This window comes from Siphateles boraxobius, unplaced genomic scaffold, assembly GCF_051911475.1.
Source record: "Siphateles boraxobius isolate OS27281-9 unplaced genomic scaffold, OSU_SipBor_1 5, whole genome shotgun sequence".
NCBI classification, from domain to species: domain Eukaryota; kingdom Metazoa; phylum Chordata; class Actinopteri; order Cypriniformes; family Leuciscidae; genus Siphateles; species Siphateles boraxobius.
The window spans coordinates 30,817,706-30,933,836 of record NW_027509141.1 but is presented as its reverse complement, the minus strand read 5'-3'; the positions used below and the strand labels follow the sequence as shown (position 1 = coordinate 30,933,836).

At 38.3% G+C, this 116,131-nt stretch overlaps 2 protein-coding genes across 3 annotated transcripts; both read right to left on the bottom strand.

The window, feature by feature from the left end:
• Positions 1–7,296: 7,296 nt before the first annotated feature.
• inka1a (inka box actin regulator 1a) lies at positions 7,297–9,893 on the bottom strand. The gene is made up of 3 exons (XM_077203820.1): positions 9,795–9,893; positions 9,560–9,608; positions 7,297–8,356 (listed from the first exon to the last, which is right to left on the bottom strand). The coding sequence occupies exons 2-3, from the start codon at positions 9,560–9,562 to the stop codon at positions 7,433–7,435; spliced, it is 927 nt and encodes a 308-aa protein (XP_077059935.1). The 5' UTR covers positions 9,563–9,608; positions 9,795–9,893; the 3' UTR covers positions 7,297–7,432.
• A 5,451-nt stretch (positions 9,894–15,344) lies between these two features.
• Positions 15,345–113,270, bottom strand: gnai2a (guanine nucleotide binding protein (G protein), alpha inhibiting activity polypeptide 2a). 2 transcript variants are annotated; one of them, XM_077203817.1, is made up of 9 exons: positions 112,446–113,270; positions 47,577–47,619; positions 37,592–37,733; positions 27,465–27,625; positions 19,680–19,808; positions 18,251–18,380; positions 17,665–17,818; positions 16,433–16,650; positions 15,345–16,347 (listed from the first exon to the last, which is right to left on the bottom strand). In XM_077203817.1, the coding sequence occupies exons 1-8, from the start codon at positions 112,561–112,563 to the stop codon at positions 16,460–16,462; spliced, it is 1,068 nt and encodes a 355-aa protein (XP_077059932.1). In that variant the 5' UTR covers positions 112,564–113,270; the 3' UTR covers positions 15,345–16,347; positions 16,433–16,459. The 2 variants fall into 2 exon arrangements, with proteins under 2 accessions (XP_077059932.1, XP_077059934.1); XM_077203819.1 differs by having other exon boundaries at positions 16,443–16,650.
• Positions 113,271–116,131: the final 2,861 nt, after the last annotated feature.

Below are 116,131 nucleotides of genomic sequence, written 5' to 3'. Positions count from 1 at the left end.
ACGTTCCCAAGATTTTCAATAATGTTCTTTAAAAGTTATGTAAATGTTGGGACAAAACGTTCTTATAATGTTATTAATTAAAATATCCTCGTAAAGTTGAGAGAAAACGTTCTAAAAATATATATTCTCGGAACATCCTTATAATGTTATTTTTATTTGCTGCATGTTTTCATAAGATTAATGGTACATCCTTATGATTTAATTTATACTTGAATGCTGTAGTAATGTTGAGAGAAAATGTTATTTGGATAACAAATCTCAGAACGTCCTTTTAATGTTATTATTATTGCTGAATTTTATAATAATGCAATAAAACGTTCTCAGATAAAAAACTCGCCATTCTGAATTTTTTTCTCGCAATTCTGACTTTTTCTCTCGAAATTTTGAGTTTATATCTCACAATATACATATCTTCCATGCAATATAGTAGAGATGAGTAGCGCCATTTAATTGCTGATATTTGCTCTCAAAATGCATATAAATAGGCTAAGTTGATGATTCACCAAATATGAAAGAAATATCCAAAATACATTATAAAACCGAGACGGATAGCTTCAACTTTCAGCAAATTTCAGTTTACACACTAAAGAACAAAACCTATAAAGATAACTACAACGATAACGTTCTGTTGATTACAAAGTGAGCTGCACTTTTGTCTTGTGGTGAGTTCTGATTGGCTGTAAATGTTTTTATCTTTCATCAGCTGGAAAAAAAAAACATTCTGAAAACGGTTGCAATGATATCAATTCTGTGTTGTTATCATTATAGGTTTGGTGTAAACCTCCCTATTCTCATAGAATTAGAATTATTATTAAAACTATATAGACGTAGTTATCATTGAGGCCCGTTCACACCAAGAACAATAACTATAAAGATAACTATAATGACTATAATGATAACTATTAGCATTCACACCAACACATGATAAAATTCTGTATAAGTGTGCGCTGCAGTCGTCTGACTTTTTAAGTGTTTTTATTGTTCACCAGATGATGATAAAATAATTCCAAAAATATTGTTGCTCTGCGTCGTTATCGTTACAGCTGTGGTGTGAACTTCCTAATTCTCATAATTAGAGATTACACTATTAAAACTGTATTTATCCTTCTTGGTGTGAACGACCCTTAAGTCTTTAACAATGATCTTGCTTATAGTGTGGGAGAGAGACCTGATCTGAAACAGCACACATTCGAGTTCAAGATTGTGAATCCGTTTCTCCCGGGAAGTAACAAGATCGATCTTGGATATCTACAACCTTTTGTTTCTCCTTCTGTGAGGAATTTGGGTGTCAGTTAACTCAAGTTTAATAAACATAATAGCTTGGTTTCTGTCATCTCTGTTTGCTTTCTAAAATTAAGCCGTTTCTATCCAAAAAGTCTCTAGAAGTTGCAATCTATTATGGCATATCAAAGTCTCAAACAGCTTGATTTCTGAAAGATCTACATTGGTTGCCAGTTAATTAAAGAATTGAGTTTAAAATCATATTACTTGTCTATAAATCTTTACATAATAAAATGCAGGGCAATCTGTCTAATTTACTCCACCCCTATAACCCCTCATAGCCTAAGGTCTGAAGATCAAAACTTACTACAAATTCCAAAAACTCGCTTAAAGTGTCGGGGGTAAAAGAGTGTTTCTGTGGCTGCTCCCACTTTATGCAACAGCGTTCCAATCCACATTAGGGCTGCTTCTACTTTATCTGCATTCAAATCTAGTCTTAAACCATTTATCTTTTTATTGGCTTTTAATAAATTAATACATGTGAACTGAAACTAAACCAGTTTCTGAGTATTACAACTTCATAGTAGGGTCTGTGTTTGTGTTTAACAATTTATTATTGGCCTGTGAAAGATCATGTTTGGCAAGCAGAGGGAAATGGCCTGTGACCCTGAAGGCCATGTTTGGCCTTCCTCATGACCATGAGAACTCATGAGCAACACTGCAAAGCCTCGTGGGATATGCCTTCGGTTCGGCCTTCAGGCCTGTTTTTTCCCCATGAACTTCAACGTTAGGTTACAGATGAGACTTCAAATCAATCTACATAGATATATGGAACAGCATAAGGATTCTGCTAAAATCAAACAGAGCATTTTTTTTTTATTGTAACTGTTATTGTGTTTAAATATGATCAATGTGAGTGTTGTACACAACTTAATGTCCACAAAAAGACCATTTTGCCCTCAATATTCAAATGGTGCAATTACAGCTTTGTTCAAATCTTGTCAGCAGCAAATAAAAGTTATTTTCTCTGCTGAAGGTATTCTCTCAAAAGGAGGGGAGGGATTGACCTCTGTGACAGCTTTGGTCTTCACCCTGACTGATTCTTGTTTACCCAGAATCCACTATGTTTACCCAGAGGACCTGCAGAGAGATGGGCATTCATCATATTCACCTGGGTTCGAAAACCCGCCGATGCCTTGCCATGCGTTTATCCTCAATTTACAGGGCCGGACCTGAACAAAGACTAAGTAAAAAAATAAGTACAGATCCTGTTTTTCAATGTCTTCATTCCCTTTGGTGGTTGCCGCATTACATCGTTGATCATTTATGTACTATTTACCACAGTGCAATGAAACATTTCAGCTAAAGGTTTCGGGCCACGCGACACCAATTTAGCCCTCCACAAATTATATCATTAAAGGTTGCAATCATTTTGCCCAATTTTATGATATCTCAAAGTAAAATGTGAATATAAAAGGCAGCATGCACACATTTTGTCTAAGACAGTCTGTCTGCACACATTTCAATTCACCACCGAGCTGCATTACTGCTCTCAAATTGCAGTGTATTAATATAGTGCATTCTCCTTTAAAAATGTAGCTCACATCGTGTGTATGTGTGTGTGTGTGTTTTAAAGGCTTTTATATATAAATGTATAATTTGAGTGAGCCCAAATGCACTGATGTCTAATTAGCCAGTGAAGAACATGTAGAAGCAGAAATGTACACATCTGCGCACACACACACAAAAGCACTAATGTGTGCATTAACATTTTCCTGACATTGTCAGGCCATTAGCGGCTGGTTGACTGACTATTATGGACCAGGATCCTAATTTAGGAGGTGAACTCCGCTTTTAATGAGGGGGGCGAGTGGGGGTGTATGAACAGAAAAATCCTGCACAAAAAAAATAGGATAGTTTTCTTTTCATGAATAGCAGCCGACGCATATACAGACAACAAGCATTAGTTGGCGAGTTCGAACACGTTTGCTTCCTTGCTTTTAATTCACTCTACTTCACTAGTCAAGTTCTTTGAAACGTTCCAACAGTTCGATGTAATTTCCTGGGTGCATCACTACAGTCTTGAAGCTTATTTTTCCAGTTTCAAAGGAATTGTGGAAAAACACCCACCACATACTGTATATAGAACAGGGATTTCCCCTTACTTCCTTTTACTTCTCTAGTTCTTAAAACTATTAAACAGACAAGCAGGGTGTTTACCATTGGAGGTCAACTGGCCCATTGACACAGGCGTTAACGCTTGGACATCGGTCTAAAAGTGACATCTATGTGTCATCAGATGTTGCCGAAATGCTTGGCTGATTGGCCGCTGTTGAATGAGGCACATCTTGTCCACTATCTCAAATCAGACTCTATTGTAAGGTATATGACCCCCAACAGCCCCCATTTCCATTGTAGATGTTAACAATGTGTTTAACAACCTCTCTCAACCAGCATTGAGAATTCAACGGTTGTTTATACACTGGAAAATGAGCAGATTTTTAGAACAGACTGCAGAAGCATCCCAAATGTTTTATTATAAAATGGATCATATGGTGATTTTGTCCAAAGACTGTGGAATGCAAAGCAATATCAGAAGGGTTAGGGTGACGGGGACACAGTCAGTCATCGTGGTAAACACACAGTGATGGTGGCAGTCATGTGCTGCTGTTAATTTCAGATGTATTTGAAAAAGAACTGGGAGCTTCTCAACAGTGTTTGTCAACACAGACAGCGGTGATGATTCTGCCTCTGTGCATCTGGTCTGAGTTGACTTTTTCAATGTTTGAAGTCACTGACATCCGGCCCCTTCACACACTTACACGTTTACTTCAATTAACACACTCCACACACACTTACACTATGCAAAAGCTGGCACACATTCAACGCTTGCTTTTGCACAAGAGCTTTTAAACACAGTAGGCAAACACCACCAATAGAGCTTCCATGCATGTGAGGAATCTTAACAGTACCAACATTTCACATTTCAGTCTTTACAACTAAATAGATTTTGTGAAAACATAAGAATCTGTCAGACTTAGGCAGAGGCTATAAACAAGCAGACAAGTACGGAAATGCCTGATATGGCATATGGCACACAAAATTGAAAACACTTCAGGAGTTTCAAAGTCATCATCTTATTAGTTGAATTCTACATTTTACATTTAAATTTTTACCCCCAAACATGAAGCTGAACAAAACGAACTGTGGTTGTTTGCTTTACATGCCGGTCAGATCTTGGCCAGCTGCGATGGAGTCCAGACTTTCTGCAGTCTGAATGTCTCGCTACGTGAAACTTTACTAAACTTTACTCTGGCAGCAACAAACCTCAATCCTCAAGGGGAAAATACTGATACATTCAAATGTTGTGCCATTGAACCAGTGCTATAATTCAGGTAGTTAGCTATAAACATTTAAACTAGTTTAACTAAATAGCTATGCAAGATTTATTTGCACTTGTTGCAAACCATGACAGTAGTTGACTTAAAAAATTATTGACAATAGAAGAAATTTTCCGCTAATCTACAGTATAGTTTTCCTCATTAAGAAAGCCGCTTGTTTCCGACACAGAATAAAAATAAATCAAAGATAAGCAACTTATTTCACAATTCTTTTTTTATTTGTGTTTGAATTGCGTGATTTAAAGTTGCAATTGCAAGTTATAAAGTCAGACTTGCGAGTTTATATCTCGCAATTCTGACTATAACTCACAATTTTTTAATTGTTATATTTCACAATTCTGACTTTATAATACACAATTGCGTGATATAAAGTCAGAACTGTGGGTTTATATCTTAAAAACTTTGACTTTACATCACACAATTCTGACTTTATAACACGCAATTGCGACTTTATATCACGCAATTCTAAGAAAAAAGTAAGAATTGTGAGATGTAAACTCGCAATTGCGAGAAAAAAGTCAGAATTGTGAGATAAAAAGTCGCAATTACATTTTTTATTCCATGGTGGAAATAAGCTTCCGCGCCTAATGGCAATGTTGAAAATGCAATACTTGCATGCAGTGATTTATGAATTGCTCGTTTTGGAAAACAACAAGTGAAAATGAGCTCGACTGAACAAGTGATTGCATATTTACGTAGATCATTTTTGGGGCCTTTAACACTACCAATACACACATCTACACACTATGACAGAGAGAAACAAGGGAAAGGAAAGGACGCTGCACAAAATTAAAAAAAATTATTTACTATAAATATTAGACTACAAATAAAATAATAATATAAATTATAAATACATAGGCTGTAGGAGGAAAGGTTAGCACTTAATTATCACAATCTATAAATAACATTATTTACACATATATATACACCCAGAAAAATGAAATATTCAAGTTGGCCTGGCTCTATGAATCTTTTGTTCTTCTCCATAAGTTGTTTAAATCATTTTGGATGTATTTTGAAGTCACATTGCAAAAATTCTCTCCAAGGAGTGAGGCACGAGGCTCCTGGATATTCTTAAAACCTCTGGCAATTAATTTGTTGGCCGTTATGTATTCCACTAAGCTCTAAGTGCAATTCCCTGTTTCCACTTGTACACGAAAAACTCTGTCCATCTGTTCCATGTAACCTCAATGGAAAAAGAAAACCCCTTAAATATCGTGTTTTTAAATAAGCATGGTAACTTAAGACTGTTAAAGGATAAGGCCTGATTTGACTGTCGCAATAATTCACTTTTTCCACACAAAGGCCGAGATAAACAACATACTGATACTGTACTGAGTATTTCTCTCTCTCTCACCTTACATGTTCAGTTGTGATCTTAACTGTAACACTTGAAACACAAATATAGCAGGCTGCTACGCATTTGTCATTAATTCCTGGTATTATCTCGAAAATAATAACTCTGACATCATACGGTGAGAACAGCCTTCAGTATAGGAGTTTTATTTTCTTTTATGACTCTGCGGTCACCATCTGTGACTGCAAGTCTTTCAAACAAACCAAAAATGATTAATAAGTCTTTAAGCAGACGTATCCATATGAGCTAGCACAAGTTGCGGTGTTGCAAGATGCATTAGTCTGATAACTGAGGCACTCTAAAGCTTAATGAAGCTAAAGTCAACGTCTTCACCCTCTAACCAGCTGCTGCAGATTTTTCCCTATTGGGTCGTGAAGGGACACAAGCAGAGTTACCTCATTTAACACAAGCTACTGGGGCCACCTGAGATATTTGTGTTGATACAGCCTCTCTGCCATTACTAAAGATCTTTCTGCTTTTTTCCACTCCAGAGACGCCAAAAAGCAAAAAGTTGTAGTCCAAGGAACACTGCGTTCCTGTCCACTGCTGTAAGCTGCTAAAAATAATTTCAGCTGTTCATAATAACAAAAACTGGTTAAAGGTTATAACTGAACAAGTACAGACACTGCACATTCAAAAACATGTTGGTAATATAATAAAATAACCGTTTTTTTCCCGGTTGCATCAATATATACTTTAAAATATAATTGATTCCTGAATTTTCAGCATCATTAGTCCAGTCTTCAGTGTCACATGATCCTTCAAATATCATTTCCAATATGCTGATTTGCTGCTCAAGAATCATTTCTTATTAAATACTATAAATGTTGAAAACAGATGGGCTGTTTAATATTTTTGTGGAAACCTTGATACATTTTTGTATATTATTAAATAAATAAGATTATTTGATAAGTAGAAAGTTTAAAAGAACAGCATTTAACTGAAATAGAAATCTTTTCTAAATTTATAAATGTCTTTACTGTCACTTTTGATCAATGTTATGTGTCCTTGCTGAATATAAGTAATTATTTCTTTAAAAAAAACCTTTGTACTGTTTGTAACTGTGTAAATACAGGTATAATCTTAATAATGTACATTATCACCGGTTATCACATCCGGTCATTATCACAAAATAAACCCCTTCAGGGTAAAATAAGACCCCTTGTCTTCATGTCTGGACCCTGTCTGTTTTGTTCTTTTTCTTTTTTTCTCGATAATGACAGGCTGAGCGAACAAAAAATCCTTTTAGCTGCATGAATTTCCTTTCATTCATCGAGCTCATTGAGGCCGCCACCAAGAGCAATGCAATGACCAGTATGACTTTGTGATTTTTTTTATTTTTGTGCATTTTACATAGCATTACGGACAAAGCTTTTTATAAAAAAAATAATTAGTCTCTCCTGGAGATATTGTCCATTTAGATATTGTCCAGTTTTTCACAACTTAACTGTAGTCATATGTACCCAATAATGTCATTACAGACAATGGGCATTCTGCTTCCAGATTTCATGAGTGCCGTAAACTTGAAGAAATCTGTGTCCAGTTCGTTCAGACCTGTGTGGGATTTATAGAAGAATGGCATTTTGTGTTGTACATCAACTTGGCAAGAAAGTCGTTTGGGAGCCATAATTGATTTGCTCAGTTTTGTACCATCTGATGACTTTCTTCGCCCATCAGCACTCTGTGAAATCCCGGCTATCCTTCGTTTGACATTTACCATGAAGTCTTTAGCGAAACTGCGTCCGGAACTGTGCTTTTGTTCAGTCTGTTCCGGACATTCTGGTAAGTCCATCCAGTTCTGAATCAGATCAGCGAAGCTGTTGTCTCCCAGCACTAGCGGCTGCCGGTTACGCCCGCGGGTGAGTAGTGACGTAGTCCAGTCATCCGGGTCACTTGCTGTCTCAAACGCTGTCCAACTTTCCAAGCAAGCATCGGAAGTTGACTTCGGACGCACTCGGGAGTTGGCCGCCTGGTTGGTGCGAAGACACGCAGTTGAAGATACGCGGATGTTTTTGGTGCGACGTAACACCACTCCTTCATCCTGCCAGGAGGCCTCAGAGTAACCCGAATCAAACTCCAGACTTCGCTCGCTGCTCGGTGAGCTAACAGCCGATGGGTCGCCGGCGGTGTCCTCCTCCTCCAGAGAGCTAGATAGACAGCAGGCAGAGTCGTAACTGCTCGCCTCACTGGCGTCGCTGATCCTCAAGCGTGCACGCCGTTCTCGTTGGGCTATCAGCTGCTTGCAAGCACGCAACCTCACTGGAGGTCCGACAGGGGGCGCTGCGCAGCTCCGCCGCAAATGCTTTAGATCCTGCAGGGATCGCATCATATAACGCATCTGTTCCCGCAGACAGTCGCCAGATTCCTGTAGACACAACTGCAAAGAGACAGAAAGAAACAGTAAGAAACTGTGAAAATGCATAAATATACTTATATTTTAATTAAGCTCAAGCAACAATTAGAAGATAACCACCATTAAATTAAATTTGGGTCCTCTGATTGACTAATCATACTCCTTTAAACAGGCTTGGACCTGCACTGTTAGAGAGGGCATGTCTCTATTTATCTGGAGGAGCTGAAAAACCACTCTATTCTAGGTAGAGGGAAACTTAACAACCGATGAATGCACATGGTGTGGACACACTCACGCCCAGCTTTCAAAAAGGACGGATGACTACTACCAATCAGTTAGAATAAACCTGTTACTAGCCACACCTGAAATATATCTTTTCAATAGAGTAATTACCACACCTTCCATCCATGCTGTCAGAAACATGTACAAAAACATACACACAAATCATAATCAAGAAATGGAAGAGCAATAGCTTCCTCATTTGAAATGGATGAAATTTCAATACAAACTACTTGCTTTCAAGACTGAAGCTACATAATTTATTCATAGACAGTAAAATAAAATATGGGAAATGGAAATATGACCACATAAGTCCTAGATTAACAGTCTCAAAACGTTCTCTATTGACAACAAGTCCCAGTTCCTAACTTAACCAATAAATGCTACTACTGCCATGTTTGATGTAGTTGCATTCACCCCAATGCATATTCATTTCTAATAACTCATCACAAACAAAACCAGCACAATAATGCAAGTACCTAATTCTGTTTCATTCGTCAGAAATACTCTAATGCATGAGTGTTTTTCCAAACTGTGAGTGCCAACACCAACATCTTCCCTCATTTGGAAACTTTTCTGGCTTTTGGGCAGATACAGATCTTGTTTTTTTTTTTTTTTTTTTTACATATTTGCTGAAATCTGTATCTAAATTGACAAAACAGCTCAGAAACACAGAGTGTGGATACCACATGAACCCAGCAATAATAGCATGCAGACGGGGTCGAGTGACTGGCATTATTTATATGCACAGATTTGCATGAGGTCCAGATGTCATTCCATATGCTAAAATTTCAGCAACGGACATTACTTCACAATAACTAATCCTTTGCTGCACATAATGTAAAGTGATGACCAATCAGTGTAGTTCTACAGAGTAAACAATCTATTGTAATTAACAAGACAAAGTCCAAGGAGTGTGGAGAGGTGATGATTTAGAGGCATGCTTACCATGATTCTGGAATGATGACAATTCAAAATCCAGTAACTTTAAATACTCCTGAAATAGAAAAATGTTTTGTGAAACATCATGCTTTGCAAAAGTAAAATAAAGCAAAAAAGCTAAATAAAGCAATAAATATGATATTGCATTTTAATAATTAGGAAAACAAAAGTAACTTTTATCAGGTAAAGAAAAGCATGCATGAAGCTGTAGATCAAATGTAGAACTAAGTCTTGCACTTACATTTGTTGTGAAGCACAAAATCAGTACAATCCAGGCAGTGCAGATGTGGCTGTTGTGACTCAAACTCCAGATCATGAGCCCCTCACTGCAGACAAGCTCATATAATGCGCGTCTGTGTCTTTCTAGCATGCGCGTCTCAGCCAATCACAGCGCAGCATTGCGGCGAAATCCAATCAAATGATCGCAGCTGGAGCCAATCAGAGCTCGTCTGAAATCTGAGCGCTCGTTTCCACCCTCGCTCAAATTATGAGAATATTCAATGATGCCAAAAAAGAACCACAGAAAATATCCAACACAAGACGATAACCCCCCTATTCCTACTTTCTTTCTATCTGCATACTTTATTTATTTATAAATAAGGACTTAAGATATTTATTTTACGTACTTTTAATGTTACTGCTATTCTTGGTATGAAAGGCAAGGAAACAAGCATTGAAGTGGAAAGTATTAAAATGTCGAGCTGTTCATGGGTGCACAATACAATTTGTTAATACCTTGTTCATTTGATCATAAAAGACAAATTTTAAGCTTAAAAACTGAATCTATACCGTTAAGCAGCAATGGTTAGAAAACCGTCGTCAGCTTTAATTTACGAACACATTTAGGCTGCCAGGAGACATTTATGTCTTCGCCCAAAGTTGCTCATTTGAGAATCCTATTTTCGCATCTTTAAATATGTTAAAGATGTACTGCTGTTTCAGAGACTCAGATCTCAAATTCACTTACCCTGCTCTATTATCAGCATAACTGAAATGTTCCCTGATAATGTGCATGTGTATGTAATGTGTGAATGTCCATATGACAGTCAGAAGAGTAAGAGTTAGTGAGGTTCACGGCGTGTTGAGCAGCGCTCTCTGGCGGTCGGAGAAAACGCAGCATCGTCCGATTCTCTGTCCTTTTTTTTCCAGAAAATAAACTTAGCCTAGTTCTGCGAAACTATTATTTTCTCAACTAATTCAACGCAATTCCCACAAAGCCGCATGGGGTTGATGCCACTGTCAAGGTGTTTATTGTAATTAGAGTAAAATCTTCCCATTCATGTTTCCATTCTTTATTTTTCTCCCATCCTAATCTGTGACACATTAGGTTAGATGAGAAGTGTTTGGGTGATTAGGCTTGCACAAAAAAACATGACTTACAATAATGTTGATCCTTTGTGATGCAAAGCTGAAATGTGGCAATCCAGTTTACACATAGGAAAAAGTGTGAACAATCGCCTAAACCTGTGATTCCACCCATTGTGTTAAAGATGGCCACTTCATCCTGGTTGTTAAAGTGATCTTCCTGAAGCGTTAAACTTTAATGCACACGTTTACTATATGTCAGATCAGCAAACCCGGGCATGTCTTCAAGATTTGTTTCTTCATTTGCCTTCACCGAACAGAAGCAACCCAACACATGTTGCTTAAAGTTAGTGTTCATAACAACAGTAACATACAGGTCTACAATCAGTTTGCTTTTCATCTATATAAAAAATAAGGACAAAGTTCAGCTAGACCGGACTGACCCTTAAACTAATGTATACTGGCACATTTTGAGTGCTAGTAATTCAGACTTCCAAGCAAGCAAGAGAGTGTAAAAAGCACATTACCAATCTCCAAGTGCACAAAGAGAGAAGTTCATGTTCATCTAAACTTTACCTGCACTTTCTAAAAAGAAAAATAGGACAGCAAATGTGTGTTGTGTCCTGTCACAGAATTCCCTGTATACAAGGAAGTTCTATCAGTGTACCATTAATTAAATATTACCAGCAGTATTTGTGTTTAATATTTACATGTATAGTGCAACATTTAACAATTTGATGTGCTGGTGTGATTTAAGATTTTCTAATGAATAATTACATTTTAAAAGCTGCCCAAACAACTACTGGAAATAGAACAATTAAGTTTATTTATATAATTACTTTCTTTAGGTTTTTACTATATTATGGACTTATATTAATATATTGTGGATTTAATATAATTATAGGCCTATATTACAGAATCCCATTAAAGTTCTAGAAATGATTCTATATTTTGTTACTTTACGTATGCTAAGTGTACTTCAACAGGCTATAGAATCCCCCCCCCCCCCCAAATAAGCAACAACTTTTTTAACATGCTTCCAGATTGTAAAATTTTCTTTTTATAAATTTGTTCTACTCTCAGTGAGAGCTACAGCTACTCCCAGTACAACCGTCACCACAGCTGTAAATCCAGGTACAAAAAGTGCATTCATTTAAAACCTCAAACCATGAAGCATATACTGCAGGGACAGTACATCCGTATGTAAAACTACACTTTTACAATCACTTCGATGACCTCATAGAGTCATTTTGCAACAAGAAGTGGCTATGATAGGTTTAATGACTGATCTGTGATCATTTCTAGGCTTTCGTTCACCTGCCTGCATGAGTGGATGTGTTCTCAGAGCCGTCCTGCTGGAGTTTCAGATCCTCTCTGTCACACACACCATCCGCTGCTGTGTTTGAAGATCCCGTCATCAATCCAGGTCACCTGAATATAAGCAAATTAATATTTTCAGCATCTTTACTGTATTGAATATATAATCTGACAGTAAGGTATCAAAATCTAATAATTCAGCAGTGCAATTTTTATGTATAAGCATTGTAGCTACAAAGACTTTGGTAAAACAGTATCCTGACTTATTCTGGTACAGATCTGATATATATACTTTAGCGACCAGAATATTCTATGCATAAAATCTTCTAATGTTAAACGGATAGTTCATCCAAAAATGAAAATGTCGTCATCATTTACTAAAAAAACTCATACAGGTTTGGAACAACATGAGGGTATTTCTTCTGTTGAATACAAAAGAAGATATTTTGAAAAATGTTGGTAATCAAACAGTTGATGGTAGACATTTTTTATTTTATTCCTCATCATTAGAAGCTCATATTGGTCTCTCAGGAGTCAATAAGCAATGTGTACCAAAACATATATTTAATATAGTCAGTCAATAACATCAGATTTGATAACAAGAATTCAAATATATATATATATATATGAAAAAATTCCCTAACACACAGAATAATTGACATTTTGAATTCACCCAGAAAGTTAGACGGTCATATGAACTAAAATGCATATCTAATCTGTATGAACTGCAGTCAAGTGATCCCAGTCCCATTTTCTCTCCAGCCAAAATCCACATCCTGATCACAGTCACTCCAGTAAATGAGTTTGACCCAGATTTTGGGTCCGTTGGTGCTGCCCGTCCCTGAAGACACCCGTCGTAGGAGTGGTGAATACAGTCGATCGAGACCCTTTAACTCCCTCCGACTGGCCATCTCAGGAGGAGACTCAGGTTTCACCATTGATCCAGTCGTCGGAGAGATCATGTGGATCATCCCAACTTAAACGCGCATAAATGGTCCATTATACTCAAAACGTAATTTTAAATGATTATTTCAATTACCCTCCACACTAATCACATTATCCAGCTGCATCAGTCCAGCTTTTTCAATCTGTTGGACAGCTGCATTTGGCTACAGAACTGGACAATCACAGCAAGTGTGATTTACCAGCTGAATACTGATTACAAACTCACACACACTTGCCTATGTATTAGCCATATTGTTAAGTGACAGAGGAACTTGTGGCATATGCGTTTGAAAGAAGAAAATATTTTGTTTTAAATGTTAATGCCTTTTTTTTTTGCTGCAGAATATTGCATTGCATTTACTGTAGTAGCATTGTCACAACCAACCAGTTGAGAGCCACTGTCCTTTCAGAAAAGTTAAAAGTGACGCAGACGTTCACATTATTCTCTTTTATGGCAGAATGTAAACTATAACTCTCCAGTCTGTGACCCACTCTCGTATAATAAATCCATGATCTTCTCCACCCTGGCGGCTGGAGTTCCCATTGTCACCCTCTGCTGCACAATCACCAATGTTAAAATCACAATCATTACTATGAATTCAACAACAGTCAAAGCTGAACTATCCACCATTATACATAGGCCTAAATGATCACGCACTCAAAACAGCACAATGTTTATGTTGTCAAAGGTGCCATCTTGGACCGTTTCCACATCATTACCGTCACTTTCATTACCGTTGTGCCATTGACCAACCACAGTACAACCACAACCACCATAGTGAGCATTTCCTAACAGCCAACTGATTATTTTTTTTCTAATAATAGATATTCACTATTCCTACAGATGTATGTACCTGTTTGTGAGTCTGTATTCTCAAGTTAAGAGCGTGTTCTGGGATTCACAGCCTTACTGGTTTGTGGTTGTCCATGACAGGAGCTCTGCTTCAGTTAGTGCTCACACTGTCGGGTCACATAGCTGTAGTCATACAGCGCGACAACACATGGCTGTGTTGCGATACAAAATTATTATTTGTGTTTTGCGCGAGACGCTGCAAAATATATGAGACATGTCGAGCGCAACTGTCAGACATGTTTGTAATATAGCGCATATGGTTTACATAGAAAGGGGATGGGAAAGCAGTGTGTTTGGGGATCACACAGCTCAACAGTAGGCTATAGGGCTACTATAGACTGTAGCTAAACATTATAAAAACATTATGTTCCTTACAAAAATGTATTGTAAGTTTCTGTCAAAATACTATAGGCTACTTACCATTCCTATTTCTACATCAGCCACCAATTCACATATAGGCCTACAATAAAAAGTCATATTTCGCGCATTTTTAGGCTACGCTAGTAAAAAAGTGGCGTTCATAGTTGGTGTACTCAACACTTACACCAGTTTGTCGAACATAAGATTCCACTGAACTTCTATTGAATGGCAGGTGAACTGGAAATTAATTTGAGAAATGGGTTTCTCAGGTTTGTCGTTTCTCACTTGTTCTTGTTTAGGCGATCTTTTCAGTAGGTTACGCTAACGCTATGAACTGAGAATCGACAAACATTGGATCAGAACGACAAAGTGGTTCAAATCTGTTTATGAGAAGTGAGATTATATAGATTTAATTGTTAAAAAAAGATTGATAATAGGCTAAATAGTATATGGTGCCATTTCAAAAAACATCCACTAGATGACAGTGTCAGTCTTTCAGAAGACAGCATACACGGGGGCGTAATGGTGAGTGAAGCCTTTCACCGACTTTTAATTCACTAATTTAGTTCAGATCTTAAAAACATATTTTCCATTCATTTGTAGAGGTTTAATGGAAAAGCTCAAGACCCAGGTTATATTACAGTGTGTGAGACATTTCCAAATGAATGTAATTATAATTTTGAGAAGCATATGCTGTGATTTTCTCTTTCGACAGTAACAGGTCGCAGTTACTTGTTTGGTCTGATCTTAGAAAAGAAAAAAAACTTAATGTTCTTAAATAATTAATTTAGTTAATGTTCTTACAGACCTCTCCAGGTAATGGTTAGCCAATTTCAGCTAAAGCATAATATACTAAAATTAGAAAATGTTCCAGTTGATGCCCTACAGCAAGTCCTTAAATGTGTATTTAATTACTGCGATTGGATATTCAATTAATTATTCAGCCACTGAAGTGAACTTATTAACCTCCACAAAATGTACACTTGAAAAAAAAAACACAGCGGGCAGAACTTCATCTAGTGAATTAACTTTTATTTAAATTAAATCATTATATAGGACTTTCAAAAGAACTTTATTCTTTACCAAAAAAAAGAGGAACAAAAAAAAAACTACCCTTTTTCTCAATTAGATTTCCATTATTAATCACTATTTATTCTTACATGGTGTGAAATTTCTGGAGCAGAAATGTTTACGTACAGTAGGACAACTGGGGAGAAAATAAAGTCCATTGTAAACGGAAGTCAAGGCACAAACAGAATGCTAGAAAGAGGAATGAGAAGATAGAAAAGAACAAAGATTGTTAGATACCGTTACTTACATACTTTAAATATCAGTTACATTTTAGCAGTTCTTTCTCCATTTGTGAAGCTTTTTTTGTGCTTTTTTTTTTTTTTAAAGTTTTTTGTTGTTTTTGTAGTTTTTTTAAATTTAATTTTAAAAAGGAATGTTACGCTGATGTGAACTGATTACTTGTATTGATATATTTGCTATCTTCTATCATGCAGGAAAACTTTCCATTTTGCTATCAACAAGAACATCATGTAAACATCATAAAAAAGCGCTTTCCTTTTTCAATCATACTCTATATCCAATGCCTGCTGGTTGTTTAAAAAATAAGCATTATGCAATTAAAATTTGAATAAAATTTGCACATCATATTCCCTCGAGTAAAATGAAAGTATCATATAAAACATTTTGTTGCCTCTGCTATTACTCGGGGGAAGAAGAAAAAAATGAACAAAAGGAGAGAAAATAAACAACACAAATGGACAATGGATAATACAACAGTTGGCAATTTGTGTCATAGCCCAAGGAGTTATTAATACAGATATTAATGTCAAACACAATGATGGGACGGTGTCCGGAGGGAGGGAGGACAGAGGCTAATGTTGTTGGCAATCATTGAAATTGTTTCGGGCTCCTCTGAGCTATCAGTCGTCGTGGTTGGCCAGAGCAGATGCCCTGGACGTATTCCACCCCTGCTTCCTCTGGTCATCAAAACGGTTCAAGTAATCTAAAAGAGGAAGAGAAATAAGTTAGAAAGCCAAGCGAAGTTGTACAACTAGACAGGACACTGGTTTTTGTGCATTTCTTCTTACCTCGACTCACCTTCCTGTTTTTGTGCTCTAGAAGAGTCCACAATCCTTCAGGTTGTTTTTGATGATGACGTCGGTGACTGCGTCGAAAACGAACTGCACGTTCTTGGTGTCTGTGGCACAGGTGAAGTGAGGGTAAATCTCCTTGGTTTCTTTCTTCTTGTTCAGGTCCTCAAACTTGGTGCGGATGTACTCGGCGGCCTCGTCGTAGTTGTTGGCACCTTGTCGAGAGGGGAAATACAAAGCACAATGAGAAAACGGCAGGGAAGGATGGAGACGGAAAACAGAAAATAAGTGAAAGACAGGAAGCCAGAAAAATTGGAAAACAACATGAAATCGAAAAAGTTCCCACTTCGATCATTAAAATGACACAAGATCTCTTCCAATTGACGGATGTCAATAAAGCCGCTAGGTCTGTGTTAGATCGATGTACCATGCATTACTCTGCATGGGATATAATGAATTGTTGGCCTTTTGGATATCAACATTGATGGACACCCAAAGTGGACCTCATTTGAATAAACCTCTTGATGAGAACTTGAAGTGAACAGCCTCACAAATGCCTGAATTAAACTGGTTTGGATTGGTCTGTTTTTCACATGGAATATGTGCATGCTTCAAAGACAACATGAATATGGCATAAGAAACACTTTTTAACTTCTGTAAAGCGATTCATTTCAGGGTGGAAACAAATATTCAGCCTGAAATAATGTAGGACAGATTTATGAGCATTTGATTGGGACGTGAAAAGTAGGCAATGATAGTATTGATTGAAGGGACAGTTCCCCAAAAAATGAAAATTATTTCATTAATTATTCACTTTCATGTCGTTCCAAACCCGTAAGACTTTTGTTTATCTTCTGAGCACAAATGAAGATCTTTATGATGAAATCAGAGAGCTTCTGTCCCTCCATAAACAGCTACGCAACTACTTTTATGCAACTAATATGCATTATTAATATTAATGCTACAATAATCTAATATAAATGATAATACATTAATATTAACAATTTAATATGATTAATGTATTTTATTTCTATTGCACAAAAAGACCAGGTACAATTATATTTTATATTTTAATATATTATATTATATGTAGTCTGTATTGATTGAATGTTTTCTTTAATGCATGGGTAAAGCAATGAGCTTGCATTTTATTGAACTGAAGCACTCAAAAGCACTTCTGGAGCACTTGATTTAGAAGATTTATTGGGAAGTTGGCTGTTTTATAGTACCTGCATACTCAGGGAAGCAGATGGTCAAGGGGCTGTGTATGATCTTCTGCTCAAACAGATCTTTCTTGTTGAGGAAGAGAATGATGGAGGTCTCGGTGAACCACTTGTTGTTGCAGATGCTGTCGAAGAGCTTCATGCTCTCGTGCATTCGATTCTGTGGTGGAATTAAGAACCGGTTCATTATTCAGGCCTGTATTGATGAATGAAAGCCTGAAACTACAATACCATTCCAAAGCTTGGGTCAAGAGAGATTAAAATAAATAAATAAATAAACTGGAGTAATGATTTGCAATCAGGAATAGTATTACTGTTTTGATTACATTTGATATAAAAATCTTACCAAACCCAAACTTTTGAATGGCAGTCTATGCCGTATCATAAATGAAGAAGTCTTAAAGGTGTGGTAGAAAAGTAGCGTATTTAATTCTAACAATACAGAGGGAGAAACATGGTCAAGTAGAACTAAATTAAACCTCGACTAACAAAACAAATTGTGCAGAAGTGTACGAGTGCAGCCTCTTTGATTGATTCTTAATAGTTTCATGAATTATAAACTGATCTGGGGTAAAAGCTACAAGGATCTCACCATTTCTTCATCCTCAGCAAGCACCAGGTCGTACGCACTCATGGCCACACAGAAGATAATGGCCGTCACACCTTCGAAACAGTGGATCCACTTCTTTCTCTCTGAACGCTGGCCACCGACATCAAACATCCTATGGAGAGAGAGAGAGGAGACGCATGTAAAGGGCCAGCCGTATATACAGACAAATTTACAAGTAATCAATGACAAAAATGCCCTGAACAACCAACAAAGCAAGACAGAACATACAATCATCCAAATAAGCAGACAGATTATTTAATTTGACGAAAATTTGATAAAGATGTAATGGGAAGATGAACAGCCCGTTTAATATGTTATACTGTCCTAATTTTCATAAACAATCAAAACATACCATAAAGCTCCTCCAACCATGCCTTAACCAATAGCATTAGTTATTGTATTGGCTTAATAGACTTGAAATAAGGTACACATGGTATGGGCTGTTTTTATTATGTTTTATGAAGTTGTTTTCTCCTATTTGTCAAAATAGAAATGACCTGAGGGCAAGTAAATGATGACAATATTCTTCATTCTAGGTCACATCTAGTTTCCAAAAATATGTTCCCAGAGTTTGTTTTTGTTTACAGGAAATTTGTGGGAAATTTTCAATGTTTTGTCAGCAGAATATTGAGGTTTCTGACTCAGTACTCTGACGCCCTTAGAGAGGTTTATTATGTCCTTTCCTCTTCTTTAGGTCCGGACGTTCACATGTGTCACTGACATTTGTTGACATTTGAGTGTGGGCTTTGTTTCTATGGTAATGGAGGGATTGGAAACCGAATTGATGAGACTGGGAGGGAGGATGGAAGAGCTGGGACTTCCTGTCTGTTGCAGGAGTCATTTATTTCTGTCTGTCACACATTCGTCTCTTTAACCGTGTGGACCTGGAAAAGACGTCATTGTCATTTCTAGGAAATTACATAATCATCCTTCCTCTTGTGTGGCATTTTCTTTTTTTTTTACACACGATACGTAATATGACTTACAAGTCATTAAATAAAGTAATAGACCATCTTGGACAGCTGGCTTGTGTTTGATCTTTCTAAAGGTTGGGCTGACATTTCTTCTGTAGATTAAAGCCGACTCATTCAAAGAGAATCATTCCAGCCTTGCTTAATCCCATAAACTACTAAAACCAAATGCCCTCGACAGTTTTAAGAGAAATGAATCCCAAAACCTCAGGCCAGAACACATGGATGGCATGGAATTAATTCCTTGATTCCATTGAGGGTTAAAGAGTGTGTTGCTAGCTAACGGAAATAGTGGAGGCTGTTCCGATATGGCAGATGAGTTGTTTGAAGTGCGAATATGTGTGAACATATGAAGTTAGTGCGGCTAGTAGAGAGCGTGAATAAAAAAATCTGTTAAAATCAGAGCGAAATAGACATCCATGTGCGTAGAGGTTTCTCACTTGAAGTGTAGGTCTTTGAAGGTGAAATGTGTCTCTACGATGCCAGTGGTCTTCACTCTGGTCCTCAGCACGTCCTGCTGGGTTGGGATGTAGTCTGCTTTGGCTATCCTCTCCATGTCATTCAGATAACTGCAAAAAACACACAGGATGGTACATGAAACAATTAGCTTTTTTAAATAATAGCATTTCCTTCTAACTAGACCCTAGAGTGGTGGCCAAAATTATTAGAACGGTAAGATTTCTTTAAATGTTTTAAAAAGTTCTGCTCACCAAGGCTTCATTGATTTGATCCAAAATACAGCAAAAATAGTAATATTGTGAAATACTTTTACAAATTAAAATAATATTTTTATTTGAATATATTTTAAAATGTAATTTATTCATTGCAACATAATAAATGTATATACTGTCACTTTTGATCAATTTAATGCATCCTTGCTGAATAATTGTCTTATTTACCATAATAAATATTTACTGTGTGTGTGTATGTGTATATATATTTTTTATTTATTTATTTATTTATTTTATTTATATGAATATGTATGTATATTTATTTATGTGTATACCCAAGGTGTAACGGCCACATATATATAGTGTTATACTACAGGGCTCTTGAATGCTTGAATCTGATTGGTTGACTAATGTTCTGAGGTATGCACTGATCTATAGGGCATTTCAGAATGTTTGTAAACAATAGGCACCAAGATACTTCCGGGTGGCAGAACGCGAGCGGCTTCTACTGACCAACTGAAGAGATCCAGCTGGCTACTGTAAACAGTTACATAGTTAAAATCATTGTTGTTGATCAAAGTTGAAACGATGGCAAAAACGTGTTGCGTTTGGGGTTGCGCCGCCAGATATACAGCAAAAGGTGTAGGGTTTTATCGATTTCCTTCAGAAAAAAGTAAATCTATCCAGCGGAACCTGTGGGTGAGCAGGTTGAAGCGAGTGGACGTCGTCAAAAGTAGTGCATGTCATCTTCTTTGCGCTTTCTGGCCCAACACATTAACTGTAATTATGAGCCCGAGCCCGATTTAAACCCAAACATTTTTAATACGTGGGTCGTTATAACTGACGTTCTCAACTACTTTATCCCGCCCGCAACATTTATGTTTTGTCCCGCTCCGGCCCGCAAATAGACTTTTTTTCTGTACCTCCAAATACTTTCAAGTTAGCCTACGTGTCGCCATCATACACATAAGCATAAATGCTCCTGATAAATTATGTTATTAAAGCATTAACACACAAACCACTGTTATAACATAAAATCAAGCAGGCTACTGCGTGCATGGTTTGGCCTGACTGAATGCGCGCAAAGTGCGCTCCCTTAATAATTCCTAAAAAGCTGACATCAGTTCATCGCGATCACACATCTCTGTTATTATCAATGAAGCTGACTGCACAATGAATCTTTCATAATATATACACTTTGTTTTGTTATAATTTGAGGATTTGCCAGCAGCTCTGAACAAAAAGTCCGTTTTGAGCAGTGAGGGGAGACTATCTTAAATACTTCTGATTGGCCATTGCGTTCAAGAAATCAACACATATGTCTGTGATTGGCTACATCGCTCAACGCTGCAAACATGTTATAAAAAGAAACTCTGGCCTGTAAATCATTTCTATTTTGTTTTAGTTGTTCTTGTTGCTTTTCTGCAACAGATGAATAAAAATGTATTAGTTTTTATATGTTTTAGTCATAAATATTTCTAGTTTGCTGGAGTCCCGCAAATCGTTTTATTCTTCCGCAATCCGCACACACAGAGTGAGTGCATTACCGCCTGCGCTTGCACTCGGCCATCAAATCTAGTCTCGCGCAGCACTCTTTTGCGTTGGGAGTGCACATTTCTAGATCAAAGAATCTAAGCTCTGATGATCATGTTAACTATGTCTGAATTTCCACCACGTCTGTTTTTGAATCAACTGTTAAAATGTAGATCCCTTCCAAGCAATTTACTAGTGTTGCCATAGGAACGTTTAGGCTTTTGCCACCCGGAAGAACGTCTTTTATTGTTGTGACGTCATGGTGAATTGTCGTATATAGAATGACTGGATAGCTCATGACGTCATAAACAGTGAAGCCACCACGCCGCCATATTGGTATTCCCTAGTGAGCTCACGCGTTCGATTGACACAATAGGAAATTGTATTTGACTGAGAAAACATTGCCTAAATGTGATGATACACAGGGCAACTTTTTGAGCAATGTTGCTGGGCAATCTTGCCGAGCGATTGTTGCTTGGGCACTTTCCCATTGAAAATGGGCAATAAATTTCTATTGGATAATTTTGATTGGTCATAGGCCCTGTGCCTCATCTGGTTGCCCGTTGACGACAACATTGCCCTGCAACATTGCTCAAAAAGTTGCCCTGTGTATCATCACCTTAAGTCTCCCTGTACATTCTTCCCACTCAAACACCCTAAGCATTTAAATGGATATTTGTTTCAAGTCGAAATTTTTCCTGCTTATTAAAAATTGCATTACATTAAGATGTAGCTAACTCTACTGTGCAACAGTAGGCAAATATAATTATTTCAGTCAATTCCTTCAATTTAAACCGAACTTTTATTTTGACGGGTTGCCGGGAAGACCTTTGAGTTTCTGTGTGTGTTATGATATGACGATAGTTTTTCTCAAATGAAGCGGTAAAATGCTCATGAAGTGACTCTCAGATCGGCTCTGGAGAGGAAGTTCATTATGTCCTCATATCATGAGGCAGCAGAGACTGAAACCTGCGCGAGCGTCACGCGTGCTTCTGTGTGTGTGTGTGTGTGTGTGTGTGTGTGTGTGTGTCTGTGTGTGTGTGTGTCTGTGTGTGTGTGTGTCTGTGTGTGTGTGTGTGTGTGTGTGTGTGTGTGTGTGTGTGTGTGTGTGTGTGTGTGTGTGTGTGTGTGTGTGTGTGTGTGTGTGTGTGTGTGTGAGTGTGAGTGTGAGTGTTTGTGTGTGTGTGTGTGTGTGTGGTAAATTAAACCGCGCATCTGCACCATTCATTCCCAGAGACAAGCAGAACATGCAGGGTTAATTGCCAAGTTTTTTGCGGTTTAATATTCACAGACACTAGTATAATACATCGTGGTATAGGCTACATTGGCTAAAGTGCTCCTAGTAAAAAAGTTAGTCTGGAGCCTCGATCGCGCTTAGATAAACACTGAAGCGATTGAAAGCAGCTATTAGTGGGTACCGAGAATATAAGTTACCCGGTACTGCGGAAATGCTGGTATCGTCCCATTTTCAAAATTTCAGTACCGACTTGGTAACTTACCGAAGTAACATTACCGTTTCTTTTGACAACACTAGAAGAATTAAGTTACTCTTGCCTCGGAGAAAACAACACAGGAATAGCGACAATTGTACATATAAATTACTACTTATAGGGCTTGAATTACAAACTGTGGGCATTATTTCTACATCCTTTTGTGAACGTCATTTTACACTTGTATGCAGCACAGCGGGTCATCTTAAAAGTACGGTCGAAACTACCAAAATCTGTATAACGACTGTAGGAGCCCTCTGCTGGTAGGGGATCGTAAGATGGCCGCTCGAACACTTCCGGTGGCTTCACTGCCTGATGGCAGTTTAGAACGTCATGAGCTATCCAGTCATTCTATATAGATCAGTGGAGGTATGCAATTATTTATTTCAGGGAAACGCACGGCTAAAGTAGTTCCTGGGAGGTCTTGACCGCATTAAAGTTCCACATCACTTTGCCAAATGATTTCAGTTATTTCAAAGTTCCCTATAGCCTACAACAGCACAAGAACCAAGACCCACAACGATACTGACCAAGCAAATATAGTAAAAATAGGATAAAAATGACAAATTATTTCCATGTTTTTCCCACAAAACGTTTTATTATGTACAGAGTGCACATACTCTCTTTCTCCCGCTCTCCACTCAAACGCACAAACATACAGTAAGGACACACACTCGCACAGAAAAGTGTTATCAGCTCGACGATTTTATCAGTAATATATTTAGCAACTTAAAAGCTACATGACATTTTTCACTGGTGAGGTAATAACGGTGCTGTTCTTGAAGCAGATAAACGTACAGTTTCGGTATTAGTAGAGACACTGCTGATCAGCACTGTTGAGAGACGAACAGACTCATTCAGGTAATTCACACCTCTCTCTCTCTCTCTCTCTCTCTCTCTAACTGCATTAGTCTGCTATCACTGGCTGAAGCCTCAGTTACTAGCTCTAAAATTCCGTTTTTGAATTAGCAACAGGGGCTTTTGGACTCCGCTTCACATTGTGGACACCTGAAGTTAACTAGTCAACTTTAAAAAATTTGAGAGAAATTTATTTTTTGTGCAGACACCCAAGCACCCAAATTTACTCTGAAAACCTCTGCCATAAAATACTAAATATTCTCTCTAAATTCTCTCTACACAAGTCAAATATTTTTTAGGCATATATAATGCAATGTATTGTACACTTCTGTCTCTCGGGTGCATCAGAATAGGTTTGAACAGGCCTTGTAGATGTTCTTATGCAAAACACTGTTTGGAAATCTGATTAGACGATTGCACACGGAGAGCAGACGAACCGCCTAAGTCTTGGAGGCTGTGAGAGTGACAATGCAGATCTTCATTCAGCTGCCAATCAAAGGCTGATAAAGACTCACAGTAACACAGCTTGGATAAGCTGCGTAGGCAAGAACTCCAGCCAGAAACACTGAATGTTATTGCTCCACCTAATGCCGTACAATCCCTCTACAGCTCAAATGTACGGTTCCATGACGAACCAAGAATTCAAGGTTTTCAATATCACACAAGACCAACACAGCATAAGTTCCTCCAAGTTTACACCAGGTGTTAAGATGCGTTTTGGTCGATCGGATCACAAGTAGATGAGGGAGACAAATACCCATTTACACCTGCTGTTTTAATCCACCTTTAACCACTTCTGTCCTGATTTCTTCGAGGGTTTATGGGCAGGTAAATGTATGCGTTTTTTCAGATCTTTCGATCTAATGGACAAAATATGCTTGCGCTATTTACATATGAAAGCGCATGGAGATTATTGAGTAACATACGGAAAGCAGCAGCTTTTGTTTCTGCTCTGATACCCTCAAGACCAGCAGAATGCTGTGAGTGTGTGTTAAAAATCAGGAATGGTGAGAGAACATTGTGCTTGGTATGTTATTCGTCATTTGCGGCTGTTCAATCCGATCTATTGTGTCATTTGCGGCTGTTCAATCTGATCTATTGTGTCATTTGTGGCTGTTCAATCTGCGGCTGTTCTAACAATCTTGAAGCCTCTATCAATTCGATCAAATGTGTTTTCGTCAACCTCTGGAATGGGTCGAAAATGGACAAGCTCAAAATGTTTTAGAACCTTTTTACACCTGTATTTAGTGTCGTGCACTTGTGATACGATCGACCAAAACGCATTTTAATACCAGGTGTAAACCGGATTGGTGGAGGCTGTTCGATATAGCAGATGTTATACGTTCATCAGTCCTGAGAGCGGTCTCTCAATACTGTGTGGATCCCCGGCAGACACACGCACTCCACTGGAATCCTCAGGCATTAAAACAATCAAGCACAGCCTAAATCAAATTTGAAAGTGCTGATAATCCCTCTTCACAAAGCATGGTTTAGAGCTGCCTTTGTAGTTATTACCTAAATCAACCCCCCGCCCCCAACCCCTACCCCCACCCTCTCCCAAAAAACAAAAACAAAAAAACATTTAGTTTCTCATTTCGCCTTGAGTGAGATTTGTTTTGGAGGAGGGCTCTCTTGAAGACTTATTTATTCTATTATTCACACTTAAGTACATGGTGTGCTGTGATTTATGCAATGAAAGATCTAGCCTGTAGGGTGCAGGACTAAGGGGTGTGCTGACTGTGTGTAGAGAGAGATTAATGACCACATGCTATCATTTAAGGTTCGGGGAATTAAAGTCATGTCTCTGATAAACGCAGCTAGAGTTTATCAAAACCAAGAGTACAGTCTGACACTGTAGCTGTGGATCTCTAATGAGAACAATACACAAACGCTAGGCACTTAATACAGTGGCTGTTCAAAATAATACACCAGTATAAAACATCTGATGGGATTCAGTGCATGCTATTTACTGATGTAGGCACTATTAGTACTGTTATTCTGAATCTGAACACAGTAAGTATGTATGGCAAAATCTGTGCAAAATCTGTGATGGACAGGATGTTTATCTTGTTTTTTTACTGGAACAGGAGCTGTGCTGGACGTCTGGCTCTGATTCAGAGGTTGGGAAGATTTCAGTGAAGAAAAATGTTCCAATTCCAGTTCCAGTGAAAACTAATCTTAAAGCTACAGCATACATTGGTTTCCTAGAGAACTGTGTGCTTCTAACTTAGTTCTGGGAGGGCAGGTTTCTAAAAAAGATTGTTCGTACATGAACTCCACTAGTCTTCACAAAGCGCCAACTTATACTCAATTAGACACTTTTGGGATAAATTTGAATTCCGATTCTAAGCCATCGCCCAGTGTCATCCAATTGTCTCATGTCACTCTGCAATCTCTTTCTTCTCACATTATAAAATGATTTAAACTCAAAATCTATATTTCATTACCATTTATTTATTTGGCAAGTAGATGTAAATCTACTTGTTAGTATGCAAGTTAGTATGCATTGGGGTCCTAAATATCCTGTCAGGATTCATTTAGCAAAAATTACAGATTTTCTAAACATTATGCCAATTTAAACCCAAACTCTAAATGTTTGTGTATATTTAATACCTCATTATCAATGTTGAAAACAGTTTGTGGCAACTGATAAAAAAATTTCAGTATTCTTTCATGAATATACCATTACATTTTTCAGAATGAGTTTGTAACAATGTAAGTCTTTACTGTCACTTTTAATCAATGTAATGCATCCTTGCTAAAAAAAAAAAATATGTTCCAAACCTTTGAATACTAGGGTGTATGTGGAGGGTTTCTATTTTTATTTATTGCTTTTTATATAAGATAATTATAATTTCTATAGACTGCATCTCACTAAAAGAAGGTTTTCTTTTTGACAGACATTTTAGCCTCTGTTCTGAGGGTGGGGAAGGAGTGGCTGCCTCTGTAAAACCACACTTCTCTCCACCCACACACACACAGGGCCGTAAAACCTCTCACATAAACATCTGCTGAACCTAGCTAACACAACTAAATATTATGAAAACTAAGATTAGAACTCCTATCCTTCCGCAATCTCTTTTCCCACCAACAAATTACATCATGATTAATTTCCCAATTCAAGGCCAAATCGACTGTGATCCCCCAGTGAGGGAACGCTCCGCCTACCCCTGATTGATTCTGAGTGCATCAAGCATGGGAAAATTCTTGGAAATCCTGTCCCAGGCCAACCCTCCATTTAATAGCAATTGGTTTCTCAACGGACCGTTAACTGTTAATGCCAGAGCTTCTGCTCGCTTTGATGTATCGATCTGATCCTACCCGCTCTCATCACACAATTTCATCTTTCTATCCATTTTGAATTTAAAGGGACTCTTGGGTAGGTGTCAGTTTTAGTTTAGCTGTTCATTAAAAAAAACAAAAAACACTTATATTGATTTTGACCAATAGCAGAGTGATTTTGGTGTCTATATAAAAATGTGAATATTTGAATGTTTATATTCCAAGAAAAATACCCACAATGTTATAGTGCACCACCCTGTTCATCTGTCAATGCATATTTATCATCTGACAGGCTGAGCTATATTGTGTGATATGATATTTGTTTGCCATGAATATTGACGAATGGTCAAAGGTAATATCTTTTCTGACCAATAATGGAGAGAGAACTCACTATGCAGCGGAGTCGTTGAGCTGGTACTCTCTGGCGCGGGTGAAGCAGCTCTGTACCCCTCCATCAGCCCACAGTCTGGTGATGACATTTGCCAGGTCGTCAGGCAGAATGCCCTGTTCCTCTGCCGCCCCGGACAGGGCAAACAACTGACGGGCATCATCCTAGAAAAACAAACAAATAAAAATTTGCCTCAAAAATAATGCCCATTAGCACACCAATATACATAAACTAGCACACATATAAATATATATACTAAGGCTTGCACAGACTAGTCGAGTAGTCGAGAGATCGACTACTTCAACCACTAGTCGGTGCTGTCGGAAACAATCGACTACTTGAGCGCCCTTTAACCTCTATGTCATTAACCATAAATGAATTCAGAATGGCGAACGTGACTAACAGACACCACACATCAGATGTGTGAAAGAATTTCATCAAGGATGACAAAAATATCGTAATTTGCCAACTCTGTAAGGGGCCGTTCACGTATTGCGCCTAAAAACGCTCTCCTTCTTTCCACAAGCGCTTGCGCTCCCATGGCGTCTGTCGTTGCTATGCAACCATGAACTGCGATCTCCATGATGACGAGGAAGTATCAGCAAACGATTAATGAATTCTAGCCCTTTACTTCAAGATATATTTATGGAGATGAGAAATAAAAACCCGCCCTGTACTGCTATGATCAGCTGTTCGGCCGAGCATTCGATGTTGTTACGGAAATGCAAGCTTATCGGTTGGTTTTTGTCTCATGACCAGCAGCGCGGTTGCGGCATTCTGAAAGTTGAGATGTTTTTATCTCGCCGAGGCATAGGCGCGCCTGGAAAAACCACCGCGCCACACCACATGCGCGTCGTAACCATGTCGCTTCCATTATGAGCCTCATTTGAAATAACAGACTTGAGCGCGCAGAAAGCGATATGTGAGCAGCCTCTAAAAGAGAACACGCAGCACAGAGAGTGCTGACACTTCAGACGCGCATTTAAAACACAGACAGCGAAATGGTATGAATACATAACACTAAAGTATATTGCCATATCATTATAAAGTAATTAATTTGTTGACTAGATGCTGCATCAGCAGAGAAATAACAGAAGTATGTTTGCCGTCGAGGCTGAGAGGACTCTAACATTAGTTCCTCAGTCAAGTGGTCTAAACAATGTGACAAAAACACACGCAGACCTGACCCAAATGTTTTATGTTGCAATTGTTACTATCTATTTGCATTATTTTATATCCAGCTGGTCACTTTTATGCATTCATTAGGCGACGAAGTTGCATATTTAAAACTAGTGACGTGATTGCTTTCTCAACATTGATATGTTCATGTAAGTTAGCCGAAAGAGACATAAACAAATCAGAAACGCGTTCGATTTAAGTTCTTTTTTTATCACTACAATACATCTTGTTATTTTGATTAGATAATCATCAAGTGTTCTAAAATAGAAGCAAATAAAGTGAGAGACCACATAGGCTATATTACTTATACGTAATATAGGTCTTTATTAAATTTTAATGGCCATCTTTAAGAATGACTCTTTTGAATTATATGAAATGGTAACACTTTACAATAAGATTAAATTTTTAGCATTAACTAAGGTTAATAAAAGTTGTAGAAGTATTATTCATTTTTAGTTTGTTAATTTCAACATTTACTAATGCATTTGAAATGGAGTTTTAATTCTTAAATTTACGTATGTTTCTAGGTTATAGCTAACGAAACTTGTAATATTTTAATGTTTAAATTATTTTCTATATAGAGTTCGTTCTGTAGAACTTCTTATTTTAATATATTCATATTTATATATTTATTTAATTTAGCACATTTCAGTTCGGCACTGTTTTACTTGTGAGTGTTATTTTTGTTTTTAATCCAGTATCCATTTTAAAAATATCGGTTGAATTATCGGTTATCGGCATTTATGGTCAAACCTAAATATCGGTATAATCCACTATCGGTCGACCTCTACACACACACACACACACACACACACACACACACACACACACACACATATATATATATATTAGGGCTGTCAAAATAACGCATTAATTTCGATTAATTAATCTGAGGAGATATAACGCGTTAAAAAAAATAACGCAGATTAATCCATTCCGTTTTGACCTTTGCGGAGCCGTTCTAGCGTTCGTGTAAAAAGAAGGAGGGAGACAAGAACGCGCTGCTTGGATCATTGTTTGGAACATTTACTTATAACAAACGGAGTTCGTCAAACTCTAAAGTACCACATCAATGCAAAGCATCCAGGAGTGTGTGCGTGAGTCGGCGAGTGTGTCTGAGAGAAAGCGCGCTTGTGTGTGTGTAACTTTTCACGCGCTCTCACGTCACACAACCATTTTCTCACGCACAGAAAAATCGCGCACCAAAGAGAGGACACGGAAACAGACAAGACAGAGCACGTTACTTATGATATTAAAAAAATCTCAGCTCTCAGATTCTGTTAATTTTATTACGAAATCAAGCAATACCGTTTTGGCGCTTGTAAATGTGAAATGACGGATCCCTATAGCGGCACGTGAACCGATCATCTCTAGCTAATAGTAAATAAACACGAATGACCAATGTTGAAAGATACAGTAGGGCAGCCTAAAACTTACCGAAATGTATATTCCTCGATCAATCAGTGTTTTTCAACCGCGAAAAGAGGTCAATAAAACAGCTGGAGAACAATTATGTCACATAACATTTAGCCCTACGTTACCTCAGGAAAGCCATTTCATGACCATATAGCATGTTATAGTTGGCTATAAAAAAAGAGCTATAGAGAGTAGCCTATTTTTCAAAATGTATGTAGCCTACTACTATATTACGTATGGATTATATTTTTACTTATATCAAAGTTGTTATTTGTAATAAACACGCATTATATTTAATTTGAGCTATTTTTAACCTTAAATACTACCAGCTGATATGGCTCTCTGTATTTTTACAGCATTGGGTGAGATTTTTTTTTCTTGAGAAAAATGAATGCCTATCTTGTGTACCTAATATTTATCCAAATGAGTCAATATTGCATCAAATCACAATAATTAAATTAAATTGAAATCGTGAAATTTGTGTCAAGCAATAATAATTAAAACGTCGCTTACCAGAAATTGTACCATGCAAACATTGTAAGATTGTGTATGCGATTAATTTAGATTAATTAATTACAGAGTATGTAATTAATTAGATTAAAAATTTTAATCGATTGACAGCCCTAATATATATATATATATATATACACACACATGCATACATATACATATATATACATATATATATATATATATATATATATATATACACACATATATATATATATATATATATATATATATATATATATATATTTTTTTTTTTTTAATGGCATCTTTTAACAAAGCAGTACAAATGCAGTCCAGTATCACTGATACTAGTAGTGATAATGATGTCTCGATTACATGGATTTTTTTTCTCAATTTTAGCAATTAATTATAGCCATTCAACATTACAGTATAATTGAAAGCTATCAATTTTAACATTTAGTAGGCTTTATAAAATATATAACAAACTATTTTTAATTTAAGTGAACTGAAGTTAACAATCTTAACATTAACTCATTGAAACAAATGCTGTGCCTTTAATATATAAGGGCTCATCGCTAGTGTTTTTTTCTACTGGTCCAGTCAGGCCAGTTCAGATTTTTACCTGCACTGCAAAAATGCACAAAAAAGTTTATGTTTTCTTTTTTTTATCCATGTAACCTTGTAAACACTGCTTTACGATTATCAGGTAGGTTTAAAAGGTAAAGATTACATTTTTTTCATTGATTTAAATTAATGACAGCAGCAGGTTTATTAGGCTGTTGTCACTTTAAGACCTGATGCACATGACGTGGATCCGACAGTTTCTATATTCTCACAACTCTTTGTTCATATAACACTTTTTAACACATTTAAGACTGTTTTTTTTTTTAAATATCGGATATTTGCATTTCCTAGACAACCACTATCATGAGGACAGACCAGTTGCCTTGTGGCATTCTGGAAGGAGAGGTGTTTTTTCTGTGTGTGCAATTGTGTATACAGTGCCTAGCATAAGTGAACACACACCCATGCTAAAGTTGACTAAAAAGAGGAATAGAGGGAAAAAAATCATCTTTTGGAAATTGATCTTAATGCCTTAATTTAAAAAATGAGGAAAAATCCAACCTTTAAGGACACCAATTTTCTTTGTGAATGATTAATGTATCATACATAAATAAATGTTCTTCCTTAAAATACAGGTTGCATAAGTCAGGACACCCCTATGGTAAATTCCTATAGAGGCAGGCATATTTTTATTTTTAAAGGGCAGTTATTTCATGGATCTAGAAAACTATGCATCCTGATAAAGTTCCCTTGGCCTTTGGAATTAAAAAAGCCCCACATCATCACATTCCCTTCACCATACCTAGAGATTGGCATGGGGCACTTTCCATAAGATCATCTCTCAATGCAAATCATACCAGCTATTAGCCTAACTGAAATAACAACATTCCAATCTCTCAAAGTTTACCATAGGGGTGTCCTGACTTAAGCAACCTGTATTTTAAGGAAGAACATTTATTCATTTACGATACATTATTCATTCACAAAGAAAATTGGTGTCCTTAAAGGATGGATTTTTCCTAATTTTTTAAATTAAGGCATTAAGGCGTAATTTCCAAAAGATTATTTTTTTATTCCTCGTTTTAGTCAACTTTAGCATGGGTGTGTTCACCTATGCTATCCACTGTATGTGCTTTGGGGTGGTTACTTGATGATTTAAAGATTTATTTGCCAGCCAGGTCAAAAGTGCAGTATACAAATGTGAGCTATGCATCCCCTGAGAGAAGGAGCCTATGAACAAAGTTTCCTGACTAGCTCTTACCTCTTGATTCTACTATAATGTCTGAGTCTCGATCCATTTGAAGAGTGTCTTTGCAGCATGCCTGCCTGCCTGTCAGTCAGTCTGTCTGTCTGTCTGTCTGTCTGTCTGTCTCCCACTCGTTTTCCTCTGCGGTTCTCTCAGAACAACAAAAATAACCGTCTACCTACATATCTGTCTCTCTCCTCCCAGAGTGCATGTTGAAGGAATGGAGTCTCATGCCAAAACCCCTCCCATCATCAAGATGAACTAGGTCACAAGAAGTCAGCCCTGGGGCGGAACATGGGAGCCATGAGCAGAAGTGATGGGCTGAGAGACGTGACACACGACCGACCCTGCACTTCTAGGGAACGTGATGAATTCTTAAACTGTGTGCTACTGTAGATTACAGACATTGTAAAGGTGAAAAAGCACAGTGTTTCACAATTCAGAAGTTAAATAGCTTGTAAATTCAAGGACTGTTTGAATATCTATTTCACAACAGGAATACTATAAGTTATTTTACTAGGTGGTGGGGGAAAAAGCCAATAGATATGAATAGAGAGAGGACAGAATGGTTACAGGCCTTTTAAAAGATTTACAGCCTCAAGAGAAGAGAAGAGCAAAAGAGAGAGAGAGAAAATGAGGAGTTACAGTGATCAGCCCCATGGGATGCTGTTTTCCACGTGTCTAAAGCACACTGCTCAAACTGTGACATATGGTTAACACATGCACTCACTCATATGGTTTAAAAGGTACTCTGGCCGACATTTCACTTCCTGTTTTCCGCACAGCTCTGCATTCTCAGTGTTTCTAAAGTTAAGTAGTAACAGGGTCAAATCAAACATAGGGATGGATCAAGATGGTAATTTGTAAGGTCCACTAGTGTATTTAGATTATTACATTTTTTGTTTTTTTTTTTAAATACATTGGATCTCTACTACCTGTCAGAAATCACTCAAATCTATAAACAGCAGGGCTGAACGATTCAGGGAAAAAAATATAATTGCATTTTTTTCTGATAAAAACAGATTTAAATTGCAACAAATAATATTTTTATATTACTGTAGAACTGTGAAATTATAATACTTATATTAATATATTCATATATATATATATATATATATATATATTCATAACCGTAAATCATCAAGCTTTTATGTTGGCAGAGAACCGCAGGAAGCAAACAGTCAGTTTATAAGTGCTTCTTATTAAAAGTTCGGGGAAGATGGTTGGCATATGTTGCTTTCCCAAATGCTCATTATGAGCGACCCAAACTCCGAGCGGATCCAAGATGAGTTCATGTGGAGCAGCATTTACTGTTAACTGAACTGCTTTGAGACACGGAAAACACTGGGACAAAAAAAATATGTCAAAAGAGATCTGTGCATTAAATCTTGCAGTTATTCATGGAGACTAATAGGCTACAATGCTATTGTTTTAATGTATCATTTACTTATGATTAATCGTGCAGCACTACTGGTAATGATTATATCACAATCGCGATGTCAAGCCTATGTGATTATATGACGCCAAATGCTGCGATTTTATGAAATAAATAAATGCATGTGTGGATATGACAACCCGTTCTATCTGAGAGCTGTTTGGCCATTTTCTACACCGCTAATACAAAGACCAGTCAGTTTTAGTTTAGGCAGTGGCACATGTGGCGCGTATGGTCACGTCGTGACTTTCTCTGGTGTGCAGTGCGGAGAACGATCAGACGGACACTGAACTGGTGGCCAGAAACAAAACCTACCTCTGTTATATGGCGATATTTTGGCTATACACTGAGGAGAAATAAACATTTCAGCGTTATCACCAATCTGTGTGTGCATTTTCCTTGGGAACCAAGCAAGTTGACTCATGAAACCATTTGTTTATTATATTGCAATCGCATTACTGACCTCAATAATCGCAATATGACATTTTCCCCAAATCGTGCAGCCCTAATTACTAGCATTAATTATTAACTCCTTTAAAAAACATTTTTTTTTGTTGACATGGTTAAAAAGAGATTTTGCTATGGTACAAAAATTGTTAGAGAACTGTTAGTTTGTCCATTAGATCGAAACATCTGAATCTATAAAGAATGCAAATATAATAGGCCTACTTAAAAGCGAACCAAAGAAAGAAACGTTTATAATCCGTTTATAATTAAATGGGTGAGACGTGAGTGAAGATTTGGGAAGAGATTCCATGTCCAGTGGAATAACTAATGGAATATTGTTAAATTCGCTGATAATCTGTTGACCAGATCGAAAAAAAGAATACAAAGCCGACAAAGCTTAAATTTATGGGCTCATGCACAACTCTCATTCGTCATGGACATTTACTTGCTAACCTATTATTTCTTATCTAAACAAAGCTTTCTGCTTCACTCTGGTCATAATATTCATGTAAAACAGTATCACATAAAACAAATGTGTTTTGGCGGACGACCACCGGTGCTACCCAGCCACCGCACTGGTGCGGTTGTCAAGTTTACCAGCACAGACCTATCTCGAAGTAAATTTTTCTAGCCGACTAATGAGTTGGCAATATACGATAAATATCTCTGTACTTTCTATGTTTTTCTATTTGGATTAAGAAAATTTATATTTATCAAAAAATATATATATATATTTCACATCCTGCCCAATGATATCCTACAAACAATGGTGATATTGAAGGATATGGAAACAAATATAGTAAATGTAATGTAGGCTATGCAATATATTATGTGCAAAAAGATGGTTTGTACCATAACATTGTAACATTACAATCTAAAAACAAAAATAATGCTTTTGTTTTTAAATTGACTAAAGGCTAAACTAAAAATTAAAATAAATAAAAAAAGCACAAACTAATTATATTAGCCTGCATTTGATTACCCCATTATTTACATTTATTCATTTAGCTGACGCTTTTATCAAAAGCGACTTACAATTGCATGTATGTCAGAGGTCGCACGCCTCTGGAGCAATTAGGGGTTAAGTGTCTTGCTCAGGGACACATTGGTGTCTCACAATGGATTCGAAACCGGGTCTCTCACACCAAATGCATGTGTCTTATCCACTGCGCCATCACCACCCTATTTACATTTATTCATTTTTAGCTTACGCTTTTATACAATTGCTATATTTTAGAGGTCGCACGCCTCTGGCGCGATTAGGGGTTAAGTGTCTTGCTCAGGGACACATTGGTGTCTCACAGTGGATTCAAACCCAGGTCTCTCACACCAAAGGCATGTGTCTTATCCACTGCGCCATCACCACCCCATATATAATGGTCACTTTCATAAAAATTCATTCATGGAACCTTGAATTTTACCGGAGATTCACTTTCAGAAGGCTAATCCTCTCCTGTCAGTGAAATGGGCATATTTGTTTGACTTTCTAACATTTACAGATTGAGAATATGCCTGTTAAATGTAATTTAAGCACTGAGGAAAGCACCACATCTCAAGTATTTATCTGTCAGTCAGCAACAGTATCTGTCAGAGCATCTGACAGGGCAAGCTGCTTTACACTTGTTAACTCTATTTTGAAGCGCTTAAAATAAGCTTGTTCCATGTTTAGGACAAATAGTACTATGTACTTTCACTACAGGAGCTCAGACTGCGTCCTCCGCTATTTTTCAGATTTGCTCGTATTAAACTTATGTATCAATATAAACGGTATTGACTCGTTCCATATCGTTTCTAAAAAATATATCGATATATCGTACAAACTTGATATACCGCCCCGCCCTAGTAAGTTGTATTGTATCGTTTTTTACCATACCTTCTGATGTTCATTCATCTTTAGTTCATGCTTAACTAGTAGTAAAGCAGAACAGATGATTGGTTCAACTGCGCTCCATGCAATGTTTCACGCCACATTAAAGAGCACCAAAAACAGAAGGCGATATCTCGAGAGACGTCTAGGGTCTCACTCCAGTCTATGGGAAATTCGACCCTCGACCACCCCTGATAAATCGCACAGAAATGCATCTGATCACTGTCTGGTGGACAAGACTCTTGAACTAGCTAACTAGTCCTTAACAGACTAATCAACTAGTCGTTCAGACAACCCACTGACTTATCGACTTTAAAATAAATAGTTTAGCACATCTTATCAAACACACCATAAACAAGAAAGAAAGAGTCACACTTGAGGAATGTCTCCAACAGATCTCCCTCTCTTACTAATTAAATGTGATGGAGAGATGATGTTAGCTTCTCTCACAGCACTTTACAGCTCTAATCCCAGAGCGAAGACACAATCCATCTCTCTCTTCACCCGTCTAATTAAACTACACACTGCTGCTACAAAAAAAAAGAATCTGTATTGTTTTAAAGAAGCCATATTCTTCACTTCATTTTCTACATCATGAGTGCTGTTTTTTTAAGATGCTGTGACGAGTTAAAAAAAGTTAGACTTTTAAAAACACGTCTCGAGACTCCTGCATCCTACTTCCTTACATTCAGACAGTGTTAACCCCTGTAGATTCAGTGAATGACCATACATCTAGACTATCATTGATTCTAAAATATAGTGAGGATAAATCTGAGCTAATAAAGATCAGTGTTTCTCCAAAGCCTCAGGTGAATAAGATGCTGAACATACTGCTGCCTTCAGGCTGTTCTCTAGACATCCTAGATAGCAAGCTAACACTCTTATTTGCTCCTTCTCTTTTTTCCCTTACATTTAGCAAATTCTGATGGATATCGCACAACAAGGTGGACAAGAGAAAGCTGGAATCACTATTTGTAATCTGACTGCCTAGCTTTATGCAATTTTTGCTGGGGTCAAAGTGCGCAAGTTTCATCATTCTAAAAGAAAAAAGTTGCATTTGAAAATTCTCAGGCTTGTACAATATACAATAAATATACCCTCAACTGTTGTCAAGGCAACACTCCACGTCTGTTTTGTCAAAACGCCCCACAGAACAGAGGGGCGGGGTGAGCAAAACTCATTATCATTTAAAGACACATGCACTTAAATGGCATGCTGAAAACAGCTGTTTTTGACCAGGTAAAATTAGTGTTTTCTTACAATACTAATGAGAATTTTTAATTAAAGTATATTACAAACTTTTCATTTAGACCCTAAAGAATCATATTAACTTGTATAAAAATGGCATTATATGACCCCTTTAAAAGTGGCAGTTTAGACATTTAGAATGTAACAAAACGATCATCTGAGGATGGTGGGCCTCTTTACAGTGTAACAAACAGGATCAGATCTATCTCAGGGTACATGTGTGATTTATTTGCTGAGGTAATGCTGTGTGTACTCACCGCTCTGCCACTGTCGTCATATTCAATCTTGAGGTTGCTCATGGCTTTAATGATGGCCATGATGGACTGGATGGTGTTACTGTAGACCACCGCTCGATACTGCTTGCACTCGTCCTCCGAGTAGCCATCCTCATGGATAATCCTGCAAAACGGACACTTAAGACGATCAGTGTTGTACAGGATATTTAGCCATCATTGTTTTGATGTAACATTATACATACACACACACCTACATATATTAGTGATGCACCGATGTGAAAATTGTGGCCGATACCGATAACCGATATTAATATTACTGTTTATGGCCGATACCGATATTTACCGATTTCGATATCTCTGTATAGAAAACACATTTTTATGACAATCAAATAAAGAGCTATTTTCCAAAACACTTTTTTTTTGTAATTTGTATGTGATTTATTTTCAGAAATGACTGATATTGGGCACCTTTACCTGTGTGCAAAATATGTCATCAGATTTTCAGCAGAAAAAATAAATATAAATACATTTTTATAAAGGATACAAGTGTGTCCTGAATTCACACTATGAATAAGCCAATCCTGAGTATTCTCAATAAACATCTAACTCACTTGAGACCAAGTCACTGTATTCTGTGAACCTTGTACAACAGTTCAAAACTTTAAAGTACAGTGCTGTCCTACAAAGGCAAAAGACCTTAACTTCTATTTTATAGCACAATGTAATGATAACACTTAAAATGTAATCATTATTAAACCTATTAGACTCACTATGATAAAATGGAATGGAATGTCCTGTATGAACAAATTGACGGAGTATGTTTTTGTTTCCACTGTACGATCGCGCCCGCGCCTCTCTCTCTCTCGCGCGCGCCACCCACGCACGCACGCACGCGCACACACACACAAATCCCAGCATTGCAATCTTGACGTCGCAGACAGTTCAGAATAGTCACAGAGCTTCAGAGCTAAGGCAGGGCTACAGATTAGGTGTCCCTAAAGAACTGTATTTAACAGTTAGTAGTTCCGCATTGTAATGGATTTGCTTTTCTCGTTGGTTGTTTGACATGGATTTTAACCAGGGTTCAACAAAAGGTAGGTTTTAAATGACTACATTCCTGCTGTATAATGGGTGTGTCGTTGCGGCTCCAACTGACCAACTCGCGTAGTTTTCATACTTTCATTGACAGGCGAGAGCTACCATTTTATTTCAGTTGTCGCCTACATGTAGCCTTACGGGCTGTGAATTAAGATATCCTACAAGCCTGCTCTAATGCAGCGCTTGTTACTAGATAAGTTGTTGATTATCGCTCCAAACGTGTTTGTGTCTAGTTAGTGAAGTAGCATTGCTAGCTAAAGGCTACCGCTAGTTGTTACTGGATTTTAAAGATTATCTTTTTTATGCACCCGTGTCGTGTGTGATTCTTACCTTGATCATTTTCACCATCATTTTCCCCCGAGAGTATGCCATTATTCAGTAATCTAACAAAAGCAATCACTGTGAAACATGTAACTTACATGTGTGTCTGAGGTGATTTAATTGCTACATCATAACCCCGTAACTCCGGCGCGACAATACTTTGATGGTCGGTCAGAACAAGGCAGAGTGTCATAACTTACGCCTCCAGCACCTGCTTCAGCACATTATGTGTGTAATGTATGCGCTCGTGCAAAAACAAACATCCCTGACGGGCCCACATAAGCCAGCCTACACACACGTCAAATACACAGGAACGATTATCGTCCTGTTCACATCGGCCCTATTTTGAAATCGGAACGATACCGATGTGTAAAATATTGACCATATCGGCCGATATTATATCGGCGGCCGATATATCGTGCATCACTAACATATATATATATATATATATATATATAGAAAAACACATTCAATTGATAAAAAGTGACAGTAAAAATTTGTTACAAAAAACTATTCAAAATAAATGCTGTTCTTTGGAACTTTCCATTTATACAATAATTCTGGAAAAAATGCATCATGGTTAACACAAAGATATTAAGCTTTTTCAATGTTTTCACCATTAATAATAATAATAATAATAAACCAAATCAGCATATTAGAATGATTTCTGAAGGATCGTGTGACACTGAAGACAAATGTAGTGTAATGATGCTGAAAATTCAGCTTTGCATCACAGACATAAATGATATATATATATATATATATATATATATATATATATATATATATATATATATATATATATATATATATATATATATATATATACATATATATATACACACACACATATATATATATATATATATATATTAAGGGTGTCACGGTTTCGATTTTAAATCGAAATCGATCGAAATTAATTCACAATCTCAAAAATCGAAATAAAAAATGGAATCGTCGATACTGCCACGCCCCCATGTCGCGCACGTGATGGAAAGTTCGGATCGTTTTACTGACTCTATTGTTCAGTCTCGTTCATCAAAATTAACTAATCTTTTTTCTAGTCATTTCAGGGGCTTTAAATGTTATACTTTTAACAGGCAAATTCCCCGAACACATCCACCTACGCAATTTTGATCATATTCTGAATTAAGAAATCATTATAATGCAGTCAAAAATAATTTACAGGGAACATCAATAATTACTTGACCGTCCGAGTCTTTTGTTCATTTGTCGCGTAACGGCAATGAACGGATAGTTCATGAACGACTCATCACGGCGCGGGGAAAAATACACACGTGTTGAAAGGCTGTGATTCCTCTGACTTAGATTCTATGCCCGAGCCCGAACTTGGCCCGACCCGGGCCGATATTTCCCGTCACTATCCTCGGGCCGGGCTCTTGATCTATAGACGTGCACTCCCAACGCAATAGAATGCAGCGCGGGACTAGATTTGATGGCCGAGTGCGAGCGCGGGCTGTAATGCACTCACTCTGTGTGTGCGGGAGAATAAAAAGATTCGCGGGACTCCCGCAAACTAGAAATATCTATGAATAAAACATATAAAAACTAACAAATTTGTATTTATCTGTTGCAGAAAAGCAACAAGAACAACTAAAACAAAATAGAAACGATTTACAGGCCAGAGTTTCTATTTATAACATGTTTGCAGCGTTGAGCGATTTAGCCAATCACAGACATATGTGTTGATTTCTTGAACGCAATGACCAATCAGAAGCATTTAAAATAGACTCTCCTCACCGCTCAAAACAGACTTTTTGTTCAGTGCTGAATTCTGTAAGCTGGCAAATCCTCTAATTATAACAAACAAAGTGTAGGCTATATATTATGAAAGATTCATTGTGCAGTCAGCTTCATTGATAATAACAGAGATGTGTGAGATTGCGATTAAATGATGTCAGCTTTTTAGGAGCAACAGAAACCTGTGCTTAAAAAAAAAAGAAAAGTAAAAATCGAGAATCGAATCGAACCGTGACCTTAGAATCGAAAATGTAATCGAATCGAGGATTTGGAGAATCGTGACACCCCTAAATATTATTACAATTCGAAAAAACGAAATTTTAATATATATATATATATATATATATATATATATATATATATATAAAATTTCGTTTTTTCGAATTGTAATAATATTTCAGTTACACAAATATTCACAATATTAAAAAAAATCTTACCAATCCAAACTTTTAACAGAAGTGCATGTGTGTAAATGTTATTATTAGGTATGTAACGATTCACTCGCAACCGGTTGACAATCGATAAAAATGTGTGACAATTCAAGTCGGTTGAAATGTTAAACGAATCGCGATACACGTTTTAAACAGCAGGGGCGTTTACTGTAGCCTACTGTGAAGTTGTGACGCTTTAGAGGCACAATAGCAGCAAGCACACACGAAGCTAGCGAGTGTTTTCACCTCATTAATGGAACTTGAGCTTGTGTGAGCCAAGCTCAACTTCCATAGGAATGAACTGAAAACGCTCGGTTTGCTCCGCTCGCGCCGTGTGTGCACGCGCCGTCAAACACATTGCGACGGCAAGCGTAGATGTTGACTCATTCAAATCGGAGGTGTGGCAGTATTTTGACTTTCCGTAGACTAATAATAATCACCACCGTGAGAAACACCAGTCACCTCCGTTTTCATGTAAAAGGCATTAATACGACAAGTGCGAGAGCCACGGAGATCACAAGGTGCATCAGTGTTTCCGTGGCAACCAGGTGTTGTATTTATTTTACTATCTCTTTCTCTAAATGTGTATATGGATATATATTTTTATACATATATAATTTATTGATTGTTATGGCATATTTTTCTAAATGTGTGGGTTTTTTTTTTACTCTTGCTAGTGTAAGGTTAATGATACAAATTATAACAAAATTAAAACCCTTCTAAATGTGGTAGGCTACTAATTTTACTAGGGCTGCAACAACTAATCGATAAAATCGATTATAATCCATTATGAAAATCGTTGTCAACGAATGTCATTATCGATTAGTTGGTCTACTTACGTCACGGGGAGCGTTTACTGGTACGCACACACACGCAAGGTCTCTCTCCCTCAGGCGCTCTGCCGAGCGCGCGCGCTACACGGTTTGGAGCAGTCTCTTCTGTCTCGCATGCGCGCTCTTGCTTGCGCGCTCTAGATTTCGGGAGTTTGAACTAATTCGCGGGCATCAGGGAGCCGCAATCAATATGCGGGAGACTCCCGGCACTTCCGGGATCTTGGGATGTCTGTATTTTGTCTCGAGCATCAGGTTGCGCAATCAGTTCGCTCGCAACGTAAGTGATGGATTAAAATAGCGCTACCGCAGAAATAGGTTAAATTAAAACGGTCTTAACAAAGCGAAGCACTAAATATAAAGGCAGTTAATAACAGCAGCAGTAAAATATTGTTTTTTAGTCACTGTACTCAGTGGTTTTCAGCGAATGCTTGTGCACTAATGCATAATTTCTCCTGTCCTTTACTCAAGCCTGTTAGCTTGCTGGGTAACGTTACCTCCATTCCGTTCCCTTTTTATAGCATTTGTCTACTAAGTTTTAATTGTTTTTCAAACGCGATCTACTGCGGCTCTACGTTCACACAATTGTTTTCAGTCTTTCTATATTTATTTAATCAATTTATCCTTATATTATTCTTTTATATATTATATATAATATATATTATATTCTTTATCCTTATATTCCTTATATATAATTAATTTTAAATAAAAATTAAATGAATTATATATTTTAGATGTTTTTAGTTTGTTTTTAGTTCAGATATTCACATCTGAACAACATGTCTGTGTAAATTTGTTTTAACAAAAATTGTGTTAAAACATAATATGTTGGATATCATTTTTTTAACAATAATCATGTTTGTCAACTTGCCATCAGCAATTATCATTAAAAACAATGCAAATATTGATATTAGTAAAACTCAATGTGTGGCTTTTGCACTTTTTAAAGTACACTTTTACACATAAATACCCTGATTTACGGTTTTATTTAGTTATAATAAAAAAAAAAATCTAATTTAATTTCTATCCGATTAATCGATTAATCGAAAAAATAATCGTCCGATTAATCGATTATCAAAATAATCGTTAGTTGCAGCCCTAAATTTTACTAATGGTATAGTCTTTTTCTTAGTGTGCAAAGGTACCAGTGTCCACCCTCTTGACCAGACAGACAGAAAGACTGAGTTGAAACAACCTTGAAGGGATTTTTTTGTTTTTATTTCAATGTAGTTTTTTTATTTGACAAATATATTTTAAAATGAAAAAGAAATGTGCAGAATTTTGTCTGAGAAATAATAAAAGGGACACTTTTTCATTTATAATTTCTTAAATTAATCACTTGTTAAAAAAATCGTGAGAAAATCGTATCGTGAAACCAGTATCGTGAATCGTATCGCATCGTGAGTTGAGGGAATCGTTACATCCCTAGTTATTATAAATGTAAATATAAATTAAAATAATGTTAAATATTATTTTAAATTTCAGAAAAAGCAAACGATAAAAAAAATAAACAAAAAGAAATGTCAGGATGGCACAAAATAGGAAGAATTGAAAACTTTAGATTTTAGCATTTGGATGTAATATGAAATGTATTCATATCGACAAGCCTTTGCATTGGACGGAAATGAATAGTCGCTGAATTGATTTGAAATTGCTGATGGGAATAGTCTTATGGATCTTGTCAGACTGCAAATCTACAGATATTTCTTTAATATTGTCAGCTCTGGATCATGGAGTCGTAAGGGAGCCAGTTCACTCTGTCACTCTTGGCATCACCTGAGGGGATTCTCTCGGGTATAACTAAGCACAACTAGTTTCTAGAGTAATTTTTTAAATAATGTATTTCTATTCTAACAGAATAAATGTTGCTAATGTGCCCCAGATCAGAGTGCGTGCGTGTCGGGATGCATTCAGTAATGAGATGGAGTGGTAAACACTTTCCATCAGAGTGATTAGAGTGTAAAACTACTTTGGGAAACAGAGGCGCAAGAAGAGCAGGTCAGGCCAAGGTCAAGGTCAGATAAACAGTATCATCTGCTTCCAGGGGCCTGACTACACACACACTCCCACATCCACAGCTGTTTATGGGAGCGTGAGCTAAGATGACATGCAAGTTAACAGCATTTTTAGCCTTTAGTGTTATGGTTATTGTTGCAACAATACTAATGTTAAAAAATTGTGTCTAGGTAGGCAACTTGAGACATACCATCTATCTGTAAGACCTGAAAACACTCTTCTCAAGTATGCCAACAAGGCAAACACGATTTCATATATTATTATTGTCACAAGGGGTACTATACCAAGAATTAATGTAAACTGTCTTCCATGATTGCTTTTCTGTTATGGTGAAAAACTTGCTGAACAACTTGCACTAATTACAGTCGGCATGAAAAAGAAATTCACCCCATATATTCTCAAAAGGCATGTTATTAATCTTATTGTTAGTGATTCATCCATGCCTTTATTTAATTTTTTTTAAAAAGATCAAAATGTCACAACTCGATCCTTCAGTTAAACAACAGGTCTCTTTCATAGGTTCACTCAACGCTGTGGAAAGCGCAGTGGGATATCCTCTGGATGTGCCGATTGCCTGAAGCCGTATAGAATCAGGCCAATTCATTGGCTGATGGCGCTCGCGCAAAGCTGGCTCCGCCCAGACGCTCTTACGTCGTAGCATGACGAACGCGCGCGCCATCCTCTCCTCAGATTCCTCTGCCTTCACGAAGCGGTCACATCTTGCCCTTCGTTTGATTTTTCTGAGCCCGAATTTTCGAATTCAACTACAGCTTTCGTCTCAACACTTCAGCGACTGGCATAAGTGGAACTCTGTTCTCCTTACAGTCCCCCCTCGGCCCACGGGGCCAGACCTTCGCCTATTGAAAGTGTCGCGCAGTTGCCTTCGCGCCCTGTCAATCTGGCGGGACCCCGTCTTCCTTCAGAAAGGAGTCGGTATGGGTGCGGTATTCCGTCGCCAAATGGTTACGACGGATGCCTCTCTGACCAGCTGGGGAGCGGTTTTCACGGGCAGGCCAGCGTGTGGGGTTTGGACTGGCGAGACCCTCTTGTGGCACATAAACAGCTTGGAGCTGAGGGCTGTCTTCCTGGCTCTTTGCCACTTTCTCTCTTTCCTCGAAGGGCACCATGTCATTGTCAGAACGGACAATATGGCAGTAGTGTCCCATGTAAACAGACAAGGGGGTTCACGTTCGCGCACCCTAGACAGGCATGCGCGTCACCTTCTCCTGTGGTCCTAGGACAAGTTCCTCTCTCTGAGAGCAGTTCATGTCCCAGGGATTCTGAACCTCGCAGCAGATTTCCTGTCGAGGCAGAAGCTCAGGTCTGGGGAATGGATGTTGAACCGCCAGACGGTGGCCCTGATCTGTGAGAGGTTCGGAAAAGCGGAAGTGGACCTCTTTGCATCTCAGGAGTCGTCCCAATGCCCGCTTTGGTTTCCCTGAGCCCTCCAGCTCCGTTGGGGATAGATGCATTCGCCCACCCTTGGCCGATGCAGAAACTCTATGCCTTCCCGCCCATCAAGCTGATCCAGGCGGTTCTGTCCAGAGTGAGGGAGAGCGGAGTCCGCCTCCTTCTGGTAGGCCCATTCTGGGCGTCCCAGCCATGGTTTTCGGAGCTGATCCCTCTGTTGGTATCCTCCCCCTGGGAGATTCCGGTCAGGGAGGACCTGCTTTCCCAGCTTCAGGGCAGGATATGGCATCCTCGCCCCGACATTTGGAAGCTGTACGTTTGGCCTGTCAGAGGCCGTTAGCTTTAAGCTTTGATCTCCCAACCGACGTTCAGGAGACCATTGCGAGTGCTAGAGCCCCTTCTATGAGGAGGCTATATTCCTCCAAGTGGAGGGTATTCGAGGCATAGTGCTTAGCACATGATAGGGACCCAGTTGGCTTCCCAGTAGGCTCAGTGCTGGAATTCCTGCAGGAAAAGTTTGCTTCCGGAGCGGCTGCTACCACTCTCAGAGTATATGTCGCAGCTATTGCCGCTCATAGAGAATCAGATGAGATTCCCTTGGGGAAACTGAGGTTAGTTTCGGCCTGCATGCATGGGGCTAGGCGCCTGAAACCGGCTCGCCCCCCTGGTGTTCCCTCGTGGGACCTGTCGGTCATCCTGGAGGGTTTGACAGAGGCTCCCTTCGAGCCCTTGGAGTCAGCCCCTGAGCGGATTCTGACTCTTAAGGTTGCTCTTTTTTGGCTTTATCTTCACTAAAGCGGATGGGGGATTTGCAGGCTCTCTCTATTAGTGAGTCATGCTTGGACTTCGCTCCTGGCCTGGTTAGGGTTCCTTGAGGCCAAGGTCGGGATATGTACCCAAGGTTCTTTCCACGGCGTTCCGCTCTCAGGTTGTTAACCTTAACGCTTTCCACCCTCCTCCTTTTGCCTCTGAGGAAGAAAGGAAACATAACCTGCTCTGCCCGGTCCGTTCTTTGAAGTTGTATGTAGAGCGATCAGGCGGTTGGAGGAAATTTAACCAGCTCTTGGTGTGTTTTGGTGCTGGCCGCCGTGGGCTTGCGGCATCAAAGCAGAGGATTTCCCACTTGGTAACGGATGCTATTTCGCTGGCTTACGAGGTGCGTGGGTTGCCTTCACCTCTTAGCATCAGAGCACATTCCACCAGAAGTGTGGCTTCCTCTCAAGCTCTTTTTAGAGGGGCCCTCTTGGAAGACATTTGTGTGGCGGCAGGTTGGTCCTCTCCGCACACCTTTGTGAGGTTCTATAATTTAGATCTTGACATGACTCCAGGTTCCCAGGTTCTATCTGCTTGAACCGGTCATGGTTATTATTATTTGGTCTGGTACCAGTTATGGCAGCGCTTAGCTTGGCGAGTTTGGTATTTCGTTCCCACTGCGCTTTCCGCAGTGTTGAGTGAACCTATGAAAGAGAACGTCTCTGGTTACTTGTGTAACCTATGTTCTCTGAATAGGGAACGAGACGCTGCGTTCGCTGCCAAGCTCCTCGCCCTGCCGACAGTTCTTCTTTTCGGCAGAGAAATCTGAGGAGAGGATGGCGCGCGCGCGTTCGTCATGCTACGACGTAAGAGTGTCGGACGGAGCCAGCTTTGCGCTAGCGCATTCAGCCAATGAATTGGCGTGATTCTATAGGGCTTCAGGCAATCGGCACATTCAGTGGATATCCCACTGTGCTTTCCGCAGCGTCTCGTTCCCTATTCAGAGAACATAGGTTACGCAAGTAACCAGAGACGTTCTCTCTGGTGATGTGGTTGAATTTCTATTATATTATATTCAATTGACTAGCTAGCGGCCTTAAAACTGTTTCATTGAAGCTGTGAAAATGAAGTGAATAATTCTAAACTAGAATTGAAGCTCAGGGGTTCGTGTATGAGTATGTGCACTTTGAGTTCATTAATCAGGGGCAAAAAAAACCTCCAAATGTGCCATGTGAACGAATGTGTGTGCGTATTTAAGTTATTTTCTTTTTCAACATTTTCTAATTGTAGAGTTGCAGCTGCTCCCCTCTCATATCATCCACACCAGCATTAACAGCTGTCTGAGAGTAAGAGAATTTGAGGAGAGAAAATTGTCGATTCACTCACTTCATCTGTTTTACGATGGTGCTCTTCCCCGATTCTCCAGCACCTGTGACAGAAACACAAAACAAACAGGGTTAAAAAACACACTCATACACCCATTTCATCTTCAGACAGGAAAGCAAGCACACAGTCGATGTTTTTTCCTCCGTCTAGTCAGAGTCTTAGTGCTAATGCCCACCCTGCTGTGTGTGTGTGTGTGTGTGTGTGTGTGTGTGTGTGTGTGTGTGTGTGTGTGTGTGTGTGTGTGTGTGTGTGTGTGGCCTATACTTCCAGTAACTTAAGTCTTGCTGACTTAGCTGTCGATCTTCAGCATTCCATTCTCTGCCAGACCTGGTGTTTATCAAGTTTGGCCTTTAATGGAGATGTCTAAGTGCTTCACAAACAGGAAACGAGGTCTTATCAATGTAATTTCCACAGGCCTGTGGGGGCATGCAGCTCATTTGGCATCTAACTCCCTCATTTGAACATTATATAAACACACAAAACATAACAGCCATATACAAGAATCAAAAAGTTCCCACAAGCACCTACTAACATCTCAAAAAACAAACATGCAAACGTCAGACCGACGCATCAGATGCAGACTGGCACATTTGCGCTCAGGGAAACATGTTTGTGTCACATGACATGCAGCTCCGAGATCGAGCACTGCCCCCGGCCGTCAGTCTGAGACCCTCTTACACAACTCTAAACCCAGCTTACGCTCTAAACTGAGCGGAAACCATGAAATGCTGCCCTCAAAACGCCAGTGAAACAGTATCACAAGATAATAAAGAGATGAGTGTGTGTGTGATAGGATCTCAAAAGATACTGAGTTCAAAATCCTGGTGTTAGCACACTTCACCTGTCAACATGCTACACATTCACACCCACTTTTTCTATTTGAAGAGACAACTTCACACTTGAGCAGCTGGTGTCAACAGCTAAAACATGCAAAATCAGGTCGTAATCGAAACGTAATCATGCATCAGTTTTGGCCTTTCATTTCAGAGATTTTTGCTGCTACTGCACATTTAGAATGTAAGTATTGAAGGGTCATGAAACCCTAAAATGTTTTTTTTTATTTAAATCACAGATATAGTTTTGCGCATCACTGAAAATAATGATATCCCTCATTATGTTGATGGTTTTTGTTTTTTGAAACCATTTTTCTGGTTTAAAAACCAAAATAGAACCAACGTCACAGATTTTAAGCTTTTTGTTTCGGAGTGGTGACTGGCAGGAGAGTATGCATCAGTTTCTGAGCTTTTCTACGAATTATATGAGATATACATGTACAAATACATGAGAATGAACTCTTTCAGTCCAGTCACAGTGCTGTATTACTCTTGAGATCGCATTACAGGAGAAAATTCAAATTATTCCAAACAAACTGCTGCACAACAGAGGTTATTGTTAAAATTAAAACATGAAAGAAATTGTGATATTCCCTGTAGATATCCTACTGTATAATAGTCATATTTTAGATAGGTCCCTACTATAACAATAACTATAAAGGTTTAATAATTCTTCTAATTCTATAACAGTATGGAACATCACACCACAGCTGTAACGATAATGACACAGAGGAATGATATCGACAAATAACAACAGACAACCAATCAGAATCCACAGCTTTATAGAGCTCAAGCATTTAAAGAGGCAGACGACATAACTTATTATACATGCCAACTGATCATGTATTGGTGTGGACGGATATAGTTATCGTTATAATTATCTAAATAGTTATGATTCTTGTTAACTTTTTTCTAAAAATAAAAATAAAAATCCAAATTTTCTGAGAAATTTGATGTGAATTTAAGAGTATGAGCATTCAATCATGATTATTTAAAAGGTTTTAATAAACAATCGAACACAAAAGCAAGCTGTGAACTCCTATTGTGCTCAACCCCTTAGAGGACAGACAGGAGACGGGATAGCCCGCATGGGAAAATTAATGCCTTTATGAATCATCCCATCTATTGTGTATAAGTATTCACACAACTAGTGTTGTGCACCTGCAGGATGTGGCCGTGTATGTTAAACATCAGGCATTGACGACACTTCCACGGAATACGTTTTAAACCATAACAAAAGACAATAGTCCTTGCATGAGCAGCACTCAACCGAACAGAGGTTGTGTGATGGATTACCTGCAAAACTCTTTTAAAGGATCTTAAATGAGCTACACACTGAAGCATGCTACATCTCTCCGATTTGTCCAATTATGGTTATAGATCCTTAGTAGCGTCTCAAAACTGAAATTTGTGTGCCATCTCCCACAAAACTAATTTTAAACATTACCAGCGATTCCACTGGGACAGTAATAGTGTTTATCCTGTTTCTAAGAGTATTTATTATATGGCCTGGATTGTAAGCACACTATTAATTAAACCAAACCTGTTTTCACTTTATGAGCTAACGTCCAAAGCAATATGCACATCTTGGCCAGAATATTCACTTGAAGTAGTTTTTCCTTTAGAATAATAATAATAATAATAAAAAAATCCAAAGTGGTAAAGAAAATTAATATCCACAATTTATCAGTATCAACATAACTTAAAAATAATTATCAGAAAAAAAGTGAGAATCAGATGAAAACCAAGATGCAAATAGAGAGGCACAATTAAATTAATAATAATAATGATAATAATAAAACTATTGTAATACCATAATACCATAATATAATAATACCAAAAATATTGGCCATTTCATGTTGACTCAAGACCTCCACATGTGCGCAAATGGCCTGCTATCAGGTGTTGCTTGTGCTGTCCAAACACCTCAACGCATCACATGATTGCGGTACCTCGGATGTGAGGGAAAGCGTGGGCGTGTGAATGACATCATGGGCTATGCTAATGAGAGGTGCACCAATACAGTACAGCAATGTGCCAGTGAGCTCAGGTGTCCACTCTTGATCTGGAGCCAGTGTGTCAGGCTGAGTTTTTATGGTCATTATGGTCTGAGGCCCACAGGTACACAGTGGAGACAAGAATAATTTGGTTTTGTTGCTGCAGCTGCGACCCAGGTTACAGCAGTACACATCTATCTCCGTCTGTCCACTCGTCTTATTTTAACCAGTTTTACGGTCACTCAGCTGCAGCTCTCAACTTAAGAAATCATAAGCAAGTAATTTACTTATTTACAATGCTAAGATCATGTGTGTGACCAAACAGACTTAAGTTCTTGCTCTCTCGCTCTTACTTCATTCGTCCTTTGGGTTTTTGCATTCATTGCTCTTGAAACTCAGTTCTCCGCTCTTTGTGGCGCGGTTGCTAGGCATTAGCTCAAATTCTGGGAATCTCCAGGTCTTCACAAGCAGAGCGTGATCTCTCTGACAGTTCACTTAATAAATTCATCTCACTCTTCTCCGTTCTCTTCTGCTCTCTGGTATTAGTCTAATAACAATGCTGGACTAATAATCTGGAGGGAGCCTTAATAAAAAAATGCATTTAAAAAAATTATTATACATGGGTAAATAACAAAAAAACCTGTCCATGAGCCTTTTTCCCCCCAAAAAACAAGCATCCTGAAATTAGGTTTTAATAAATATGAATGTGTCAGAGCTGTGGTGCAACGGAATGTGCATAAGCTCTGGAAAAAAATATTATTAAAAAAATATATAAAAGTATAGCATGTAACTCCGCAGGAGGCCAACTGGCCCTAAACAGTTAAATGTCATTTTTACTTTTACACATTTTACTTTTACCATCTTGAAGTCACATGCAGATCCCTTTGTAATATAGTCTGAGGATCCATTAAACAAGACTTGAATGAATGAACCAAAAGCTTGAGAGCTGAAACACAAAATCCATTTCCATGAGGTTTCTCTGTGCAGATTGATGTTAAATGAACAAAAAGTCTTACTAAAAAAACAACACTGCTTGCACTTGATGTTAGTTAACGGTTTCAACGTAGGAGTCCTGTGATTATCAATAGAAAAAAAAAAAGAAAAAAAAACTATTTATGAATGATGTGCTATTGGACAAAACATAAGAACACCCTGACAAATGCACATACACACTCACAAACCAAATACTTTGGATTAATGAAGCGATGGTTTAATAAGTGCTGAACATCATTGCGGTGTCTCTTGGGCCATCTGAAATGTAACACGCCTGCTAAAACAACCGCAGGATAATGAATCGGCAATGACAGAGCTGTTCTGAAACCAGTCAAACACTTCTGTTGTGGTTGGCCCTGATCAATGCACCGGAAACTAGACCACAGACTGATGATGCCCCGCAGATGGGCGAGTCTGATTGTTTTTATGCCACCGTTTATATCTAGTAAATGGATAAAACTGTCAGCCGTTTATTGGGCTGTCTGAAAAATTTATTTGCCTGCTTATTTGTTAGCCTTATTTTTTTCCCCAAGGTTGGTTTATCGCCCAGCGGTCATATCGACAGAGTTAGGAAATGTTGTTCTCAACAAGACTGAGACATAAGTTCAAAGGTGTCGCAAATTTGTTTGGTGGTTTCACAGGCTATTGCACACATTCGTAATACCTGAAACTCCAACACACACACACCATTCTTTGGTGACGTAGTGGGAAGTTTGTGTGTTCAGTAAACAAGCTTTTATTGGTCTGTGGGTCAGACACCTTCAAAACAGCTGCACCTGCTGGTCAACTGCAACACACACTAGCTGTCAAAAACCTAGTGTGCTACTTAGATGGCAGACAGCACCCTAAAATAGAGACTAAATTGGAATCTTTTACACATGCGGCTGATTTCAGTGGAGTTTGGTATTAATATGTTTCATAGAACATAATACTCTAAGTAGGATAAGAAGGGTAAAAATTAATAACTCTCAAACATTGGAATTTTAAAAAATTGTAACTGATACTTGTCAATATATAATACTGATCAAGTCGATTTTTTTAACAAAAAGACCGTAAAGACTGTTACAAAAAATTCTATTTCAAATAAATGCTGTTTTTTAAAAGAGACTGGCTACTGAGAAGAGTAATGGCTACTGAACAACAGTCTTACTAAAAATGAGTTGTGAACACTGCTTGCACTCAATGTTAGTTAACTGTTTCATCGCTAAAACAACCACTGGATAATAATCGGCAATGAAAGAGCTGTTCTGAAAACGGTCAAAGACTTCGTGTCCACAAATGTGCCCAGTGTGAAAGCCCCCAAAGATATATCCCTAAACCTAAAAGGAAATCCATAAAGAAAAATAACTTAGGAGCTCTGGAAACCACATTAGCGTGCACCTAAATCACATCTAAACAGCTTCCACAACATCTAACACATGTGTACTAGTGGAAGTGTGATGTAACACGTTGGGAAAAGCAGAATAGAAACAAAATACTATTTCCACGCTTGGCTAAGATGCCAAAGAGAGTCACGTGGCCATTGTCCCAGAGTCCCCTGTTTCTTAGTTTCCACCCAGGGAGGGAAATCCATGCCAGTCCTGTCTGCTTGGGGCCACCCTGCTCCCTATAGCCCTTACGGAGCTACAAATGGTCTGTGTGTGTGTGTGTGTGTGTGTGTGTGTGTGTGTGTGTGTGTGTGTGTGTGTGTGTGTGTGTGTGTGTGTGTGTGTGTGTGTGTGTGTGTGTGTGTGTGTGTATATCGGAGGGGGTGGAAAAAGAAAGACAAAGAGGCCAGTGTCAATGTGGCTCTGGTTGTGTGGACAGCAATGCCACTGTTTACCATCATTTAGGTCACAACAATTACAGCTGAACCAGCCTCACAAACACACAGACACCCACACACACACCCGTTAGAGCCTCAACACCCCAGGCCTCCATCAGCACCGCAAAACTCTTCATTCAAACAGAAAGGAAGCAGCAAACATGGACAGAATATAATGGTGCTTGCATGGGCCCACTGCACTATTAGGCTTATCGTGATTGTCATCAAACAGAGGTGTTAACAGCCTGTAGTCCACAGCTGCATCAATCACGTTGGGTCCTTTAAAAAGTACAGCTCTGAAAGTTCAACAATGTGCTGTGTCAGATTTTACAAGCTCAGCAGCAGCAGTAATGAACTCTTAATCGGGCTATTTTCATGTGACTGAGATAATCGCCATTAAGTTGTATTGGTTCTTTAGTCCTAGCCTGCGGTCGGTCTTGGCTATCTTGGGCTGCACCAACCAGTCTGGTCTGGTCGGATATGACAGGCTGTTCAGATGGTGTGATGTTTTAATATTCCAATTGTTTTTTCTACAGGCTTTTATACTGACTGACTTTCTCCAGTCCTGTTTTCTGTTCGTGAGGTGAACAGCATTTCTTTACGTGACCAAGCAATGTCAGAACCACAGGAATGAAGAAGTTTAGCCTGTGGAATCTCGCCAATGCGGCCATGACCACAAATATTATAACCTGCAATGGTTAGAGGGTGAATCTCATGAAGAAATTACCAGGTCATACTTGACTCCAAAATCAACCGAATAATTGAATTTGAATAATTAACAAAATCATTAAATTCATTATATTATAACTAAATTATTCATTCAAATTATATTCTTCCATTTTTAGGACAATTAAAACTACATTCATAATACTGTAATAATGAAAATCATTTTTAAATGAAAAGCTGCTAAAATTAAATTCAGTAAAACAAATACATGATGTAGGTTATAAACGTTAACATTTCTATAACCTTTTCATATTACAGTACAGAGAATGAGATTTTTTTTAATTATTTTTACAGTGACGAGAAAAAATTAATAAAAACTCACATATATACATCAATAAATATATCTCAATGGTCCTAAAAATAAGCTTAATTTTCTTCATACGAAATGTATTTTTTAATAATGCCTCTTTTTTTTTGTTCTTGACCGTTTTTTTGAGCCGAAATTAAAATTTTCCCTAGTGCAGAAATTACCTAAAGATGACGTGTTTTGACCCTTTGTGGTGAGACGGTTGAACAGTTAAGGTTAGATGTGGGTGGGGAGGAAGCAGGTCCTGGTTTAGGGAATAACGGAACAAAGGGTCTGAGCAGAAAGCATTTCCTCCAAATCCCATAAGGACAGAGAGAGAGAGAGAGAGAGAGAGAGAGAGAGAGAGAGAGAGAGAGAGAGAGAGAGAGAGAGAGAGAGAGAGAGAGAGAGAGAGAGAGAGAGAGAGAGAGAGAGAGAGGGAGAGGGAGAGAGAGAGAGGGGAGAGAGAGAGAGGGGAGAGAGAGAGAGAGAGAGAGAGAGAGAGAGAGAGAGAGAGAGAGAGAGAGAGAGAGAGAGAGAGAGAGAGCTATTGCCATGACGGAGTGTGAGGGTGAAATTGGGATAGAATATGGCACCGCTACATTTACATTACGCCTCCAATGTCATTTGGCTTTTTATAGAAATAAAAACAATTTAATTGAGTTGGATAATGGTTGCTTCAATTCCATCCAGCTCATCCAAGACGAGGTGCAGATTCGTACGTAGTGCAACAGGAATCAGAGTTCACTGATCACGTGACGAGAGTAAGTGATGAAATAACTGACAAGACCATGGCAGAGGATTAGTTGCACAACAGAGCCTAAGCATCTGTAAAATGTCTTATCTTGTAGAATGCGCAGACAGCATATTGAAATCTCATTTGAATGCACGCTCGCATTTTACTTTTGATTTCAAACACGATTTCAATAAACCACATTTTGAAAGGGGCTGCCTGGTGCATGCGAATATCTTAGGCTGGGCTTTGTAGCTCGTAAATCATGTACAGGAGAGAAGCCAGTCAGTTGAGTTTGGGGCAAAACCTTTTACAGTGCTTGAGTATTGTTGTCTTTTACTGCAAATGATAATTCATACTCAAAAGTAGAACTAAAATGACATTCATTACAAGATGATTAGTTAAAATATTTCAAATGCACATGCAGACTATTATTCTTGTCACGTATTTCGTCATTGAGGAAATCATCTCGTCTCGTGAACCAAATCTCGTGTCTCGTCTCGTGAGCTGTCTCATCACACAATATTATTGATTATAACTTTACCAGCCTAATAATAATAATTATTATTATTATTAATAATTCAGAGATTTATCCAGAATGTAAAATCATGTAAAGAAATGTAAAAATGTAAAGTCCAGAAGTTTGACATTTAAAGAAAAGATGTTGGATGAATTCATTTTCCATTCTTCAAGCACACAGAGGTCACACAAGAGAGAGACAAAGAGATGAAAACACATGGCATCTTTTCAAGACTCATTTACTAAGAATACAGCTTACACCGCTGGATGGAGATGCCATAGAGAAATAAAGAAGAAGTGGCTGCTACATGAAAACACTAGCATAATGAGGCAAAATCACTAAGACAGATTCTGGTCTCTTGTTCCTCCTCTCATGAAAGTCTATGCAAGCCGCAATGAAAGAATTTTTTGTGTCCACAAGTTGAAAATTGTAGGTAGCCTACTTAGAAAAGTAAAAGCATACCTCTCCTCAAACAAACCATGTGATTTGAGGTATCATGTCCATAGCAAAAAATGGTGCAAAACAAGTTATTGGCCAAAGCTGAATAGGAGTTAATGGTTTGTTCTACACAAATTTGTTAAAAATACAGTACTAAAGCTGAAGTCAATAAATCAGCAAGAAATCAATAAGAGCCCAGGCAGTGTCTACAATAAGCAGTGAGACACGCGTTCAAACTGAGGCCTCACACAGAGACAACTCAGGAAAGAAAATTCAGAACTACCATGTGTGCGAGTTACACAACACCAATGACCTTAGATCGGTTTCATTTAGAAGCATGACGGTCATTCTCATGACCTATGACCATGTGTACACTTCACCACATGCACTTTCAGAAACCCATATCACATGTGCCCTTGACAATCAAATCAAAACAGTGAAGGATAAACACTAAAAACCACAGAAAAATCTAATATTCTCCAGCTGGAACATCTGCATTTTATTCCAGCCCATGAGATGTTTAATTAAAGAACCGCAGTGTTGTCTAATGATTCTAACAGGTCCGCTGAGAGGCGTGTTGATGTAAATAAAGTGCTTGGTTAGAGGTTATGCACGGAGTAATATCTATTAAACACTGCCTTTGGGCCCTTGTGAAAAAGACAGAGTGTGTATGTGTGTTTGACTGGGCAAAGCATGACACTGGCTGGTCTCATTAATCTAGGAAGGCAGCAGAAGGACGGAGCATTGTGTGTGTGTGCGTGGGTGTGTGTGTGTGTGTGTGTGTTTGTGTGTGTGTGTGTGTGTCAGTCTCAAAGCAAGCAAGCAGTAGCCCAGAGGCCTTGAAGTCTCCTAGCAGACGGCAGATCTCCCCTGAGCTCTCCAGTCGAACTCATCTAAGAAACCCTCTCATCACATAAAAAAAACACAACAACCGCATCTAAAAGCTTTATATCCATCAGCGAGGAGCAAAACTTACTGACAACGAAACTGTCACAAACAAACACACGTTGTTCTCCTCCCACTTTTGGTACCGATAGGCTCAGCTACATGCCCGCAAATCGTTCAGACTAGGGATGGGCATTTTTCAAAAAGATATATTCGGGCTCATAAAAATCGAATATTCGTTTATTTAAATGACGTTTAACAATTTTTTATTTTTTTTGTGAAGTTTACGTTTAAAAAAATTTTTTCCCACCATTTCTGAACAAGCTTATGATTAGGCAATATACACAACAAGCTTAAAATATATCTTGAGGTTTTCTTTTAGTTGAAAACATTAATTAAAATATAACATTAAAAATATAAAGAACAAAAGCATTTAAGCTCAAAAAGCTCAAACGGAAAAAAAACGCTAATAAAGCAGACTGCGCCAGTTATCGTACAGAACGTACATATACACTCGAGTCAGCATATGATTATCGTGTTTATATTGTTTCATGTTCATGTTGAGAAAAACAATAATATCCACATGCTTGAGTGAGAAAATGCGCTGACAGACGTTACAGAGAAACAGTTTCTAACAGCACTTTGTGTTTTCTGTTCTTGTCTCTAACCTGTCTCCCTCAACGAAACTTAAAGGAAGCATGTGACTCAAAATCATTTTCTATCAGATAAGTTATCTCGGATCACTCGGGGTACAGCTGCGCATACCTGTCGTGTATGAATGTTGTTCCTGTTAAAAGGCTGGTTATGCGACCCTACCCTCAGTGTCAGCTCTCATCCGCTTAGCAACTATACTAGCATCAGTGCTGTTTGTGCTGATCGATACGTAAATTACAGTAAAAGGTTGGAGACTGCATCCCGTCCACTGGCAGAGGGGTCAGAAAGAGTTGATGTTAGAATAGGCATAGTGTCAGATCAGTGTTGAAAAAATGTTTTAGGTCTCTCTGCTTAGTATTCAGATCTCAGTTTCAAAAGTAGTTCTTATAGTCATGTGACTTTTCGAAACCAGCCCATCCTATTTTTACCAAGACTCTCATCCCAGAGTTTTATAGTCCTGGGATGAATGAGCTAGAATTAATGTGTATGCGTGAGGACAGTCTGAGTGTTCTGTGCAATCTTGCTGCAGATCTGACTGAGCAGAACCGGGCGATGGGCCAGTTTGAGAGCGTGCGTGCATTTATTCAAGAGAGAGACAGAGAGAGAACAGTATGTGCACGGCTGATGTTTTAAGCATCTAAAAATCAATTAGCCATGTGAACTCTTATCCAAGGTGACGGTTTCTTCCATCTGAGATCGGGCTGACGCACAGGTAAGAAGAGTGCTTTGATTAAACTCAGAAAATCCTCTTTAATTCCACAGTTGCCACAAACAGCAGACAAACGAACAAGAGCATGTGACTGTCCGGAGACAATATAGTATTAAGCAATGTAATACACACACATATACAATAGAATAGGGCTGGGTAAAAATATCGATTCATCAAATCCTATGAATCGATTCAGCCCACCGGCCAGTGGCGGCGCTGTGGGCAACACTCTAGTGAGAGCGTTCAGCATTGCACAAGACGCGCTTTACCAAAACAGCAAGATGAGGGACAGCAGCTGTAATCCGTTTAAGCCTGCACCACCAACCTAGGGCTGGGCGATATGGCCTAAAAAAAAATCCCCGATTTTTTCACAAAAAATCCGATTTACGATTTAAATCGATTTTTTTCTCTCCCTACTTAAAATCAATCTGCAGATGACAAAGAAATTGTTCAAAACAAGTTTTAACTTTATTTTGTTTTAAAATTCCCTTCTGGGATTTGATCTGGATTAAAGTGCAATCGGAAACAACAAGCCAAAAAGACAAGAGGACAGGCCCTGTCTTTGAAAACAGTGATAATGTAACATAAAATAAACTGGGTGGATTGGGATTGGGGGGATGTGTAAAAAAACAAAAGACTTGCATCACAATAAGTGTATTGTGATTCTCAAATTATTTGGTAACTAAACATTTTTATTAAGTTAATTAACCATGTAAACAATGTTTCAATGGTACAATGACTGGTAAGCTACTGTTTTTATTATTGCTTAACACGAATTTCACAATTTCAATTCAATTCTTGTTATTTGATTTAAAACTAACTCAAATTAAATATAATGCGTTTTTATAATAACAACGTTATACTATTTTAATGATATAGGTAAAAATATAATGAATGTTTAATATAGTTATCATATTTAGCAAAATACTCCTCTCTATAGCAATTATTTTAAGTCCAACTAACATGCGTGCTATGGGTCATTTAAAGGGATTCCTGAGGTAAATGTAGCGTTACGTGGCATATGTTGTTCTCCAGCTGTTTTATGGACATCTTTCCGCGGTTGAAAAACACTGATCGATCGATTTTATAACATTTCGGTAAGTTAGTAGTAAAGAGTAAGTTAACAGATGATCGGTTCACGTGCCGTTTGAACTGAGATCTGTCAGCGTTCTTTCACGTCACATTTACAAGCGCCAAAACGGTGTTTATTGCTTGAATTTCGTAATAAAATTGACAGAATCTGAGAGCTGAGAATCTGTTTCATATCGATAGTAACCTGCTCTGTCTTGTCTGTCGGTGTCAGTGTCCTCTTTGCTTCGCGATTTTTCTCTGCGTGAGAAAAGGGATGTGTGGCGTGAGAGCGTGTAAAAAGTGACAAAATTGCGTCTCTCACAGTGAACTCGTCAGAGTTGGCGGCCCTGCAGATTCAGCTTGTACATGTTTTCGGCGGCTGTGCTTCTGCTGCCGCGGTCTTGTTCATTTGCCATGTTGTTTGTGTATCTCTATCATGGCAAGCGCTGAGCCCGGTCGGAACTTCGGGAACCCAGAGGGGAGCGTCGGCGGTTGTTAAAGAGAAAACCGATTTTCATTAAAAAAAAAAAAATCGGCGTAAACTACACATTCGAGTTAATCGATAAAATCGATTTATCGCCCAGCCCTACACCAACCAGGGACGTCGTTAGGCCTATTTTAGGGGGCTGAAGATAGCGGCTCGCTGATGTCCGCAAATTAGTTCAAATCTCCCGAAATCTAGAGCTCGCGAGCTCCAAACCGCGTAGTGCGCACGACAAAGAGGAAGAGAGCGAGAGTCCTTGTGTGTGTGTGCAAATGTGCACGCGTGTGCCTCACGAAGCGCTTTTTTTTTTTATGAGTATGCACATTTTGTGTTTCTGTTTACATTTCTTGTATAACTTGAATGTATAGGAAGAAAGAAATATACTTTCTATTACAGTTATGCACTTTAGAGGTGTGTTAATAAAGCACCTGTTTGTTACAGTTGTGGTTTGTATTCAACATGTACAATACTGTACAGTTTGTTCTGCTAAATAAACCATGACAGGAAACATGCTGGGGTCAATTTGTTCTTAAACATTGGTAATACTGAATCGATATCGAAGCTAATAAATCAATATCGAATCGAAATCGAATCGAAGCCTCAAGAAGCGAAATCGAATCGAATTGTGAAAATCCTAACAATACCCAGCCCTAAAAAATAAAATAAACCAACTATAGACATCAACATACACACTCAGAAGCTTTTATGAGACAAGAAAAGCAGGAATGTGAATAGACACTTAAGGTACTTCCTGACACTTAAGCAGCTATTGTTTTAGAGGGGGAAACCCGACATCCACTTCAGAACAGAAAGATGTTGAAACAAAGCTTAATATGAAAATCTGTACAACTAGACGTCCTTTGTACTCAACGAGAGCTCCTCTGACACTGAATAGTGGGTGTAAACTAGCTACTGGTGATGTTGAGTCTAATCAAAACATTACAGAAAAACTGTGCATAAAACATAAAATGTCATGTGCAAATTTATTTATTAATTCATTTATATGATATATACTAGTAAGTAATTAATTGAATAATTAATTAATACAAATTTAAATCAATACTTTTACTGAGCAAAGAGACATTAAATTGATCAAATGTGATAGTAAAAACCTTCACATTGTTTAAAATAATAAAAGCTGTTCTTTAGAACTTTCTTTTCATACAAAAATCCTAAAAATATCTATTACCTTTTTTTACACTAACAAACGATTCCTGGCGGATTTCTAAAGGATTATGTGACGTTGAAGACTGGGGTAATGATGCTGAAAATTCAGCTTTGCCATCACAGGAATATATTATTAAATTATATTTAGGGTGAGCGAAAAATATCAGCCAGTCAGAACAAGAAGAGAGGAAGATTGTTTCCCTAAGCCATTGGATTGGAAACACCATCAAAGCAGCGTTAATTCGATTTTTTTGTAATTTACTGCCAAGGAATAGTGTTTTTATTTCTGGCTTAGCAAAAATGTGATATTTTATGATAATTATGAATTTGGACATTGATTGCTCACATTATGAACGAAGATGTGTGAGACTTAAATAGCCAAGTGCAATACTAAAAGCATTAGGACAAAAATAAAATACCTTGTTTCACGATATTCATCATATCATGATTCAAAGATATGTCAAATTGTGGAATCCACGGTTATTCCCAGACTTTAGTATATCATGGAACAATACTCGCCTCAATCTCGGACTGGGCCACCAGAGGCTCCAATAAAAGCACGACTAATGCATTATGCATACCTCCATTAACGAGCTGGCTTCCTGAACACACATATATAAATTATGGATAATTTTGACAAAGCATAGGTAAGAAAAAAAGAAATGCGAGTGAGAGACTAAACAAGAGAAGGAAAGAGAATGAGAAAAAGAGACTGATTTTCATCCTGCAAATCCTGCTGGTACTGAGGGACATCTCCCTGATTTCCCATTTGAACTGCAGTTGTGTGTCTAAGGTTAGGCAAGAAAAGCAGAGATACAAAGAACAGGTTAGCAATTGGCAATATATATAAAATAATAAAACCTTTTTGACTTTGACCATTGTGACCAATGCCTAATTTCTACAAGGCATCGGGTTTCTACAATGGGCACTTCCAAAGAAGATCTTATCAGTGAAAGTACAATACATATCCATTTGAAAATCCAGAGTCAGTAAAAGGAGACAAAATTAGATATTTCTTTGAGAATTCAATGACATATTCATATTATTTCTAGCTTTTATTACATAGCCACGTTAGTGAAGTCTCCAGCACACTGACAGTCCTGTGTTTGATTCCTCCTCTAGGCACAGAGAAGAGTTTAATAAAGCCACGCCACTACCCCCTGCCAGGCAATGCATTACTAAAATATCATTAACGCTCAGCAGGGGGCACAGATGTGCCCTTCAACAACGAACAGCCCTAAAACTGGTTCAGCTCAAAGTTAGACCAAAAAACGGTGGATTTTGTAAACAAAGGCATCACAGCTTAAACAGACGCTTAAGTCACGAGACGAATAGATACAAGGAAAATTTTACATTAAAAGTGTAGCATGCCAGACTCGCTATTGTGCTGTTTTGGCAGAGGCGAGGAAGAAAGCAACCGAGGAGGTGTGTTGACAGATGCCTGTTCATTCACACACTTGCGCAATAGGGGTGTCACGATTCTCCAAATCCTTGATTCGATTAAATTTTCGATTCTAAGGTCACGGTTCGATTCTCGATTTTTAAATTGACTTTTTTTAAAGCCTAAACCGGCCAATCAGGGTGCTCTCTGTCTTGCATGTGCTTCATGAGGCTCACACGCGTGGTCTCTCGCTCTCTCCCTCTCTGCCGTGCGCGCGCTATACGGTTCGGAGCACAGTTTTTTCTGTCTCGCATGCGCACTCTTGCTCGCTCACTCTAGATTCCGGGAGATTTTAACTAATTTGCGTGCATCAGGGAGCCGCTATCAATATGCGGGAGACTCCCGCGAGATTTGGGATGTCTGCAAACTGTGGCTTTTTTGAAGCGTGAACGTTGTCAACATAACTCACTGGAAATCCAAAAAACGTCCACACCTGTGACTTCAATGAAAGAGGAGGGGGTTCAAGTTCTGTCAATGGGTCTCCTGCATCTGCAGTTCCCATGCTATCTTTTGAGTGGCTGTAGCTAAGTTAGAGGAGGTTGACCAAAGACTCGCAGCACTTCAACACGCGTGTTTTTTTCCGCTTGGCACGCCGACCGGATGTGACATGGGGGCGTGGCAGCATCAACGATTCCATTTTTTAATTCGAAGTTCGAGATTCGAATTCGAATTAATTTCGATCGATTTCGATTTTGTGTCCCACTTATTGCGCAATGGACGGCACACACAAGCGACATGCTTAATTAATTCTGGCAGAAAGGTCTTCTATCAAAGGATGAAGTCTGTCTAACGCTCTAGGTTGCCTTTAAGCCCAAAGAGAAGAAAGAAGAGGAAGACTCCAGACAGCCAGACAGCCACACACAAACCAAAATGCCCTTAATGATTCCGATTGGAGCCAATTTTATTCAAAAGTGACATTCAACTGAACCTGTTCCAAAGCCAACCTGGTAGCTTTCATCATATCAAACTACGCCCGACAAACGACCCCTGATCATCTTCCAGCCGCGGTGGAGAAGAAATTTGGCACTGTTGCCTCTAACCTTTGGTCCAATTCTGTTTGTAGAAAAGTACCAATGCTGCTCTTTTACATCTGAAACAGGGAGCAAGCAGGGGTGAAAATATCTGCTTTTCATCTCTTCAAATGAAATCAAAGTTCAAAAGAAATGTGTGGCTCAAAGCTGACGATCTCCAGACCCCGAGTGCAGGCTGAGGCTTGTCAGAGGTTAGATACAGATGGATGGAGGCCAGTCACTCACAAGGCCTGGGCAATGTAGGGAAACACGTTCAATTTCCAGAAGACAAACTGTCATACAACTATAATATACTGAAGGCCAAATCCTGACAAAACTTTCATGAGTACTTTTCATTTTTCTGTTCTTGTTTCATTTTTCAAGTAATATCAAAATTACACTGATGGACGGGATATGTCAATGTCTTGAATCAATGTTAAAGGCCATCTTTCAATCAATGTTCCGTTTTCACAAATGTAGGTCAAATGAAAAGTGATTAATATCAGCAATCTGTATTATGAGCTTGTGACTGATGTTAACGCAATACAGATACTGTGTGTTGCAAAATATTGAAGCACAGCATAATTCATTAATGAAAGATTGACTTCTCATGAAATCACTCGGAAGTACCATGAATCATATCAAACTTGTTTTCCTCTGCAATGCTGTGAAGTCCAACATTGATCCACAGTAGGCTTGCTACGGTAGTCGGTGTTACCGGTGTTACACGGTGTTCAGTCGCAACACCAGTTTCATCACTTGCCCACCGCGACACCGCGGTGATTTTTAAAGCGTTAAAATATTTAGGCAAATTACGCAGTATCCGTTTTTTCTGTCACCTGTTGACTAGCGTTGTATGATCACGCTCTTATTAATGTGAATGCTTTTAAGCGCGACAAGACTAAAGAGAAAGCGCTATAAGCGCGCGACCCACAGAAAAGACGCGCGTCAGTATCGAGCAGTATTAAATGATTTAAATAAAGTCTTAAATTAACGTAGAGATTTGTGAGAAAATGCGACGCGTGTCAGATCGCGTCTCTGTCATCAAAGAACAAAGGTAAGAGAGTAAATTACTCACTCAGACACGGAGTCAGGATGATTATTATACCGGTAGCCTTATAATCATGAATGCACTCCGCTATCTTTTAACACATCTCCGGAGAGCGGCTTCTGCACGCAAAAGAAAAAAACTCTTCATGAAGTGCAGTGAAATTTAGCGATCTATGGCGTTTCCTGATGGATCATGTTTGTTTGTTAACTTCATTTTATACGTGCAACTCACATAGCCTATAAGGACACTGACAACGCGCTGACAGACAGGACCGAGCAGGTAATATTTAATATGAAACAAAGTCTCAACTTTCAAATTTGGTCAGTCAAAGAAAATTAAACAATAAATAGACCTACCGTTTTGTGGCTCTAATGTGTCGTGAGAGATTGCTTCAGTTAAAGCCAAGTTCAAATCCACCGACGTTAATCTACTAACCCTTCCTGACTGCTTTGTCAGACAAAATATGGTGGATTTTAATTTGTCAGATCGCATCAAACTCCATACGAAGGACGAATTGACGCTAATTCAAAAGTGAAGTGCACACTGCTGCACCAGCTTTTTATAAGCGATGTAAAAAAAAATAGTTTCGTTTTCAAATTAGCACGACCACCAATTATGCATGCCCGTGCAAACGCACGCATTTTACGTTTGCCTTTAAATTAGTGATTTAAAAGCCCCCGCCGGTGATACCGGTATTACCGGTGTTGTCACACGTCGATTAACCGGTGGGAAAATATCCTCACCGTCACATCCCTAATCCACAGTCAATCTGAATTTGAATTAATTGTGTATTTGTGCCAAACTAATATAGATAATTAAAATATGATTAAAACACAAACTTTAAAAACTAATTTATTATAATTAAGCTCAATTATACTCAAAATATCATAACTACTACTACATCATTTTTCTCCACTGACATCGAATATGAAGTGTAACTGCTCCAGAAATCAAAATTTAAATTCATTAATGTAATTTGTCCTGTAGCCAAACACGATGTGTTTAAAAGCAAAAGTACAAAAGTCTTCCAGCACATACACTTTCCACACACTAATCTTCTAATGCGACAAAATGAGAGAAATGTTTATTATAAATATAAAAATGATAATTAATTGCAATAGATTTTGAGTGTAGTGTCCCAAGTGAGCTCAATTTGTATGCTACCCAATTTCCAAATCAGTCACTAGACTAACTACCTCAAAAGGCAGCTGCCTACCTAGGCCATCTGCCAACCCACTTTCTAGTTAGCAGCAGCCGCTATTGAAACACCCATATGCTACAATTTCAGACAGCCCGTTTCAAATGCAATGCAACCATGAGCAATTTAAAAACTCCAGCACCTGTTATCTGCCTCATATGATTAATTATTTATGCCTGGTTTAAACAGCCAGCTCAGTATTGACAGAACGAGGTACGCATTAGGTCCAGTCCTCAGTGATGCTTTTGAAATCATTCTGCCTAGAAATCCACGCTAATGGCTCCTGAAAATTGGAAAGCAATGATTTGGGAACAGGTCTACCCTCTCTCGAGCGTCTACTCAATGGGTACTGGGAACCAGGGGCTTTCAGGAGAAATGTTGGTATCTCAAATAGCATCAAGCTAGCTTCTCAGCTTCTCAAAACAGCCTAATTTGCCACATCCCCAGAAGCACAAGCAAGTTTGCAGCCTTACAGGAACAATATGTTGTGACAAACAAGCAAAGGCCAGCCCGTCAATATTTCTTGATTGTTCCTGTCATTCAAGTTTTAATTTCCTTAGTGAGAATGGTAAACATGTATTGATGCTTTGCTGGACTAACGGTTTTAGATAAGAGCAGGATTCTCAGAAAGAAAACATATCTGACCACAGGACTTATACAGGAAGTTTAGTGCCATTTGCATTGCTATTGTAATAACTAACCAGCCAAATTCACAAAAAAATACAGGAAATGTAAAGAGAACAGGAGGAAAGAGGTGTGGTTACAGTTAAAATGTTTATATAAGGGCTAAAGGTCTTGTGCCAGACCTACGGTGTTCATTAATTACTTGTGGCGTACTCTTGAAGCATCATTTCATTAATTAACTTTGAAATATAGGCTAGACCAGTGGTCTTCAATCCTGCTCCTGGAGGGCCACTGTCCTGCAGAGTTTAGTTACAACCTGCTTCAGCACACCTGCCTTTTGTATATTCAAGCGATCCTGAAGAGCTTGATGAGTTGATTCAGGTGTGTTTGATTAGGGTTGGAACTAGACTCTGCAGGACAATGGCCCTCCAGGAGCAGGATTGAAGACCTCTGGGCTAGACTAAGGGGGCTTTTACACTGGGCTCGTTTGCTGCAGTCCGAACCCGGGCGCGATTGTTCCCGGCGCCCCCCGCAGCGTTGGTCTGGTTTCACACTCAACTTGATTCTATCGAACTCTGGTGCATTTGCGTGCATCTTACGTCATTGCAAACGTGCACGTCGCATGATAGAAAACACGCCGTGGTTCAATATATTGTTTTTTTATTAATTTGGTGCTATTATTCATAGCTGAGTAAACAACGCAGGTTAACTGTGTGTGTGTTTCACATAATCTGTCTTTCCGCTGCTTGCAAATGGACTCTTTTGAGGAGACAGTGGATTTCCATTAATTTGTTGCCCTGATTGCACGCACTATGCGCGAATACACTGCAGACTCACTCTTGCTCGTATCCAGGGTAAATCTTCATCCCTTACGTGTGTTTTATTTAACTAAATACATCATAATCGGCTAAAACGCATGCGCAGGATACTTTACTTCCTGAACAAGTGCGCATCCGAGTCCGTGTTGTTTTCACATACACGCGAATCGCAGCACGGTTCGGGAGCAACCGAACTCAGACCACCTCCTCCAGGCAGTCTCGAGTCGATACCCCAGTGCGCACCTGGGTCCCATGACAGCGTTCACATTAGCGATTTTTCATGCGAACCGTGCCCCGTTCCGAACTAAACTGCCAGTGTGAAAGTCCCCTAAGCTTTGACTCAGATGTCATATCACATCGCAACTAAGGCTGTGTATACACTTGGCATTAACATGTGATCAACGTGATCCGATCAAGAAGATCAGATCATAAGCCAATAAGGAAACCGTGTTTTTAAACCTGTACACATCAAGTGGTTTCTGTATCTGGATATCAGTTCGCATCTGGCAAAAAAAAAAATACAGTTTTCAGTCGGGGTACATTTTGCGAGACTTGTAAAATGTACCCCGACTGAAAACGTTTGTTGTTTTGTTTTTTGCAATGAAGAGGCTGCAAGTACTAATAATGTGGATAGATGCTGTAATGGAAACGGTACAGAGAAACATATGGGTCCGAGAACATATGGGTCCGGTGTTCTTTACAGAAAATTTATGGTTCTGCGACTTTCGGGTGTGACGGCAAACATTTCAGTATATTTGTGATGTACTTTGCACTCGGCTGTATCACAAAACCGCACAGCTATGTGCAGCAATTGTGTGACGTCAACCTGTGAAAGCAGACACGAAGGCTGGATTGCGTTTACATTACACTGAGATCCGATCACAATGCTTCCTCGACTACCTCTGAACCTGGACATGCTAATCGGATAACATTCCGATCAGAAGCGCGTTTACACTTGTCTTTTCAATGTGTATGTGGACAACATGTGTAAACTTAGCCTAATACACTATCTACCTTTAAAAGTATAGCTAAAAGGCTCATGATATTAAATCCGGCTTATAAGTTATGACCAGGCGTAAACTGTGGGTGACCCTACAATGACAAGCCAACTGAAAGACCTTTTCTCCCACCGGCTCTGAAATCCGTTGTTTGGGCCGTGTTCAGAAGCCAAGAGCCCTGACAAATCAGGATCATTATCCATAATAGAATCCCTCAGGCCATGAAGGGAGTGAGATAAGATGCCCCTGAAGAAGAGATTTATTAGTTCCATCTCTGATTAGAGCAGCTTTTGAGAAACCTGTTTTAGACCAGCGTGGCATCCAAATTCACCGACTTATATTATGCCCTAAAATTACTGTATTTGTGAAGAAAAAGTACATACTTTGAGTGTGTAGCAGAATAGTAGGCAAGATTTGGGACATACTACGGCATAGTTGCGTTAGTGACATGCATCCTGTCACTGTTTGAACTGCCCTGTCAATTATCTTGTCACAGTTAAAATCCACCACATTCAATTACTATTGCGATTACTACTACTATTTTAATAATACTATTTAGGATGGATAGCATGTGAATCGGGACTGGGGGGTTGAAGAGGAAGAGAAATGTACTGTCCTGAGAACAAAAGCTGGATTGCAGCATCATGTATTCACTGTGGGGAAGGACTCAAATGTGCAGAGCATGCAAACCAATAAATTTATAGTACCAGGAGGATTTAATTTTTCAAGAACAGCGAGACAAAGCAAGGACTCATGCACAATGATCATGAAAGGTAGCCACTGATGCTAGAGGAGGCACTATACGATTGATATTTGATTGATCAGCCATCTTACAATACAATAATAAAATTTTAAAAAATGGAGCCTAGAGGGAAAACTGATGGTTTTACCCATCCAAATCAACTCTCATCTGTTGCTGAGCAATCTAATGTCATGTACTATTCGGTACTGAATTTATACATTTAATTATCCATTTGACGTCTTCTCTTACCACCATGAGAGGCTCAGCCGATTACTTAAATTGCATAAAAGTACCTTTAAGATGTGATAAAACTCTATAACATAAAAAGCTACTGAGTCCAGAACTTAAAAAAAAAAAATCAGTATAAGAAAGCCTATGAGAAGCTACAGCTGCATTTTACTGTTTGTGATTGTTGAAGGACCCATGCAGAGTATACCAATGCTATAAAACACACATATAATAATAACAATAATAATAATAATAATAAAAATAATTCATTACATTTATATAGCGGTTTTCTCGGCACTCAAAAGTGTGTCCTCAAACACCACCAATGTGCAGCATCCACGTGGATGATGCGACGGCAGCCATATTGCACCAGAACGCCCACCCCACACCAGCTTTTATATATATATATATATATATATATATATATATACACACACACACACAGGGATGATTAGGAGGCCATGATGGACAGGGGCCACTGGGCAAATTTGGCCAGGATACAGGGGTTACACCGTTAGACGTTATGGGATTTTGAAGTTATGATAACCCAAGTAAAAATATTACGGTTTTATGGTATCGCGATTACAGCTCTAAAATGTGTTGTTGTTTTTTTCAAATGTTAAATAACTGGATTCTAAAATAAGAACAAATTAACAAATTGCAAACGATAGCACAAATAAATACAATAGAATAAAAAGACCAATGAAATAAACATGGCTTTAATTTTTTCAGGTGGGTCTAACAGTAGTATATTCAGGTAAAAAAAACTACTGAAATGAAAGTAATCAAATGTAAAATAACACTGGATCTTTTTCATTGTAAGAAAATAAATAAATACAGATTAATGCTTTTAATTAAATGCTTACAATTAAAGTTACAAAAGTTATTCAGTCTCTTTGTCTTTTGTTCTTTGATTAACATGACAGACCGCAGTAGCTGGTTTACTAGGCTGCTGTCACTATAAGAGTTTATGCACAGATCCAATATACTGTTACATCACATGCGTTTTCTCTCAACTATTTACGTTCCAAAACTGACTGTATTTACCGGAATACTTGGTGACTGACTGCTCGCACCAACTACAGAGGAAGGGGTCGTGTTACACTCTACGCTGCACACAGCCTGAGGGATTCCTGCACTTTCAGTCTTTGACAAGACATAAAAAAACCAGCTCATACAATAGGTAAGGTATAACAGAAATTGTAGTGGTTTTGAAGCTGTGACTTCTTTAAACCGTGGTACACTCTGAAATCGGTAACCAGCCTATGCCTACTTTCAAGCCACATATATATTTAGTGGCACATGCACCCTTGGAACTGCTACTTGGTGCTATAAAACAAAACGATATAACTGAGCTCAGAACAGTGATGGGAACATGCAGCAGCACCTGCCGAATGGTTTGGTGGAGCGGGCTGGCAGTATGCAACAGGAATACAGAGAGATTTCCTCCCGCTGCTCTAACAGAGATGGCACTGTTCGAGACCACCTTCCCCTGAACCTCACACGTTCCTCAACCCTGCTACTGCTTTATTTTCTTTCCTCTTCTTTTATTTAGCAGGGCTCCAGACTAACTTTTTTTTACTAGGAGCGCTGTAGCCCCTGACTGAAAATGTTAGGAACGCAAGCAGGAAATTTAGGGGCACAACTTAAATCAGCTTACAATGCAATTATTCAAATTTCCCCCAAAATAACTGTAATACTGACAAATTCTTTAATAATAAATAGACTTAACGTACAGATATTAAAATGTGCAGTTTTATTTTAAGTTCTCAGGGCTCCAGACTAGCATGTGAGGGCAGCAGTACTGGAGCCACTGAGTCCTACAAAAAATATCTGGTAGCACTGGGGCTGACAATAAAGAAGAAATTAACTTTAATTATTATCATTCATAATGTCTTAATTTTAATTAAAAAGCAAAACGCATGAAAAAATTGATATTAGGGAGTGAAAATATTCAATAAACAATCCTAATGTTTACAATTGACCCTTCGCAAAGACCCGCCCCCCTTAGTTACTGTCGCTATGTCCAACAAGCTACGTCGCTCTCACGCACACACCATGTTCTCACGCAGTGAAAAATACATCGCGGATCAGAGAGGAGACTGACAATACGCTGACAGACAGGACAGACCAGGTTACTTTTCGGTTACTTTTGATATTAAACATATTAAACAAAGTCTCACCTTTCAAATTTGGCCATTTTTAAAAAGAAATTTAAACAATAAATACCGTTTTGTGGCTCTTTAATGTGTCGTGACTAGGGATGGGCATGATTAATCGACGATCGATTATTGATCATTAAGAATTTCGTCGATCACGTTAATTTGTTATCGATTATCATTAAACTAATGCTGCTGCGTTGCGTAGTGTGAGTGGAAAGTGAACGTGTTCCCCGGGCTGGTCAAGCTAGTGCGGCGGTACCTGTGCATCCCGGCAACGTCAGTCCCCTTAGTTTTCAGCGGCTGGACTGAAGCCTTGTTTACACTCGACGCGTCTGCACGAGCGCGAAGGTAAGTGCGGCAAAAATGACGTCATTGCGGTATTCGGTGTTTCACAGGCGAGCGCGTAGAGACTAAACGCCTCGTCTGTTTGGGGAGGTGCGCGCGCAGTCTGCGGAGACTCACGCTGCAGAGCCAGAGCGAAAGTGTAAACGAGGCTTGACGGTCAGGTTGCGGTCGCGTCTGACCCCAGATCATGTCATCAACATGCTTATCTTTCTCAACAAAAATCAGTAGACTGGTGTAGAAGTTGTATGTGAGTTACTAGTTATTTTTTATGAGGCTTTGTTAAGTAGCCTAGCCTAATTGATTGTTACAGTACGTAGGCAAATCTCTCTCACCCTCTTTCTCGACTCCGTTCTTGGATAGTTTTGAGTTACATTTTTACAAAACCTGTCAGATCTAAGTATTATAATGTTTTTGGTTAAGTTATTGTTTAACATGATTTTTTTTATTATTTATTATTTTGGAACAAACGAGCGTCTCTGTTTAAGAACGCCAACTCGCAGCTGCAGGTTCCGTTGCTTTCGAGCACCGCAGCGCATATATCTTCAAGTCTAGCCTAACCGAACGTCCAGTTTTACTGCCACAATTTGATCATCTTGTAATAAAGATCTAATCGAGGAAAAACACGCTGTATTTTTGTATTTTCATTGGATTTTTAATTTATAAAAAGTTAAATAAATAATGATTTTGAATATAAAAATATTAATGATTAATCGATAGTCGATTGTTAATTCTCACGACGATCGAATAAGAAAATTTAATCGAATGGCTATCCCTAGTTGTGACCGATCGCTGTAGAGCCTCAGTTAAAGCTGCTCGTCTCTTCCTTCTAACCAATCATCTCTTCCTTCTAGCTCATTTATAGCATCAAATAAACATGAATGAACATAAGAAGGAATGTCGTTTTAACCGCGGAAAGGCGTCAGTATATTCAGTTATTCAAGTTCAAATCCTCCCATGTTAATCTACTAACTCTCCTGACTGCTTTGTTGGAAAAAATGGCGGATGGTGAAGTATGATTGGTCAGATCACCTGTCAATCAAGCTCCCTGCGAATGATCAATTGTAATTTAATTTATTTTTTATTTTTAAATAAGTGTTTAAATAAGAGTTTTCCTACATATTAAAATTTTAAGTTTTAGGACAATCTTTGAAGGATGAGCAAAAAATGTGTTGGTCATCACATTAAAAATAACATTTATATATGATATTATAGTTTTGAAGTGCTAGGAAAAGATGTGTAGCCTAGTACTTGTAAGCGTTTGACTATTTCTGTCACAATACCATAGTAATGTTTAAAGATACTACATTAGCATAAATCCATGGTGAATGTTGCTGATTTGTAAACTGAAAGCCTTCTATAAGTGTTTCTCCTGGTTTCCACGTCAGCGCTGTTTGATCTCATATCTACGGGTTATAACCGAAAACTCAGTGAATGTTTCTCACTGGATCTCGCAGTGATGATGTTATTAGTTCTGAGACAAATTCACTGGATGTCTTCACTGGATCTTCAGAGTCTGGATATCCTAGTAACATTGTCGCGTGATTGAGATCAGCCCACGACTTGCAAGTTCGGGGCGCTGCCCTGTCTATTATTGATCCGAACTAATAAACGGTTCGTGAAGCATAAATGAGTAGCGCATTTTCGTTCTGCTTTCATTTTGTATGCATTAGCTGCTCGGCAACGTTCTGGCCGCGCCAGCGCGACCTAAATAAATATTTGGTCGCACCGGCAGGAAAAATGGTCGCAAAATGTGACCAATTGGTCGCAGTCTGGAGCCCTGTTTATTCTAAAACAATGGAGATGGATGGAGAAAAAGAAAGAAAGAAAGAAAATAAATTATTGGGGGGGGGGCCCAAAAACAAACTTGGTCTCATAGGTTAAACTATCTCTCTTGCAATCATTCTTTAAAAGTTCTGTCATGCTACAGGAATGTAAAACAGATTTTGGTTGCAACCAACTTCTGTTAAAAAGCAGCTCAGCTGTAAATTACATCATACACGGGCTATTAATAATACAAAGAATTTGTCTGGGAAGGATTGTGTGGTCTTGTTTCTTGTGCAGTGAAATAACAGCTTGCAAAAAAGGCACAAAGTGGTTCAAAAACTCCACAAAACACAACACTGCTTGAAGTCTGAAAGAATTTCACCTCGCTGAATGTGCAAACAGCTGGCCGCAGTCAACACTTTAGTGAATGGCTGTATTATTTCAAACTCCCTTTTTTCCAGCACTCCATGCTTTGCACTTCAATTTTCTGCCTTTCTCCCTCTCTTTCACCCGCCTAAACAGGCCTGTTTGCTTTTAAAACAAACGTCACTGCGGTTTCATGGAAACAAACACTGCAGCTTGGTCTAGCTTGCCCTGCCGCGGGTCATGTGTACAAAAACAAGTACAGTAACAATTACATTTTAAAACATACGTCAAAAGTCATAAACTCTGATGCATCCTCTGATGTATTTAGTGAAACTATTATCTGACAGTGGCATCACAAAAGTCTAATTCCCAACCAACCTTGAGAAAGATGCCCTGCATGTAAAATATAATATGCACAATGAGTCCAGATTACAGATAAATTCTCAGGGTCTCACAATCCTCAGCGGTTACTGCATTGTACGATCGCTATCGCTGTCCTCCTTCGTTGTGAAAACACATGTACGTGCCTTTGTATGAGGGCACAACAAACAGAGGGATGGATACGGTCATTTACCGCTAACAAGTTAAATCTCTGACATGATATAAGAGTGATGGAGGACATCAAGCTTGTTGAGTAGTAAAACAAAGTGAAGTGAGTCACTGAAGTGACTTAAAGATCTACAACACGGATTGAGAAAAGTCCGCACAGGAAGAGGAAGAGGTGCGTTTCAACATGAGCGGGAGATGAAGAGAAGTTAAGATGGAATCAAAGAACACCCAACCTGTATGACGCCTTAGTGTCTACACTGGACGCAAGCTGCTCGAAATGACAAAAGACAACAGAAGCCATTATAATCAGTGACACTGTTGACACTGGATGCGGCGCAATTAGGCACAACAAATCCTAGACAATAAACTTATGCCAGTTCTATTTTGGATGTATGCCAAGCACTCGTGCTATTTCTGACACAAAGAAAAAATGGAGCGCTTGCTTTGTCGCGTAAAGTGTAGACACAATGTTACTTTCTTCTGTGGAACACAAAAGAAGATATTTTGAATTATGATTTGGCTCTTTATATCCATACAATAAAAGTCAAACAACATTGGACCAGTGTTGTTAATAGTAACAAACTATAATTTAAAAAAATCGAATATCTAATTGAACTGAAATAAAGGTGAAATAAAATAAAAAAATATTAGATGAAAATCTTAAACTGTTGCCTTGGCAAATAAATGATACAAGTTTAATTTGAAGTGCTAAAATAAAATAAACAAAACTGACTAAAATAGAAATCAATTAAGGCGAAAAATAAATGCTTAAATTAATAGTATGTCAGAAGCCCATAACAATTTAAAAGAAAACGAGTTTTAAAAATAAAAGTTAAATCAAACTAATAATAAATATTATAATCATATTTAAATACTAAAATAACAGTGAATTGGACCCTGTTGACTAACTGCATTAAAAAAAAGACCTTTTATTAAAGATCTTCAGTGTTCCACAGTAGAAATAAAGACATAGACATGTCTAGAACAACAGAGTGAGTACATGACAGAATTTTCATCTGTGTGTAAACTCTCCACTTAGGAGACAAGATTAAAGGCCTCATGCTGCTGAAATTGAAAATTATTTAAAAAGAAAAAGTATTTTCGCTTTTAGAAAGAGAAGAAAGGGAAGACCGCAATACACAAATTCTCCTACTTGCAAATCCCTCTCAGGTCGAGTCAACAGGAAATTGGCATCAATGACAAAATTTGCGTTGTCTTCTTCCATCATGAGGATCAGCTACAGACATCGATAACCTTTACAGAGTCATGCACTGTGACCAGCAAAGCGCTTTTAAATGCCACCCACTCCATCTTCACACAGCCCTCCTGAACAAACTGCACATTTATTCATTGGACGAAACAAGCTCAATGAAAAGACAATTTCCAGAATTCCCAATAGTTCATAAATGATAGAGTGCAGAAGATGATGCGCAAAACAAAAACAATGACTTGTCCATCTTTAATTATATTTGAGAGACTACACTTTGGTCTGAGCCTCAGTGATAAATGTTTCTGTAGTCATTAGAGGAAGAGTTAAACCAAGGTCCTAACTAAAGAACTAAAACAAATATAAATATTCCTCTCGGTACTATTTGGCAATGATTTCTGAATGAAGCAAACCACTTTATACGTAATTTTTTTTAAACCAGTTTCCATATAAATTTCATTCCCATGCCCTTTTTATGATAATTCTTCTCCATTCTGGTCCTAATGTTTCCAAATATGCCTTTCCAAATCATGCAGACTTCCTAAAACATTGCCAAACTAAATCACTTCCTGTCGAAAAGTGCAACACTGATTTATACAGAGCCAAAACTCCAGATTTGCATGTTTCATTACCGCTTTTCAGGGTGAAAGATGGTGTCATGACTTTGCAGTAAAGTTCCTCAAAAATCGAAATAAGATTCAGGTTATTTTTCCATCAGGCACAGTGTTGTTTTGTGTTAAAACTTTTTGGAGGGCTGCATAGTCTTATTATACAATAAATTACTATGTGTTTGAAAGGCAGAAGACAAATCTTCTTGGGGTATAAACTAAAAGGAACTATCTTTCCAGAGTTAGCCAACAGAGTTCTCTGAAAGGATAGGGAAAAATAATGAGCATGTGGTTTACTGAGCATAGTTGATGCTTGTGGAGAGCTATTTGCTTTGGATCACTGCTAGGGGGAAACCGTGTCACTACTCAAAGATACTTCCTGCCTAACAGGAAGCTATCGTGAAGGTTCCGCCCCAACCCTTCCTGTTCTGGATGCCAGTTAGCGTAGCAAAGAATATCCGCCCTACATTAGTGTTTCCACAGCCCTTTCCACAGATAACGCTATAAACGGTCACCTCTACACCCTATTGTACCTCATTGCAACACAAGCTGGCGTTTTAAGCACCCCTGACTCAACAGTAAACTTGAACATAGGTCATGGCTCCTTTCTCTGCTCTTACAGAATACAATTGGACCACATATTTCAGTCAGCTTTGGCAAACTCACTTCGGAGAAGCTATTGCCCCCCAAGCACAGAGCCATGATAAATGTGGACGGCCACCTTTACTCAACCTCAAGCAAAACATTGAGCAACCTGAGAGCGCCTGACTGAAGGACAAAGAGTGAAGACGACAAAGCGAAACAGACAGACTCCATTGTTTCAAGGAGTTTGAGGCAAAGCGCCCAGATTTCTGTAATTTAAACAAGGCAATGCTGAAAATAAAACAGTCTCCTCAGCCCTTCACTCCAAGAATGTTCAAAACGCTACAGGAAAATACATATTTATTGCTTTGTCAGATAATTTCTTGCAAAGGGACTTTTAAGAATGTGAATATATTGCATACACACAAGTTTTATAATCATTGCACTTGGGTTAGTAACAGAATCTCAACTAGGACTAGAAGTGCCGCATAAAATGAAAGAAACAATTATCAATTTATTAAATAATAAATCAAAAATTTAAATGAAAATACATGCATCACTTTTCAAATGGACAAACAGACATTTAAAGTTGCTTTACTGGCACTCTTGGCACTCCTAGTCCTCCATAGAAAATAGCATTCATGCTGATGGTGTATATGCATGTAACATCACAAAAACTGCATCAAAATAAGCTAAAAAGTGACAGGAAATATGGTCAGGCCACTACCTCCATGACCTAAGGGATAGAGAAAACGATGAAAGTAGAATTCCCTTGCAAATACAGCTTCCTATAACATCCTGAAGAATTCACAGCATAAATTACAGATGATAATGACTTTGACAGTTGTCATGTTTATGTAAAAAAGAAGGGGAAAAAGCTGTTTTCAGCTGTTAATTAATTTCATTTCATGGAAGTTCTATGTCGACAGGCCCTTCAAGCCGGCTTTCCTGTAGCCGTATCCATGGTTACTAAAGCAAAGCAAGGAAAAGTCATTTCAGGAGGGAGTTCTGTGAGTTTGAGGTGTGAGTCTCTGTGTGTGAGCCAGATTGAGATTCCAGTCTTCAAAGGGAAAGACTAAAAGGAGCTTGGGAGGGAAGGGGAGGGGGGGGTAAAAGAGCTCCTCAGAGTCATCCAGGGTGGCAAAGTTGTACAAGGGTATCAACTAAATTACAGTAATACAGCGACAACAATGCCAAATATGTATAAGGAAACAGAGGAGTAAGCATCCACCAAGAAACCCCAATCTAAAAAAACCTTTAGAGTACAAGAGTGCTCGGCCACTTTTTGTTCCTTTGTTCTGGAACATGTCCCACCAGAGACATCTTATTCCGACCTACAGGCGGAAACTGAAATCAGCTAAACCTGTGTTAAGGACTGTTAAAAGATGGACTAATGAAGCAGAGCAGGATCTACAGGCCTGCTTTGATTGCACTGATTGGACTGTTTTTGAAGCTGCTACCACCGATCTGGATGAGCTCACAGATACTGTAACATCATATATAAGTTTCTGTGGACAATCAACACCTGGCTGACAATTTAAATTCATTTTATTGCAGGTTTGAAAAGCCCTCCTTCACACCACACACCCGGTCTGATCTGCACTTCACACATTCACCATCACCTCCTGCACTCCCACTCCCCACTCCCCCCTCCTGCCATCCAACCTGAGCTTAAGGTCTGTGTGGAGGACGTGAGCCGAGTCTTCAAAAAACAGAAGACTAGGAAAGCCTCAAGCCCAGACGGCATCTCATCTGCTTGTTTAAAAGCCTGTCCTGACCAACTGGCCCCGGTCTTCACGCAGATCTTCAACAGATCATTGGAGCAGTGTGAAGTTCCCTGCTGCTTTAAACGCTCCACTATCATTCCGGTCCCCAAAAAAACCAAAAATCACTGGACTTAATGACTACAGACCTGTCGCTCTCACATCTGTGGTCATGAAGTCGTTTGAAAGACTGGTGCTGGCCCACCTGAAGGACATCACTGGACCCCTGCTGGATCCCTTTCAGTTTGCTTACAGAGCAAACAGGTCTGTGGATGATGCAGTAAACATGGGACTGCATTATATCCTGCAACATCTCGACAGACCTGGGACTTATGCAAGGATCCTCTTTGTGGACTTCAGTTCAGCCTTCAATACCATCATGCCTGATCTTCTCACAGTCAAACTGACCCAGCTCTCCATACCATCCTCGATCTGTCAGTGGATCTCCAGCTTCCTGACGGACCGGCAGCAGCGAGTGAGACTGGGGAAACACACATCCAGGACTCTCACCACCAGCACTGGCGCCCCTCAAGGGTGCGTTCTCTCCCCACTGCTCTTCTCCCTGTACACTAATGACTGTACTTCTAAAGACCCCTCTGTCAAGCTCCTGAAATTTGCAGACGACACCACTGTCATCGGTCTCATCCGGAACGGTGACGAGTCTGCTTAACGACTGGAGGTTGAACAGCTGGCTGTCTGGTGCAGTTACAACAACCTTGAGCGGAACACGCTCAAAACAGTGGAGATGATCGTGGACTTCAGGAGGAACAGCTCAGCACTCCCCCCACTCACCATCATGAACAGCACTGTGGAAGCAGTTGAGTCATTCAGGTTCCTGGGCACTACATCTCTCAGGATCTGAAGTGGGACAATCACATTGACTCCATTGTAAAAAAAGCCCAGCAGAGACTGTACTTCCTTCGCCAGCTGAGGAAGTTCAACTTGCCACAGGAGCTGCTGATTCAGTTCTACTCAGCAGTCATCGAGTCTGTCTTATGCACATCCATCACTGTCTGGTTTGGTTCAGCTACCAAATCAGATATCAGGAGACTACAACAGACAGTCCGGACTGTGGAGAGGATCATTGGTGCCCCCCTGCCATCCCTCCAGGACCTGTACTCTTCCAGAGTGAGGAAGAGAGCAGGTGAAATCATCACAGACTCCACTCACCCTGGTCACCACCTGTTTGAACTGTTACCGTCAAGACGGAGATTTAGATCACTGGCCACAAGAACATCTCGGAACAGGAACAGTTTCTTCCCACAGGCCATTTCCCTTCTGAACAGTTAACACATCTCCCAAGGCATATGCCTTTAAGTGCAATACTCCCACTGTTTAGTGCAATATCCTACAACTCAGGTTATACTTATACTTATATTTAGATGTATTTATTATAATATTCAAAACACTGTAAATATGTTCATAATCTGGAAATCTGGAAATGTCTATTCTGACTAAACCTAACTGTGATACTTTTATTCTCATATATTTATATTTGTATTCTTTATTCTTATTATTTGTAGTATTATGTTTCATGTTTCTTGTTGTATTTGTATAGTCCACTGGAAGCCTCAGCACCAAAACAAATTCCTTGTGCGTGCAAGCACACTTGGCAATAAAGCTCTTTCTTTCTTCTGATTCTGAAGTATTCCTCTCAATCATTTTTTCTCATAGGGCTTTTAAAAACATCTTTGCTAAAGAATTATAAGCCATGAACCAAACTAACCAGCTACAAGGTGAATCAAAACGTTGATGATAAATACAGAAGCAACAATTTTTGCGTAATTAATGTAGAAGAATTCATTTTGTTTTTCAACAAGAATTCCACTAATAAACTAAAAAAACATGATTATATAAAAATAAGTTGAAATAAAGCAAACTGATGACTTCAACAAAAGTATATAACATCAATCAACATCATTGTAGCTTACAGTAGGTCTGTCTTTAAAAGTTTATAAATTATGGAGAAAATGAATGTGATTTTTACTTCCAGAAACTGACTGTTGCACTGCAGTTGGCAGCGAGCTTTGCAATCTGATTAGTTGATTGTCATTTAAGAAATATACGCAACTTACATCTGTGAGTGTGGATGAGAAAAAGAATGGGGCACTGGGTCATGTTAATGGGTGAATTTTGGCACTCATAGTGTCTCGTGTGTATGTAGTTGGAATCACAACACTTTAACCTTGAATAAATCAGGTTTCCAGCGCTCGTGCCGAATATAAAATGGTTATTTTATTCCAGACAGTCCCAACAAGCTGTCCCTCTGGAACATACAGCTCTCCTCTTACGTACAGTGTGTAATCACATGGTTATTCTTGCCCTTGCTCACTGTTTCCTGCATTTCTTTCTTGTTTAAAGAACCTTTGCACTCAAGGCTTGGTATTCAATGGATGCAAGATCATGAAGGAATAAGAGCTGTTTTTTTTTTTTCACCCAAAAATTTAAATCCAGTTATTTCTGAAAAGAACATAAGAACTGAACTATTCTTTCAAGATGCTTTCCGTGATGAGTTTCTCTTACTTTTAATGTATGCATTGCAACTCTATGATTGTGGCTCACTGTCATCGGTGAACATGACACAGTTTTTGTCACCTTAATCAAAGCATTTAGAACCCCCACAAAATGGTTTTCTATCTTATATTTTTCCCTTCTAACCTCTTTCTTCTCTATAAACACATCCACTTCTCACAATCAGGTAAGCTGTGTATCCTGCCATTATTGATCTCAGTGTCCCATCTCCTGCTACTGGAGTGGTGTGAAACGCAGCTGTCCCAAGCTAATGATTAGCCCAGTGGTGGGGAAACAGCCCTGACACCGACTGTTCAAAGGTACAGTAGAACTAAGAGGCACTAGCTACACTTAAGAAAACCTTTATAAACAATTTCATAAATACTGTGTGGCAGAATGTCAGAATTCACTGGATCTGAAGAGCATGAAACAAGATCATAATGTTAAGGTTGAAGAGTCACACAACCGGGTTGAAATGGTCGTAAAGTCGTCAAACAACTTGAGGGGGAAGTTCTCCACTGAATTACCTTTCACTCACTTTCTCTTTCATTATGTGGGTGGATCTTTGAGGGCTGTAAACGTATTCCTCCCTCTCTCTCTCTCTCTCTCTGAGGTTTTTCACAGTCTGCTCACGTTATGCTGCCCCACAAAGAGTCTTTCTGTGGCAGGGCACAAAACTACAGGCCTGTGGAGCACGACATAATTACAAATCACAAAGCCCTCAGTACTGCAGACCAGCCCCAGCTGCATTCTGCGCCCTTTCCAAACCCCAAACACACTCTCCTGCCATTCCTCTCTCGCCTGACTGAAATCCCTCCTATTTTCTGTTTTACTACATGCTTTCCCTTCCCAGTAAAAACCAGGTCTCACTATCTACCTAAATCATGCATGAAGGACTTCAAGGATCAGTTAGGCCAAACAAACAACACACGTTTCAACACTTGTTTTTATTGCTTAGTCAGGACCAGAGCCCCCTACAGGTCTCTTTTTTTACATTATATTATTTGTCTCTGAACCGCTGCATAGGGATGCACCCATATTAAAATTCTGGATAATACAGATAATCCATTAAAAAAATAATTGTGTAAATAAATGAAAAACAAAAATCAAATCAAGTTTAAAACGCTACAAGTGAATTTAGGCATCACAGCATTATGTGTAGTATGAAAAATGGATATTAGTTTTAAGATTTGCTAAAGATTACATTTAACAGTGTTATTAAATTATTCAATATTTTTATTAAATCTAATAGGCTATATAATAGTATCAATTAAATTATTATCGTTTAAATATTTACTTCAACGGACAAGGTAATCTTAAAGGGTTAGTTCACACAAAAATGAAAATGATGTCATTAATGAACTGAAACAACAGAACCGGAAGACAATAAAATGCTGAATAAAGTCGTAGTTTTGGTTATTTTTGGACCAAAATGTATTTCCGATGTTTCAAAACATTCTAACTAACCCACTGATGTCACATGGACTACTTTGATGATGTCTTTATTTCCTTTCTGGACAAGGACAGTATACCGTTCATACATTTTCAATGGAGGGACAGAAAGCTCTCGGACTGAATCTAAAATATCTTAAACTGTGTTCTGAAGATTAACGGAGGTCTTACGGGCTTGGAGCGACATGAGGGTGAGTCATTAATGACATCATTTTAATTTTTGGGTGAACTACCCCTTTAATGTAAGAATAGGGGAAAAAACAAGCATGCACAATTAAACATCAACTTATATCGAATATCGATATAAAAAAAACCCAGATATGCCAATCTCGAATCTAGAGTCCACAAAAATATGCTCTAATATGAAAACGGCCTTATTATGAGGAGATAAGTCCATCCAGGTATAAGCGGCAGTCAAAAAAAAAAAGAGGACTCAAATCACACCATTCTCAAACTTTTCAAATTTTCCAATTCATTCCCCTGCATGAGTCATTTGTTATAAGTACTTAGGAAGCGCTGTTTTATCATCCTTCCTCATGAGTCCCTGTCTAATCAAACATTGAGGGATTTTCTCTTCATTGAGATGAAGGTCTTACTTAATCCAACTTCTAATCGTCCTTTTAGCAGCAGGCTGATGACAGGCGTGGTTGTCCGAGATAAGAGGGCACAGATTCAGGAAGCTGTCGTACATGCACACCATCCGCCACCTACACACATACTGAAAAAACATTGGGTTATCTTGAAAAAAAAAACTGACCGTCAGAGCTTGTAGCAGTGTGAGTGAGACTGATGCTGCACCTGCCACACATCTTGGATTAAAGCAGGAAGTTGAAAGCAGGAAGTGGAGTAATTTTGAAACAAATAAGGTATAACTGCAACCTTTTTGATGCAACTTCTAAATTAAACATCATTCTGGACTGACCGTTTTGGGAAAAAAATGTAAATGAAGTGGCTCTCAGCAGTCTCAGAGAGCTGGTTAAGAGGCCTGAGGCGGGATTGCAAGTCAGGTCTTCAAACGGTGTTTCCCCCAGTAAAATGATTGCCCGTTTCCTCATGCCTTGGGCCAAAAGAGAACAGGTATGACATAAAAGACACAGGCTAATTGTGGAAAAAGCCAGATGCTGAAATTCTATTCCAGCATCTTGAAATGAAATGTCGGGACGGATGTATAGCTCTCCAACCCACTCAGTGGTGTACACTTCATTACACATCCAATGCTTAATTACCCCAGCTCGGGCACCACAGTGCCTGTTATAGCAGCATTCATACCCATCCAAGAACGCTTTTAAAAGGGAATCTTTCAATCATTCTTGTTGAAGAACGAGTTCTACGTTCATTTCACATGCTTGGATTGAAATCATGACAGCTGTATTATCATCAAGTATGAATGTTAAATTCCACTGCATAATTAAAGTGAATTATGCAACCAACAATAGTAGCAACTAGGCTTGCTGCGATAGTCGGTGTTACACGGTGTTAAGCCGCAACACTGGTTGCATCACTTGCCCACTGCGGCTCTGCTGATTTTTATAGTAGGCTAATACAAAAAATTTAGTTCAGTTAGAGAACAGACACTACAATTAAAAACTGAACGCGTCTGCTTGATACAGCGAGAGCCAAACAAGAGTCACAGCACAGATCAGCAGCAGGAATCAGTTTTCATTTATCAACATGGTGTATGCGGCGCAAATTCGTTTTGTTAATAAAGCCGTACTTATTCATTTTGTTAATTAAAGTTCTATGTTTAATACAAGCGAGTTTGTCATTGTATTGTTGTGTTTTTCATTAAGAATAATAATGAACCCACCATTCAAGTTAATGCTACCCCCGAATTGCAGCCAAAGTAAAATGTGCACGGGCACACAGGCATTCATAACGGTGCGTGTTCACTGGTGCGGAGCAGAGCGAACGATTTTAGTTAATTCCTATGAAAGTTGAGCGGAATGAACTGAAAAGGCTTGCTCTGCTCCGTGCCAGTGGACACACACCGTAAGCAATTTAAAAGCAAGGTGAAAAAGAGGGAAAAACTCCAACGTCCTCCCCCCTGTGATTGGGGTATTACCGGTGTTGTCACACGTCGGTTAACCGGTCAAAGTCACATCCCTAGTGGCAAATATTTCTACATTTACTTAAGAAAATGTGAGTGATGTTTGCCTGGTTACAATGCAAGGTTATTAATGTCTAAAAACATTGTTACTTGAAATAAAATAAACGGTAACCTAAAAAACCTACTAAAATGACAATAAAAACCTAAAAAAAACAAATATAAAATGAGTACATGTTTTTGTCCATCTAATTGCATTTTAGAAAAGTAATTGCAAACCTTTCCTAAACAAGCCATATGCTTTGAGATATCATTAAAGTTGTAGCATAACCAGTTTGAGTTATACAATACTTTAATTTGGACAAATCACTAACCCCAACTATGAGCAATAGTAATAGCATTGCTTATCAAACTAATTAACAACAATAAGGCTCAGTGTGTTTATAGCTAATGTTATTTGCCAATGACAAGCTCAGATTCATCTCAGATAATCACATGGATGTTTGGGAAAGTGCAGAAAAGGTCAAGAGCGTTTATGACTTACAACGGACGGACACACACACACACAAACATCTTCTAGCTTCTTCTGAGACTCTTGCATGAGAGCAGAAGGAAGGACTGCACATTTGTAGCTCATGACTACTCCAGGGAGTGCAGCATGGCACATGTAAATGTATGTCTAACGGTTCTATAGTGCATTTCCGGGCACCATGCCCTGCCCGCTCCATCTTATCAGCTGTAGAGACACAGAATTGCCAGCTTTTATGAAAGGCTTCCTGAAGCTCATCTAATTCTCTGGCAGAACGGATCTACGCGAGCAGTACGTCAGCAAAGCTCCATCACAGAGCTAAAAGTTACAATCACAGTAATAATTACAGAGGTGTCAGAAACGACCCAAATCTTGGCATACTATGATTAACACTACTTCACTTTGATTGTGTGTGTGTGTGTGTGTGTGTGTGTGTGTGTGTGTGTGTGTGTGTGTGTGTGTGTGTGTGTGTGTGTGTATTCAGATAGGAGAAGCATGATGGAAGTGAAAAGTTTTTCACATGCAAAAAAGACTACACATGACAGTCACATAATAAATGTACTTCCTCTTTTCTTGTCTGCTTGCAAAACCATCATCCTATACCAAAGCATGAATATACGACTGTGTAAAGTTCAAACAAAGCTGTAGTCCATGAACACATCATTACCTATATTTTAAGAAGTATACACCATTGATACATCTTCCTTCTATATGTAATTATTAAGCTGCATTTTTCAGTGCTGTTAGAGACGTTTCCATGAGACACTGTACTGGAAGCGAGGCACACGATAGAGATTGAAACTGTTACCGCAGTTTCACTCTTTTTTGCGGACACGTGAAGTCTCCTTTAGCATTTGGCTGACTTTCAATTGGAAACGCGTGTTAAATCGTGACATTTGCATTATAAGCTTTATTGCATTGTGAAGAAGTTGCCGATATCTAGCTCTTTGGATAAACATTACCTCACTACGAAGTGAAGACAGGATAATCGGAATATAATGACACTTTCGGCAAATATGGTTTTGACTTCTGGTCTGTTGCACAACTTTATCACTTTCTATGCAATGATGATGAAATTAAATACTAATTGCATCTGACAGTGAAGCCTGATTTTAAGAAGGAGAATGTAGCTTGAGTCATGATATCTGAGCAGATCTTCTCAATGCAGTAATGGGCATGTGATGTGCATGAAAACTGACAAAAGGGAGAAGTGATCTCAACTTTGAACTGTTCAGAAAATCAATACAACAAGAAAACTAACTTCCTGATAACATTTCTTGTATGTATGTATGTATGTATGTATGTATATATATATATATATATATATATATATATATATATATATATATATATATATATATATATATATATATATGTGTGTGTGTGTGTGTATATATGTATGCATGTATGTATATGTGTATGTATATATATATATGAATAATCAAATTAACAGACAGAAGGATTGAAATACTAATAAAATCACTTTGTAAACCAATCCGTTAACACAACGATTAACTGTACACACCAGTAGTGCAATCCTAATCTGACATCTAGATTAGGGCGGTCACCTACGATTATTTTGGTAATAGAGTAATCAGTCAATTATTGTGACAATTAATCAAGTAATCAGATAAAAAAAATAATAAACCCAAGTATACAATAGGCTCCCAGCCTGGTGATTGTTGTTACACTTTACAGCATGATCAAATCCTTGTTTAAAATTGGCCAAACAACATTGAATTTAAATTAAATAAAGTCTATTTAATCTTTAACACTTGGCCACTTTACAATAGAAATGCTACAGCCAATGTAATAAAAAAAAGAACATGTGGACATCAAAACATGCAAACTCAGAGTGAATGTTTAAACTTTTATTATGATGACCTACGATGGCCTATTGGAAATGGTGCACGTTGCGTTCCCAGATGAACGTAATAAGTAACCCAAACTTACATCATATCCAGAGATGGAGTTTGTTAACCAAGTTTCTGAGACGCGCTCCACGCATGTAAATGATAACAGTACAATACTTCACTTTGAAACAAAGTGCGTCAGACTTTAAATGCGTTCCCGAAATGCACGTTATTGGAAACCCAAACAAACAGCACATGCACATGAGACTGAGTTCGTGTGGAGAAGCATTTCCTCTGTACGGAGCTGCTCATATCCACTGGTCGAAACGCATAACCTGCATTGGGGTGTACGATTTGGGGAAAATGTCATATTGCGATTGAGGTCAATAATGTGGTTGCGATATAATAAACAAATAGTTTCATGAGTCAACTTCCTTGATTCTGAAGGAAAATGCACACACAGATTAGTGACTAGGGATGGGCATGTTTAATCGACGATCGATTATTGATCATTAAGAATTTCGTCGATCACGTTAATTTGTTATCGATTATCATTAAACTAATGCTGCTGCGGAAAGTGAACGTGTTCCCCGGGCTGGTCAAGTTAGCGCGGAGGTACCTGTGCATCCCGGTAACGTCAGTCTCCTCAGAGCAGGTGTTTTCAGCGGCTGGACTGAAGCCTTGTTTACACTCGAGGCGTCCGCACGAGCGCGAAGGTTAGCGCGGCAAAAATGACGTCATTGCGGTATTCGGTGTTTCACAGGCGAGCGCGTCGAGTATAAACGCCTCGTCTGTTTGGGGAGGTGCAAGCGCAGTCTGCGGAGACTCGCGCTGCAGAGCCAGGCAAAAGTGTAAACGAGGCTTGACGGTCAGGTTGCGGTCGCGTCTGACCCCAGATCATGTCATCAACATGCTTATCTTTCTCCACAAAAATCAGTAGACTGGTGTAGAAGTTGTATGTGAGTTACTAGTTATTTTTTATGAGGCTTTGTTAAGTAGCCTAGCCTAATTGATTGTTACAGTAATCTCTCTCACCCTCTTTCTCGACTTCGTTCTTGGATAGTTTTGAGTTACATTTTGACAAAACCTGTCAGATCTAAGTATTATTATGTTTTTGGTTAAGTTATTGTTTAACATGATTTTTTATTATTATTTATTATTTTGGAACAAACAAGGGTCTCTGTTTAAGAACGCCAACTCGCAGCTGCAGGTTCCGTTGCTTTCGAGCACCGCAGCGCATATATATCTTCAAGTTTAGCCTAACCGAACGTCCAGTTTTACTGCCACAAGTTGATCATCTTGTAATAAAGATCTAATCGAGGAAAAACACGCTGTATTTTTGTATTTTCATTGCCTTTTTAATTTATAAAAAGTTAAATAAATAATGAATTTGAATAAAAAAATATTAATGATTAATCGATAGTCGATCGTTAATTCTCCCGACGATCGACTAAGAAAATTTAATCGAATGCCCATCCCTATTAGTGACAATGCTGAAATGTGTATTTCTCAACTCAAACTAGCAACAACAACTTAAATGCACAGTGTTTTCAAATTTACAAAATTAAATAATGACATCTTTGCATTACTGCAAACTTGTTATTGTCTCAATAGTACAAAATAAATAGAACAATAAATAAGAACAAGTATGCTCATGAAAATAAGATATTTTGAACATTCTGTCCAGACAAACAGGGGCATTTAAGCAGGATGTGTATTGTGATTGTCAAAACATTTGGTAACTAGAGGGGTTAGTTCACCCAAAAATGAAAAATATGTCATTAATGACTCACCCTGATGTCGTTCCAAGCCGTAAAACCTCCGTTAATAATGTTAGAAGTTTTTGAAGCATCGAAAATACATTTTGTTCCAAAAATAACGAAAACGATGACTTTATTCAGCAGTGTATTCTCTTCCGGTTCTGTTGTCAATCCGCGTTCACGAGGCCAGTGACGCTGCTGACGTGTTATCTGGTGCGTGCGTGTATTCGGGTTCAAATAAATATGTCTGGTTAAAAAAAATATGCAAGTCTTCCCCTGTGTCGAAATCCTTAGACATGTTTGCAAAGATTGTTTTGTTTACAGCGTGCGTCTCCCTCAGACTGTAAACGAAGCTCGGGCGCACCAGACACACGTCAGCTCGTCTTGGGTCAGCGGACTCATGAACGCGGATCGACAACAGAACCGGAAGAGAATACAATGCTGAATAAAGTCGTCGTTTTGGTTATTTTTGGAACAAAATGTATTTCCGATGCTTCAAAAAATTCTAACTAACCCACTGAGGTCACATGGACTACTTTGATGATGTCTTTATTGCCTTTCTGGACAAGGACAGTATACCGTACCTTGATTTTAAATGGAGGGACAAAAAGCTCTCGGACTGAATCTAAAATATCTTAAACTGTGTTCCGAAGATGAACGGAGGTCTTACGGGCTTGGAGCGACATGAGGGTGAGTCATTAATGACATAATTTTCATTTTTGGGTGAACTAACCCTTTAACTATTGACTTTCCTGAGGTAGCCTAAATATAGCGTTATGTGACAGCCTATTGTTATCCAGCTGTTTTATTGACATCTTTCCGTGGTTGAAAAATTGATTGATTGATATTATGTATGATATAAGGAATAAACATTTAGATAAGTTGTACGGTGTCTTTCAACACACCTAATGTTAATTCGTGTTTATTTAATATTAACTAGTAAAGAGTAAGACATGTTCGGTTCACGACCTGTCACGTCACATTTACAAGCGCCAAAACGCTATTGTTTGAATTTTGTAATAAAACTGACAGAATCTGACAGCTGAGATTTTGTTTAATTTCAAAAGTAACCTGCTCTGTCTAGTCTGTCGGTGTCAGTGTCCTCTTTGCTTCTTGATTTTTCTCTGCGTGAGAAAATGGATGTGTGGCGTGAGAGCGTGTGAAAAGTATCACTTACGTGAGTCTCACGGTGAATGAGTGAGAGTTGGAAGCCCTGCTCTCTCTTCTCAGTGACGGTTATCTTATAGCCCAAATATCGCCATATAACAGAGGAGGATTTTTTTCTGGCCACCAGTTCAGTGTCCGTCTGCTCGTTCTCCGCATTGCACACCAGAGAAAGTGACGCGTATGACCATACGCGCCACATGTGCCACTGCCTAAACTAAAACTGACTGGCCGTTGTATTCGCGGTGTAGAAAATGGGCAGACAGCTCTCAGAGAGAACGGGTTGTCATATCCACACATGCATTTATTTATTTAATAAAATCGCAGCATTTTGCGTCATATAATCGCATAGGCTTGACATCGCGATTGCGTTGTGATTAATCGTGCAGCACTAACCTTCATTTATCTAAATTTAAATCGAGGAACCATGACAGCCTTAATCTGGATCTAATTAAATGGCAAGTTACCAATGTATGGTCTATGCTTTATGGTACATGATCTAGATGGTAAGTGAGTGTTCAAAAACTTGTCCACATAATTGATGATTTTTGCAATTTCATTTGGTAATGATTTTTGCAATTTCATTTGGTAATGATTTTTGCAATTTCATTTGGTAATGATTTTTGCAGTGGATTTATCATAATGGCTTTAAATTGTGGGGGGCTTTACTCAAAATTGGGCCACTTGCAAGGAAGAGCTTGACAATTTGCCCCAGAATTAGTGAAACAGGATGGGCGTGTAAGCTTCCTGTACCAAATGAACAAAGGGATAGCACCAACCTCCGTCTCAGCATTGACTGAGACAAGCCAAAAGAGGAAGTGGTTTGGGGGACAGAGCAGGAAATTACATCATTCCTCCAGCACCAGCTTTTTAAAACAGGGATTGAGAGACAGCAAAGTAACAGCTTCTGTGGTTGAGAATGCCATAAAGACTAATATATATATATATATATATATATATATATATATATATATATATATATATATATATATATATATATATATATATATATTAGTGGTGGGCCGCTATCGGCGTTAACGTGAGACTCTTATCGGGCGATAAAAAAAATATCGCCGTTAATCTATTCTCAAAGTTGGGTTGGGATCATAAAATAGCTTTTTCGAATATCGTTATATTTTCGCGCAGTTCCATGTGTAGCCTAGTATATTTGACATAATTGACGCCGCACCTACTGTCACAGATCGCGCAGCAGGGTATTTTCCTGTCAGGGACACAAGGTGTATACTTTTACATGTTACATTGGGCGACGTTCCTCTCGTTACTTTATTTTAATGCAATTACATGTTGTTAAATGTGTTTATTCCAAGCGCGCAGTATCTTTGTATGGGCATGAGCGATGCTCAATTTACAAATGAATCACTCTTTTGAGTCGATTCTGTTCAAAGACTTCATCAAACAAGTTGGCAGATCTGTCTAAATCGGTTCGCAAATCAGTCTGACTTATCTGTTCAGTTCCTCACGCACTGAATCGTCTGAAGCGTGTTCAATTACACTCGACTCGGATTCGTAACGGGAAGATTTAAGAACATCAAGAGCATTGGATAAAGTGGCCGTGGATCTAGTTTAGTCTAGTGAAAGCAAATCTGCAAATGCATCATATTTTTGCCAGCGATGAAGATATAACATCTTCGTATGATGTCTGTGAATGAATGATTCCACAGGACGATACATTCGATTTCATTTCATTCAGGTATTACATTTTACAACCAAACAGATTATTACGCCACGATAGCACTACTAAAAAGTATGACATTATCCGTTTTTTGGACATATACATTAATTCATAGGCTACAAAAAAACGCTTCAGAGCGTCGGGGCACTGGCAAAGGTTAACAGGTTAAATAAGCTAACGTTACCATTGTGTACAGTTTATGAAATGAACTACCGCCATCCCGCGGTAATGTGCGTGTATTGCGCAGGGGCATAGTCACACTAATAGTTTACATTGATTGAAAACTAATTTGTTTAAAAAGGAGGAGGCTATTGCCAGTAAAGGCAGGTTCACATAAAATCATTATGACATATGACATTATTTTTTGATCTAACGAGCATCTAGGGCTGGGCGATATGGCCTAAAAAAAATAATCCCCGATTTTTTCACAAAAAATCCGATTTACGATTTAATTCGATTTTTTTCTCTCCCTACTTAAAATCAATCTGCAGATGACAAAGAAGTTGTTCAAAACAAGTTTTAACTTTATTTTGTTTTAATATTCCCTTCTGGGATTTGATCTCCATTAAAGTGCAATCAGAAACAACAAGCCAAAAAGACAAGAGGACAGGCCCTGTCTTTGAAAACAATGAAAATGTAACAAAATAAAATGGGTGGATTGGGATTGGGGGGATTTGTAAAAAAAACTAAAAACTTGCATCACAATAAGTGTATTGTGATTGTCAATTTATTTGGTAACTAAACATAATTGTATTAAGTTTACTGGTATGCTACTGTTTTTATTATTGCTTTTTATTATTGCTTTTATTATATACACAAATTTCACAATTTCAATTAAATTCTTGTGATTTGATTCTGATCTTGATTCAATATAAATTCCTTTGGATAAATAGGTACAGTAGATACGTTAATGTGTAAATTGTTCTCCAAAAAAAAAAAAATCACCTAATGCTGTAAACATACAGAGAGCCCTGTCAGCTGGTATTATTAAAGGTTAAAACTAACTCAAATTAAATATAATGCGTTTTTTATTTTATAATGCGTCTAACTAACATGCGTGCTATGGGTCATTAAAAGCCGTCCTGAGGTAAATGTAACGTTACGTGACATATGTTGTTCTCCAGCTGTTTTATGGACATCTTTCCGCGGTTGAAAAACACTGATCGATCGATTTTATTACATTTCGGTAAGTTGGTAGTAAAGAGTAACAGATGTTCGGTTCACGTGCCACTTGAACTGAGATCTGCCAGCGTTCTTTCACGTCACATTTACAAGCACCAAAACGGTGTTTATTGTTTGAATTTTGTAATAAAATTGACAGAATCTGAGAGCTGAGAATCTGTTTCATATCGATATTAACCTGCTCGGTCTTGTCTATCGGTGTCAGTGTCCTCTTTGCTTCACGATTTTTCTCTGCGTGAGAAAAGGGATGTGTGGCGTGAGAGCGTGTAAAAAGTGACAGAATTGCGTCTCTCACAGTGAACTCGTGAGAGTTGGCGGCCCTGCAGATTCAGCTTGTAGCCTAAATGTTTTCGGGGGGTGTGCTTCTGCTGCCGCGGCCTTGCTCATTTGCCATGTTGTTTGTGTATCTCTATCATGGCAAGCGCTGAGCCCGGTCGGAACTACGGGAGCCCAGATGGGAGCATCGGCGGTTGTTAAAGAGAAAACCGATTTTCATTCAAAAAAATCGGTGTAAACTACACATTCGAGTTAATCGATAAAATCGATTTATCGCCCACCCCTACGAGCACCTGGTTTGGCGATGCAAAAACGGACTGTAGCCTATATTGTTTTTATTTATATATATATATATATATATATATTCTTCCGCAAGACACGTGCAGTTTATTTATTAACGAACGTAGACATTTCGCGTGACGCGCTTTGCACACTAGATGGTGAAACGTGCCAATTACGAATTCACGAATTAAGGCATATAAAAATGATAAAAATGGTCTCACGAAACACAGAGCCCCTTCCTCCTACGTCTTTTCAGCGGTTATATATTCCTCTGTCGAGCGATTACTCTCATGATCGCTCGACAGAGGAAAAGGAAATTATTATAAAATGCAGAAGGTAAGGAGTGTGAGATTTCTGCTTTTTGTTACAACTATAAACTTTGATAACGAAAAATCTGTATCAGTTTATTATAATACTCTAATCTTTTAAAATGTAATGCATACATTTGAATGTTTAATGATTTTTAAAAGATAGAAAGATGATGATAGATAGATAGATAGATAGATAGATAGATAGATAGATAGATAGATAGATAGATAGATAGATAGATAGATACATTTTTTTTTTTAATTTCACAAATGGAATGAAAAAAATCCTCCAAACTTCAAGGACAAGAAGGTCGTGTCATGAAAGTTCACTCTCAGAAATCTAATGCCAGTAGCTTAAGTTGACTTTTAATATATCAGCTGCAGCCAGCGAAAAAAAAAAAGGTGCGACCAAATCATATGCTGGTGTGACCAACTGAGAAAGTTGGTAGCACCAGTGCAACCAGTGGAAAAGTTAGCTAGGAGCCCTGTTTTAGTCATTATTTGGGTAGCACACATATTCTGAATGCCTTCAGCAGAATTCAAATGAGCCATTTTAATCTAGATTAATTCCAAGATTACAGTGAGATTAATCTAGACTAAAACATTAATCTATCCCCACCTCTAATATATATATATATATATATATATATATATATATATATATATATATATATATACACATATATGGCTGCTGGTTTTGTGCAGTATAACAGCATAACATATATATAACAAACGTTAACTTTGCCATGCCACCAAAAATAACCATTTTGGAAGCCAGGCTACTGTTAGTTGCCCTTACGGGCATTTACATTCTGCAGACTATCCATGATGATTAAAACCAATGTAACTTGAACAGCTGAATTGACCATATCAGGGAAAAGGGCCAAGCGAGAGGCACAAGCACAAGTTGTGCCTGTTGAGCAGCCATTAAATCAAAAGTGAAAGGAAGACATTATACCAATTAGGGGTGAACATCAGCTATGGGGAGAGGACTGAATGTGTAAAAGAAATCAGGCACAGCATGGACCTGGAAACTGGATCCCACCACAATGCTAAACCAGAACACCAGTGGCCGCAAAATACATCTAAACTAGGGATGTGCAAAACTACATAATTTCATAATCGACTAATGTAGGTGTTTGTCAGCCATACATAGCCCTGTGTTATTATGCTGGTCGAATTCATAAACATATTCATCACGAGCTTAGGGAGTGTTTACATAAGGAGGGGGAGATTGACAGAATAGGACAAAAGTACACAAAATAGAATAACAAAAAACCTCTAGACTAGTCTTTCTAGAGTGTATGCCGACACAGGAAGAGGGAGAGCATTTGTTGAAGACTACAGCGTAAGTTTTTTCCATAATTAACGTTTTGCTTTTGTGCATTGCACTCTAGCACAGACACAGAGATTAGCGGCCCAGTGTGAACGAGCAATAGACTAAATAGGAAATCGGAGTTTCTGTGTTTTTTCATTTTCACTCCCTCCACCCTGCATCTCTTAGACTGATTTGGCTGATCTTTCTTCTCCCAAGCGGCTGGCACCATCTCTTTATGCCCCACAGTCCCAAGAACAAAGATCTGTGCTGCATCACATCACTATCTCACTCTCTTGTCAAGGTTTAACAAACCTGCCTCTTATGAAAATAAGAGAATCTGTGGCTAATTACAAGATGCAATAAACAGAGCAGTTCCTAACAAGCTACAATGTGTAGTTCGATCTATGTTGATGTTAACATTTAATAGAAATTGGCACAAAAGCAAACATCAAATGATCTCATACTTGCTCATCCCAATCCAGTATTAGTGATGAAAGATCACAGGCTACTTGATAAAATCTCCGGTATTAGATTAACTTTTAAATCAAATTAAAACTTGTTCTTTCAATTAACTGAAATATGTAGACGTCAATCAGTCTTGTGATTTTATAGTCTATGACTTTTAGAAAAGGAAGTAACATCAAATATGAGGGAAAATAGCTTTAAGTCAACATGAAATTACATTTGCAACCAATTTTACGTCTGCAATGCAATGTATGTCTGGTTAAAAAAAAGAATATATAGCCTACTGAGAAAGATTTTGTTTCAGGGATGTGTTGCATTGAATTGATCAAAAGTGACAGTAAAGACGTACATTCAACCCTCTACGCACATCTTGGCAATAGAATCCCCATTGGCTAGTAAAATGTTTTGGTTACTCGCCAGACTGATATACTATTTTATATAAAAAAAATGTGTGTACACATATACATATATACAGGGACGTGCAGAGAGTTCCTCAGGGACGGGGCTCAAATGTAAAAAAAAAGGGCATATGGCATCACATAAATAAATAAATTATATCAAATAGTATATTAAAATAGAAAACCATTATTTTGAATGTAATAATTTTTTTTCTATAATTTTTATCAAATAAATGCAGGCTTGATGCACATAAGGGACTTCTTAAAAAAAAAAAAAAGTAATGTGTGTGCAAATGTTTGACCAGTAGTACTGTACTATTATACTATTGCTGCAGAATTATCAAAAATGTTAAAATAATAAAGTCACCATTTTGCGTGTTGTTGTCAGCCTACACTTCACATAATAGGCCTGTACGCCTGGGCTTCATTTAACAAACTATGATAGTTTCATCAAATGGTAAACGATGTATCAATATAGACTAAATACAAGTGACTTGAATACTATACTTACCATTAATACTACTTTTGGTGCTGGTTTTGTGCAGTGCTTTGTAGTCAATTAACACCCATTAGTTCAACGACACAGATTCAGATCGCTTCATAAAGAAATTCGTCTGTCCATGTAATTTTAAAACGATTTATTTATAAATGACAGGAAAATTACGCTCCACATTGTCCAATGAAATTTGAACTTGTTGCGCAAGATGACGATTGGTCGGTGTATTATACATGACAAACAGGCTTCAAATAATTATGTTTTATTTTAAAATATGTGATGTGGATTTTTAATTGAATCGACACAAAACCTTTTATTATTGTGAAGAAAAAAAAGTTGAAAAATTGTTTGGCTTATTTTGTTTCCTGCTCTAGATTTGGCTCTAGAGTATCGGTTCTCGAGCAGACTGTGGGATACCTATGTTTACACTAGTGCATTTTCATTTTAAAACGCATAGCTTTTGCTACGGTTATGCCTGCCGTCCACACACACACTACTCCGGGGTTTTAGACCCTCGAAAACGGAGACTGACCCCGTCAGTCAAGACCTATTTTTTTACAGTCTATGGTCAAGTCAAGACCGAAGCAAGAAGACACGTGCAAGGCGCAACTTGACGCAAGTGATGCAACCCATAGCAACGCGTTATAGCAACGACACCCCAGACTGACAGAAACGTCAAATAAACGTGAATTTAGGCTACTTTCGTTTTTTGCACATTGTCATGTTAATCATAATCAAATGCATTTTGTTTTATTGACCACAACAATATCATTGATATTTGTTTGAGAAGGGAACTTTTGATTAATTTTGAAATAGGGCAGGGGCTCGAGCACCCAAAGCCCCCCCCCCCCCCCTCTGCACGTGCCTGCATATATATATATATATATATATATATATATATATATATATATATATATATATATATATATATTTTTTTTTTTTTTTTTTATATATTCCACCAAATCAGCTTATCTTTGTAAAATGACAGTTTTTTAAATATCTAAATGTACACTCTGATAATCAAGCATTATTTAATGATAGAACTTTAGTAATTAGAACTAAAACTTAATCATGCATGCATGCATATTTGTCATTTTAACTGAACATAGGACTGGTGGTAGGCCTGGGTACCGAGTTCGGTACTTTTTAGGTACCGACCGAATTGCCTCGACACTACCGAGTATCGAAACATGTCTTGTTTTTCGGTACCAAATTTCGGTACCTAAGTGGTTAATCTCGTCAACGTCAGTGAAACAATAAAAATGCAGCACGACTGTGGTGGAAAAACACTAGTTTACTCGGCTGCCTAGAGACGTGGCTCGTCGCATGTGAGGCTGTAGTGTGTGTGTGTGTGTGTCCCAACCCACATAGATAGAAAATATGTGGAAATGATCACAAGTGTACCTATGTACCAGACTCAATGTCAGAAGCACGCGATGCAATATTTTCGACAAGATAATTGCTGCCAAGACCGGCAACACGGTAAATCTGATAAGGCATTTAAAAGCGGACAGAATACACTTGAGAGTAGAAAGTGTATACGTCTTTGACTACAAGAACTGGAGCACCCCACAAATGAACCGAAACTCAGCATATAGGATATTTGCATCACAGACATGAGAAATAGTCCTATATACGGTCAAAATATGTCTACATTTGAATGAAACAATTAAAAATAAATAGTTTGATTACCTAATCCATATAGGCGCTCACGCGTGTTCACTACTGCAGGAATGACGAGTCAGCATCGCAATAATCATCTTTGCAGCCAACACACTTAGTAAAACACTTGTTCATTAATAAACAATTAAAATATCTCCTTGCTATCGTTTCCCGACACATCCATAATCTTTAAGCTTCATGTGTGCTGAGCGTGAGGCATATATCCCGCACCCCAGTAGCCTATATTTAATTCAATTCACATTTATTTGATTTGCATTTTTCACAATACATATCGTTTCAATGCAGCTTTACAGAAAATGCATGTGTCTAAATTACAATTTAGAGTGATCTGTTATAAGAGGTGACTGTGTGTAATGCATTTCTATTAATTTTTATTCAGTTTCATTGTCAAACAATGCATTAAGTTAAGGCAGAAACAATGAGCTCATTGAAGTAAAGAATACATGTTGTTAAATGATTAGGAAACATAGAAAACTTTAGCATTGGTGGTTTTTTACAGACTCAAATTATGAGTGTAAAAAAAGTCAAACTGAAAAAATAAAAGTTTTTTTAGGTAATGTTATATTGTTAAAACTGGTTTCATAAAATATCGAAAAAAGTATAGTTCAGGAACCTGCATCAAAGTCAAGGTATCGGTATCAAAAATTTTGTTACAATACCCAGCCCTAACTGGTGTGTTCTGTGTTTCTGTAAAAAAAAAAAAAAATTAGATAATAGCAATTCATAATAGTAATTATTATTAAAAAAAAAAATCCTACTACTAATAATGACAATATACTGTACAATACATGAGCTGCTGGGTTCATGAATGTTAATCACGTAGTCAGCGTTCGCTCGAACTGATTTGCTGAAATTAAAACAGGGATGAGTGCCATCCAATAAGATTGCCGTTTGCGCATTGCGCATTAGTTGCACATTAGTCAAACCTTTATTATTATCATGATTCATGTTAGTTGATCTATAACGAACAATGTGTTGTATCTGTCAGATTTAGGCCTACAAGTCAATTCATCCACTTCTCCCGAAATACATTAAAGTAAGTGGCTGGTGAAGTGTGAGAAGAATAGAGTAGATTTTATAGTTACCTACATAATGTGCATCTAAACACGTCATCAATTTATAATTGAAAGGATTTTTAGTGCCGCTTCCATAGACATCAGTGTGTATTTTACAAACTAGAAATGTTGTTTTGCTAGTAGCTACTTATGTGTATTTAAATGTATGAAACCTAAAATAAACCTTATGTAGTTGAAAACACTGAATAGTTGTTTTCATGACAACGTAGTTGTGTATGACAGCGCTGAGCGCGTCTCTCTCTGGCTCAGCGCCAGCCAACACGCGAACGCAGGTTCACATGTGGGGATGATGCTTCTTACGTCCGTTTCAGAGAACCAGAGGGCAAATATTTTAACTGACAGCTGAGGCATTTAAGTAGCACCGAAATGAGGCACCGAAATCTGCTTTTTGATTCGGTCCGGTTACTTAGGTACCAGTTTCATATCAGTACCGGGTTTCGGTACCCAACCCTAATCATGTGACACTGAAGACTGGAGTAATGACAGTTAGATAACAGTTAACCAAAATAGAAAAAATATTTCACAATATAACATTTTTTTTATCAAATAAATGCAGCCTTGTTGAGCATAAAATACTTTTTTTAATTTATTTGTTTATTTTAAATGGTAGTCTATATAGCAGCTTGATTTTATCCGTTGTTTTGATGACATTTTGATAAAGTATTATGACGTTTTATCTATGGCCTGATGATTTTTTGGGTGGTTTACTGCTTTTTTTCTTTGCATGATTGTGTTTATGGGGTGCAATATATCATGTCTTCGTGTTTTATTTATTTTTTAACCCTTATTTTTCATATATTTCACCTTTATTGTAAGCAGCTTTCTCCTCTACCATTTGAACGACCGGTTGACTTGCTGATTCTATGAAACCACTCCCCAGAAACAGGCAATGGGCTGAGATTGGTTAGTTGGGCCGGTGTGTTGTAATTGGCTAAACTGCGTAGCGCACGTTGTACGGAAACATCACGCCCATTACCTTTACAGGCGAAAGTTGCATGTGCTCCGGTCAAATGTAAATAATGGTGTCAATACTGCCAGATCAGTTTGAGCCAGAATCAGACCAAGAACGCGGCAATGAAGAGAGTCAAGCAGAACCTCCCCAAACACGCCTCTTACAAAATGTTTCTGAATGGTAAATTTTTGTATTATTATTATTCTATTCTACTATTATTATATAAGAATTTCGATACGCTGTTACTTGAAAATGCTACTACTGCTTGTTAGCTTTTGAGATACAGTTTTCTCCTGATTAAATATTTAATATAACTGAATAAATTACTGAGTAATACCGTTTTTTAAAGTTATTGTTTTATCGATAATGAACAACCGTTTATCTAATCACAAAACTTAGTTAACTCGGTGTATCGTTTTTTTTTTTAGGTGTACATGTGGCAACTGTGTTAAAATGCCAACAGAACGTGAAAACATCTGATAACAGCAGCTGAAGTTTGCGGTTGTGATTACATATAATTTTTTGAACTTTATACACGTTTGTCTTATACACACAAAGCAGCATCGAACTAACTGGCTACTATAAACAAACAGCATTGGCGTTGGTTTACGTTCTTGATCAAATCGAAAAATTACTTTATGGAAAATACATTTACAAAATTAGTACATAATTACAAATTCAGATCCAAATTGTTTGTACGCGTTTGTCATAGACACACGAAATAGCATAACTAAGTGGCTACTAAAGCCAGCACTGGCATTTGTTTACGTCCTTGATAAAACTAAAACATTACATCTAAAATTATACATGCAAATACATTTAAAATGATTAAGTCTTACTTACAGGTTGTGGCCCAACAACTGCTGCCTCTGGTTTTAAAGTTGGAACTGCTTCATGCTTTAGTAACAGTTTGTTGTTGAATCCGGCATTGAATTTGTGGAGATTCTGGAAGCTGTCTTCCGTAAAATGCGCAGCACAGAGAGCTAAATTACGATTGTAATTTTCTGGAACATAATCAAATATAAATTGTAGCCATTGTTGACGAACTACAGCGTCCGTAGGAAGCCCGAACACAGAAGACCTGACAGCTGGGTGAAAATAACACACTTTCGACGGCATGGCTACTGCTCTCCACAATAACTCTTCCTCTTCGACAAAGCCGCAGAAATATGGCCATGCCCCCTTTTTTGCATATTCCGGAGGGAGGGTTGATTATGGGTTAGTTGCGTATAAAACCCGGGAAGTATCTCGTTGTATTCCCATTCGAGTCGTTTTTGTAGGCATTAAACTTCCTGATTTTTAAAAGACGATATCTCTGCTTACGTTGAACTTTCAGCGCAGCAACTTTGCAGATACTGTTCATGCAACAACAGCAACATTACACACTATTTAAAATGAAAAAAGTGAAATTGTAATCAACCACCCCTTTAATTTATAATAAGGCTAAAGAAGTGTAATTTAGTAAGTAAATGGTGTCAATTTTCATTTCATGTTCACTTAAACAACAATGCAGTAAATAAAAGCATTAATATAAAACATACAATATATTACTCCAGATCCACAAGATAAGAATCGCCCCTGCTCATGCTTCTGTAAAGATTATGTTTGTTCTAGCCCAAGGAGACATCTTGTCAGCATAACAATCCATGAATGAGAGGCTTCTGCCGACAAGGGACATGAGCAGCCAACCTTAGTTATACACATCATAACCCCAATGTTCAAAGAATAAAGGAAGATGGATACATAAGATGAAATGCAATCTGTCAGCCATTTCCCGAAGTAAAACAAATGTAAACCCACTATAGAGGAGACCTTTCACCTCCCTTATGACGTTAGAGGTTATGAACTTCAGTTCAGTGCATTTCAGCAACCTCCGGCAAAGAATTTAGATAAAGTCGCTTTTTCCACCATGTGCTTTCTCAGTCATCGCCGTTTACAATAGCTGCATGTCGTTGCTGGTTCTTATGGGTCAGATTGAAGTAAACACGGAGTTCTCGGTCTCTCTCTCTCTCTCTGCAAGCAAAACGAGACGTTTCAGTGAAGCGAACAGGCGCTCAGTGATGCACTCACGCAGACGTTCGTTTACAGAATGGCAGGCTTGTATCTGGTCTGTTTAAAAATACAAAATATTCCATACTACAATTATGTACAATAAAAATACAATATATTCCATCTAGGCTTGGGTGGTATCCAAATTTTGATACCGTCAAACCTCCTCCCTATTTTACCGGGGTATACGGTATTACCGTGACTAATTAAAAATTATGACATAAGGCTCAGACAGCGTCACCAAACTGTTGGCTTGTGCCTACACCGTTCAGAAACTGAATACCAGATTGTGCAAAAAAACAAAAAAAAACAAATCAAGGCCAACCCGTGCACGCTGTGTCTGATCCCGGCTGACTGCATTAAATGTAATTATGAGCCGGAGCCCTATACGTGGGCCGTTATAATATGGTGGCGCCAAATAATTTTTTAACCCAGGTGCTGAGGGGGTGGTAGATATAAATACTATTTATAAATGAGCAAAAATGGGAGACTTAATATTTAATTATTTTAATTATGACAATTAAAGTATTCATTTTATTAATTAATTTAAATTAAATTAACAAGCAACAAGCAAGAAGTGCATTTGTAAATCCGGTGACACCCGTCCATTGATTTTTATTAATACAACTTTTCTGTCAGTGCTGCAAAGATTAAGTTGACGATCGCCATCACGTAGTGAACGCGCATATATATAGAGAAATGCAAATCATGGATTATATAATCAGAAGGTATAAGCTAGCCTTTTCTTTTCGTTTTGAATTGTTTCGTTTAAAGAAATTGACGATTGATATCTCCGTAGTGAACGCGCCTATAGAGAGAAATCATGGATTAATCAGAGAGTATGCTGCCTATATTTCTTTTCCTTTTTAATTGTTTCGTTTAAAGAAATTAATATCTCCGTAGTGAACGCGTCTATAGAGAGAAATGCACATCATGGATTAATCAGAGAGTATGCTGCCTATATTTCTTTTCCTTTTGAATTGTTTCGTTTAGAGAAATTGACGAATCGCCATCTCCATAGTGAACGATAGAGAGAAATGCACATCATGGATTACATAATCAGAGAGTAGGCTAGCCTATTTCTTTTCGTTTTGAATAGTTTCGTTTAATGAATTTGATGATCGCCATTTCCGTATGAACGCGCATAGAGAGAAATGCACATCATGGATTAAATAATCAGCGAGTGGCCTATTTCTTTTCGTTTTGAATTGTTTCGTTTAATGAAATTTCAAGCTTTATTTAGATGTAGGCCTATCTGTCATGTCTGTGAGACATACACTCAGTTTCGGTTAATTTATGATGAGATTTCAATGCAAGTGACCGCGGCGCGCCAGCGCACTATCATGTCATGATTATGTTGTCTGCTATATTTGATTCTTATTTATTAAATCCAGGCAATTGGTTGATAAAATATACAAAACGAAATTCACTTTAAAGAAAGGCCTTTTACAAAATGAAACTAAATTAAGTGGTCAATGTCTGACTCCTGATGCATCCCATCTTACTCGTGCTGTTCAGTTTTCATTATCAACGTAAAAAAAATAACATTATACTAACTAATGCGCTTATTTAATGAACTCGGGGCAAAATGCATCCTCGCAGCAGTGAGTGGGTGGTTGTTTCGGAGATGCGATATTAGGTTAGAGGTGTTTCCATCTCTCGCGGTCACCTTTTTTATTGCAACATTTACAAATTGCCTCGTCAGTATTTACCGCCTCTCCCTTCTCTCTCTCTTTCTCCTCCACACTGTCACTTGATGACAACTACATAAGCATTTTTAGGCATTGAATAAATTATATTTATATATTATATATAAGTGCCGGTAATGACAGTATTGAAACTGATACCGTTACCTATTTTAAGACCCCGAGGTATACGATATTACCGTGATACCGCCCAACCCTAATTCCATCACATATACAACAAGTTCCATTTATGCAGCTTTAACTTCATGCATTCAAAGGATAGTAAAATATGCTACACAACCATTTGCCATTTTCATGTCAGCAAACCAGCAAAGAGCAGGTCTGCACAATGTCATCAACACCACCTTGTCCCACACAAACAGATGGCCGGGCCAGTGTCCATGATCCAACTCCTAATTTGTGGGCACCTCGCACATCTATGCCAACGTTCTCTTTGCTCTTACAGCAGTGTGACAGAGTGCTGTGTTCCCACTTAGAGGTGAGCAAAGCGAGCAAAGCAAAGCGAGCAAGCTCTGGTCCTGGTGTAAAATGGAGCCAGATGGACATATCACAGTTTCAACTTCTCAAACCCTACAAGGAAAGCTTCTAAAGAGCAAATAGCAAATAGAAAGACTTTAATCAAAACAGTTCAGAGGAGAACAGAAAAGGCCAAAAAGGAAATACCAGTAGGTTATGCGAGAGTCTGCTTGTCTGTAAAACTTGTCATTATAATCAACACTATTGTTTTCTATCATCGATGTGAAAAGAATGTGTATGGTTTTGGGGCGTGTGGGAATAAAATCTGAACGCACAGATGATACATGCACACAATGGGTTTGATCAACATCGATTCCTGAGTGTTTTGCTACAAAACACCACAAATTCTGTCATTGCTTACACACCCTCATACCATTTGTGATCACATCCATTCAAATAGAGCATGTCATGATGGTTCACCAGGTTTTAAGTCAATTTTTCACAATACATAGGCCTATTTCAAAGCAGCTTCACAGAAACTGCATGTTTCTACATTATAATTAGTGGTCTGTATCAGAGGTGACTGTCAAAGTAATATCTATATTTAAAAAATTTACAGTTCTAAGATATACAAATCATGAAGGTAGCTAATATTCATGCATTCATTTATCCAACAATTATCTAATTAGCCTATTACAATATATAGTAAATCTTTGGTTTGATGTCAATGACTAAACTTATGAATAAACTTTCTTTAGAAAGCTAAAGCTAGGCTATTTAATAGTCACTGATGTCAAACTTGCCGCTATATTTGAATTGACTCAAATGTGAGTGAGATTTGAGAGCTATGGCGGAAAGGAAGACTTTCAGTGAATACATTTAATTTCAGTCTGAGCTTCATACAAAACTGTTACAAATGATAAAAGCTGTTAATGCATGATAAAATCCCATGAAGCATTCAGCAGATTAGCCTACAGAGAAAAAGAGCAGTTACTCTTTTTGCACTTGAAAATTTTAATAACCACTATGAGATTCAGTAATTTAGGGGCTGAGATTAATCAAACTGTTATAAAGCAAAAACTATTTAAAGCATATTGAGGCTGTTTGGATTACTGATTAATTATACATTCACAAGTGCCAAGTAAAACACTGAGGAAAGACCCTTTAATTCATATATCACTGTATCTTAGTGATAGAAAACTGGTCAAGGTTTTGTCAAGATACTGCAATATTTTTGATACCAAACTGATCACTTTATATGGAATATAGCCTATATTACAGTTTTTTTCAATTGCTTAAGCAGAATTTTGAACACAGGGCCCGGTTTGTCAAACCACTACACACAATTAGCACAACCCTACACCGAAGTCCAAAATACACAACTTCATCAAAACAATATTTTGTTACCATACGAAACACACACATTTCATATGACTTCAATCTTTTTGAACCAGTTACATGCTGCTGTTGCTAACCTAAACGACTTTTAGCAAGTCTAATTCTCAGTGATTGGAGTACTGTAAATGAAGTAAACAGAGAAAGTGCAACTATACAATAGTTCACCAAACACTACACAAGACCAATGCTGCAGATTGAGGAAAATATCATTGATTTGTCTCCATATATCCAAATCAGTCAACATGGAGAATCGCAACAAAACATGTCCCAGTTGTCATGCTACTACAGTAGTGTGCATTACACTGTTAGCTCAGAAAACAACAGACCAACATAAAATAGTGTATCAAGTACAGGTTACAATTACTATAAATAACAACAACAAACATAAAAAACAATCTGAAAAAAACTGACAATATTGTACAGAAAATACTACAGTAAACATACTATATTACAGACATATACAAACATACTATACATCTCTCTGTTGTTCTTGCGTGAATATGGGCCCCCTTCCTCCTTGTCGTTCCCGAGGTCACCGTGATTTTGCCAAGACAGACATGTTCCTGGATCAACATATTTTGTTGCTCCTAGAATAACATTCCTGTCGCAAACTTTAAATCTTACCCTATCCCTACCCATAACATTTCAGGGAAATGATAGGTGAATAACACTGATGTTGAAGCACCTTACCCTGGTTCTAAGCCTAAACTTGACATAAACTGTAAATTTTCCCTCAAATCTGATTGCTTGATCTGAAAGTTGTTCCAGGATCAACAAAGATGTTGATCTAGGAACATGTGGTACTTGGTGAAATCACGATCACCTCGTTCCCGACCCTCAATCCTATGTAGAGAATAATACATGTAACTTACTGTACAATGTCACAGGAAGGGGTGAACCTACCTGCTGCATTTTTATAGTGCTTAAACCAGATTGGTGTGTCTACAATTTAGCAATTATGTGTTTGTGTACCTGATGGCTGTGTTTAACAGATTGGCTCATAGGTGTGGTAATTTGACAGTCAGTGCTTTGGAATTGCAAGGAAGTGACTTTATGATATACTTCTGTGTCTGATACAAGTGTGTTTAGTGTTTTGCAAATCACTGTGTGTAATGTTTTGCAAATAGTGTGAAGCTGACAATGTGCTTACAGTTGTGCAAATCTAGCCTTGTGTTTTGGTCCTTGAGTGTAAGGTTTTGCTAATTGTGGGAAAAGTTTAATTTTAGTGTGTAAGCAATCATAAAAAGCTGTAAACAACTCTTGACCTCACCAACGAGCAACTTCTAGGAATCCAGAAGTCTTTCTAAGTAAGTGTCATACTTCACTGCCCCACAGTTAATGTTGAATAAGTTCAACAATGTGCTGGTCGTCTAGCCAGGTTACTGAAACGATTATTTTGAAAGCAAAAATAATGCAAAAGCAGCCAAAACAATGGCTACGTTTACATGCAACCAAATAATCCATTAGTAATCGGATTGACGGCTCAATCGGACTGAAAAGCCTTCATGTAAACACCTTAATCGATCAGAATAAAATTTCGATCGGATTGAAAGGGGTGGTTTATTCCTTATCCAATCCGGTCCAGAGAACATGTGATCGGATTGAAAACCGAAACTAAAAGGACTTTGCATGTGCAATGACGTAGAAATAGCGTAATGACGTGACAAAAAAATCTATTCCGATTTGAAGCTTGTGACTTATAAAAGCACACATCAACCTGATCGCATGTTTAGCCTTCATGTAAACACTACATTCAGATTCATCAATAGGAATGAATTCAGTCCGATTGACACAAAAGTTGTACATGCAAACATAGCCACTGTGTCGGAGCAAAAACAATTCTGGAGCCAAAGGACTCAATGAGAATTCTGACCTTGCCTTGAGGAAAAACTTGAACATCGTGACGGATCATTGAGCTTGCCTGACATAAAAAACCTTTTGAGGACAGATGCAGTTTGATTTCATCAGTCTGATATGTACTGTTCATCAGAGCATGCAAACTGGCAAGAAGGGCATTATAAGGCCATTTTTCACATTAGAATAGCTTAATAATCAACTACTTCCAAACCCAAAATTAACAAGAGCACAACAGTTAGGGAAAGTTTTCCAAATTCTGTAAATGGTTTGTCTTGAGTCTTAGCCTGGTTAAAACCAGACCCTTCTCCGGGCGTACACCAAAGGATTTTCACAGTCCCAGACTAAAGACCGGCAGTCTTTAGGAATCTTACTGGAGTCTCGGCGCGCTCCCGTCGTCTCGATCGTTAAATGTGAGGTGATAATCTGCAGTCGGCGACCCGATTTATGCCAGTCTTTCTCTAGTCTTTCATATCAAACATGTTTGATATTATCGCAAGTCTTTAGTCTGAGACTAAAAACTGTGAACCCAAGTCTTTAGATGTGAGCTGATAATCTTATAAAGTCTTTTCTAAATCTTTTCAAAGTCTTTAGGTGTAAAGAAAGCATTAGTCGTAACTGAGTTAGGGTCTGGGGAAGGTTCATTCACAGCTCACTTCCAAAGGAGCGTCACCAACGGACGTCGCTCAAATGCCTCTGGGCGCAATTGGATAGACCTAAAACCAATCAGATCGATCGTAATCTTGTATAGCCCGCCTCAACGTTTGTGATTGGTGCCTCGATTTGTAAACGGACGTCGTTCAAATGCCCCTGGGCGCAATTGGATAGACCTAAAACGAATCAGATCGATCGTCATCTTGTAAAGCCCGCCTCAACGTTTGTGATTGGTGCCTAGATTTAGAAAGACTGGAAATGAGCTTGAATGGGCTCTTCGCCAGACTAACTTGCAGAGCAAATCTAAATTTGCCAGAAGTTCGTCTGGGTTTTCCAAGGCTACTTGAGTCTAAGTTTAATCTAGTGATTTGATCTAACTGTGGTCCTTCCATGTCTTTGGTGGATAGTGACCAGACCAATATCAGACCCGAATAAAATACATGAACGCCTACTTACTGTACATAAAATACCCAAAGAACTACATCTGTTCCTTGCTGTCCATGTGAATATTTGCACAAATTTTATTATAACAAACTACTTAATCTTTGATGAAAAAAATCTTAAGATGATTTCAGAACAACAAATCTTTAATTTTGTCATGCACATCATGTGCAGCGTCCAAAGATCAGATCTATCTAGCCATTTTCAAAAAATTATGTTTCTTTAAATGTACTTTGTTCTTTAGCTTGAATCACAACAGGCAGGATTCAAAATCAGGTCTACTGCCAGAAGAGTATGCGCTCTACTAACCAGGCCACGCCCCTTATGTGTCATGATTTTTTTTTAAATCATAATCATCTGGTCACCCTATCAGCAGACCACAGAAGAGATCTGCCAAAAGACAGATACAAACTCTGAAAGCAAATGCTAGAGACCAAAGTAAATACAAACAACCTACTAAACCCCAATAGGCTACCCCTCACATTATCTTCTGCCAAGAGGAAAAGCAGGGCATTCCGTGCACCATTACTAAAAATGCAGAATAAGAACCAGACACAGCCTTGTCAGTAGCAGTAAGAGTTCACACACACACATATCCACACAGCCTGCTATTACCTCAGACTATAATCATATAGTGGAGGCCTTCAAACTTACATTATAACTATACACCACCAAACATAATAAATCAGCTTATTCTTGCAACTAATTATAAGCATAATCATCTGGGGCCAGATGCATTTAACCTGCATTTAGACCCGTGACAGCTTTACAGCGGAACCCTAAACAGACCGGCCGGCTTTTTCCGCTAAGCGATCAACAGAGAAGGCAAATAAGGTGTGTAAATGCAAAGCGTGATTTCCATGTGGTAAAGGAATATTACAGCCATGCTGACAGGAGACAGTAACAGTGCCAGTTTGCAGGCATCTTTCCAGCCCAAAAGGGCTTAATAGGTTTTTGAGTGTGTTTGTTTGTTTTGGGGCCTTTTGCCAAAAGCCTGTCTGCATTTATCTGTCAGTATACAGTAAGAGTGTAAAAACAAAACAGCACACAGGATGAGCGATTGTGTTGTTGGAGTTATCCTCGCTCTATTTATCACCATCAACGCTATTAAGCCCGGTGGCTAAAGCAAAGAGGCGAAAGCACGCATCAGTTAAACAGGTTCTGTCAAACCTATTAAATGGGATCAGGGAAGCATCACAGATGCAGATGCATGCTTGACTATGTTCTTTTGCAATTTGATAGGAGTAAAATTCCAGCACAGGGACTTCAGAAATAATTCACCAAATTAATTTAAACATGAAATATTATTCCTTTTACATGACTTTTCATTAATTTAACTCAATAATAACGAAAGTAAAATTTTCATGTACACTCATGCTGCAGGCAAACGTCTGGAGATGTTCAGACTTGTCTGTGCATCAAGGATGAGTCCAATGGCACAAATTAATATTTCCCTCTGCCAGTAAAAGAGGAAAACAAAGGCAGTTAGAATCCAGGACTAGAATAAATAAACAAGAGGCATGTGCTGGAATTCACTGTAGAAGATTAAATTTGATCAAAGTTCAGAAAACTTAAAAGGTAAACCCAGCTAAAGAATCATTCCTGGAATTAAGAGGAACAAAAACAAAGAAAAGTCTGCACAATTTTATTGTTAACGGAGTTTCAGAAAGACGTTCAGGAAAGGTAAAGTTAAAGGCCTTAACTCAGAGAGCCTGGAAATACAACTTTTCCCTATATATGCCTCAAGCTAAAAATAGTCCATCATCCATCAAAGACATGCAATACTCCCCTCTGAACCAAAAGTTTAACTTTGGAAAGACAAGAGGGGTGGAACAGAGGTTGAGACATCGGCCCGTGTGAGACTGACCACATCTTTTCCAAACTCAACCAACCAGAAGTATTTTCCTGGCATTTAAGAAGTTCTGGGATTAAAACGCAATCATTTTGAAAAACTGGTGGTGATTCTAGGGAATGAGATTGTATGTGCCCTAAAAAACTAGTACTGTTCGATGTTGTAACTTGTTAATTTTAAAGTGGGAAGTATCTTGTCTATACGTGCGTCATTTAAACCTCCTCAGACAGTGACTCAAATCCCTAACCTAGTGTTTACTCTCCAGATCTGCTATTAAAGCACAGCCCACTGAGAACTACAATTACATGTAGTAACTGACAGGAGAAACATTATTAGGATTGTTCATGGTTAATTAACTGAGTAGGTAGGTGTCCTGCGACTGACAAGAAAACTGACTCACTAGAATAGAAAGCTTAAAATAAGGGTCCAAATATATTATTTAAATTAAAAGTTGAATTGGAAAAACACAGCGGGAATGTTACCATCATACATTTTATCTATGATACCTAAAGATTCTCCATAGCACATTTGTGGAATATTTCTCACATAAAGATACAAAATTAAGTGTCAAAAACAAAATTAAGGAACAGAATGAAAATTAGTTTTCAGGTTTTTGTGACTGGCATGGAAAATGGCTCATCTTGTATATGATGCTGTTTATCATACATATGAAAGAAATAACAAAATAATTCAATTTTCGATGGGATAAAAATACACTAAAATGATTCAGACGATTGGCAAGCTTAATGCGCGGAAGAAATATTTGTATTTCGCACTTTTTAAATTCACCCTCCACTAAAGAGTTAATTTTGGACACTGATCGAAATCCAACTTGCTGGTTTTTGAGGGACAAACACCATCATGAAAGATACTAACAGGTTTTGTTTGACATATGAAATGTGAGAGAAGAAAACATACAAAATGAGTGCGCAAATACAAAAACTGCTGTTCACAACGTTGTCTCCCTTGCATATATTTTGAGTCAACACAGTGGTATGCCAAAGCAATTTTCTGAGTTCATAAAGTAAAATTCAAAAGGCTTTAGAACGCACAGTAAAAAGCTCCACACCAAGGATTTCATTACCCAGCAAGAGTCCTTAGCAAACACCCAAAGCAGTACAATACACAACCCCTGCCAAAAATGTAATTTCAACACTTTCTTTGGTTCAGGGTGCATGTTCCAGGCTTCTGTTTGGGCTTGAAGCCTTCCAAAAACATCCCCCCACAGAATTCCTGCATATCTGTCAAAACACAGTTCGGACCAGGCCAAAGTGCATGCTGAGTGTGAGTTAGTCCATGCTGCACCGCAAGGGATGTGTGATCACAGGCACTGTCAAAACATTCCCTCAACCTCTCCCCTCAGTCACACTGAAATAACCAGTTTCCAAAACTTTGACGTACTTCTGTTTTTCTGTAATTGGGAAAGTTTCACACATACACTACCAGTCAAAAAATTTAGAAACACTACAGTGAATTTGTTTCTCATGGTCTTTTATAACTTTGATCTAAATTACATCCTTACAATGGGTGATTTGGGTCAGATATTGAAACATTTGTGGCATTTAAAGGGTTAGTTCACCCAAAAATGAAAATTATACCATAATTTATTCACTCTCAAGCTAACCTTGGTGTATATGACTTTCTTTTTTCAGTCAAACACAGTTTTGATGCCTTTTACTATTACTCTAAAGTTTGGGAAATAGCCTAATCATAACTACAGAAAAAGCAGGAGTGTGTATAAACTTTTAACTGGTAGAGTAATTTTGAGAGGAAATAATACCAATTTGTTGAGTGCCAAAAACGACAGTCATCATTTCTTCATGATGTTCATCCCACAGTTTCTTGGGTAACTAAGCTTTTCAAATGACAAGTTTACCTCAATGAATGCTGTACATGCCTCAGGTCATAATTTAGGTAAAAAAACAAAAAACAATAATAATTTAAATGCAAGATTTATAAAAGCATGTAACCTGTTAATAGCTAAACACGTAACGTTAAACGCTTGTCTATCGTTGACATTTTCTTCAAATCCGTTGATGGTTTCTTGCAGGCCACACCTGAGGAGGAAACTTGACACACATACATTAACGTTACCTAGAAACCTGCCCTCAAACGCTGCAAGAATATCTCCCTTTCCGTCTCAAACACGTTTAAAGAAGTTCTTGAATCCCATTGACACTTACTAATGTGATAAAGTGCATAAAATGTGATGTGTGTTACAGCAACTAGTCGCTGACCGTTATCTGTGATTCGTCACTCACCCAACAGCAGCAGCTTCACTTCTTTGGCGGCTTTCTCGCCGTCCTCGCGTAGATTCCTGTCAATCATTTTGGATCGCTCAGCCGCCGCTTTATCTTCCTGGCTCACGGTACAGCCCATGGTTCCGAATGCGCGCTTCAGGGCTACGGATTTATGAGTATAGATTTAGGAGAAAAAAAAAGGTATTACCCTTTTAAAGTGACTGTTTTTTAAAAAAAATAGTCTTCCGCGACTAACTTCCTCTTTTGGCTTTGAAAAAGAAATAACTGCCAGGGAAAGGAAATGTCCTTAAGACACTAACGTTAGTAACGTTAGATCCAAAATTGATGTTTTTATGCGGCCGAATAATCTTTCAAAAGACGTCTGGGGGGTTGGGAGAAAGAGATCAGAACAACACCTGGAAATTGTTGACGTTTAAGGCTCCCAGGAGAAACCAAGTAACGTTAAGCCAAACGCTGGAGTTTTACATCACGCGAATAGGGAGGGGGGAGAAACTTATACCCACATATCCCAAAAAAAAAGTTAGCAAAAAAAGTTGAGATCAACCCCTTGTGCTCATGTATATAAAATGAAGCCGATCGATGAGACAACTCGGCGAAACTGAATGAATCAGAAAATGCAAAAATCCCGGCGTTTTCCTCGGTTAGTCCTTTCAGTGATCGCCGATGGTTTTGAATAATATGCGCCGTTTGGCAGCTAACGTTGAACGGTCTCTGATTTCTTTCAGTGTTTTCAAAGCCGCCACACCCCAGTCTGCTGAGAAGTTGCTCTCTGCCACACAGCAGACAGTTTAGAACTGTTGGGTTCCTCGCGCATTGCCAGCCAGCCCCTCGCGGATACGCCCACCGCGGGTGCTCATGGGAAATGCAGTTTTCCCGCAGTACACAAAAAAAAAAAAAAAAATCAGCGAGTAAATTTCACAATTAAAAGGACAGTTCACCCAAAAATGGAAATTCTGTCATTAATAACTCATCCTCATGTCGTTCCAAACCTGTCATATTTCGTTCATCTTCTGAACAAAAATGAAGATCTTTTTGATGAAATCTGAGAGCTTTCCGTCCTTCCATTGACAATTACGAAAACTTCCACCTTGATGCTTAAAAAGGTCCATAGCTGTCAACGGAGGGCCAGAAAGCTCTCAGATTTCATAAAAAAAATTAATTTGTGTTTAGAAGACTAACTGACAGATGAGTAGCCTAATTAATGACAGAATTTTCATTTTTGGGTGAACTATCCTGTGAAATAACACACTGAATTAAGATTTAAGAAGTAGGCTATAAAGACTGAAATAATGCGAATAAACAAAACTGATAAAGTACATGAAGTTGCCTGGGTAAAAGCATCTGGCAAATTTCCAAATTTTAAATAAATAAGCAAAATTATTATTTATTACGAGTAACTATTTATTGGATGTTTCTTTTGACAAAATTGCCTGTGTGATGGGTATAGCTGGCTTTTTCTCTTGTTTGCCGTTCAATGACAAATGACTTTAGAGCCTCTGTAAGAAATCTCTTTTGTTGAGACGTATGTCATTGACGCACTGATTGCAGTATGTGTTCTGAATGATTTGTGCTTGGGCGGGAGATGAAACCTTGCTCAAAGTAAATGCTCGCAAAGATTTTTCCATATGGAGTGTGTTTCCATCGTTTGGCTAAAGCAAACAGAATCACGACAGAGGGATAGAGCTGTCTCTGTGTTTCATACCGCCCCCATGTGTCTGAAATTATATAAATTCACACTATATTGTACATTAGACACCAGCCCAACATGGAATTTTCTAAGTTTCCTATGTAATCTCCGTATATTGTTTAATTAAACCGTTATATATTTGATCTGATTGTTGCGTTTTAAAGCTGAAACTGCTCGTTTTTCTCCTCCAAGCTAATGTTAGCCTCTCCTATCTTATCTTAGGCTACTACTGCTAAACTTCAGCATAAAAAACAAAACAGTTAAAAGTGCAATAGCATCATTTCATTGTGGGAAACGTACCAAATTAAATCTTCTTGGTGTCTTTATGGATTCGGGTTGCACATTTATGTAAACAGCGTTTGGAAACAAAATTGGAATGAACTGATCAAAACGATTGAGGTGATTACATCATTCATTTAAACTGAGTATTTTTTGGTATTCTATGTGTCAGATTGGATTGGTTTTTGTAACAAATTTTGAAACCAAATGTAGGCCTACTGCCCATTTTTTCACATGAGAAGAGGAAACGCATCGTGCGAACGTTTTCAGGAAACTGCTGCTTCAAGGCAAGATCTGTTTTGACATCAACTTATACTTAAGAGGGCAATCAGCATGAAGGAAGAGACAAAAGAGTGGTGGTGGAAGAAAAAAATCTGCAGGTTTGATCCCAGGAACTTGAGATGTCATATCTGCTTTCAGAGAACTGTGACTCAACCTGCAATTAGGTTCCTTCAGATCTAGATCTGCTGAACGAAAGAGCATTTATTCAAATGTACACGTTCAATGAGCAACAGAGACATCATATAAACACTCACATGAATATTAGAAATACGCATGTGAAGACTGAACCAAGATAGAATGAATATTACTTATCCTTTTTTTATTTTAACATTGTTTACAGTACATTAAATGCCAGCAATGTACTTGATACTGAGAAAAGAAAATAAAGACATAAACTGGCTTTTTAAAAAGCATTTTTAAAAATTATTACGTTTTAATCATCGACTAAACATCATCTGACTATTTACAATATATAAACTATAGATGTGCTTATAATATAAAGGGTTTACATTTATGTACATTATTTATAAATGCTGCAATGTAAGTAATGAATTCATATAAACTGTTACAAACAGATGACACTTTCATTACATCACAAGGGAAACATCACGCTGAGTGGACACAAGCACACAACTGCTGAAAAGACAATTAAATGCTTCCCCCTTCTGCTACTTTGTAAATCATTGCAGATTTGGAGATTATACAATCTGCAGGTGCTTAAAAAGAGCTGCTGTCAGCCCAGGTGCAGCTCGGAAGCTACAAAAGCAGTGTGTGTGTGTGTGTGTGTGTGTGTGTGTGTGTGTGTGTGTGTGTGTGTGTGTGTGTGTGTGTGTGTGTGTGTGTGTGTGTGTGTGTGAAAGTCTGGGGATGGAAGCATAGCATTATGGGGGATCTTGTTGGTCAGGGTAGTTTCTGCTGCACCGCTGCTAATGTTATAGTTGCAGCAATCACGGATTGTACTTCTAAAGGGAAATGTATGTATGCATGATTTATCATCAATGCAAAAAAATTCTACTTTGTGCTATATAATAGTAAGTTAATAAGATCTAACTGGTCAACTACCTTCATAAAATCAATAATTTATGAAGTGGATACATCTATTTGAGAGGAGTCAAATACTCAGCATCATCATGAAATCAATATTAGACTTTTTGAAATTTCACTCCAAATTCAGAAGAAAAAAAAAGAAAAAAAAGAAAAATTTTTTTTATATATATATATATATATATATATATGACTTTGGAGTGAAATGATATTTGTTTCAAACTCATGTTTAGCAATCAGGAATCATTTTGAGCCATTAGATAAGGACAGATACTGGCAATTCTTTAACAACTGGCACATTTAGTTCTCAGGCTTGTAAACGCACATTAACATACACCGCAAAAACTATGGGACACTTTTGTGCTTGAGAAACCACATTGGTGTGTGAGGTATT

Coding starts and splice junctions, on each gene's coding strand:
- gnai2a (XM_077203817.1), bottom strand. CDS start 112,563: ATGGGCTGTACCGTGAGCCAGGAAGATAAAGCGGCGGCTGAGCGATCC. Junction 19,809..27,464: donor CTCAACGACTCCGCTGCATA/GTGAGTTCTCTC, acceptor TGTTTTTTGCAG/TTATCTGAATGACATGGAGA. Junction 16,651..17,664: donor CTGCTTCCCTGAGTATGCAG/GTACTATAAAAC, acceptor CCTCTCGACAAG/GTGCCAACAACTACGACGAG.